Source organism: Mugil cephalus, chromosome 2, assembly GCF_022458985.1.
Source record: "Mugil cephalus isolate CIBA_MC_2020 chromosome 2, CIBA_Mcephalus_1.1, whole genome shotgun sequence".
Lineage (NCBI taxonomy): Eukaryota > Metazoa > Chordata > Actinopteri > Mugiliformes > Mugilidae > Mugil > Mugil cephalus.
Window position 1 is genome coordinate 29,244,381 of NC_061771.1, and position 144,179 is coordinate 29,388,559.

General features: G+C 42.9%; 5 protein-coding genes across 11 annotated transcripts; 2 read left to right on the forward strand and 3 right to left on the reverse strand.

Annotated features, from left to right (window-relative positions):
* The first annotated feature begins 26,199 nt into the window (after positions 1-26,199).
* Positions 26,200-29,313, forward strand: LOC125002109 (homeobox protein Nkx-2.5-like). Its single transcript, XM_047577281.1, has 2 exons — positions 26,200-26,912; positions 28,151-29,313. The coding sequence occupies exons 1-2, from the start codon at positions 26,468-26,470 to the stop codon at positions 28,789-28,791; spliced, it is 1,086 nt and encodes a 361-aa protein (XP_047433237.1). The 5' UTR covers positions 26,200-26,467; the 3' UTR covers positions 28,792-29,313.
* Positions 29,314-43,701: 14,388 nt separating this feature from the next.
* Positions 43,702-53,571, reverse strand: LOC125002093 (mitoferrin-2-like). The gene is made up of 4 exons (XM_047577280.1): positions 53,080-53,571; positions 46,944-47,172; positions 46,727-46,783; positions 43,702-46,437 (listed from the first exon to the last, which is right to left on the reverse strand). Exons 1-4 carry the CDS (start codon positions 53,419-53,421, stop codon positions 45,848-45,850), a joined length of 1,218 nt encoding a protein of 405 aa, XP_047433236.1. The 5' UTR covers positions 53,422-53,571; the 3' UTR covers positions 43,702-45,847.
* A 1,551-nt stretch (positions 53,572-55,122) lies between these two features.
* Positions 55,123-78,500, forward strand: LOC125001730 (ectonucleoside triphosphate diphosphohydrolase 7-like). 2 transcript variants are annotated; one of them, XM_047577258.1, is made up of 14 exons: positions 55,126-55,323; positions 56,117-56,225; positions 56,315-56,500; positions 58,086-58,291; positions 60,117-60,267; positions 60,855-60,958; positions 61,075-61,134; positions 62,047-62,195; positions 63,279-63,445; positions 64,373-64,574; positions 64,667-64,786; positions 65,436-65,521; positions 66,108-66,269; positions 66,493-78,500. In XM_047577258.1, the coding sequence occupies exons 2-14, from the start codon at positions 56,218-56,220 to the stop codon at positions 66,707-66,709; spliced, it is 1,818 nt and encodes a 605-aa protein (XP_047433214.1). In that variant the 5' UTR covers positions 55,126-55,323; positions 56,117-56,217; the 3' UTR covers positions 66,710-78,500. The 2 variants fall into 2 exon arrangements, with proteins under 2 accessions (XP_047433215.1, XP_047433214.1); XM_047577259.1 differs by lacking the exons at positions 66,108-66,269; positions 66,493-78,500 and adding an exon at positions 65,993-66,096 and having other exon boundaries at positions 55,123-55,323.
* A 2,174-nt stretch (positions 78,501-80,674) lies between these two features.
* LOC125001788 (CREB3 regulatory factor-like) lies at positions 80,675-109,925 on the reverse strand. Of its 6 annotated transcripts, none has more exons than XM_047577266.1 (11): positions 109,781-109,925; positions 109,042-109,232; positions 102,993-103,070; positions 102,812-102,873; positions 102,522-102,638; positions 100,258-101,128; positions 93,943-94,116; positions 91,896-92,085; positions 87,101-87,174; positions 82,570-82,698; positions 80,675-81,155 (listed from the first exon to the last, which is right to left on the reverse strand). In XM_047577266.1, the coding sequence occupies exons 4-11, from the start codon at positions 102,818-102,820 to the stop codon at positions 81,040-81,042; spliced, it is 1,680 nt and encodes a 559-aa protein (XP_047433222.1). In that variant the 5' UTR covers positions 102,821-102,873; positions 102,993-103,070; positions 109,042-109,232; positions 109,781-109,925; the 3' UTR covers positions 80,675-81,039. The 6 variants fall into 6 exon arrangements, with proteins under 6 accessions (XP_047433222.1, XP_047433219.1, XP_047433221.1 ...); XM_047577263.1 differs by having other exon boundaries at positions 102,812-102,876; XM_047577265.1 differs by lacking the exon at positions 109,781-109,925 and adding an exon at positions 109,409-109,736 and having other exon boundaries at positions 102,812-102,876.
* Positions 109,926-117,131: 7,206 nt separating this feature from the next.
* Positions 117,132-128,508, reverse strand: atpv0e2 (ATPase H+ transporting V0 subunit e2). The gene is made up of 4 exons (XM_047577303.1): positions 128,287-128,508; positions 126,988-127,035; positions 124,267-124,365; positions 117,132-119,282 (listed from the first exon to the last, which is right to left on the reverse strand). Exons 1-3 carry the CDS (start codon positions 128,388-128,390, stop codon positions 124,272-124,274), a joined length of 246 nt encoding a protein of 81 aa, XP_047433259.1. The 5' UTR covers positions 128,391-128,508; the 3' UTR covers positions 117,132-119,282; positions 124,267-124,271.
* Between the last annotated feature and the right edge of the window lie 15,671 nt (positions 128,509-144,179).

The window sequence follows — 144,179 nt, forward strand, 5'->3', positions numbered from 1 at the left end:
AGTTTGAAAATATGTCAAGGAACCAGTGGACTGAAGTCTTGTTGGGGAGTTTATTTGGAACATTTGTGGGCAGCGACGCAAACCAACACTCACCTGCAATAAGAGAATTAAACCCATGTAACAGCTTAACTCCTGGAGTGAAGTGAAGAAAACACTCATTGAAATAAAATAAAATAAAAAACATTCCAATATTTCTAAAACTATTTCTAAGAGTCAACACCAGCCCTTAGATCTCAGAATGGACATGGGTTGCTACACGTCTAAGTGACATCCACATGAATGAATGAATGCCAGGTTCAAAAGATTCCCAGCAGAACTTTGAATTGTCCCAAGATGATTTAAATGTTACTCACTTCTCCTGTCGGTGGTCGTAATGTTGTGGCTGATTAGTGCTGGTGGTGGGACTGAAGCTATTTCCAGGTTGAAGCTGAGGTTAGGTCAAGTTTATTCTTGGTAACCATGTTTATTATATATATCACATATCTATTTAATTCAATATATATAATTATTTTTTTTTGAAAACCTCTGTGAAACTTCAGGTGAACAACAAATAGAACTAATTGAGGCATCAGCAGAAAACAAAGCGTGGCCCAGACACGTCTCTGTGTCTCTGAAGGGAGCATCTGTGTGTCCCTGCTCGTTACCTCCTGGACTGACTCTGTTCCCATTGACAGTTAATGGGGTGTGGGTTTGTCACTGAGCGACAGGTCTCATTTCCTCCTGCGCCGAACGTGCGCGCACAACAACTTGTCAACGCGGTAATTTACGCCCCAGCGCCGGGATCGGGACCTTCCCGTACTGTACCGTCCCAGCACGCCGGCCGCTCTCCTCCGGCCTTTCTAGTCTGTGTTGAGTCTGGGCCGTGTCTGCGACAGGAAGTGATCCGTGTCGCTGCGCACACATCAACAAACAGGACCTGGGTCTGCGAGGAGGAGGAGGTGGTGGAGGTGGTGGAGGTGGTCAGGGTCAGAGGTCAAAGTGGGAGGAGACTTTTGAGTGACGGCCTTTAGCAGCAGCGTGTCTGCTGTTTGTTTGACCAGAGGCCTGTGTTGTCATCGGGTCTCAGCCCCGTCAGTGAAGAGGAGACAACGCAGGGATGTGTTGATGGGTGAGTGGTAGTGGGGGGAGGAAGGGGAGGAGGAGGGGGTGAAGTAAAAGCAGAAAAGGGTTTACTTTCCTCTTTGCAGTTAGATCAATATCATTATTTTTTTAAGTTATCGTCATCATCATTTTATAATCATTCTATAGACTTTAATGAGCCACATTAAATTGTTTGGCCACAGTAGCTTAGTTGCACATAAAAAAAAATACGGGTATTATCTAGTAAAATAACATAGAAAATTGTGTAAGCGAAATATGTACAGAATTATCATATGATCAACAGTAGAGGGTAGCTACGTGACGTCACAGCTGGCTGACGTCTCCATGGTTACGGCCGCTGTGTGGCAAAAGGTGACAGTTGAGCATGGAGGTTAGCAGCATTAGCTTGAATCATTGGCTTCAATAGCATCTAATTTGTAAAATTAATAAAAAAACAAAAACAAAAACAAAACAAACATCACATTTGAAAAACAGTCAGAGATGTATTTTTTACAGAAAAGAAAAGAGAAGTAAATGGATCGCTGCATTACGAAGACACAAGTCCAGTCGGACGCCACAGTATTTCTTGGCTCTTAGCGAACGGTTGTTCTCTTGACGCCACAGCCACACACGAAAAGTAAAAAAAAATAAAAAATAAAAGCACCACAAATAGGGCTGATTGTCTTTCAGCAAAGAAAAACAAGGACGTCAGAAGAAAAATAACCACTAACACAGAAAGAGTAACCAAAAAAAGTTTATTCCAACAATGTATAACACTTACTGACTGAATGTTAGCGTATGAAATACGGCGGCCATCTTGCCGTCCTGTGGCCAGTGATGTCATGGGGTTGGTGACAGTGAAAGAGACAAGAGAGAGCTCGAGAAAGACATACGGTGAAAGACAGATAGCGGAAGATAGATTGTCTTAATCAGATACACGTAGCGTGTACTTGTCTTATGTTTGAACGCGTAGTTCTAGCTAGCTTAGCTTACCTGCTACAAACTGGGTGTCTTTCAGTGAAAGCATTGTCAGTTCTAACACATTCACCTCCCAGCGTATAATATGGAAAGTACAGGACAGAACGTGGATTAAAGTGTCCAACAGATGGACTCTGAAACAGTGGCATCAGTGAACAACAGCCACACTGACACCTGGGAGTGTTTTCTCTCCAAACTTCTCTCCAAACCATCGGTTTCACCACTTCTTCCATTCTTAAGCCCTATTTTCACAGGCCTGGTTTTACCTGGGGACCTTTGGTAATTTCTAACAATCAAATTTGTTAATCGCAATCCTGTGCAGCCGTCCACGTCTGTGATTTGTAAAGTAAAAATGACACCACAAACTACCATAATTCTCATAACACAGACGTCCTCCGATAAAAACTAATCCAGTGTGAATCGACATTTCTGTAAATTAGGGGTTGTCAGAATTCAAAATCTGAACAGATTTTAAAGCTCAAAGTCGAGATGTCACTGAGCTATTCACCTGTTTGGATGGATGAAATCATTAAATCACTAATTAATCTGTTCATCGACAAAGGTGGAGCTGAGTTAAATATCGCCAGGTGGTTGGTCACTTCTTCCCCGGGATAAATAGTATCAAAAATATATTTTTATTATCCATTATAATTTGCAAAGTAATTAAAAGACACAGTGGAGTTAGGGCGGAAAGTAGCAGAGCCACAACAACGGATTGTAAATCCGAGTAAAACACATAGTTTATTTATTTTGGCCGAATGCGCCACATGAAACGCAAACGTAGGGAGGTAACATCTGAATCACAGGACGTCCTCAGGTAAAACTAATCCCATGCGAACAGGACTTTAATGGTATCACTGATCGATTATACCTCAAACTCAAGATCTCTCTCCATTTCATCCTCGTCCATTTCCAACCAACCATGTGACAGATTCGATTACATCACCTCAAAATGCCGACTCGAAACAGGCTGAAAACTAAACTTTTTAAATCTTTGATTTTAGAAACTTAGTATTTGCCTTCAGCAGAGGTTTTGTTTTGGATGCAGTTCTCAGTATAAGGAGCAACACACGTTTAATTTCCTCTTCAGTGTCGGTCTCTGTAAATACACGTTACACATCTGCAGAGCAATGAATCTCACTTTTCTCCTCATATCATAACAATATTGAGTTCTCTTTTTTTTTTTTTTTTCCAGTTCTCAGGAAAATTGCGCAGTCAAACATCACACCAGTTATTCATTCAACATACCTCAGCGCTATTCTTTCGTGGGCTCGTATCCCTGAACCCTCGGCCGACCGGCAGCCTCCGCTGCTGCGTTTCCAGCCGGCTGCTGTCAAGGTTACTGAGCTGCTGCTGGATGGTTGAAGTCTGGGAAACGTTCAGCTCCTATTTTTGGGTCTTCAGGGCCACTTTCTAAGAGGAACTGACAGGACCTTGCACAGCAGCTGAAGACTGTGATAGGTTGAATGTGTGTGTGTGTGTGTGTGTGTTTCCTAAAACTGGCACGTAACCCTGAGATAAAGGGAAACCACACAACATATCTGCCTCCGCCGGCTTTTCAGAGAAGAATCTCTGAAATTTTAATCATTCACTCATTTACATTTTTTTTTTTTAAATGCAATTTCTAAATATTAAAGTCGTGTCAAACATACATTATTTTCCATATAGATATGCTTCTGTTTTTGTGGTAATATTCCTGTGAAATATTTTGGGAAAGTATCTTTACAAATAAAGCAAACACATGCATTGAATACATCCCCGCCAGTATCTGAGCAACATTTCATAATTTGTGTATAAATTTATTGAGCGATATTATCTTGTAAACAGGTTTGTGGTCGGGATGAATGGAAGATTTCAGACGCACTAAGGGACTATTGGTGCTGCTGAACTATTATGAAAAATTAAAACGTACATTGCCGCATTAAATTGGACTGAAAACTGCTGCTGTACTAAGTTTCATATGTTCATTCATTTACTGAAAAGAAAAGAATAAATAATAATAATAATAATAATAAACATTCAGAATTTCCTGTGAAAACCTTAAGTAAATTAATTGATTCATGTCATATTGAGCTAGAAATAGTGACAATACGCCGGTCAGCCACAACATTAAGACCTCTTACAGGAGACGAAAATAACACTGACCATCTTGTGACAATTCCAGACCGGACCACACACAACCCCCGACCCGATGCAGACTGACACAGACACACAAAACCTCTTTAGCAACTAAAAAAAAAAAAAATAATAATTATGAAGAACAGCACAAGGTGTTGACCTGGCCTCTAAATGCACCGGATCCCAAACTGATCAAGCATCTGTGGGATGATCCTCCACTAACACTATAATGTTAGGAAGGTGGTCATAATGTTACGCCTGATCAGTGCGTGTTTTCAAATCAAATCGAATCAAACTTTATTTATACACACACACACACACTCTCACCCACACTAGAAGCCGTTGAGGAGACAATAATTTATGATCATTAGATTTAGTAACACAATATAAATATCTCCAGTACATAATACAGGATGATAAATGGTAAAAGAAGCATAATAAAGTGCAATAACATACAAAGTAGTATGAAGTACACAGTAAACTGCAGCTTAGTAATTCTAAAGTATCGCTTTATGTACCAGGATTTGGAGGAAAGTACAATTACAATAGATTACTTATGTTTCTGACCAGTGTACTGCAAATAACTTGTTGTAAATGTACAAGAAAATACATTAAAGTGTAAGTTACAGTATTTAGCAGTTTTCCTCTTTGGGCTTTCTGTAAAAAACTTTAACTTTCTGCTTTCATTTCTGCTCCTAGAGGTCTAACTATCTAAACTCTTTAAGGAAGTATTCAACCACCACAGGTATGTTTGTGTATGTGTGTGTGTCTGTGTGTGTGTGTGTGTGTGTGTCTGTGCGTGTGCGTGCGGTGCCATAAAAGTCCCCCTTTTTTTTTTTTTTTTTAAATGCGTAATCTTCTTTCTTTCCCCCAAACATCCCACAGAGAAAGACATTTCGGTCCAAAAAAAAAAACCCAAAGCCCCGAGGCTTTTTTATTTACAGCGTCGGCGTGTGATGGAGGAGCCTGTCGGTCTATCCCAATAACAGATTGTCATTTTGATGGCGACGCCACACGGGGAGAGGAGAGCAACAGCCTGAGTTCATCCCTCTGAAACGCTGTTTACTTCCTGGAAGGTCACGAGGCCGCATCGGAGCCCGGGGACACACCGTACATGCGTCCGTGTAAACACATAAAAGTATATTTCCTTCACGCGGATTCCTCGCTGCGTTTGCTTTCGTATGCACGTTTTCTAATTATTTAGCAGAGATTAACAGCTTTTAACGTCGTTAACTCATCAGGCGAAACACTTTTAAAACGCGGCGCTGTGTCATTCATCATCATTTGGTGCCAGAGCTCATCATTCTGTGTATTCCAGTCTGCAGCAGCGAGGATACATGGGACTTTTAAAGTGCCGCTGCAGCACAATAAATCACAAACAACATGGGGTCTATAGATAGACTCGTGTAAACGTACAGTCATCAGAACACGCACGCACACACACACGCACGCACGCACTCACACACAACAAGACAACTTCCCCTCGCGTGAGTTATAGCCACTCCACAATAGCTCCAATAATAGTTTCCCATCTCCCATCGCTGGTGACAGCCGCGCCCTCTCCCTGACCTCCGGTTCTGATCGCGGGGGCAGCGCTTCTGGTTTCATTCATACCAACGAGACAGCGAATGGACGGGCGGCCTCGGGAGCAGGCCTCAAACTGAGCCGGAGGGACGTTCGTCCCCGCAGCGGGGGGACAGGGACAGGGAGAGACGCCACCTGTTTGGACATCAGAGGAGGAGGACGGGGGGGGGGGGGGATTTACATGTGGGATAAACAGACCGGGAAGACGCGCTTTTTTGTCGGAATGTTGTGAAATATGTTGATGCAATAAATTTCGAATTGCAACTAAACATTACACGCGTTTCCAACAATTGGAGGCATCTTATGCAACGTCGGCGCGTCGCCGTCTGTTTAGTTCTGGGTGTTCTGTCAGCGACGCTGATTGAAACATGGAAAAACTGGTAGCAGCTATTTTGCAAATTCATCCCGTGGGCCTGATTAGACTCGAGCGCAACGTTTTTCAGGCCACTCACCCCCAAACTGATGGAGAGGTTAAGTAGGGACCCCCTACCTACGACATGTGTTCTATATTTCTTTGTCCATTCAGGCCTCAGTAGTCGCCTGGTGAGCGCTAGCTGCGCTGTTAGCTTCTCTTCCGCTAATGTTGCCTCATGCGTCTGAGATTTTACCTGGGACTGAAAACACTCTCAGAACCTGACAGTGACATGCAGCATCGTGATTGGCCGAGTACCGATCGGGGGCGTAGATTGACGGGTCTGGAGTGGCGCTCTGTGCTGAGACGGCTCCAGTATCTCTGAACGAGTGAAGGGTTGACTGAAAGATTTAGAGTTTTCTGCCTCCAGTTATCCCTTTACCAAAACACGTGGGACTCATGTTCATGTGTATTTAAAGAATTTTAAATTTGTGGGGGGAAATTTAAAAAAAAACACACAAAAATGTCGAATCAACCAAAGATTTTGCCGCCGTTTACCTGGGGGCACATTCAGTGAACAGTTTAGGGAATGTTTAGTTTAAATACGCTTTGTTGTCCTTTTTCTTTTTCCTTCTTCCAGGGACCGGTTGTGATTGTGCGAACCCACTGGACTGACTCATATATGTGTATATATATCAAGTGGAGGAGGTTGGGGCGGATGGATGGGAGCACCAACTTCCTAAAAGTCAACCCTCGACTTGGTGACTTGGTGTCAAAGTTATTTGAGTTCTTCTGGAAGCAGGATCAATCAGTATATTTGTGTGCAAAATGGCTGAATTTGCATCAGTTATTTGAATTTTATTGATTTATTTTTTTTTTCATTTTCTTCCCCCACAACAAACGTTCAAGGCGCCATTGTTGGGTATCGCAGGGAAAGGGACGCACACACACGATTAAATGAAAAGTTCGGGTTAATGTAACTAGATAAAGGACACAGGTAAAGAGTAAGTGGACAGAAAAAAACTGACAGGAAGCAAAGGAAAAGACAAAGACAGGAAGTATAAACTAAAAGAAATGCAAATAAAACTATAAAACCCTATTTTTATAAAATAAAACAGGAAAACAAAAAGTACCAAACCCCACCATATCATGACATACACACATATGCAATTACAATATTATACAATTTACAATATGAGTAACTTTTATATAGCTACTTGACGTATTGTATCAGATTTGCTCAAAGTCAATGGTTATAAAATACAATTCATTATAAATATGTGTTTGAGGTATTATTTCATCACTAGTACACCTCAGTATAATACTGAGCACCTATTACTCCATTTTAAATTTATTATGATGAGTGAATTATAAGATTAAAAAAAAAACAGTGTTATATGTGGCCATAATTATCAAATAAAATATACGAGTGTCAGGGTAAAATTGAAGTGGATTTATGCGGCGCAGGCATCCTGCAGCGTGCCAGAGATCACTGCTGTTTAAGCTCAGACTCTGTGGCTGCTTTCCTTTTTGCTCACACAACAACAAGTCATTAAACGAAGCGCGAGAGAGCTCAGGGTTTGTTTCTTTATACTGAAGTTTTTTTCCATTCAGGTCTCCACAGACAGAATGGGTGAGAGTGAACGGATTAGAGATTAAAGGAACACTGAGGTTCAGGTTGAGACGTGGGAACAAACCACAAACTACGTGTTCTCAAGTGGAATTCGCCCTCTTCTGCTCTTTACGGCTATCGCAGCATCGCTTCAGTCAAGATTAACGTTTTTTTTACTCCAGACTTCAGTGCGTCTTTCCTGCCCTGTATCTTGGTGTTAGCTTACATTTGTAAATATATATATAAAAAAAGGTTCATGACTTTAGAAATAAGCTTTTTTTATCCACTGTAACAGTTGAAAGGGCCTCACATGAAGGCACAGGGTAACATTTTTTTTTGTCCCCAATCTTCCTCCTCTGTGGCTTCATAAAGACTTTTCTTTTCTTATTCCTTTTCTCCTACAGTACAATAATAATTAATAAACCGTAATAAATATTTCTATTAAAGTTCATAAAAGTTGGAGAGGGTAGCCTGTAACTAGGCTCTAAAAAAACTGAGTTCTCTCCAGGAAAGTTTTTAGTGATCATCTTCAGTGGTTATATTATTATTATTATTATTATTATTATTATTATTATTGTTATTGTTATTATTGTAGGTGTTTAATCAAGTTGGTAGTGTTGAACGATGATCAACTACTACCACCCCCATCAAACATCCACATTGAACAATTTACAAGTTGATAGATTTTGCATCTTCCTCTTTGATTTTAGGTGTTATTTTTTTTTTTTAACGCTAACCAGCAAACAGAAGAACAAGATTTGATGCTACGGAAATGTAGACCCACAATAGTCAACTAGTTTAAAAATGTCTGGATCAATACAAAAGGACGTCCCTGTGTTTGACCCACAATGAACAAAAAGTAATGTGCTTTAAATACAGTATAATAATATATATTGTTTAAATAATACAATATAATTTCTGTTTTCTAGTATTTATTGTGCCTCAAAGTGAAAATACTACAATTATTATTATTTTTTAGATTTTTTACAGTGTACATTAAAAAAAAATATTATTATCAAAGTACATGTCAGTTCATCCCATTCAATTTCTTGATGTTACAATTTATTTTAACATGTTTTAACCCTTAATAGGGCAAGGAACCATATATGGTCACATTTTAAAATGTGTCCCTGTGTCTCTTTGTGAGGTTTAGAAACATGTGGGTTTTATTCAGAGAAGATCAAGGAAACATTCTCAGGTCTAATGTGGTCTACAAGGTCCACCTCTGCATTAACGCTGAGCACACCTGAGCATGGGAGCGTGGAGCATGAGTCTTCAACAGGGGCAATCGCAAAATCTTTGGTTGATTAGGCATTTTTACATATTTTCCCCTGCAAATTAAAATTTCTTTAAATGTACTTTAACACGAATCCCACATATTTCAGTAAAGGGATAAATGACGTTAGCACTTCACTCATTCAGTGACACAGGAGCTGTCTTAACAGCGCGCTGTTTCACACGGAGCAACCACACAAGCTGAGACCTGTCAATCTAAGCCACCCGTACACAGTAGGCCCCGCCCCTATCACGAGGCCGCATGTTACACACCTACTCTGCCAGGTTCCCCACAATTGATCCTATTGAGTGCCCAGGTTTGATATGTTTATATCAGGTATGTTTAGGTTTACAGCAGTTGGCCACACGCTACTGTTGCACATGTTTGAAATATATATATTTAATATAGAACAAATTAATTAATCTTGATTTTCTCAATGAAACTTAAAAAAAAAACACAAAAATAAAGACGTATTCTTATGCCCTACAATAACACCCCAGGTTTGAAATGCAGAATCTCCGAGTATTTCCGAGTGCCCTATAAATGGTTAATCAAGACAGTGACCTCCTTAAGATGTGTTTACTGACTGTACCGGGAAATGTTGGTAGATAAAATTAACTTGCAGCGTGTGAAACTCCATATGGGAGATTCTTTCCTTGAACTCAGCAGCAGCAGCGCAAACACCCCGACTACTATCAACACGACGACATTCCTGCTGCAGGACACCTGCTAGCTCCGTCCTCAGGGACCCTCGCGGTTTCCCACATCCTGCGACAGCTGAGCTCTCAGGTACCCGAGCACCCGAGCTCGGTCCAGAAGAGCAGGAAGACGTTTTCACAGCCACCAAAAAAAATAAATAAAGATCTGAGCCTGACTGAAGGAACAGAGGGGTCTGATTTAATATCCTACAGTGGAGTTCCCACATGGAGTTGAGTCTATTTAATAACGTCGTCTGACACCTAATGAGGGGGTTTTGAGTGATCTCCACGTGGAGCTCGGAGGTCAGCAGCAGCTTGTAGGAAATGTTCGGTGTCTTGCTCAAGGCTGCGTCAGGGCGGATGCTCGCGGCCTGAGGCGGCTGAAGGACAGTCACCCCCCCGCCCCCCCAACATGCTGCTCTACAAACAGGAACCTTGACTTTCTGACTTGAAGGTGGACATTTTTTTTTTTTTCTTGCAGTGAATCACTCTTGGGAAGTAGCTGTTTCAGCAAGTTGTTTGCAGCTGCCGTGCTGAGTGCGTTAGAATTATTTACAAGTTCGTGTTTAGATCTGCGGTGATTAGTTGAGATTTATTTTAGATTCTTATTTACAAGTGTGTATATCAGCGCTGCTGGCTTGTATAATCAAAATAGAGAATGGAGTCCTAGATAATGAGAAGGTATAAAGCATCATATAAGTATTACATGCGAAGGGCTGATGCATGTTGAGGAAGTAGCAACCGGCTGACAAGGACAGAGCAGAGTGAACTTGTGAGGCGTGATACAGAACAATTAAACCAGGGATAAAACACTGAAGGACGAAGAAGGAGAACTAGAGGCGACTGTAACGTACCCAGGCATAGGACTAAATTATCCCAAATGGTCTCATCCGAAAGAGGAACACTCACTTTTCACTTTACGTACTTTTACAAAATAAAATCTCAAACATTGGTTAGAAATAAACCAAACCACTTTTGTCATAATATTGTTTGTTTGTCTGTCTATGTCTTTTTTGATTTGTTTTGACATTGTCCATCTGTGTATGTTTCTGTAATTGTCTATAAGACCCCTTCATGGCCTAACGTCACTGTGACGTCACAACGTTAGCTGGAGGCAAAACAGAGGGAAGCTGGAGGCGAACGCCGTCACTTTAAACCATGGAAACGTCGTCTTGCTGTATTTTTTGAGGCCAAAACCGAAAAAATCAAAAACACACTTGATGCTTTATCACATACCAGCCACTGACAGTTTGGCTTTGGCGATTAGAAGAAAAGTGAGACAATCATCAACACTTGCAGAACACACTTTATATCAGATGAGATTAATATGTAACAACAGCAACATCAGTTTCAGCCTGTGGATAACGTTATGGGTCACAATTAATTGTGACTGAAATTATGTCAAGTTAATCATTATTTAGGGGATTTAGCGAGCTAATGCAACTTTAGTTGCGTGTTTCAGGGGTGTCAAAACAGAAGTTGCATTTACTATGTTTCCCTCCACAGTGGTTCCACTTACTTCTTGTAATATCTTTGTTGGAGAGGCTTCACTTGATAAAGACAGACCAGACTTCGTCCCCTCTGTGTCCTCCTTTGGTCCTTTGGTCCAATCCTCCAGAGGCAACTCTTTTAAAATAAAGAGTAAGTGTATTATAAGTGTAATATATTCTCTAAAATATGTGTTTTCCTCATCCATTACTGCTAAAAAAACAGTCTGTTGAAATATGCTAACCGCCCTTTACAAGCTATTATGATGTTTTGCCTCCGGCTAAGCTCCGCCCCTCAAAAACATCACACTGTTTACAAAACAGTGAAGGAGTCTATAGTATGATTTTTGTTTTAAAGTCTTCTGTGTCTGTGCTGAGACATGTTCCATGCATGCATGTTTTTTATTTCTATATTAAAATAAATAAATTGTAGCAGGAAAAACTTACTGCACACGAATAATGGTTAATACAAGATACACAAAAGAAACGTTTTGCTACAAATCCCACTGGAACAAATGGTTATTACTTTGAAATGTCATCAAAAATGTGTGAATTGGAAGTGGGCGGAAATACGTTTTTAGTTGCTCAGTCACCCAGTTGTGTTTCCTCCAGCTACAGGTGTGTGATTGTTAACAGATCCTAGTCAGCAGAGTTTATGAGTCTACAGGTAACACCCACAGATGTTCCCATCTACTCCAGCTCCTCACCAGAACTTTAGAACCGAAGAAGCTACTTGGATGAAACGTCTCCAAGAAACTCTTCAAGTCTAGACGCTGTTGTTCAAGCCTTGTTTTTGGATATAAATTATAAGTGTTGTTATAAAAGGTTGATGGTTTTTATTGGATTAACGGAGGAATGTTGACTGTTTAACGTGTTTTGAATAGTCAAGTTCTCTCTCTATATTTTTTTATATTTTTCAATGATTTCAGCTCAAAGAGTAAAGTGTTTTTTCTGCATAAAAATCACCAATGCCTTTGGGTGAACCCGGTGTTGTAGGGTGTTGTAGGGTGTTGTAGGGTCACCGCTAGTTGCTTTAGTGATGTGTAGATCGATACTGAAATGTCGATACTTCTCTGCTCTAAAATCAGATCTCGATAGCTAAACAATAATTTACTTTAATGGCTGTATTAGTTTACTTCTGCCCTTTTTAGTGTTTGAAACAGCATTTTCACATATTTTGTGTCTCTGTTTGTTTTTTGTGTTGTTTTATTAGCTCATCCATATAGTAAAAGAGGCCACTACCTCAATGTAATTTAAAATAAATAAATAAATGACTCTTATGAAGCCGTGATTTGAAATATACCACTTTTTTTAATTTTTACCAGACACATTAGAGTGTATTCACACAAAGTATCGTTGTTGGTATCCCCGATATCAGCATGAATTTTACTGAGTATCGGTTCAGAAAGGAAATCGGTGATATTGAACATCACTAGTGTCCGTGACTGTGGCGGCCTGAGGCTACGGTCCACTCTTCTGACTGTTCATACTACAATGGATGGGTCAAATGCAGAGAAGAGGAATATCTCCATGAGGGATCAATAAAGGAATAATAATTTTTATTACTGGGTGCGAAATGATTGAATTTGCATCATGTATTGTTGGTATTGTGGTATTTGCACTTTTTTCAGTCAGTCCTATGAGACAACATTAATCAGAGGAGCAGCATGAAGATTATGGCCACGTTATAGTTTTCGTATAATTTGTTTTTATTTTTTGCTTTATTAATATTTGACTAACTGAGGTAATTGTAAACAGGAGGAGCGACTATATTGATTTATTTGAGGACTTTGATTAATGTAGGCGAGCTTTTGTCATTGCATGTGGAAGTGTGTGAAAGACAAAATGCAACCTCTCACAAAAATACAAAAAAAGTGTCCCACGCAGGCGTAAAGCTTCCCTTTGATTGTAAACTTCTTATTTTGGTGTTATATCCGACCACTCCAGTCAAACCAAGACATAAAGTAACTCTCGAAGCTGTGTGTTTGCTCCACAGTGAAGTGTTTGATTGATTTGTCATGGAAGAGTCATCAGAGGCCTGATGTGGGCCAGCGCCTCAGAGAAATGAGTTATGTGTTACGCAACATAGGATTCAGGGATTTTTATTTGTCATCTGCAACAGACAGAAGCATGAGATGGAACCAAATTATGCTCTCAGGTCCCGGATTATATCCCACAGTAACTATATGGGAATAAAACAGTGCAGATGTAGTACAGAGAAGAAGAGAAGAAGACTTTTATTTTGAAAGAGAATAATGAGTTGATAATATGAACAGTGTTTAATGTTCTGATTTAGTTGCTTTCTCAGTATGATAGAGAACTGTGAGTGTCGTGATGATACTGTGCAACCATTGCTTTTTATTTCCTCTTGGGTTGACAACTGATGAGGAACCTATGGAGAGGAATGAGGATACAGGCTACCTCTAAGCCATAGTCTGACCACCTGAAGCTGGCTTTATATCCCTGAAACCAGTCTCCACGGAGCCGAAAGCCGATGGACTCGGTTCCACGCTAACGTTCACTTAAATCGCTGCAGAATGGAAACGCGGAGAAGACGCCCGAGCAGAGGGTGTGGAGGCGACTGAACAAAGGAGAACTTTTTGTGTTTGACCAAGCGCCGAGACGCACGAACAAAGGAATGCATATCTGCGTTGAAGCGATGCACGACTTTTTATTTAAGCCTTAAGCCCTACAGTGCATCGACAACACTCGCACAAACCCCCCCCTCCACACACACACACACCAGGACTCTGAGGACAAGGAAATGTGCGTCTTGGATTAGAGATATCCAGAACCTAGGATGGTCACACAAACCTGATGACGGATCCAAGACTCTCTGATGAGCTGAAGAAGCTAACGTCATTGCCGCTGCGCGTACCACTCAGCGTCTACACGCTAACGGATGATACGACCAGAAAACTCTCCCTCTCTCGAAGGCTTTTCGTCCTGCAGACTGACGAGCACCACGCGATCAAACCGTCAGTGGTGCAGCAGAGACGTCACCGCGGGCGCCGGCGCGCCGACACATCAGAGGACGTCAGGACGAGGCCGACGCTTCCCGACATTCCTGCTGCCGCTCAGACGCAGCGAGAGAGAGAAGAAGAAGAAGAAGAGCGTCGTCGTGTTCCCGGTCCTCAACACACAAACAGGCCTGCAACAGAGCGGCGGGGACAGGCCCGTACATGACGTGATCACCACCGCATTGCTGAGGTGTGTGTGTGTGTGTGTGTGTGGACTATTTCAGGGTGTGGACAAAGAACCAAAGTGGAGGATATGTGTGTGTTTGTGTAGCACGGTTGCGGGGACTGTAAATATGTTTATCTCCTCTCTTTTGGGGACATGACATAAAACGCATCGAGTCAAAAGTTACATTTTAGGATGAAGACTTTGTTGGTGTTTTTATGTTAGAAGGGTCTTTTTGTTATTATTATTATTATTGTTTATTATTTAAGAGAATAAATGAGGTTAATTAGCGTCCTCACAGTTCAGACAGGCACGACTGCACGAGTGTGTGCGCTGAGTCGAGTCCTCTGCACAGCGTCAAACCATCCCACACTGGATCCTGTCAAGACTTCAACTGCATTTAAACCTGTGTGTGTGTGTGTGTGTGTGTGTGTGTGTGTGTGTGTGTGTTTCTGTCTTTGTGGGGACCACTGCGAGACGCAGACGCTGGGAAAAAGTGAGGACATTTCGGACGACGCTTTGGGAAAAGGTTGCAGTTAAGAACTTAAACGTGATGGCTAATGGTACGGTGAGGGGCCGGGGAAACATTCAAGGGTCTCTCAAGGATAGAAATACAAACAACGTGTGTGTGTGTGTGTCTGTGCGTGCAGTAACAGACACTTTACCTGTGCTATGATTAGACCTGCAGAATCATTCCACAGACATATTAGCTGCTTAATCCAGCTCAGGTCAAAGAGGTCAGACGGAGAAGACAACGCGCACACACACACACACACACACACACACACACACACACACACACACGCGCACGCGCACACACACACACACACACACACACACACACACATGATAAACAACAGAGGAGGCAGGATAAATATGTGCACATGCATGACAAACACACCGTACTTGACTAAACCAGGGGTCTGCAACGTTTTTCAGGCCAAGGACCTTAAACTGATGGAGACATTAAGTAGTTAACTTACCTACTGTATGTGTTCTATATTAAACTCAGCCCAGAGCTATTTATACATATACAGTATTATCATTATCATCATTTAGCATTTAATATTAAGCTATCCCTTATCCCTTTACGAAAATATGCTGGATTCATGATGTGTGGTTAAAGAAAGTTAATATATATATATATATACATATATAAAAAATGTCTAATCAACCAAAGATGTTGTGTCTCCCCCTGTTAAAGACCTATGCACTAAAGGTTGGACACGTTTCAAATGACAATACTCCTGCAGATTTATTTTAAATTTTTTTAGTCACATGCACAATTTCACTTATTGGGATTAATGCAGAAGCTGCATCCTATGACGCATATGTGATAGAGGGTTAATTTAAACGAACTGGTGAATGTGTGACATAAACATAAAACCTTGTGTCGCTGGTGACTCAAATTAGTTTGAAACGTTTTGAGCGTATTTTTCAAAATCCATCGGTGTGAAATCTAAGGAACATGTAAAACCATTTTGAACATAGTCATTTATCATATAATTTCATATATGGCGAGTTGAATGAATGAACGTCCACTAGTTAATGTGACGTTTTCATGCTTTCAATTTACAAGAGAATATATATATACATTTATATATTTATAAAAATCAGTCAGAACCGTTGATGTTGGAAATGTTTGCAAAATGCAGGCAGATCTTTACGTGTTTGTGCATCAGATTAGACGTCACGGAAGACGAGAACTTACAAGTTGCTGCTTGAATAATCTTCATTATTAGGATATTTAGCGGCTGAACATCGAGCTTCATTAAGAATATCTGGATAAAGACACAAAACCGAGGATTAGTCATTGTAGAGAGTCCCTGCCTATTAGCTTCAGCACTCACAATGGTCCACACACAACACACACACACACACACACACACACACACACACACTGATGAAGTGTCAGGTGGACGGTTGCAGGCATCATTACATGTCTCTAAAGCTAATTACATGTCCGACAGGCTCATTAGCTGATTCACTGGACTGAGTTACAGCATCAAGTTCAGTTCAGAGGAAACTCGACACACACACACACACACACACACACACACACACACACACACACACCTGACACACAGGTTTGCATGTCCTGTACGTACTGTATATACTGTCTACACACAGCCCAGGGAACTCATCCATGTCTATAGACATATACACAGATAAGATACACAACCAAACACACACGTACGCTTCTTGTGTAACTCATACACACAGATGACTTTATATATATATATATATATATATATATATATAGGTGTTAATTATTTTCCTTACTGATCTGTTATTGGAGAATTCTTTCTAAACCGAGCGGAGCAGTTCGGGGGTTAAGTACTGGCTCCAGGCGCCTCGGCCGTGGACGCAGAGGGATGTGAACCTATGACCTTACCATCCCAAACATGTCTCTCTAACCAGTTCCTCCCCCGCCGGGACGCTATGAAGCTCAATGATGAAGCTCAACAGTTACAATGAAAGTTAAAATTTGATTATGATACTGGAATTCTCTTTTCTTCTAGTTTTTATTTTTATTTTTTTTATTTAAACCTTTAATTTTTCTGTTTTCATTCTGGAGTCTAGTGAAGTGTCTCCACTATCTGCCCGATTCATTAATAAATGTATGTAAGAAAAAAAATATTTTAGGTGTGGGAATACGTTTTAATCATTTAAAAAAAAAAACAGAAAGAAAAGGAAGTAAATTTAATGTAAACTATAAAACACATTCTACATTTTTATTTATTTTAATATTTAATTAACAGGGACAGTACATTCAGATTTTTTCTTTCTTTCTTTTTAATTAAATATCTCACGTATGTTGCCAGGTTTTACAGCGTGGCCTCCTCATTGGCTAATTGCTAATTGAATGGACGAGTTATTTCTCCCCACAGACTCCTGGTAAAGGCTGTCTCAGGTTAAGAGATTTTTCTTTTTTAAGTATTTACTTCAATAACATGACACAATAACTTCATGATCACCTGCGAGCTAACTTAAGCTAACATGCTATTAATCTGAGAATGAGAATTTGTAATTTTGACGTTCGCATCCTCGGACAAACAGGACGTTAACTTCTTAGACACTAGTGTAAGAAAAAATAAGATTCATATTTCCAGATGTTAAAAAAAAAGAAATTAGTTTGAAGGAATCGGTCTAATTCATATCCTGAAGGAACTGACCAATGAGGACACAGCGCAGGTAAGCCCCGCCCACTTGAGAGATTCATGTCAGAACCAGAACTGGATCTGGAAAATGTACAAACACAGAAGAGGAGAAATCTTAAACAGTGACTAAAAGGTGAGGATATTGTAATTAAATGCTGAACGGATATATTTTTGGGATAAACGTTCTGTATTTTAGCTGCTTTAAACATATTTTATTCACATTTAAACCTCATCTTTGGGGCAAAAAACAGAAAATGTTTTAACTGAACCTTTAAGTTAAATTTAATATTAGCTTCAGTTACAGCCTGATTCTTTTCTGTGAAACATTCTCTCTAATTATTACGACTCTTGGTCTTTAATAATTAAATGTACAATAGACTATTACATGTGTGCGCGTGTTTTTAGAGTGAGTAAAGACCGTGTTCGTGTCCGTGCGGCCCCGTGGAAGTGAAAGTGAAAGTCAACGGCAGGAAGCTTCCCTGAGAAACTGCAATAAACATCCTCCACCCTTCCACCCAGCTGTCATGGGGGAATAAGGATGATAAACTCCCGAGGATCTGCGGTGCAGGGAGGAGGGGGGGCCCTTGACTCCCCCCCACCTCCTCATTCTCGTCCGGACCCTTCCCAGCCCGGCCCCCGGGGGCCCCGGTGGTCGAAGTGATCTATTGCCGCTGCCGTCCGGCCAGAAGCGGGTCCGTCCCCGCGCAGCGCGGCGCTCCGGAGGCCCGTGTTTAGCCTGGTCCAGGAAACAGACCCTTCCTCCGCCTAAACAGGGAGAGCCGCTCGGGGGCCGCAGGCAACTGCAGGCTGTGCGGGGAGCGAGGCTCCAGCAGAGGTGGGAGGGGGGTAACCGGCAGGTCAGCGGGGGCGCACATGTCACGGAGCTCACTGTACAGGAACCGCTTTGGTTGTTAACCCGTGCGTAAAAATGACCAGCGGCCGAGTTTTAAAACGAACTCGTCACCGGAAGAGACGATGCGACTCACAAACTATTTTATTTTTTTTTATCTACAAAATACCCAATGTTTTTGACAATTTTATTTTATATTTTACGACGCGAAGTGTGGGAGAGTCGTGTCTAATGTTTATCTTTAAAAAAATGAAAACTTCAGCTTCTGGTTTGAGGAGTCGCAGAGAATCTTTCTGCCTTCATTCAGAGTTAATTCATCAGAGCTGACAGAGGTCGTGTGAGTGGGAACTTTCTCTGCGTCTCCTGAACAAGTGAGTTCCTACAGGACAGCGAGGAAGGCTTTTTTTTTTTTTTTGTGGAGGAGAGGGCAAATCATATCCCGATCTTTCCCTGGTGTTTTCATTTTTTTTTTTTTTTGGTTTGAGATGGCGCAAAAATGTTCAATGAGTTTAGAGGCAACAGGAATCAGCCACGTCTCTTCGAAGGCCGCGTTGCTTCGTCTGAAAGCAGAAACGAAACATTCAGCAAATCGCGTTAAAGACAAAGCCACACGGTGTTTGAGAAAAGCACTCTCCCCCCAAAAAATATTTTCCTCAACGCTTTACAAAATTAATTTAAACTAATTTAAAAAAAAAAAAGTCATTTTCGTGAAAGCATAAGCGTCAACACTCATGTTGCGCGCGTTGACGCGTGTGTCCTTTTGGTTTTACGTCAACAACAAGTGTGACGCAAATTTTGACTTTTAAAAGTCTTTTTTTTTGTTGTTGTTGTTGTTTTTTTTGTTTTGGGTCCATGTCATCGAGCCGCTGTGAAGCCGGCCTGACACCCGGACGCAGAGACGCGGGGACCCGGGATCGGCCCCTCGGTCGAGCTCGGCCCTCGGTGATTGATGGCTGAGCTCCTCGTCAGGTTGTAAAGCGGCCAGGTTGGACGCTGTTTATGAGATAGAGAGCTGATAAAGGAGACGCTCGGGGAGAGGAGAAAGGGCGAGGGGGCTCTAATGGTGCAGAAGGGGAATCCGGACTGTCTGCGCCGTGATGGAGTGGTCTGTCTTCCCCCTGGAGGCACTAATGCCCCCAAGTTTATACACAGACACACAGGCTTCTCCTCGGAGGAGACGAGAGGACTCATCACATGGCTCGAGTTTATCCCGGGAAATTATTCATCATAAAAATGCTCCGCTCCTGGAAAACTCTGACAAAATGAATCCCGGCGATGTGATAAGGCTAAAGAGCCTTAAACTCTCCTGTGTTCTATTATTATTTAATTTTTTTTTCTTGCGTCTGATGGAAACGCGTCTATTTCTCGCTAAATTAGACCAACAAGCCTCTGTGGAAATTTCTACTTAAGCTAAGAAACAACACGGTAATAAATCAGTGCACCGTGGCTGTAACGACTTGTTTCCTCTGCAGCAATAACAATGGAAGTGGAGGCTTAGGAGTCGATATAGTGGGCGGCGGGTCTCCCTCCCTGCGTCCAGCTCAAGTTTATTCCCCCCTTCATTGCGCTATAATCGGAGAAACAAAATAACAAAACACCAATCTATCACCCTGAAAGACATTGCCTCCTCTCCTCTGGCGCGTTTATATACAAACCGCTTGGACCCGATGGTTGCAGGGTGGAGATAATTTACTTTATTTGCATGGTTAAGAAGAAGAGGGGGGAGAAAAAAAAAACGCGTTTCGCTCTCGTTTCATTTCCCACATAAATCAGGAATTCCTCTGCCGGTAAAAGTCGGTCGTTTGTCAGTGGAGTCTGGCGTGCCGGGTGACAGAAAACGAGAAACAGAAGTCCCATTAGGTAAACCATTCAACGCCGCAATTTATACAGCAAGCCGGGCGGGTTCATAAACACAGCCGGTTGCGTCATGTGGTGTATTCGGGCTTATGTGTGTGTGTGAGATACCGAGGCCTGCGTGCCGCACACTGGACGGATCAGAGCTGTGAATGCGGGTCAAACGCATCAGCACGGCGCGTTGGGCTGACGTCTGAAAAATACCAAGGAGATGTGAAAATGGTTTTACGCTTCTTCTTTTTTTTTTCAAAATTTTTTTTAAAAAAGGAAAGAAGTGAAGAAAAGGCTATCGTGTGTTGCTCTATTTACTTAAAACACACCAGTTTCCACGTTTTCACACTGAATCCAGGCGTCGCCCTGGAGATCACACCGTGTTTTTGGAGATGAGAGGAGAGGAGTGTGTGTGTGTGTGTGTGTGTGTGTGTGTGTGTGTGTGTGTGTGTGTGTGTGTGTGTGTGTGTGTGGCCGCCGGTTGTGTCCTGCCGGGCGGACGTAGACGTTACGGATCACTGAGATAGCGTCTTCCCACTCGGCCTAATGGAGCTATTACTGGCTGCAGGCCTCTGCTATCTAAACACAGCCACGCAGCTTTTAATCCGCAGGCACCAAAACGCGCGAAGTTTTACGCGCGGCTGAAGGTCGAAGAGCGCAGAGTCAGATTCACTCAGCAAAGATTTGTACTTATATTCCCCACACTTTTGTGTGTGTGTGTGTGTGTTTATATCCATGTCACTTTTGAACAGCTTTTCTATAATATAAACAGAAGTCTGTCCTTTCTTCCCCCAATATTTGCCCATACATAAAAAAAGAGCTTTTAATGAATTATTTATCTCGAGCCGCGTGTCCGCGTCACAATCAACTTCAGTTTAAATTCAATTTATTCCGAAAATAGTCATTAAAAATGTACATTTTAAGAAATGGTGCGATCGGAACCATTGAAGGAGGCATGTCAATTATCCATTAAATATATATTTCTGTGACTATGGTGCAAATTTCTCATACAGACGCGTATGTATAAGTAAAAAAATATATATATTATAATTATGCAATAAGTTTTTATGTAAGGTTTCGTTAAAGCATTAAAATTATTTTATTTATACTCAACAAATCGAAGACAATGTGTCCGATATGACAGGGAATATATGTGCATATTTTATATTATCACACTTTTAACTTAAAATAATACATATATATATATATATATATATTTATTTTTTTTTTTTTAAAGTTCTCATATTTAATAAAAACTTCTCTCCTCATCATGGAAAGCAATTACTACATTTTAAATCGTCGTATCCCTTTAAATGTTGTGATTTTCTAAACCCTTTCAGACCCCAGTGTTTCTTATTTAGCCTATTCTTTTTTTATTTGGGGTATTTATTTAGCCCGTGTACTATTCAGTGACACAGACTGTACAGTTTTGCCGTTTAATGATTTAATTCGGACACTTTAAATCGAAGAAGAAATTGTGCGTGTCATTATTCTGCAGAACCACAGCTTCATTTTGTGTTATCCGCCGGTGCGACCTTTGGGCCTTTGCACTGTTCACAAACACTGAAAATGGAAAAACGAGGCCTTCAGCGGTCATATCGTCTGTATGCGCCGCTCTATACACAGATCCGAGTGTGTTTTTGTTCACTTTAAATACCTAATAAAGTTTGTTTCTGACGCTCTCTGACTCTCCCGCCCCGTCCTCGCATTTAACCTGGCGAAAAACCACCAACACAAACACGCACGGACACAGACACACACACAAACACGCGGCATTGTAGCGGGTGGCTGAGATTATCTTCTCCTCTCTTCTCTCTCCATCCGACCATCCAGAGCCGCCTGGCGCCTCCGCTGGGCCGCAAATGACAGCAGACAAGAGGTGTAGCGTTTCCTATTGTCACCCCCTCCATCCATAACAGAGGACAGAGAGAAAGAGAGAGAGAGGGAGAGAGAGGGAGGGAGAAAGAGCAATATCACCAATGCAACCTGCACCTTGTTCTTTCAGCTTCAACAGGCTAATGTGTCTCTTTGAAATAAGGAAAACTGGACCAAAACTCAAATCCCAAAGTCCCTGGAGTTATTAGCTCGGAGTAAAATGTGCTGGCACATAACTGGAGTATAACACCACAATCAGTTTCATACAGACTATATAGTTGCTTGTGTGTGTAAGCCTTGAGAAAAACAAGTATAATTAAATATTTGTAAAGGTTCAAAAAGCAAAGAAAACCAAACATATTTTGAATCCTGTCAGAATTAGTTTTTCTCTTTCTTTTTTTTTCAAGTGAACAGAGGCAGAGCAATATAGTGAAGTAATTGCATCCTCTGATAAGCTTTAACTCACAATTTAAGTCACTTATCTGTGTTTGTGTGAAAGATAAAATCCAATCAGAAGCTGCCAGAGAGGCCACAGTCCGTCTTCCTTTCCAGCTCTGTCATCACCGCAAGCAGAGCGGCCGACCTCCTTCCTCCCGCTGGACGTCAATCTGAGTCAGGCTGCAGCTTTGTTTGGGCCAAACTCTAAGTCGTGCGTCTGCTGTCTGTTTTCTGATAGAACCGCAGAGGCTCTAGACGGGAACCCTGAGGTGCACACGCACAAACTTCTGACACAATATTGACTTTGACTGAGTCATGCTGCTGTTTTGTCTGGATTGCTTTACACACAAAACAAACTATATAATCTGTGTGAAGCTTATCGCTCTTTTTAAAGTTATGTGGCAGCACATTATACTCACAGATAACAACTTCAGGGTCTTTGGTTTTGTGCACGACGATAAAACCTCGCAGGCTCTAGGCAGGAGCCCTGAGGTACACCAACTTCTGACAGAATATTTGACTTTTGCATCCTACTTTTTTATTTATTTATTTATTTTTTTTAAAGTAGTATTTTGTTGTCAAAAACAAATGTCTGACACAACAATGAGCTAAAAGAGTATAAAAAGCTGGAGTGTAGATAGTAAGATGACCTCCAAGGTCCAGGAGACATTTTTAATGAGAAATAAATCTCAAATTAACTCTTTTACGCTCACAGCCAACAAGAATATAGTTAGTAAACTGCGTCTAAGACAAGTTCGTCCCCGTGGAACCCCCATATAAGAGCTGATTGAGCATCAGACGAAAAAAAAAAAAAAGAAGAAGAAAGAAATGTCACGTTAAGCATGACAAGAAGAGTTCTTTCCAGTGGAAACCCTTCAAGGACACCTACAGTGCCTCGGTTTGGAAAAGTTCTGCCTTGGAATAACCATCCAACCAAAACCAAATGTCCCCACCACTTAATTTTTGTTTTCTGTCCAACAGCTGCTCCAGAGTGTTGGCTCATCTGGCACGCAGAAAACACAGTGCTCAGCTTGGCGTCATTGGATTTAATGCTTATTTAAAGTAAATGGAGGAGGCCGCGTGCCAGTCTAAACACTATCCCGCCTTGTTTGCCCCCCCCACCGCCCCCCTCTTTTTTTTCTTTACGAGGACGCACTGATGATGACATTGCATGAATCTGAGAGAGTCGCCGGGGAGTCTGCGGAGACGTCCACGCGTATATCTGTCTGTTTTCAGCTATCTGTGCATCTGACAGCAGCAGGATATTTACTATTGCTGCATCAGGGAACCAGTCCAGGTCTGTGGGCGGTCGTTGGCAGGATCCACTTTTGTTCTTTTAGTTGTAGAGATACATCTAACTTTACTGAATGACAATGGACGCCGCGGCGGTTAATTACACAAAATGTACTCAGCTGTCAGACTTTGACTCTAGAGACAAGAATGTGCAAAAAGCTGAGTTTTTACGTCTGGTTTGGGGGGTCCCAAGCCTCAGACACGAAACCATCGCAGATCCTGTTTGTGACTTTTTTATATATGTTTATCTGAAGCTGTTTTCTAAAGACTCGATACATTACTCTACAACAGCATAAGAGGCTTGAACAGATGTTCCTATGTGCAATAACGCATGTTTCTATATCTTTAGTATCATGCACAATATTCATACTTAGAACTTCTCTTGTATTTCTATTTCCCGTTACACTGCAACACTGCAAATTTCCCCACTGTGGGTTAAATAAAGGATTATCTCACCTTGTCTTATCCCATTCAGCATCGTGGGTTTGAAAATAATTAATAACAATTTTACTTTTTGTGTCCACACTGGCCAAAAAAAAGGAGAGAAATATTGTAGCAAAGAGGCAGAATTCAGCCTCCTTTCAAGTTCACAGAGTTAAACACTCATTTCAGGAGGCTAGTATTGTGATCTGCAGTGATTTTCACACACTGTGAATCAAAATCAGTCAAAAACAAGCAAAATCATGCGTGAAGGAGTCTGCAAAAAAGATCACAACTGTCAAAAGTTGACTTTAGTTGATTAAGTTTGAAACGCACCGACTTTTCACCTTTTGTATATTTTTAAATGTAGTCTCCATCTCACCCAATAAAGTGAATAGATTCATTATGTAAGATGCAGATTCCTAGAATTTTTATGTTGCTTTGTGGTTAAAACTGTAGGACATTTTTTTTTTTTTTTTATCAGTCCAGTCCGGGTCATGTGACTGTTTCTGTTCTGAACCAATCCAGAGGTTTTATGCGCCCTTTCCGTCCGCAATGAAATATGTTCAATTTAACAGACGTGTCCAGATTGTTTCCACAGAGCTGTAAAGCGTCCAAGGCCCCTTAATAAGAAGTTCTGCTCCTTTAGAGTTTTAAAAACACCTTCTCGAAGCGCTGCACCAGTCATCCGTCCACCTGCCGTTTGTCCCGAGAGGAAAAACCCGCAGGAGGAGAGGAGCGAGAGGGGTGACAGAGGCGAGGGGTCCCGCTACAAAAACGGAAAGGGGAGCTGATAGGAGCAGATTAGGCCGGGCTAAAAACGTCAGTCAGTTTTCTTGGAGGAATTTTAATAGCCCCGGGAGGCCCTGCTTATCGGCCCAGAGCGGTTATTAATACAACACCCGCGATAAAGAGAACATAGGGACACCGAGCACGGCCGGCAGCTGCTGAAGGACAAGGATGCAGGGGGGGCAATGGAAGAATATAAAATAGAATATAAAATCCTACATAGATTTAGCCTCTTGGATAAATGTATAGTGTTCGACAGTAAAACAGCAGAGAAAGGTGCTGATGTTTCAGTGGAGCTTTAAGGAGTGGCACATTTACAACCTAGACATTATTTTATACAGTCCTCCTCAGAGGGGTGCCATTTTTTAAACCTTTCACCAGAGTTAGAATTAAAGTTTGAAAAACTTCGAGCTTTGTGAGATGTCCTTGTAAATAGGCGATCGGCCTCCGGAACGAGGCAAACGGATGTCTTTCTGAAAATATAAATAGATCTGTAGCGTAAAAGTTGGGATGTTATAAAGTATTACATCCTTATATTGTATTAGAACGAACACAAACCCAATATTTCGCTGCTGGTTTAGTTAAATTTACGCAAAAAGGGCGCGTGCCACTACGATTTACGCGTCGTTCATTTTCACGGTCATCCAACTAATTCAAAAAAATATAAATGTGCCTAATGATCAAATAAACAACCCCCCCTTGACCGCTGACCTCGGCGTGCCACCGTTCGCTCTAAGGGAACCTCGCCGTGCGCCTCTCCAAAAGCAAACATTTACGCACGGACTCCTACAGGGACCCAGGGGTGGGGGTCCAACGTGGAATGGTGAAAAGTTTAAATAGGATGTTTTTAAAAATTAACAACACTGTAGGCCGCATATTTATATCCAGAGAACAACTCAAGTGATATGCTTCTTGCAAAAAATAATTAACAAATTTAAAAAAAAAAAAAAATGCGTGCGTAAAATATAATAATAAGCGTTTTTGGCACGTTCCGCACGCAGAGAAAAAGACACACACGGTGGACAGTGGGAGATCAGGGAGTCACTGCAATACTTTGTCCACCATATCCACACGAGTCAAAAAAAACAAAACCAGAACGTGCAACGTCACGCTCGCTCCACCTTCCATCCCTCTGACTCTCTCCCAAACGATCCCATTCCAGCCCACACGGACTTTCCATTTCACACACACCCCTCCCCCTGACATCAGAAAGGCAGAGGCGCTCCTTCGCCCCGGTCCAAACTCCACTTACAAAGCCCGACATTCAATCTGTCAGAGAGGAGACCTGCATGGACAAATACCCATGTTTTCCTGCAATTTGTGGCGATGAGGGATCCCGCGGGCTTAACGCATCTCCATTTACCAAAGAAGGGGCTATTAGGCCCAATTATTTGTTAGGAAAAGAGTGGCAAAGGAGAAGGGGAGTGCATGTTACTCGGTGGACTTCATTTCCTCAATGCTGAAGAGCAGGAGCTGGATGACATGATGCTGCAGAGCCCGCTCACCTCCACGCCGTTTTCTGTCAAGGATATCCTCAAGCTGGAGCAGCAGCAGCAGCAGCAACAGCAGCAGCAGCAGCAGCAGCAGCAACAGTCCGGGTCCCTGGAGCTCTCGCACCGGGTCCACACGCAGCAGCACTTGCCCCGTTCTCCTCCCCAGCAGCCGCTTTTCCAAACGGCGCCGTCCTGCATGCTCGCCGGGGCCCGGGACAGCCCTTCCTTCTCGGATGGAGAAGACAACCTGGCTTACCTTAGCGCGCTGGCTGTGCGGGAGGAGGACCGCGGGGAGACCAGCCTGTCCCCGGACATGTACGTCCACCCCGGCCTGCAGGGAGCCAAGCTGGAAGCCGCCGAGCTGGAGGAGCAGGAGAGCAGTGAGTGCAAAGACAGGCTGCTGCACCACACAGGCTAGACAAAAGGAAACAAAGGCAACGAGAAGCAGTGTCATAAAACAAACCGCAGCACGTTACAGAGAACGTGGCTGAGATGTTGGAGATAATATTCAAAACAAGTGGCGACGTTTGTCACTTCGCTGCCTCCAATTTTTAAGTAGCCACAGAATGATTTGCATGACTAACCGCAGAAGTAACTTGACATGTTAGCTGAGCCAAACTGCTGTCACGGAAAAAAAAGTAGAAATATGACACTGTTACGCACAACGTAATTTGGATTTATAGATTATAAATACAGATCTAAACAGTTGAATGCTGAGCAGCTTCAAGCTGGAGAATCCACATATATCCTGGGATTTTCCAAATAACGCTCCTTCTCTATCTGTTTCAATATTTCACTAGATTCTGTTATTGTCATTAGTTTGATCTTAACGTTAAATTCTACAAAATAATAAAAAAATAAATCCTAAAAATACACCATTACGCATGAAGTGCAAGATAAAACAATAATCTCCTGGATCAGATTGAGCAGATTTCTTTTCTGCGCCGAGGCTACATCCTAATAAAGAGCCATCAAGTGGTGAAAGAAGTCGGTGTCAGCGCGACCGGAGGCCTGAGACGAATCCAGTGAAGTCTGGAGATGTCAAACACTTTCTAGTGGCTCAGCTTCGTGCCTGTTATCCGCAGTCTGTTATGATGTGTGGACCATAAACCGACAATTAGTCTAAAGAGGCTTGTAAAAGAAATGACACCGAGGAGAAGCGCTGATAAACAGACGCGGCGAGGCCGGCTCTTCTCCAAGGGCACACGTTGTTACTCATTAGTGTAAATTGTTAAAATATTTAGATTTAAGCTGCCCCGCGTCATTTTGAGTTCAGATGTCCACCAAAATTAAACCATTCTGCCTCAAGTTGTTTAGTTTAGGGTGTGTTCTTCGTCCCATTTTATCCATAATCATAAGCCTCGTGTTTAAGATTTGAGCTCGGCTAAATAGTTTTGTATCTTTCCTGGAATTTTTAAAAGAAATAATTAAAATACTCTCCTGTTGGCTCTGATAAGAACTTAGAAGTTTGAGATCGTGCCTCCTGCTAGAATGGTGTTGGAAGTAGACGGGGAGTAATTGTTGGCACAATGTCGGTTTTACGCACGATGGGGGGGGAAATACCAGTCATGCTTTTGGAGATACATAAACACTCGTGTGACTTTTCCACTCTGCCCAGAGAACTGCGGGATGCTGTCCAGGGACGAGGCAGCGGAAGTCGGGCAGGGAGACTCGGAGAGGCCGGTGCAGAAGCAGAGGAGCCGGCGGAGACCCCGAGTGCTCTTCTCCCAGGCGCAAGTCTTCGAGCTGGAGCGGCGCTTCAAGCAGCAGCGCTATCTGTCCGCCCCGGAGCGGGAGCACCTGGCGACCACCCTCAAACTCACCTCGAACCAGGTGAAGATCTGGTTCCAGAACCGACGCTACAAGTGCAAACGGCAGCGGCAGGACAAGTCTCTGGAGGCGGCGGGGCAGCACCACCCCCCGCCGCCTCGGCGTGTCGCCGTGCCCGTGCTCGTCCGAGACGGCAAGCCCTGTCTGGGCGGTGCGCAAAGTTACGCCGCCGCTGCTCCGTACGGCTCCAATCCGTACAGCTATAACGGATACCCTACCTACACATACAACAACCCCGCTTATAACACCAACTACAGCTGCACGTACACCAGCATACCAACCCTTCCTCCGTCCGGCACCCCCAACGCCTTCATGAACATGAACTTGGGAAACGTGAGCGGCCTCAGCGGCTCCCCACAGGCCCAAACACACCAAGGGACACCGGTCAATTCCTGCCAGGGCTCCCTGCAGGGGATCCGAGCCTGGTAGCTACATTACAACCAAAACAGCGCCGTTTTTTTTTCTTTTTTTTTTTTATTATTGGAGCTTTTCATTTTTTATTTTTTTTATTTTATTTTTTTTCGGTCAGCCCACAGCCTTTTAGAAGTGTGTATTAACTTGGTCAAAATGTCTCAGAAAACAGTATTGATTATATCATGGATCTGCGCTTGGATTCACGCCACTCCACGGCGCTGTGAACAAACGTGCGCGTGAAAAAGCTGGATGTCACGCGGTGGCATGTGCGCAGAGCTGGAGTGAATTTTATTTTGTGGTCCAATCATTGCTGGTGCTCTAGTTTGGCACCGGGAGGACTAAGGCGCAGCGGGGAAAGTGCGCACGTGTTTGCGCATTCTTTCCTTATTTGTACTCACGCAGACGACTAATTTTTAAATGACTGTTTTTAACTGTTCTAGGCCATGGAGAGACTGCATTGCTTTAAAGTGTGTTTGGTTCAAAAGAGAATTGTTTTAGTCTATTTCACATCTATACAAATAAAACCGAGAGATCAAAGAAGGTGACTTTTGATTCTGCACAAAAAAATATATATATATATTTAATCTTCTTTTGTAGCTAAAGGGTGAGCGTGGTTTAATTGGCCGCTGTGATGACTCTGGGGAAAATGTTTCTTTAAATAACGCAAAGAAAGAAAAAAAAACAACCTATCTAGATGTTTTTGCTTGCACGCGGGGTCACGGTGAATGAGAAGGTGAATCGTAGATGCGCGGTGGCAAATTTTGCTCATACACATGGTAGAGCTGCTGGAGGAGGCCAGGCCACAAGAACTCTTTGTCCCGGTGCCAGGCGACGTGAAAAGAGGAAGTTATTCTCCATTTGAGGTCCTTTAAAGGACGCGATTAAGCACCTAAAATACCCCCGAAGAGCGAGCTGCAGCCGGGCCAAGGAGCGGGAATAATGGCTCTTATTGGATTGTCGGACAAAAGGTGTGTGGTAGGCAGAGCCGGGCACTCAGCAAAGACAAAAGCGCACAGGGGCCGTGAGATTGACGTCCTAATATTCCCATTTGAGCGACAGGCAGCGGGCTATTCTGCGCAGAGAAGGGGACACGGAGGAAAAATGTGGTCACTTTTGTTCCCCTTCAGGAGGCTTTTTTTGTTCTGGGAGAAAGGCTCTCCAAGGTCCCCAACCGCGAGGCTTCGGGGGCAGCCGGGCTCGAGGTGATGGCAGCGGGGAGGCGTTTGTGTGAAAGAAGGGGGTATTATTGCTACAAGTTTCACCATTTATCCCAATGAGGAAAATGGACGGGAGAATTTTAAGAGGGAGTCTGTGAGGAGGAGGGAACGAGGTTCGTGTCCTGTGGCCTATTATTTCAGTGTGAGGGTGTTATTTCAGCCCCGGCCGATGTTATTCTCACAGGTAACAGTCGAGTCCTGGACGGGAAACCACAGCAGTCACATAATATAGATATTTTGAAGGATTTGCAGCGAGAGGAAACTCAGATATGTCAATTATGTCGTAGAACATGTGGCAAAAGTAGCAAATTACGCACAGTTTGGTGAAAGTAAAGCCCTGAAAGAAATGTTCTTACACGTTTGCTCTGGTGATGGATCCAGTGTTCACTGCGCGGACGCTCTCATTTGAATCTCGGCAGCGTTTGACTGGATAATTAAAAAAAATAGTTTTAAGAGTGAAAAGTCTTTAAAGGGATCAAGAAGTAGCTCAGAAAGCGATTAGAGATTATTTTGACTAACGCAACAGATAAAAGTGGAATGTTCGCATGTCCCAATTTTGTAGATTAGTTTTTTATTAATGCTTAACAGTTAAATGTTGGTCAAATTAATATTCTGGAAGATTTCTAGACGCGTCTTTTCTACTATTTTTTTTATTTTATTTATTAATTTTTAAATTGTGTGTGATTTCACTCTGCTTTTCAATATTTCTTCACAAACCAAACCTTAAATTGGACAGACCTGCAAAGTTTTTTGAACTTCCTCTCTGGGTTTTACGGCAGCGCCGTTAATGAGCCGATACGCACGAGTGAAAGTAGAAAACGAGCCGGCCTCATTAATTGTCCGCGGTCTAGTTTTGGCACCAGCAGGACTGAGGCACCGCGGGGAAATTATATACGCACACGTTCGCTCTTCTTATTTCTTCTTCTTCTTAAGAAAAAAAAATGCAATTCATTTTTTAAATTGCTGCTTTAAAATGTTTTATGGCCCAAACACATATATTAACCTATTTGCTGAAATAATTCCCGACAGGATGAACGATCGTGGAAGTTGCGTGAAAATTAAAGAGGGGACGCATCAATTGCTGTTTTTCCTCTGCTCGTAATTGTTCCAGCGGCCTGAGAACAGTCGCTCCCCGAACCCCATTCTTGTGTAATTACGCCCACGCACACATGTCCTAATGTGAGGCGGCAGCAAAGACTGAGGGCAAACAGCAGGAGCCACATTTACTAAAGCATCTCCCACTGAAACCTGCAGACCTCGCGTACATGCTCACTCACAAAGGTTTCTGGGTAAACGAGTCCAGTCCTTCCTCGGTGTGACAAATGGGAAGTTTACCTGCACATCGTGTTCATTTATTTCCAATTGACATTTGCCTTAAATTAAAAAAAACTGATTGATTCAGACAGGAAGGAGCAAATCTCCCCGTAAACATCTCTGTTATCGGCGGAGATCGACGCGCCCCTGCGTCTCCTCTCCCGTCAGACTCTCGGTCTCTGCGCCTCAGATTGAGATCTGTCCGTCTGAGCTGTTAACCAGCTGATCCCCTGTTTGGGACAAAAACACGAGGCCAGAAAAGTCCGTCACCAGAGCGCCTTCTCCTTTACTAATGGGGATTAATTGAGAGGTAAACACAGAGAGTCGATAAGCTCCGGGCCGCAGGACAGAGACCGATGGACGCAAATAGAGACGAGACAGAGCGGCGTCCGCGGGTACACAGCGGCTACCAGCTATATACAACTACAGGAATAACAATAACAACATGAGACGAACCTTCAAATAAAAAAAAATAATAAAAAAAAGTTTAAAGTATATTTTCACTGGCAGCTTTTAGCGGGTATTTATTTTTTCGGGGCTTTATTAAAAAAAAAAATTAAAATAAATCTCAGGTGTTCTTGTTATTTTGTCCGACCCCCCCTTTAACTCCTTTAATCAGAAACCTCACAATAATTTGTCTGCACCTAAAAATAAACAGCTAAACGGCGGTGGAAGAGAGTCTTTTCTGGAGCTTAAAAATACTTCTCTAAAAAATAAATTAAATAAATAATTAAATAAAAATAAAGTAAAAAAATCTGAAATGAAAATTCATAAAAAAAATCTGCTACAAAGTAAATGTAAAATTGGAAATATGAAAAAGGAAATATGGTGATTATATTATAAATGTTACAGTAGTTTATTCTGTTTTATTCTATACTTTTTTAAATGTAGAATTTATATATTATAATTATATTATTTAATTAAATTTCAAAATTAATTATATTTACGCAAAAATAATAATAATGATTAGATGCATAGATTACATGCATTAGAATTATTTCATTAATAATTAAATAATTATAATTCATGTAACCTCTGCATCCTGTAGAGTAAATGTGATGTCGTCCTATCGCTGCTAATAATAAACCACAGGTACCATTAATCCTCACACACATCTTTGATTTTGCTAATTCGTCCACTTCTTTGACTCTGGATCATCCAACACCACACGTCTCTTTCTCTCTCTCTCTCTCTGTGACTTTTCTCTAGTTATTCCTTTTTTTTTTCCTGCAAACTTCTGTGCGCAAATCAAACCCACACACGCCCCAAAGCTCCGTTCAACCGTCTCCATCTCACCTCTCGCCGCGTCTCCGCGTCGCCTTTCACTCGGGATTAGTCGAACCTCACCTGTGATCTTCGCCGATGAAGAGCATCATTTGTACCGACACGAACCCTGAAGGTATGGAGCTCACCGCGCGGACACACTGAGGGCAGATCAGAGGCAGTGAATCACAGCCAAGCACTGCACTCCTCCTCCTCCTCTTATTATTATTATTATCATTATTATAATTATTAGCAGCATTATCACAACTCTGAATCAATGCCCAGAGGAGCAAACATTACAGAAACTCAACCTGCACCGAGTTCTGGAGAGAACATGTAGAGGAATGTTCAAGTATTTACCTCGTCCTCACATTCAACTTTAGGACGAGGGTTCGTTCACTTTGTGCCACATTATCTGTAAGTAACACCACATCTAAACAGCTTCTTAATGTTATACATGTAAAAACAATATAATTTCTATTGCTGGAGGCAACTAACACATTTCAGATGATGTGTTAAAACACATAAATCACTGCAGGGATTAGATTTTCTCTCACATATTACAACTTTGTAAATACAGAAATACAGTGCAGCCTTTTATGGGAAGGTCAGCAGCCATTAGGCTGACACGCTGCACATTTCATTTCTTTTTTTATTTTATTTTTTTTTTTTTTTTAAATGAGATCTACTGTATCCCAGGAAAACACATGTTGCCAAAGGTGTCACCCGGTGCATGAAAGCATTACCACAAACCCTTTTCAGTGATGAGGTCATGGCTGCGTCTGCATCTTTATCAGCCGGAGAGTGTTTCTTGGCTCGCTCCGTGTTTCTGTCATAACACCCACATGTTTTTTTTTTTTTGCAGGAGGATCTGTGTCCACCACCACCACCACCACCACCACCACCACCGCTGCTACTGCTCCTTCTTCCTCCTCTCACACGGCCTCTCGCGATTGGTCATCGGGGAGCAGCAGCCTCCCACCACCGGAGGGGTCGAGCAACGAGCCGCCGCTCGGAGCAGCGACAGGTCCGGACAGGCTGCAGACACACACACACACACACACACACACACACACACACACACACACACAGGGACCCTTCAGCTAAAGAGCGGAGGGATCTGAACACACAGAATATTTCACTGTGTTATTAGTGTGTTGTTAAAACAATCACTCAGCTTCTGATGTGAGAAGCTCACTGTGGTTAATGGTCCCAACACCACCTCCTCCACCACCTCCTCCTCCACCTCCTCCTCGCTGCTATTAGTCACAGACCTGCTGGATGGTTTGGATTAATGACATTTAAGTAAAGAGAATAAATATGAAGAGAATAAATAAGAGCAAATAAACTGTCTCTTTTTTTTTTTCCTTTTTGTCCATCGATTTCTTTATTTCTTCTGTTCTTTGATTCCGTTTCTTTCTTTTTATCTCTTTCTTTATCTCTTTCTTTCTTTCTTTTTTGTCTGCAGCCTGTCTGGACCTATTTTCCCATCCATCCATCCATCCATCCATCCATCCATCCATCCATCCATCCATCCATCCATCCATCCCAATTTCTTTGCATAACTTCATCTCTATCATCCTTTTATTGATTTCTTTTTCCTTTCCATTATCCATCCATCCATTTTGTCCTTTATTTTTGTGTCATCCATTTCATCTTTTTCATTTCAATCCATATATTTTTCTTTCTTCCTTTCCTTCCATCACTCCATCTTTCCTGTTATTCGTCTAGCCACCCACCCTCCCATCTTTCTTTCTTTCTTTCTTTCTTTCTTTCTTTCTTTCTTTCTTTCTTTCTTTCTTTCTTTCACATCCATCCATCCATCCCTTTCTTAGCATAACTTTATATCCATTATCCATTTCTTTATTTCCCTTTTCCTTTCTGACCACATCTTTCTTTACTTTCCACCAATTCTGTTATGAATCCATCCATCATCTCTTTATTTTTTTCATGGCATTCATAGATTTCTTTCATTCTTTCCATCAATCCATCTTACTATTATCCATCCATCCCTTTCTTTCCATCTTATATGTATCATCCATCTCTTTCTTTTTTCCTTTCTATTATTCCTTAACATCAGTGACCACTGCTTCATACTATAAGACACAGTATATGACACTATTACCACAATGTTAGTAACAATCATAGCTACAATCATTCACATTAATCCTCTGTTACTCTAACCCTGCGTAATAACTGCTCCACAAAAGAACGACGGTTTGAGACCAGAGACAACAGCCTCTCGTCTCTGTTTCATCGAAGGTTTCACTCTGTAAATAACGTGTATATCGTAGAGTGTGTTTTGTTCCTGTTATATATAGTACGTGTGGTGTTGAGTGCCTGTACATTGCTGCTGCAATGGGGAAATTTCACGGTTTACGGATTAACGAAGCATCTGTCTAAACAACACTGAACATGGAAAACTGTGAAGATTTATTCGGCCTCCACCAACAAACCCAGTTAAATGCTGCAGCAAAGACGCGTTAGCGACTTTTAATGCGGCACAAAAGAAGCTTCTAACCCCAAAAAGCTGCAGCTTTGTCCATAAACACCAACTAAAACAGTCAAACATGAGGACATTAACGGTACTAAAGGATACCAACGGTCGCTACGGACGCTTAAAAACATATATGATATCACTAGAAGCTCTTTGGCGTTGGCCTCTCAGATCGCCGTCTGTGGGAGTTTGGCTCTAAAATGAGATATCCACCAATTGAAAAGTTGACACCTTCAAGCTTTAGTGTGTAAGTGCTCTTCGGAGGCTGCACAGTGTCTTCTCAGTCAGCCCGTGCACATGTAATGCTCACTGACGTCACCGTAATAGATTTTGCAATGGATGTGGATGTTTGGAAATGTCTCTTTAACTGGTTTCCCGTGTCCCGGGTCGGGAGACGGGAGGAAGGCCAGCCAAGAGAGCGGGCTTCGGCTCGTCCATCAGCCCAAGATATCTAAATATTTATGCTGTGATCCACATTATCCGCTCACTGGTGCGGCTTTCTGGGTTTAAAACGTTATGTTTCTGGGAAAATACACGAGTGTACGGTGTTTATGCAATGCTGCCCACGGAGATTTATCCTAAACTGTCAGGGTTTGCAATAACACACATAAATTGTGTTGTGTTGTGTGTGTGTGTGCGTCTCACTAACAAAAAAAAAAAAAAAAAAAAAAAAAAAAAATCATTAGGGTCATTAATTTGACTCTTGGTCCAGCTGGGAAAATCTGGGCAGGAGGAAAAGTGAATGAGTCATGTCTTCTTCAGCAGTTTTGATGTCCAGGTGCTCAGAACAGAAATCGGACTAAAGCGCAAAGTCATGGCCTAATAGGGGAAAACCATAAGCCTAAACTAACCCTAACCCTAACCTAGCCCTGACCTAGCCCCTAACTATAACCTAACCTAACCTAATCCTAACCCTAACCTAGCCCTAGCCCTAACCCTAACCATAACCATAACCATAACCTAACCCTAACCTAGCCTAACCTAGCCTAACCTAGCCTAACCCTAACCTAGCCCTTAACCATAACCTAACCCTAACTCTAACCTAACCTAACCCTAACCTAGCCCCTAACCTAGCCCTAACCTAACCCTATCCTAACCCTAACCCTAACATAACCCTAACCTAGCCTAGCCCTAACCTAGCCTAACCCTAAACTGGCCAGTAACCATAACCTAACCCTAACCCTAACCTAGCCCTAACCATAATCTAACCCTAACCCTAACCCTATCCTAACTCTAACCCTAAGCTAGCCCCTAACTCTAACCTAACCTTAAGCTAACCCTAACCTAGCCCCTAACCATAACCTAACCCTAACCTAGCCCTAACATAACCCTATCCTAACTCTAACCCTAACCCTAAGCTAGCCCCTAACTCTAACCTAACCTTAAGCTAAACCTAACCACGCGGCTAATTTTAGATGAATATGTGCAGAAGTTCACATGTAAATCTCCAAGAAAATGGCCCTCTAGCCAAATGTGCTACTGAAGGATTATTAAGTTTGAGAGAAAGAAGTCAGGACAACGTCAACGTTCAGGGTGTGGCACAAAAAAAAAAAAATAAAAAAAAATCAAGGCCCTCAAGTGGGCGGTTGAGAATACAAAGCCTTCAGTAAATACAGGCTAATACACACTCAGAGACTCTCTCAGGAATGTGTGCATGCTCTTCTTGAAATGTCGTATATTTACGGGCGTTATCTCGTGTTGATTAACAGGCTAATACCGACCACTTCACTACGTCGATGCTGCAGAGACTCTGCGGCCGATCAACAGGAGCCCACAGCAACGGCTTTTATGTCAAAGCGTAATACTTTTGTGTTCCAGTTAGGCGACAAATATCTGCAGTTTCTTGTTATTTCGACATGCAGAGCTTGAAGAAGGGGGAAACCCAGAGGCTGCAGAGTCCGAGAGTTCAACACGTATTACGCGTTTGGGAAAAAAACAGACGTTTACGGTCCAAAAGCCATGAATCCAGCTGACCTTAGACACTTTATCGTGTACTAACATGCCCCCTGTAATTCTGCGTCATTCAAATGTGAAATTACGTCGCTGCTGAGCCGTGAACTTTTTTGAACTTTCGGACAAAATGTGGGCTGGTTCGGGATCAGAAATTATGAGGGTCATTAACGATGGCGGCCAGAACGCCAGAAAGATGCTCGTTCTGCCTCGTTCTTCTTCTAATTTTACTCTTTCCGAGACAATGTGAATGTGCTCTGCTGGTTTCCCTTCCTAAAGAGTGGAGAAGTGCTCCGTAGACGGATCAGCGGACTGGGAGGTGTCCTCAGATGGTTTTGTTAGTAGCTAAATGTGAGCAGATGTGGTCGTTGCTGGATGACTTCTAAGCTTTGAAAAGACTTTGTTTTTTTTGTCTTATGTCTATTTGTCTTAGGAATCTTATTAAAGTAATAAACAAGATATTAATTCAATGTTTTAGGTGGGTTTTGATGCCATCAGCTGCTGCCAACATGTCACTCAACAAACTGTAATTATCAAGTTATTTCAGCTTGACAGAGTCTGTAAATATTTATTATATATGTATTTTGAATATAACTTTTTTTTTTTTTTGGCGCCATCTTGCTTTGCAGCTGAAATAACTGAATTTCCCCCGAGGGATCAATGAAGTCTTATCTTATCACTTGGTTTACATCCAAATACACAACTAATAAATACTGGTAGTGAGCTAGAAAGCTAAACTAAGACAATAAACATGGTGGACACATGTTTAGAGTTAGCATTTAGCTCAGTCCTGATAAGAGACTACCAAGAAACTTTAGACGTGGTTCCCACGAGTATAACAGGACTTTGACAACACCCTTACTTTTCATTCAGCGCTACGAGCAGGTGGACTTTTTCTTTTTTTTTTTTACTAGAGCCGTTAAGAAAATGTTAGCATGCTACCATTGTCAGTGCAAGTTGCTTTTCCCCTCTGTCAAGGAGAGTAATTGAAGGATTAGCTTGTAGGATATCTTTTGTACAGATGAAAGTATTGTAGTGTGATGATTGCACATGGAGGAATCTTTGTAGAATCACTAGAACTACTGGGATTTATCTTCCGGTGAATTTAGAGTGAAATTTTAAGAAAAATGCAATTAGCAGGTTAGGACTGACAAACCAACGAAGGGAAAGCTGCAACGAGGGCCCGGATTACGGCCCCAAGCAGAGTAAACAACCACACGCCAAAAATGGACAAAGCTCGAGGTCCACCCCTGTAAACCGGGGAAGATGATCAATCTCAGTTCTCAGGAAAGTCATGTGCGCCGGTTAAACCCGAGCACTTCTGTGGAACAGCAGTAAACAAAGAGGCTTTTGAATTACTTGGTAATAAATAAAGACGGAGGATTTTCTGTCTGAACGCACGACTGCGGACTTGAACGTTTTCACCAAGCTTCGTGGAACTGGTGACTGATTTTTACTCCTTTTTCAAGAAGGGACTCGGCTCTCCTTCTTTTTTTATTTAATCTTGTTATTATTACTATTACGTGATGTGAAATCAAGCATGCGTTGCTCAAACTTGTGTGGTTCTAGACACCCTCCTAGTGGGCCTCGAAGTCAGTGATCACGGAGATGACGAGGCCACGTTTAAAGATTGGTCTCTACGAAAAAAAATAAATTAAAGTGTTCAACGTGTGGAGGTTTTAGTTAACGAAAAATCCAGCAAGTAGCTGAGTTTACATCGAGACTTTTTTTCTCATTTCGATTGAAATCATTCGGATCCACCTTCGATCAGTTTAGGAAAAGGAATATTCTACCATTTATTTTACAGCATTTTCATTCGGTTTGTGCTTCTAAACCAGTTGTAATCGGAATAATTGGGTCAATGTAAACCCAGTGAAAAGACTAAAGACTGGCATAATGCACCACTCACAACTGTCTATATTTCTCAATAAAAGTCCTGTAGAAGTAGAAAGAGAGAGTCCGACCACAGGATAATGAGCCAATACTACACATCTATCTGTGAGATGAAAAGGAAGATGAGGATTACGAGTTAATTTCAAGACTAAATTAGAAGTTGTGTTTCCAGTCAGTCATGAGGCGAAGTGGTTCTGTTCCAAGGAACAAACTAAAACTCCTCCACCGGAAATATTTCACTTCCCGTTACTGGTAGTGACGTGCGGATCTAAACTGAAATATCGATACTTCCGATACCAGGTCTTTATGCTCTATAATCGATTCTCAGATCGATACTTCAGTCACTGAAGGTGATGCAGGAACACGGTGGAAAGAACAGAGTCACGATTAAGATGCAAGTTTTCATTTTATAGTAGCTCTTAATAGTCATACAGTAATTTATTTTAATGGCCTTATTATTTTACTTATTTCTTTTACGTGTCTGAAACAGCATTTTCACATATTTTGTATGATTGTGCCACTGGTTTTTTGTGTTGTATTAGCTCGTCTATGTAGTAAATGAGGCCACTGCCTCAGTGTAATTTACAATGAATAAATAAATTACTCTGATGTCTTGTATTATTTATATTTATATTTTATTGTATTGATATTGGATCGGTATCGCCGATACCAGCCTGAATTTGCTTCACTTCCTTTTACAAACGACTCGTTTCCTTGGACAAACAAACACACTAGTATAAACTTTTAATAATAACACCGTTTCATTCGTTTGACTGGCTTCTCTTTGACTAAGTTTGTGAGAGAAGCAGCGGGTGTTTTGCGTAACAGTTCTTCAGAAACGCAACAGTTTCAACAAAAATCGCACTTGAATAGTTTATATTTTGAAACGGTTGCAAAAAGAGCACACGTATTTATCACCATCTCTGTGGGTTTCGGGGCGTGTTCCTCAAGCTCCGTGAATGTGGCCGACGCGTGGGGATCCTGAATCATGATTAATGCTGTTTGTGCTGATCTCAACAGGTCTGTGAAGAGCGGCGGCGTTCGTATTTGGGCGACCTGCAGGTGGAGCGTCACCGATGGAGAGATTAGGAACTCATCCCACATTTGAAACCATTTATCAAACCGAGAGGAGGAACGTGTTGGTCCAAACCTTCTTCTTCTTCTTCTTCTGTCTTTCCCAGAGAAACATCAACAAATACATTCCCCCGGTTTGATCGATTTGCAAAGCGTGAGCGGGGTGTCCCCCCCCCGTTAGATCATTTGTCTTGTTGTTCCACCCGCGCAAACGCACACGCCTGGTGTTGACCTTGGCTCTGACCAAACCCGCTGCCGTGTGCCCTCAAGACGAGGGCGTGACCTCACTTGCCAAGAACCTTCCTGTCGGCCTGAATGGATCCCCTCACGTCTCCGAGCGCCGGGGGGAGAAAACAACAGAGGGAGTTGGAAAAAGAGGGGTAAAGTGAGATGAGAGACGTGTAAAGACAACATTTTAGCTTGTAGGCCGCGGGGAATGACAACAAACACGGGGGGGCCTCGAGTGAAACGGGATCTGGTGCAGAGGGGAGGTGGAGGTGGAGGATTTCTGCTGGGGAACATCGTCCACATGCGCTACGCTCAACTGCGTTCGGTTGCTCTGCGCCCGTACACGTGTAACGACAATAAAGTTCAATCTAACGTAACAAATTTGTTTTCACCAAATAAAATCCCAACGACATCCGTTCATTAAACGCACTTTTAAAAACGGACCAGAGCGTGTTTTTCACATTTTAAACTGGGAATTTAACCTTCGCTTTTAATTGTCCTGAGCCGTACACAGCCTGTAGCGTGGTCGACTAACTCCATGTAAATAGTAATTGAGGTTATCCGGGGGATTTTATTTATGTTTTTTTTGCGATAACTTACTGTTGCAGGTCTCGGTTTTCCTCTTTGTTGGTCAAGAGCGGTAAAGACCGTTTAAAGCTTGTGTTCTCTTCCACAGGTGAAGCTGATCTGAAGGATTACCAGCGGAGCAGAGGCTGTAATTTATGTAATATTGTGTTTGATAGCTCCAGTAGTCTCTCTTTTGTTTTTGGGTCTTATTTCTGATTAGGGTTCAGTTTTGGGGGTTTGTGGGTTGAGTGTCTTCTTGACCGACCCGTCGCGTTTTTTTTTTTGTTTTGTTTGTATCGTTTGATCTTAATAAATTACAGTTTAGACAATCTTCTGCTTGTGTTTGTATTCTTATATTCATTAGTTCCCCAACGCGGAGGCCTCCCGCCCATCCAACATGTTACGGTTTGTCTAGAAGCAAAGCTTAACAAAGGCAACTGGATTTGTTTGAGGCTTCTCAAAGACGTCTGACATATCTGTGAAGTGACGAATACACCGTGACCTGGAACTGACCTGGCACCTACAAGGTTTCATAAACGTCTTCAAACGTTGCTCCTGTTGACTGTATTTAACATCTGCCCACTAATTACAGGTCAGTGTAAGTGAACGTTTTTTTATTTTTGTTTGAGTGATGGTTCGTTGTCTGATTAAACTCTTTCGACCGGTGAATATCACTGATTAACCGTCAGCAGGTGACGATATGTAAAGCAGCGAGAGAACATTTTCTCCTCAAAGATCAAAAGACTTTAAGCCGACGACTGTGACAGAGCATTTTCTGTCATTTTTCTGGGATGTTCTTGGGTCTGTGTCAGTATCTAACAAACGTAATAAGGAAGGAAAACAGGTGAACTGACGAACGGAGGCGATGGATGGTCAAGGATCACTTGATGCAGCAAGTGAAGGAAGCCTGGATTTATTTCTGATCCAGCAGAGACACAGCAGCACCCTAAGCCTAGCAACTGGCCCAAACCCTGGTAGTGAACGCTAACCCCAACCCCAGACCCTAGACTAGATTTTATTGATCCCTTTGGGATGACTCCCTCTGGGAAATTATATTTCCAGCTGCTATGAACAAAAATAAGAAATAAGAAATAGAATAGGCAAAGTACGATAAACAAAAAACTCTTACTTCTTAAGCAGCTAATTGTAACCTTTGTAGCAACCCTAAGCCCAACACTAGTAGCTAACACTAGTCCTAACAGCTAATCCCAACCATAGTCACTAGTAGCTAACCCAATCCCTGGCAGCTAACCCCAAACCTAGTAGCTAACACTATTCCTAACAGCTAACCCTAACCCTAGTAGCCAACACCATCACTAGTAGCTAACCCAATCCCTGGTAGCTAACCCTAAACCTAATAGCTAGCCCAATCGCTAGTAGCTAACCCAATCCCTGGTAGCTAACCCTAAACCTAATAGCTAACCCAATCAATAGTAGCTAACCCAATCCCTAGCAGCTAACATCAAACCTAGTGGTTTAACCAATCCCTCATAGCTAACCCAGTTGCTAGTAGTTTACCCAATCCCTAGCAGGTAACCCCAACACTAGTAGCTAACACTATTCCTAACAGCTAACCCTAACCCTAGTAGCCAACACCATCACTAATAGCTAACACAATCCCTGGTAGCTAACCCTAAACCTAATAGCTAACCCAATCCCTCATAGCCAACTCAGTTGCTAGTAGTTAAACCAGTCCCTAGCAGCTAACCCCAACACTAGTAGCTAACACTATTCCTAACAGCTAACCCTAACCCTAGTAGCCAACACCATCACTAATAGCTAACACAATCCCTGGTAGCTAACCCTAAACCTAATAGCTAACCCAATCCCTCATAGCCAACTCAGTTGCTAGTAGTTAAACCAGTCCCTAGCAGCTAACCCCAGCACTAGTAGCCAACACCATCACTAATAGCTAACACCAAACCTAGTGGTTAAACCAATCCCTCATAGCTAACCCAGTTGCTAGTAATTAACCCAATCACAACCAGGTAACCCCAAACCTAGTAGCTAACTTTACCCCCGACCATAGTAACTAACACTAACCTAATCACCTAACCACTAACCCTAGTAGCTAAACCCATCACTAGTAGCTAACCTTAGTAGCAAATCCTGACAAGAGTGGCTAATCCTTAAACCAACCCTAGCGGCTAACCCAATACCCAGTAGTTAACACCAAACCTAGCAGCTAACCTTAACCCCAACACCAAACCTGGTAGCTAACCCGTCTCTAGCCGCTAACACTTATCCCTAATCCCCACCCTAACTAAAGAAAATAAGTTCACGCTGATTCTGACAGAAAGGTCAGAACACACAGTGGATCAGTTCATACTGACCCGCCCTCCACCAGAAAAACACCTACAACGAGGCACCAAAACTGAATAATGGGTCCTCTTGTGGGCGTTTGACGTCGCTTACCTGGGCTCACCTGGCTCCAGGACACACTCCGGGAAGAAGACAAGCAGGCGGAGGGAAAACCTTGGGTCCCGCCGTCCACGTGGAGACGTTACTTTGACGCGTACCACCTACTTAAAGCACTGCTGCTGCAGACCATGTGCACCCTTTTAATGGTGACAAAACTCTCTCTCTCTCACGGCCTCTTTCAGCAGGATAATAATCACCTGGTCACAAAACAGAAACGGTTCAGTAATGATTTAAGGAGAGCTGGAGGCGCGGAGTTGTTGGACGAAGAAGTCGCTGACGTCTACAGATCTGGGGAAAATATCTGTGAAAATGTTTGATGCTTTGTTAATTTCACTGACACTTCTAATGTTTCTATGAAACGACAGCACAGACGTCGCTCCAATTATTCCAAAATCCACTCGTCTGTTAAAAATAACAGCGACGAAATCGCATCGATCCACCGGTTTGTGGACGTTTCCCGCCGCTGGAGAAAGAAAAGAAGACAAGCAGACGACCTCGATGGTCTCTCAGCGCTTGGAGAGCCAGCACCAAGAGAAGACCCTGCTTCTGCGAGGAGCTGCCATAGCGAGTTTATTTACAATTCACAAAAATACAGGTGTCGCTTTCAAACAGTGTTCAAGCATTTCACATTAGTGTTGTCGTCTGACAAACGACCACTTCCTTCTCCTCGTCGCTCCGTCTTTGGTTTCCCAATTTTTTTTTTAATATTTTTTTGAAACTTGGCTTCACGGGACCGGCACTCTCACTAATAATTATTATTATTATTTTTTAAATTATTTCACCCCCCTACACATCACAAATTTATGTTCTGTTTGAATTTAAAATGAATCCTTTATGCTACCTTCCACGCTTTGTGTTGTCGAGTACAAAAAAGCACAATCTTGATAGCACTTGTTTCATTCAACGTACAAGTTTGGTTCAAAATGGTGATATTTGCCCGTATTTATATATGTATCTATATATATTTATATATATTATGTACATTTTTTCTCTGTTTTATGGCTTTATAACACAATATTATATCTTTATCTGAGGATCTCTTCGTAGTAGTTGTGCGGTTGCTGCTGGCGGCTAACTGAAGGCATGTGTGGGGAGTTTTATTTTGTTATGTTTTGTTGTAAATATGATAAAAAAAAAAAAAAAGGAGTTGCTCTTAAGTGCTTGGACTCTGTGCAATGTCAAACAACAACAGCATGAACCAGAGGACAGAAAGAAGTTGTTTCCAGTTTGAGAAAGACGTTTCGCTGGATGTTTCACAGCGTTGACGTCTGTCAGTCGGATGCGTTTGAAAACAGAAAGTTTTTAAAAAATCTACCAGCATCGCTCTACAAACTCGTCACTAACGGACGCTCTAAACCCTCCGACCGGAGGTGGTGCGAGATGTTTGCGTGTGGAAAGCACTTGGCTCGTTCCAGATACTGAAGCGGTAATGTTAAATTATTATGCCGACCTTAAAAAAAAAAAAAGACCAGAAGTTTTCCTGCTTTCATTTGAAGGACAGAATAAAGCGGTGGAGTCACTGAACTGAGTTTCCACTTTGACGTTTGAATATGTTTTATCTAAAAAAAAAAAAAAAAAAAATACCAGCTTTACTTTTTCCTTGTTCCCTTCTCTGAGTCTTTTTCAAACCGATTCTGTAATGTAACGATGTGAAAAGGATGATTAAGTCCCAACACTTTGCCCCATCCTCAACTTTTACTCTTCTTTATCATGTGGTTGCGTTTCTGGCTCAGAGGAAACACTCCTCTGCACCAACACAACACCACCGAAAGAAAGAAAGAAGTTATGATGCAGAGAACTATGAGGTCGTGTTTTACCGTGCGCCCCCTTGTGGCCGGAAGGTGCTATGGCAGTAAAACCGGACTGAGGCGTTTCTGAGTTTACGGTGCAGTTTTTAAAGTGTTTTTGAGAAGCAGAATGATTCTCATACTTTCGTTTTGACTCAAATGCTTTGTAACAAGGAGGTAGAAGTGACTCTGAGCTTTAAGGGTAAACAAGTCCCATAGGTGCAGGACTTTTATCCTTTATAGGTGTGCGTATACGAAAAAAAAAAATAAAAATGCTACAATTATTACAGAGTTCATTGGAAGTGAAATAAAGAAAACACTTAAACTAAAGCTCAGAGTCACTACTTTAACCCTGGTTACAGTATTTTATCTCCATCTATTTATATTTGTTTTTTAATGCATTGTGCCGGACACAACAGCCCAAACAGAAATGCCTAAATTCCCGCCCGCTGCCCTGTCATTCACTTGGATTCAGTCAGCACTGCTTCTTTAAAGTGTAACAACAATGATTTTATCAGCCCTCACACATTATCTCACTTTCTGAAAGTTTGTCAAGCTGAACACTAATAAAAAAAAACATTTGGAATCAGGCCTTTCTGCCGTTTTTCAGGGCCCGTCCACGTGGATCAGCACTCGTTCGTCCCGACCCACCGAGAGACGAGTCGTCTCAGTTTCACGCGCCTTCGCCTGCTATGATCTAAATCAGATTTCAGTAAACGGTGTTAAAGTTGACTTTTCTGTTTGCATAAAGAATCTAAGAGAGCTTTTTTTTTTTTTTTTTTTTTTAAACCTGTCCCATGTTTAGATATAAATACCGATGCCACTGATCGATACGGCGCCATAAACCGCCGCGTTGCCGCTCACTTGTCCGCGTCCCGATCCCCGCGCAGCCGCCGCTCGTGCTGCTTCTTGGTGATGATGTACTTGAAGAACTCGTAGACGGACCAGCTGATGGCGGTGGAGGGCATCTGGTAGATGACGCGGGCTTGGACGCCCTTGAAAAACGCCGGCACGCCGCCCATTCTGTGCACCGTCCGAAAGGCCTCGCCGAGGCCGGATATGTGGCGGCTGCCGGCGGCCGAGGCGGCGGCCGCCCCGACCGCCGCCGCCGCCGACGCCTCGGCCTGGACCACGTGGACGGCCTGGGCCTCCTGCGTGTTGAGGAGGGTCTTGCACACGTCGAGGGGGGTGGTGGCGGCGGCGGCCAGGGCCCCGGCGAGGGCGCCCGACACCACGTGGGAGGAAGGGTTGTACTGTCTGTGGGGGTTGAGCAGCTCCTGGAGGTACTCGTAGGTCATGAAGTGGAGCGCCTGGAACGGCACGTTCATCGTCAGCTGGGTGGTGTAGCTGCGGTAGAAGGCGCCCGGGCCTTCGCGCTTCAGCAGCGAGCCCACGCAGTCCAGCACGCCGCGGTACGGCGAGTTGAACATCTGCATGCGCTGCTTCACAACTGGAAGAAAAACGAGAGGCACGTCTCCTCGTGTGATTAATCAGCTCAAACTTAAAGACTTGTATCTAATATTGTTTTGTTCCAAACGGTGCATCTCAACGACATTAACAGTTCTCTAGTTCCCTAAAACCTAGCGTGTGGCTCCACCTAGTGTCCAGATCACGACACTGCATCACACTGACTTCATACGTTCGTCTAAGGAGGTTGAGGGCGTCTATAAATAGAGCAACTCTACACACACACTACAGACGCACATCAGGTGAGCTCAACGACACGGAGGAAGCTTTACCTTCTGCTGGGTTCATGATGGCGTCGTGCAGCAACGTAGCCACGCAGCCTGCCACCCCTGCACAGCACGAAAAAAAAGAAGAAGCGGTTAAAGCCCGAAACGAGACCCGACTTCCTCCCTCTTTCGGCGACGCGCGCGAGTTCAAAGCGTTTTCGCTTCACACGTTTTAAATTTGATCTCCAGTTGTTGTTGTTGTTGTTGTTGCTGCGCGTCTCACCGTTAGCGAAGTGGCTGTTGGTGCCGGGGTGAACGGCGTCGCCGAGCGAGAACTTGATCTTCTCGTAGCAGGCGAAGTAGAGGGCGTGCGCGGGCCCCGCCCCCACCGCCAGCACGTTCACGCCCCTGATCGGCCGCCACACGCCCTCCGTCCGCACGATCTGCCGCAGCGCGTCCATCACGTTCCTGTAGCGCGCCCCCGGCTCGGGGTGAAGGCTCTGCATGCGAGTCTGGAGGGAGCAGAGACACAGACGCGGAAACGATTGTTCATCAGATCAGATCAGAGTATTTGGATTCGTCTCAGGATGAATTTATACAACCAGCATTAATGAAACACTTGGTAATTAGTTAAGTGGGTTCAAAAAAAAAAAAAAAAAAAACATTTTAAGCCCCGGTTACAACCAAAAGATGCTGTGAATGTGTGTATGTGAATAAAACTTTTTCAGATCTCTGGGAGAAACATGGAAGCAGTTAAGTTGTCTTAAACACTGGGGTTGTAAGCTCAGTCTCGATAGGCTGCTTATATTTGGTTATAAGAGAAATTTTCACAGTTTTCATGACTCATTTTGAAGCTGTAATGGTTTTTATCTTTATTTATTTATGAATGAAGTGAGAAAGGATTATCGTTATACACGTTCTACTTCTACCTGCTCCTTTTTCTGACACATTTTTTGTTCTGCTTTTTTTTAAGATTGCATCTTCTCGCTTGAAATTTGGCGCTTATCAAAACGCCCAGCGAGCCGCTCGCAGATCAGAAGAGCTGAATGTGGCCACGGGCGAACGGAAAGTCAGAGCGATGGAGCAAAACCCAAAACTCCAGAGGGAAAAGTTTCAGAACACGCAACAGACAAACTCCCACCACCACATGCAGCGAGGAGGAGGAGGAGGAGGAGGAGGAAGAGGAGGAGGAGGAGGAGAAGGAGGAAGAGGAGGAGGAAGAGGGGGGGGAGGAGGAGGAAGAGGAGGAGGAAGAGGAGGAGGAGGAAGGGGGGGGGGGGGGAGGAGAGGAGGAGGAGGAGGACGAGGAGGAGGACGAGGAGGACGAGGAGGACGAGGAGGAGGAGGAGGAAGAGGAGGAGGAGGAGGAGGAGGAGGAGGACAGGGGGGAGGAGGAGGAAGAGGAGGAGGAGGAGGAGGAGGAGGAGGAGGAGGCTGCCTCCTGGAGGCCGCCTGGATGTTCCCGGTTTCTGTTTCTGGGGAAAGGAGGAAGAGGGGAGGAGGAAGAGGAAGGAGAGGAGGAGGAGGAGGAGGAGGAGGAGGAGGAGGAAGAGGAGAAGGAGGAAGAGGACGAGGAGGAGGAGGAGAAGGAGGACGAGGAGGAGGAGGGGAGGAGAGGAAGAGGAGAGGAGGAGGAGGAGGAGGAGGAGGAGGAGAGGAGGAGGAGGAGAGGAGAGGAGGAGGCTGCCTGGATGTTCCCGGTTTCTGTTTCTGGGAAACGGTAGGAAGAGGAGGAGGAAGAGGAGGAGGAGGAGGAAGAGGAGGAGGAGGAAGAGGAGGAGGAGGGGAGGAAGGAGAAGGAGGGGAGGAGGAGGAGGAGGAGAAGGAGGACGAGGAGGAGGAGGAGGAGAGGAGAGGAGGAAAGAGGAGAGGAGAGGAGGAGGAGGAGGAGGAGGAGGAAGAGAGGAGGAGGAGGAAGAGGAGAGGAGGAAGAGGAGGAGGAGGGAAGAGGAGAAGGAGGACAGGAGGAGCAGGAGGAGGAGGAGGAGGAGGAGGAGGGGGAAGAGAAGGAGGAGGAGGTGAAGGAGGAGAAGGAGAAGGAGGTGGTAGAGGAGGAGGAGGAGGAGGGAGAGGAGGAGGAGGAGGAAGGAGGAGAGGAGGAGGGAAGAGGAGGAGAGAGGAGGAAGAGGAGAAGAGGAGGGAAGGGGGGAGGAGGAGGAGGAGGAAGGAGGAGGAGGAGGAGGAGGAGGAGGAAGGAGGAAGGAGAAGGAGGAGGAGGAAGAGGGAGGAGGAGGGAGGAGGAGAGGAGGAGGAGGAGGGGAGGAGGAGGAGGAGAGGAGGAGGAGGAAGAGGAGGAGGAGGAGGAGGAGGAGGAGGAAGGGGGAGGGAGGAGGAGGAGAGAGAGGGGAGGAGGAGGAGGAGAGGAGGAGAGGAGAAGGAGGAGGGGCTGCCTGGATGTTCCCGGTTTCTGTTTCTGGGAGGAAGAGGGAGGAGAGAGGGAGGAGGAGGAGGAAGAGGAGGAGGAGGAGGAGAGGAGGAGGAGGAGGACGAGGACGAGGAGGAGGAAGAGGAGAAGGAGGACGAGGACGAGGAGGAGGAGGAGAAGGAGGAGGAGGAGGAGGAGGAGGAGGAGGAAGAGGAAGGGGAGGAGGAGAGAGGAGGAGGAAGGAGGGGGAGGAGGAGAGGAGGAGAGGAGAGGAGGAAGAGGAGGAGGGGAAGAGGAGAAGGAGGAGGAGGAAGAGGAGGAGGGAGGAGGAGAGGAGGAGGGAGAGGAGGAGGAGGAGGAAGAGGAGAGGAGGAGGAGAGAGGAGAGGGAGGAGGAGAGGAGGAGGAGGAGGAGGAGGAGGAGGGAGGAGGAAGAGGAGGAGGAGGAAGAGGAGAGGAGGGGAGGAGAGGAGGAAGGAGGAAGAGGAGGAAGGAGGAGGAGGAGAGGAGGGGAGGAGGAGGAGGAGGAGGAGGAGGGGGAGGAGGAGGAGAGGAGGAGGAGGAGAGAGGAGGAGGAGGAGGAGGAGGAGGGGGCGGGGAGAGGAGGAAGAGGAGGAGAGGAGGGAGGAGGAGAAGGAGGAGGAGGAGAGAGGAGGAGGAGGACGAGGAGGAAGGAGGAGAGGAGGAAGGAGGAGGAGGAAGAGGAGAGGAGGAGGAGGACGAGGAGGAGGACGAAGAGGAGAAGGAGGAAGAGGAGGAGGAGAAGGAGGGAGGAGGAGGAGGAGGAGGAGGAGGAAGAGGAGAAGGAGGAAGAGGACGAGGAGGAGGAGGAGAAGGAGGAGGAGTAGGAGGAGGAGGAGGAGGAGGAGGAGGAGGAGGAGGAGAGGAGGAGGAGGAGGAGGAGGAAGAGGAGAAGGAGGAGGAGGAGGAGGAGGAGGAGGAAGAGGAGGAGGAGGAAGAGGAGAAGGAGGAAGAGGAGAAGGAGGAGGAGGAAGAGGAGGCTGCCTGGATGTTCCCGGTTTCTGTTTCTGGGAAACAGAAACTCGTGTGGAATGTGCACAGACGTCCCACATTCGAGCAGCTTATTCCGAGTCCGGAGCTTTTCAGAGCGGGCGGGATTCCTGGAAACGAAACTAAAAAAGGTTCACGTTCACTAAAAAAACAAAACACAAACCGGGTGATGAACAATAACAGACGACGTGTCATAATGATGTGTGATCGAGGCGGCTTCTTATGACGTTTTGTGAATGGGTGTTTGAACCGACTTTGGGCCGTAGGAGAAAAACAACGATCTACGAGCGGCTTCTCTTGGACCAAACGCTCGACAACAAGTGGTCACTGATTTGAAAGGATGTCACTGGAGCAAAAGTCCCAACATCTATCAGGAGATAAGCAGCAGAGCCCTCTCACTTTCACGCGTTCTTTCCAATCTTTATGCCTCCTCGTTCATAAATCCATTGATTATTCATGTATGGATGTTTATAACAGCTTGTTTTTCCCAGACTTGTTTCATTTTTTGCACAAAAATAACCATGAATATCATGAGTTCACCATCATTTCTGCCTCACGACGTTCTATCCGTGTAACTTATTTATCTAGTACCATCCACACAGGAGACATTCAGTGCTGTGGTGCAACACGAAGACGCGCAGAAACCATCCAAATACTTTCCAGAGTAAACCTCACGATCACGTTTGAAAAGTAAACTACATTCCAGTGCTATAAAATTCACTAGAATAAACTGGAACATCCCACGTGTGCAGCAAACGCTGTTTCACGGCGGAACAAGAGGTTCAACAATAGCTTTGACACAAAAACAAAAAAAAAAAAAGAGAACGTTACATTCAATTTTCCGCCGCTGGATTTACCAACAGGCTTAAAACCTTTTTGTGTTGATGTGAAACATTAAACCAGGAACAGCGTTCGTCATCTTAAGACTCTAAAAGCAGCAGGGAAGAATGGACTTTTGTGCGTTTCGCACGTGGAGATAAAGACGTCGGCGACTGGGCGTGAAGGCGTGAGGAAACCAAGGTTGTGAAAAAAAAAAGAAATAAACCACAAGACGTTACGGTAACGAAACTCCAAGCTGACTTCCTTAAGCCACAGCATTTTTCTCCCACACTTCCTCCTCCTGCCGAACCTGCACCGAGCTCAGCACTTATACGTCCACGGTTTTTACTCGCTTCCCTTCGCACGCAGCTCTCGTTTGCGTGCGCGCTTTCGAGCAAAACGTTCTGTAATCCCACATCTCAACAGGCCGGAGATCTGTGTGTTCATCGCTCCCCGGAAAAACGCAACGCACCTAAGATGTGACGCACGTCTGGACGTTAACTCACCTTAATGTCTAAACATGACAAAAAAAAAGGGATTTAGGCTTAAGTGAAGCTCTGTTATTGTGAGTGAAAAACCCTAAAAAGAGAGACATTCTGTGCATGATGCAACTCTGATGCAAAACTCTGCAAAAGGAAACTGTTCTTATGAACAAGTTTGAGATTATTATACCTCGAACTCAAAGAGAATTTGTTTAACTGGCTAAAACACAAGGAAACAACGAGCTGCATCAGGATTACGCGCACAAACTTAGCAGTAATTTGTAGCACTCGTGTAACGTTTGTGTACCCCTTGTTAAAGTGGGTCAAAAAGGACGGTTCAGTGAGTCAAGTACGGTCTCTGACGCCTCTGAGCAAAGTCCAGGGTCCGGAGTGAGATTCAGCGAGTGGCTCTTTAATGCTCATATTAATTCTCAACGATAACGACGTTAATCGCGTGAAACAGATAAAATAAAGGCTGCACTTTGCTTATCTTTACGAGGACAATGTATTCCCGGCTACGGCACGGGAAATTAATATTATTTTCCCCTCCTGCACAACAGGAAATAATCAAGACAAACTCCCCGATTGTTTCCCTCTCAGAGTCGACAGTGGGGTTTCGTTTGTTTTTCTCGGGCCGACGAGGTTGAGCGGTTTTACTTTCACACCACATACCAATAAGGGAAGTCATTAATCTGGACTGTGTCTTGCATCGGGGACACTTTGCTATTTTGTGGCTTTAAGTTAACATGAAACTATTCGAGTTAGATACCTGGAAAGTGACTATGCACCGCCACACCTCCCTGTTTCCGAGAACTCATTCATTTAAACCACCGACTGTTGCCCTATTGACCGATGATGCATTCGGGGTTAATCAACTACCACTTATCTGTCTATTTGCACTGGACTTTCCACATGGTCTCCTCCAGTTTCTCTTCAGAGTAAATGCACATTGTGGGACTTTAAAAGTAAAAACTTACCCACTCTCAAAAACTCACTTAATCCCAAAAATGATGTTTTTAATGGTTATTTTAACAGCTTTTCTGGATGTGTTTTATAACTTTTACCAATACCCCTCACCCTCCTTTTTTTGTTTTCTTACAATGAAGTGCTCAGATGCAGCAACAGCATTACTATACTATACTATACTACAATAGTTAAGTGAGACGTGGCTTTTTCCAAATCATATAGAGGTGTAATAAGTAACTGTGGTGTCAAGCTAAGTGTAGCCTAACACGGTATCGAGCTCAACATGGTTTCTAATAGCACGTTAGAGCAAAAACGAACAAAAAAAAGACATGTCCGATAAAGGACACATGCTAAAAGGCTAATGCTACTTCAAGCTAACCGGCTCGTTCATACATAATGACAGCTCAGTGAGAAATTAGCGTGACTGTTTGTAGCATTAATTAGCATTAACTTGTATAAACGTCGTATAAAAAAAAAAAAATAAAAAAAAAAGTAAAGTAATTCTGAAAAGTAGCCCAAAAATATTTTCTAAAATATATATATATATTCCAGGTCACATGTTTAGTAGACGTTAGTTAACTGACTGACCTCTGTTAGCAATGCTAGCTCCGGAGGCTAACGACACTCTGGCTCAGGCTTCTATTGAGGCCTACGTTGGATCCAAGCTTATGCAAACATAAACATGGCCCGGAGACGGTTTAGTTTAACATATATGTGTATATATATAGATATATATAAAGTGAATCGTGGATGCATTGTGTTTCGTCGCTCTGATACCTTGACACAGTCGATGGGGTACATAAGGCAGTGCTCCATGATGCCAGCCACGGATCCTGCCAGCATATGTGTGCTGGTCGCTACTCCTTGAGGCAGTCCTTCATAGTCTATTTCTGGCTCCACAGAGGTCGAGGTCTCCGGAGTTGCCCGATGCAACACCGGGGCAAATCCCGATTCCCCCGTCTTCCTCGGCGGAAAAGACCCAACGAATCCCCCCGTGGTGTCCAGGAGCCTCCCGCCCAGCCATCGAAACTCTGCCCCGGCTGCGGTGCCTGCGACCCGGCTGTCGACGCCCGCTGTTTCCAGGGACGTTCGCCGGGACACGAAACCGTCCGCTTCCATCGAGGTGGAGGACAAATTTTTTAACCCGTCAGATGTAGGATGACCCACCGCCTTGTCGGTGTAGCCTACCCGGGGAGTTACACGAGCAGCCGGGCGGTAGCAGAGAGTCTTGGCGGGTCGCCGCTGCAGAGTCCGGGAACCGGGAGAGCCGGACAAATGATATTTCGGTGGGTATGTCAGTGCGTCGCGCTAAAACTCGAAGCTGATTGGCCAAAGTAGCTGTCAATCATTAATAAACGGATTTCATTGGCTGGTTTGGGCGGGGCTTGGAAGTGGGCGGGGATTTCGCCGCAGCGAGCTTTGACGATTTTGTAACATCGGGCATGTACGAAGAAGGGATGTGAGATACCATATTTTTCAGGTCCGATACCAAGTGATACTTAGAGACGTCTCTGGTAATATCAGGACTAATATCCCAATATCGATACCTTCAGACGTCTACTCGTGTATATGAAAATAGTGACTTTTACAATGAACATTTGTGAATGCGGTTATGAAAAACGTATTCTATACCTCTGTATACGAATTAAACAAGCTGCCAAGCACCATATTTCTCTTTTATTAAAGCATTAAAGATCATCTGTGCAAATCAAGAAGTCAACTGAAAATCTGAGCAAATCACTTCTTTTTTTTTTTTTTTTTTTTGAAAAAAGCTCTCTCTCAAACAAAAATGGAGATAAGAATAGTCACTCTGACTTCGATCTAATTCGTTTTGGACCAGACAGAGTGGTCTTCAGGTAAGAACTTGACAGAACTTATACTTTGACAACAAAGGTAGCATTCTGTACTCTCTTTCATTTCCCATGTACATGATTTTGTTAAGAAACAACAGCATGTTGACATGATCTGATTTGTACATGCATGTGATGGGCCCTGTGATGTATTTTCACTATATATACCTGGATATTGCTCGTCTCTCTGACTTTAAGGGCTTCCGTCATAGAGGTCTACCTCAGGTGTGCGGCGTTTCCCTGCGTCCCCTCTCTCACACACTTTTCACCTTTTAAAAAAAGATTAAACAATAACAGCTTGGGTCGTATGAAAGCATTAACATTTCTTGTGACTTGGTATCGGTATTTTGATGTGAAAATCTATTCTAAAAAGCACACGTCTACATCGGAAGTATCGACATTTCTCGATCGATACGCACGTCCCTAGCGGTCACATGGATGAGTGAGAATGGTTTAATTAAAGCAGGGCGTCCCCATTTTTTTTTATTTTATTATTTGTTATTAAACGGAATTGCGTTGATTCCTGGAAATTCTCCCGAGTTTTCCCAATACTCCCGTCACCTGGCAATAGAAATGCTTTTCCTCTCGCTGTTTTCCTCCTTGATTTGTTTCTGTTAACGACCAGAAACTGGCACAACTAGTGTCTACTAATTACTAGATTCTTGCATGTCATTAATGTGTTTGTGTGTGTGTGTCCCTGTTCCCTTTCCCTATGAATGGTGCTCTGACGACCAGAGTCTCCGGTCTTACGATGTGAATGGAGTTAAATTAGTTTTTTATATAATGCCGGAATGCGGTGTTTCCTGTAAATTACGTAAGTTTTTTTCCGCCACGTGGGAATGGGAATGCTCTTCCTCGTGCACCTAAGAAACCAGACTCCCTGCCGATTGAGAAACCGAGGCGAACAGAAAGCTGACATGCGTGGTGGCGATTATTCCTACAGAGTGCGAAGGCAGCGGACAGACACCCTACGTCACCACGTCGCTGCGTATCTGATGACGTAGACAAAGGGCCGCCCGGAAGCCAGTTGGGGATACAGCCTTTTCTTCCGCGTCGCGTCGTCGTTCCCTTTTAAAACAGCGAGAAAGTCAACATTTGAGCACCTTTTCCTATTTAAAAACCAACACATCGACGGCGAGTTACTGTCATGGCGGGGGAGAGGCTCTTTTAGGTAAGTTTAAAGTGTGAATGTGATAGCATATGGAAACAGTGAGCGGTATCAGTAGTTCCTGAACGCACCGTTAGCCGGGTTGTAACGGACTAGTAGTTATTAAAAGATTAATTAGTTTATATCCCAGTTAACCTCTATAGCATATACATTATATATTCCTTGTGGTTTCCATTTCGTTTTTTTTTTATTTATTTATGCAACAGTTTTAGCTTATATAACTGGGGAATAAGCCAGAACCGTGTCTTTAGTGGGTCATCATTAATTCACCTGAGCTTTCCCGGATGTTACAACTCAAAATATGAGACATTAGAAGGTTTATTATAGCATTTGGAATAACGTTATTAAAAGAGCAAATACTAGGATTTATTTAAATCCAATCACAGTTTGTAATCTATGTATTTATTGCTGTGTAAAATGCCAAACAGTGGATTTCACAGTATGTGGACAAGGCATTGGTGTGTATATAGTAAATACACATGCATGAGATCACAAGATGAGCAACGTGATACACCTTAAATGGGGACAGGGACACATCTACTAACTACAGCACCTTTTCCCGAGCAATAATGAGCAACTCCGGGTCAAGGACACTTAAAAGCATCGCAAAAAAGCTTAGTAAATGGAAAAACATGACACAGTGAATGCACAGGAGTAGATGGATACAGCAGCAGTGCGACGCTTCGGTGTGCGCACATGCCTTGGTTATTACGAATGGGTTACGTTCTTTAATTTGAGAATAATTTGTGAGAGCAGGAGTGGATACGGTGTCGTTAAGTAGTGTCTTTTTCCTCAGCGGCAGAGGAAGAGTTAAAACTCCGGACAGGATCGAGACCAGACCGCAGCCCGCCATGAGGTGACGACCGCAACGTCGTGTACTTCTGCTCTCTCGGACACATGGCCAGGTGATAAATAAATACATAAACAGACTGATAACTCCCCGACGTGTCCGGCTCCTGACCCGTTTTTTTTGGCCGCTGTGTGCCTTTCGCAGGATCACTGTGTCCTGCCTGCCGGCCTCCTGGTACTGCAGCGCGTCCCCGCTGTCTCTGGGCTGCGCCCCCCGGCAGAGGCTGCTCGTCCTGCTGCTGCTCTTCATCGCCTCCGCCCTCCTTCTCCTGGGGACCTACCAGCGGCGGCTGTGGAGCGCCCAGCGCCGGCCCGGGGCCCACTTCAACAAGTGAGTGGACGGACGGACGGACGGACGCCGTGGTTAATTAAAAAGGTCGACCCCGAACCCGTTCGACCCGGTTTGGGACCCGAAGTAAAATCAAATGCTGCTCTCGAAACGTCATTCATGCTCTTGTGTTGGTTGAATCCCGTACAGACTTTTATCTGCGAAATCAGTGGTGTGCACAGCTCTGATTGGTTCAAAAAAAGCTGCTACTGTCCTGTATTTGACCCAGTTTAGGTGTAAATAATCGTCATTCTTCGCAGCACATTCTGTGCCTGGGTTGTGGGATCATGTGACACTTCATCTTTCCGTGGTTCAAGCTTCGCGTTTGTGGAAGACCAACTCTTTTCTCACAAAGTCCGCATGGCTAGAGCTCCTTAAACTTTTGGATCGTTATATTTAGCTGTGATAGACGGAGAAATGGTTCGTCCAAAGCATTTTTTTTTATGCATCTTCTTGTCATTTTCCAAACAATTCCCCATTTCCCTGTGTGACCGTGAGTCTGATTAACTATCTGCACGCTCAAAGTTGCCTTCAGCAATTACTCCAAATATCCCAGAGCTGATTCCACGTGAACAAGTTGTTCTTTTTCTGGGAGGGTTCTGAAAAAAACCACACGCTTCTTAGTCAGCGATCTACAAACTAAGCTCTGAAGGATCAGGAATGAGACGTGTAACGTGCTGCAACGCGCCGTCGTTTCCGGTTATTTCACAGTTGGCCTCAGACAATTTGAATAGGTGACACTGAGGAGGTTTAGTCGAGCCGCACAAACTCCGTCCTGTGTGAGAACTTGAACACACTCGCGTGGAAAGTCTTCGGTAAACACTGAAAGGTGATAAGCGGCAGAACCGTCGCTGGACGAGGTTACGCAAAGAGACGCGAGCAGTTTGTGAGAGCGGGACCAGGTGTTGTTTCTCAGCGTTAAATACACAAGTGATGCTTTTTTTTTTTTTTTTAATGCTTTTACATTAACAAAGACGTGTGTAGAACTGGATATGATGTAACATGATACGCAAAAATCAGCCATAACATTATGACCACCTTCCTGATGTTGTGTCGGTTTCCCTTGTGCCTCCAAAACAGCTGTGGAGAACGGACGTGGACCTTCTGAGGGGGGGGCGGGGGTCCCTGTGGTGTCTGGCAACACAGTGTTGATGGTGGGGGGGGGGGTCCTGTGGGTCCTGTGTGTCCTGTGGGTTGAGGGGAGGGGCCTCTTTATTTGACCAGTTTGGGCAGATGAACTGAATTGTCACGAGATGCTTTAAATGTCGTTTACTTCTCCCGTCGGTGGTTTTAATGTTGTGGCTGATCGGTGTATTTTGACTAACCGAATGAAAATACATTAATATTTCTGCCAGTTGTTGAAATATCCCCAAAACATCACGCTTTGAGTTAAGACGTTTACCTCGTCTCTCCCCTTTTATCGGTCTGGGTCGATGCTACACGTCTCAGTGACGTCCACGTGAGTGGACACCAGGTCCAAAAAGTTTCCCAGCAGGACGCCGACCCGCCACAAGACGATGGTTTGAATGTTCTTCACATCTCCGGTCAGGGGTTTTAATGTTGCGGCTGACCCCCCCCCCCCCCTCAGGTACCTCACCATGGCCGAGTCCATGGAAGCCACCGACGTCCTCGACCCCGCCCTCAACTACGGCATCGTGGTGGACTGCGGCAGCAGCGGCTCCCGGGTCTTCGTGTACTACTGGCCCCCCCACAACGGGAACCCCCACACGCTGCTGGACATCAGGCAGATGAAGGACCGGGACCACAAACCTGTCGTCAAAAAGATCAAACCTGGTGAGGGGGGGGGGGGTCGGCTTTTCAGACGTCTTCGTGAAGATCGGTGTAAAAAAACAGCTTTTGCTTCTTTCTGAATATCTGCACATGAATGACTCCACTGTCTCATAGACGACTGTGGTTCCTTTGTGTGATGGATTTTTTTTTCTGTCAGTAAATATGGAAAACAAAAAAACACTCTTTTAAACCCAAACAAATATCATAAATACACGTAAAGTGTTAAACTGACGATGAAAAGCAGTGTTTTGGTCTCTGCTCTGTTTTCTGATCGGGTTACGTTTGCTACATCGGTGCCAACAGGAGGAATCGTTACCAAGTGAAAACGCGCCGGAAGTAAGAAAAGTGGTTCAATCTCGTTCTGATGACGTTACTTTCATGAAATACGTTCAGTGCCCGTGACTCTGCGGTTTTATCTCGGCCCCGGCGAACAGATTAGATGTTCGGCTGCTTCAGTTTGAGAAGCAGCAGTTAAAGGCCACGTGCCGCTTTCTCTCACAGCCGTTGTGTAACTTCCCCTCTACCAGCGTGGTCTGAAATACCTCTGATTAGTTCGGGCAATTAGTCACACGCATTTGTCCTTTTTATATCTGATAAAAACCCCGACAGATTAGATGGGTTCACTGACGTTATCACTGTTACTCTCCAACCATAAACGGACGACCATAAACCTCAATAACACCAGCTGCGTTCTCAAAATGAAAGCGATATTTCTGAAATTGTGTTGAAGTAAAAGTGAAAAGTCTCGCGTTATTTCATAATTCCCTTAAATTCTCATCACGCCAAAGAGACTTTGCTTTGAAGAGGATGAACTTCAAATGAACTGGTCGCAGTTTATATCAAAAATGTTTTAGCTTTAGGTATTTGAGAGGTTTTTTGAATGTATATGTTTATTGCGATATTTCGGTATTTAACAAAACAAACTTGTGAAATAGTGATAAAGAGCCAAGAAGCCAAATCTAAAAAAAAAAAGTAGGAGACGGCGCCAAAACAAAAACGAGAACTCGGGAAAGATGAGAAACAACACTGCAGAGATGACTAGACGCACACTCGCGCACACGAGAGACAAGTGAGACTGTATATAAATATGGACGACATGTTTCCACTTCCGTGCGTCGGCCAAATTTACACTGTTTTCTCGAGGACACGACTTTGGAGCCCGGTCACACTTCGTCCAAACTCACTTGCTCTTCGTTTAATTAACACTGAGCTCGACTCTACCTCCACCAGTTACAAGGAAATATTAGACTATACACTGGTCGTAACCATTATGTCATATCCTGTTTCTATAGCGTCAAAGAACTAAAGCAAAACTTATACCAAACAGACGACACTTTAACGCGCATCATCATCTTTGGATAAAAATAAAAATATTTGACGTGTGTTTTAGCGTTTATGTTCCCATCCACTAACATGTAGGGGGCGGAGCTTATGAGCTATACTGCAGCCTGACACCAGGGGGAGCTCTACTTGCTTTGGCTTCACTTTAAAACTGTTCTGTCTTTATTTAGACGGGGAGAAAAGAAACAGAGACATGAAAACAACTCGAGTCTAAACAGAGATTACACAAAACGAAGCAGGAGACACAAGGAAAACAACAACAGGGTCACAGAAAGCATCCAAAACCAGGGCACAGATGTGAGATAAGACACGAGGCAGGATTTATTTGTCACATGCACAGTGAAATGTATTGTCGTATCCTGCAGACGGTAGTAAAAAAAAAGTAATACAGTAGAAACAGTGATAATTAATTAGGTAAAAAATATAGTTATCAATGTATAACTGAGAAAAATAAAATAAATTTCAAACACAACCCCTCATCTCTCAGGTATCTCCACTCTGGCGAACGTACCGACGCAGGCCAGCGACTACCTCCACCCGCTCCTCAGCTTCGCCGCCGCTCACGTCCCAAGGAACAAACACAAGGAGACGCCGCTCTACATCCTCTGCACCGCCGGCATGCGGCTGCTGCCCGAGAGGTAGGAACAGCAGCAGCACGTCTATACAAAAAAAAAACAAACAAAAAAAAAAAGTTACCAGGGCTTTTTATTTACCCTCAGCCACAGAAAACATCAGGCAGACCCATATTTCTAATTACTCTCCTGGGTTTTAACGGTGCTTTTATTGTGAAACACTTGCACATATTAAACCCCAGACCCGTATGGGCAGAGTTTCTACACAGGTTTAAAAAAGTCTGAAATGAGATAATCTCGTTTTAAATCATTAAAAAGTCTTGAATACGAGCGTATTTTGCATTGTAGGTAAATTTCACTCGATTTCACTGATTTAAGTTCCATAAAACACACAAGAGATTTAATAAAAAGGCCAATAACACTAAAAGATTGTGACAAAATCTTAGTCTAGTTTATCTACACTGAACTGGATTTTACTTATTTGTTTTTTTGGGGAGGAAATACTGTGTTGTACATTTTTTTATTATTAATTTTGAGATGTTTTATCAGGTAATGGGTGTAATTTTTTTTGTAGAGAATTGACAGAGTAAATTACATGTTTCATGTTTGCACGTTGAACCGTTTTGTTGCTGCCGTTCGTCTACTGCGTGCAGCCAGCAGTCGGCCATCCTGGACGACCTGGTCACCGACGTTCCCCTGGAGTTCGATTTCCTGTTCTCCCGCTCGCACGCCGAGGTCATCTCCGGGAAACAGGAAGGTGAGGTGGCATTTGCCAGCGTTACCTCCGTGTGAGGAGTTTCAATCGTGAAACCTAATTCCAACTCCGACTCCTGTTCTTTGTTGTGTGTCCCCCGTCGCGGTCGTGTCCTGAAGGCGTGTACGCGTGGATCGGCATCAACTTCGTCTTGGGCCGCTTTGATCACGCCGATGCGGGTGAGTGTGGAGGCGTGTGTTTGTTTGTGTGGCATTTAAGGTCACATTAGACTTAACCCTCTTTTTGAAATTAGGGCTGTGGGTTAAAAAAATGAAACTTCAACATTGTGTTAAAAATGAAAATATTGTGTAAATGATCCATTTACATCTGTCCCTGTTTTCTTCCGTTCTTCTGTTATTTTTAGTGTAATTCATCTCCTAAGATACAAAAAGACATTAAAAAAAAAAATTAAAGATGCATCTCCTGGATTTTGACGTTATTGTTTACATTTTTGTTGATATCGTGAAAATATTGTTATTGTGACGTTTTTTTTTGGTGATAATCTCATATCTGTGACAGCCCTAATTGAAATACTAGAGTGTTATTTTTTTATTTTATTTTATTTTTTTTTACTTTTGTGGCATTTTTCAAATTTTTTTTATTTTTAATTGAAAAATCAGGATCAGATTTTTTTTAATTAATCCCAAGGGAAAATTATTTTTTATTACAGCAGCTCCTACTCAAAGTGTAACAGTGTCCAGAAGAAAGAGCAATAAGAATATCTAGAATAAGTCCAAAATTATGATAATAATAATAATAAGAATACATATCATGTAAAAATAAATAAATAAATAATATATATCATATATCTCCATATATAAAAGTATGTGTTCTGACTGCACATGGTGAGTCCAGAGTCCAATAAATATACAAAGAAATATGTACAAGTATATGACAAGAGAGTGAGTAAAATCAAGTTCAGTTAAGTTACCATATATGGTTACTTGCCCTTAATCGTCTGCGTGGCGAGTAACTGTGTTTGGTGATATGGTTCCTCGCCCATTAAAGGGTTAATAAATGAGACGAAGGAAGTCATCTGTGTGCACGTTTGAACTGTGGAAAGTGTTTTTGTGTTTTTTTTTTTTTTTTAGAGGACGCCACGGTTGAGGTGACAACGGGGTCTCAGAACCAGAAGCCGATGAGCCGGCGGCGCACGGTGGGCATCATGGATATGGGCGGAGCTTCTCTTCAGATCGCCTACGAGGTGCCCGGCGCCATCACCTTCAGCTCGCCGCAAGAAGTAAGAGAGAGGCAGCGGTGATGCTCGATATCAGTCCGATACTGAGGGAAATTCAGGCTGGTATCGGCGATACCGATCGATAAAAGTAGCGTATTTCACATCGTAGCTTCGTAAAGAATATACGACGTTATTTATTTATTTAAAACTCATTCATTATTATTGAGGTGGGGGCAGAAAAAAACAACACAACCAGGACACAGTCAAGACAGAATATGTGAAAATGCTGTTTCGAACACTAAAAAAAGGAATAAGTAAAATAATAAAACCATTAAAATAAAAAAAATAAAAAAACACTGTCCTCCTCGTTGTGTTGCCACAACTCGTTTAGTAGTTTAGTTACTTTCCACTGTGTTACTACATCACCTCCGATGTCTGAAGTATCCAAAGTATCGACATTTTGATTTGAGAATCGATTTTAGAGCATAAAGACCTGGTATCGGAGGTATCGATATTTCAGTATCGATCTGCACAGTGAGACCAGGACCAATGTTAAATATATATATATATATATATATTTTATATATATATATATATACATATATATGTATATATATATATATGTACATAATTCAAGTTTTCATTGGAGTTTTTACTTGAGAATACATGAGAATAATCATACAGTGCTGCTCAATGTTAACAAGCAGGACTTTTATACATAAGTAAAAAATATCAAGAACACTACAAGGAGTGGACGTTCTTAGAAATAAAAAGAAACTAACTAAATAAAATAAAATAGCAGAGGGAAGTTTATTTGTTATTTAACTTATGAAGCATACGTTCATACGAAGCAGCCTTTCTTTATCACCATATTTACCCATTTCTTTAAACTGTGGAGCTTTAGAATAATCGTAGCCACCACCGAGACCCCGACCACGATAACCAGAGAATTTCCCTTTTGTTTTGTTAGTCGTCTGCTCTTTATCACCCAGTAAACACAGTTCGTTCTAACCAGTCTCTAAGAAAACGTACAACGAGCATCCAGTGAATCATCCACAGTGCATCAGAGTCCCACTGTGGTTTTGACATTTTTGTTTTTTCAGGCTTTGTCTCAGTGTTTTGTTGTTTGTTTGTTCGTTTTTTCAGGAGGAGGCGGGGAAGAGCGTCCTGGCAGAGTTTAATCTGGGCTGCGACGTCGAGCACACACAACACGTGTACCGAGTCTACGTCACCACGTTCCTCGGCTTCGGAGGAAACATGGCCAGGCAGCGATACGAGGACCAGCTGGTCAACAACACACTCGCCAAGAACAGGTCGGACACGGACGTCGAGACAACGAGGAGTTATCGATAAACGAAGCACTCTGAAATGATCTGAAAATCCGGTCTGTGTGATCGGGACTGTGGATATTTACTCCTTTTACTCCAGATTGTAAAATGAAACCAGGAAAGAAAAGAAACTGAAACTTGTCATTAAGTTTTCCTAAAAAAAAAAACAATAATAGCAGCACCCTGTTCCTCGTTTATACCGAACAAATACCTCGTTCCATTTACGTCGGAGCTCAGAAAACAAGATGGCCGCGTCCATGAACGCTCTCCTTGTCTGAATATAACTCGGTGTGTTCAGTTTTGAGTGCAAAGAGAAATTAAAGCTTTTTTTTAACAGTATTATTATAATTTACTATAATTTTAAGCTAAATTTAGTCTATTTAAGTTAAACAAATTCAAACAGATAAATTGAACCAAGTTCATTCAAGTTAAAACAAGTTCATTTACTGTTTTTCTCCCTGACCAGGTTTCTCACCGCTCCAGATCGTAAAATGAAACCAGGAAAGAAACAAAACTAAAACTTGTCATTAAGTTTTCCTAAAAAAAAACAAAAAAACAATAATAGCAGCACCCTGTTCCTCGTTATGTGAACGCTCTCGCCTTGTCTGAATATAACTTGGTGTAATAAATTTCGAGTGCAAAGAGAAATTAAAGCTTTTTTTTTTTAAAAAAAAATCTTGATATTTACAGTATTATTATAATTTACTATAATTTTAAGCTAAATTTCGTCTATTTAAGTTACGCAAATTCAAACAGATAAATTGAACCAACTCCTGAGGTTTTACTAGAATCTTTACTACAAAAGTCCTAATTATTTAAATGAAATGTAGAAAAAATACAGTGTTAATCACAGTTTGTCTCAGTGGCGTTTGGCTCTGTTTTCATTCATTTACTGTTTTTCTTCCTGACCAGGTTTCTCACCGCTCAGACGGGCCTGAGCGAGGACAAGCCGTACCTGGACCCCTGTCTTCCCGTGGGGCTGTCGGACAGAGTCGTCCGGGACAACCGCACGCTGTACCTGAGGGGACAGGGCGACTGGTCCCGGTGTCAGGAGGCCGTCCGTCCCTTCCTGGGCCTCCACAACGGCACCATGTCACCAGGGGGCGTCTACCAGGTAACAAACACGCGGCCTTTTTTTTTTTTTTTTATTATTGGTTCTGATTCTCGGCCGTGAAACGCGTTTAATGAACCACGCGTTCTCCGCAGGCTCCCATCAACTTCAGCAACAGTGAGTTCTACGGTTTCTCCGAGTTTTATTACTGTATGGAGGACGTGCTGAGGATAGGAGGACAGTACAACAGCGACAAGTACTCCCGAGCTGCCACGGTAAAGCATCAGCGCACGCACACATTCATTCATCGGCGCAACGCATTTCCTGGTCATAGGCTAATAGGCTAATACGCATCGTGGCGACGCAGATCGCAACAGCCGCGATCGGTCCCCATCTGTAGTAGCGTGTTTCCGGCTGCTTCTCCCATCTCCGCAATTTTCACACTGATTGTTTCACACTGAAATTTCAGGCGCCAAAAAAAAAAAAAAAAAGACACAGCGCCGACTAGTGTTTGGGAGGTGTTGTAACGGAGCGAGTCCGGACGTACGTAGCTTACGGCCTCTACGTCCTGCAGTTCATTAACTTTAACTTTCACCATCTCATCTAAAGGAACCACTAACTGGAACCACAGACTCACACACACACCTTTGTTGATCCGTGGTGTAATAGTAATAATAGTAGGCAATAAAATGCTTTATTTCTCATTTTGAACCCTTTTTCTAACCATTGCTAGTCATTCACTTTGTAAGTTAACACAAATTTGCCCACGTGTGAACACATTATATATTCAAATATCTAGGCTGTGGCTTTTTTTTTTGCAAATAAAAAATATACAGCATCAGCACACTGTTAATAAAGATTAAAAATGAATGATGCTTAATCGCGATTAATCATTAATTGGTGTTTGTCCACTCGGTCCATCAGGACTACTGCTCCACCAAGTGGTCGACTCTGAAACAGCGTCTGGACAACCAGCTCTTCTCCCAGCAGGCCGACATCAGCAGACTCAAGTAAGCTCGTCTACGTACGAGTGGAGCACGTCTCTTTCATTTACTTATTCATTTATTTTATTTACATCTTCAGTTTAGGGGGCTGTGTTCAGGTTCCCTCACCCTCTTACGCCTGATAGTTTTTCACATGTTTTACAGAAATGGAGGCTTGATATTGAGTAGGTTGAAAGAATAATTTGTCATTTAAAGCCCTGCTAGCTCTGTCACTGCTGCTCCTCTTCATGTTTAATGATTACAGTATGTCCCTTCGAGCAAACTGCACATTGTCCACAAGGAGGTGCTGTTGAGCAGTTGTGGATCATTGTGTCTCATGAGAAAAATTCATCCAGTTTAGTGAATTGCTGCAAATCAGTTTTAACACTTAAAACGCTCGTAGATATTAGATGATTTCATCGCAGTTTTATTAACATCCAGCAGCAACGTCACAATAATGTGCTTGCTCAGACTAAAATAATACTAACCCGCCTGCAGGTGGCGTTCAGATCTGATCTGCTGCAGCCAGTGGGTGTCGGTGATTGTTTGTGAAACCGCTACAGGTGCAGCTGGACTCTGAGCTGCTGTTTTGCTCTCGTCTCCCCCCCTCCAGGAATCAGTGCTTCAAGTCGGCCTGGATGTACGAGGTGCTGCACTCTGGGTTCCGTTTCCCCCCCGACTACCCGAGCCTGAGAACCGCCCAGCAGGTCTACGACAAGGAGGTGCAGTGGACTCTGGGGGCCATCCTGTTCAAAACCCGCTTCCTGCCTCTCAGGTAACCTCGGGTCGCGTTTCGAGCCGAGTCAAAAATCACAACATGCGAAACCGAATTTACGCTTTTACACACGTCTTATTTTGAAAAATGGGTAAAATAACGACTGGTGTTAAAGCTGTTGCTGCTCTTCATTAAGGACGTTTTTAATTCGGATTGAACACACGCCGCCGCCGCCGCCGCCGCGTCTGTTCACGTCTTTCCTCTCTCTGGTGTGTTTCTCCAGGGACCTGCAGCAGGAAACCCTGCGCCAGAACCACCCCAGCTGGCTGCGCTCTTCTTTCGTCTACAACCACCATCTGTTCTCCCTCTGCATCCTGGTGGTGGTGCTGGCCATCCTGCTGTACATCCTCCGCCTGCGGAGGATCCACCAGCGGGAGCAGCGTCAGGCCGAGGCCCTCAACCTCCTCTGGGCCGAGGAGGGGGAGGCCCTCCTCCCCTGAGAGGCGCCGTCCTCCGCTCGCCCGATGATACGCGAAACCCGCCGTGGAAGCACGAGACCCCGAGAGCACGGGAGCAGTTTAATGAGCCTGGAAATCAAACGCCTCTCTAGACTCTCTTTGATCATGCAGCTTTAAACACGGGGCCCATCTCACACTGGAAACGTATACTTTGGGTTCGCTTTCCTCTCGTCGAGGCAACTCCGGATGAAAAGAGCCATCCTGCTTTACGGGATCAAACCACTCTCTCCTTTTCTTTTTTTTCTCCTTTGATCTTGACAGTTAACCTGGGTTTTGTGTGGCTGAGGATGGAAGTTAAGCTGAATATTCAGCACCTGTGAGGCAAAAAAGCAGCTGATTCATTCATAATATTCTCAACCACCCAAAGCTTTAGTTCATGCGACAGTACATCAAAAGCCATCTCTTCCATAGACGGTATTAATACGGACGCGGGCACGGCTCCTCTAATGTGAAGCCAAAGCAAGCGGAGCTCCCCCTGGTGGCTGGAGGCTGCAGAATAGGTCATAAGCCACGCCTCCTCCAAGTTAGTGGGCGGGATTTGGGTCAAACTAAAACACTAAAATATACACGTCAGTATATTTTTTTTAAAGGATGGTTTCTATCATATATTAGTTAACATAATGCTGACGCATGTTAAAGTGCCAACATTTTGTTTAAGTTTTGTTTTAGTTTGTTTTAAAACCAAAGGTAAAGAAAAAATTTTCACGCAAATTCACGTGTGTGGAAATTTTTTCTTTATCTTTGGATGTTTGTTTTTTTCCTTGACAAAGACTCGGCCACGTTTAGGCGGCATGTCCTCTTACAGCTTATTTTAAAATGAAATTTGTTTTATTTAGTACATTTGATGCTGACGTGACATAACGGCGACCACCAGTTGCCATGGCAACTGCTCCGTAAAGCAGACCCGTGGGACATTCCCTTGTAACTGGTGTAGTTAGAGCGGAGTATGGTATTAATTCAGTGAAAATGCGGGTGAGTCTGGAGAAGGTGTGGGCGGGTCATAGACGTCGTGGCTCCGCCCCCCGGACACTACGCCGCCCAGTTACCCGGGAAAATAGCATCAGTTTGGCCAATGCAAGGAAGTGAGGATGCATCGTCCATATTTATATACAGTCTATGGTGTCTTCACCCTTAAAGCTACGCTAGTATGTCATCAGGCACTCGTCCCACGAGAGCTGGTCGGTTTAGGTTTAATTAGCTTGATTAATGAGCTCTGGCTGAACGCGGCGCTAACATCTGCGTTTAATTCTCCCAGATAAGTTTCGGGATGGAATCCGTTACGTCAGCGTGCATAGTAGTTTGACGCTCTGGATCAAATTAGACATTTCCTGAGTTTGCAATTTTTCCCGCCCAACATATTCGGAGACATTTAATAAGCGCACGTTAAAAACATTTAGCAGCAGCAAGGATTCAGACCAGACGTCTTTAAAACGTAATTCACAATTTAGTAGCGACGTAACTCATTACTAAATCGACGACACCAGCTCCAATATATCGGACCGAATTTTATATAAGAGCTAGCGACGCTAACATTAGCATGGTCATGGGACTATGGGAGTGCAATGGGTCCGTTTTCCACATTGCCATGCTAACGTCGCCCTGAATAAGTCGCATTTAAGAAGCGCAGCTGACTGGACGGAGGAAACACAGAGGATTTAAAAGCAGCGGTAGGACGCTGAAGATGAACTCTCTCACCCCACCAGTCATGAGGACTTTAAAATAGCAAACATTCCCCAGTCACCTGAGCGGGGAAGTACCAGAGAACAGTTTAGGGATTGTTTGACTCGGTTGTCCTACGTCGTAGTGTCCAGATCGCTGCCTGAATGTGAAGGTGGGTGAACCAATTGTCTCCATCTTGGATCAGTGTTGGACTCACACTCTATATTTTATATGATTTAAATCAGGTAGAGTCGGCACGAATGGAAAAGTTAGCGACAAAAACCAAAACTGATTTGCTTTTTTTTTTTTTATTGTTTGTTTTTTTGTTACGGGCTGTAAACATGTTTATTTCTGCTGTAAAATAGACCATCGTAGCAGGTAGACACCCTCAAGTGGCCGTTTGAGGAACTGCAGCTTTAAGCCACGTTGTAATCAGCTCCATCTTCCATCCTCGGCGGTTCCTTCATTATATCCTCCTCCTGCAAACAAACGAGTTTGAGTTTGCTTCAATTCAGACGTTTAGAGACCGAGCTGCTCGTCTCCTGGTCCAGCACTCAGCCGTCAGAGAGACGAACGAGGCGGCTTCACATTCCTTCGAGGTTTCCTCGAGAGCTGACCTGCAGACGGACGATCTCGTCCTCAGATTGTGCTGCTTTCATACTTGAATGCCCCCGTTGTCCTGGAGGGCGTTTTTTCTTTTTTTTTTTTTTTTTTTTTCGTTAGCTGAAACGAGCAGAGAGACGTCCTCTGTGTGTCTGTGTGAAGGCGCTGAAAGCAGATGAGGACCCTGGAGGCCTGATTGTAAGCAGATGCCGTCCGAATTTTTTTTTTTTTGAAAAAGCAATAACTGAGAGGAAGGAGGAGGAGGAACTCGTCTTACGGCTCGGGGGCCAGGATGGATGCTTTCTTTTAAGGAGAGATAAAACTTATTTCATTCCATTGTTGAAGTTTAGTTTTTCTGTCCACGGAGTCGTGTTACGTGCCGACAGATTGATTCGGATCTGTAACAAACCATGACGATGCAAATACGCGTCTGAGCAGCACCTGGTTAAACTTCCTGAGGAGATGTTTTAAACTCATTTTAGTTCGGGGGGGTCGAAACCAGTAAGATACCAGCATAATAACCTACAAGTGACGACGACTCCAGATTTATTCCATTTGTTTTAGTGCAAAGAAGAAAATGAGGAGAAAGTTTACATGTAATAATATGTCCTTGTCTTCTCTTATGAAACAGTTTACAGATGAGGGATAACGGTTATTTTCAATTTGCAACCTTCTGTGTAATTTTAGTTTGCAAATTCACGCTGTGGACCGCGTTAGACCCTCCAGCAGACCGCCTTTGGCCCGCGGGCCCCATGTTTGACTCCCGTGTTTAACGGCATCGATCCCACAGTTGTGGATAGATTTTGTTATTTTGTTCAACTTAATGCGCGGGGCGTGATTCATCATATAAAAAAAAAAAAAACTCTGTTGTTTCTAAAGAAAAATATGCTTTGTAATTTTATTTTATTTTTTATGTTCTCCTTCCCTTTTTGTCAGTGTGCTTTTGTCGATTTTGTCCCATCGGAAATACTTTTCGGTCGGTAGCGGGACACAGCGGCCAAACCCCTCGAGTGATTCCCCTCTTCTTCTCCCTCACGCATCCGTCCCGGCGCGAGCTTCGGGGCGTCTTCTATGGACAAAGGGCCGATCGCCATCGTTTCCAGAGCTGGGCATTGTGCAATGTTGAACAGTAATTCACTGAAAGAGAGACTTGATTTGTAATGATTTTAGCGGAGGTACCTTTTAAACGTAAATGTGAACAGAAACGATTTCAATAAAATCCAATAAAAGGGTTCATTTTGTAATAAAAAAAAAACAAGTGGTCTTGACTTTGTGGTGTTAAACCCTCTTATTGTCTCTTGCTTCATGTTTAATCATTTTTCCTAACTTAAAAGTTTGAAGGTTTATACGGGTTTATTAGAATATCTTCTTACAACTTGAGTTAGAAAAGTTTCATCATCTGTTAGAAACCTGGACGTCTGCAGCTCCTCATCTAACAGCTCACTGTGGCCGCCCCTCAGTCGCCTTCGGCTTTTTGATGAACAATGTGAGCTCCACGACAAAAAAACGAACAACTTCATAATAAAACTCTTCGCTTTGCCAGTTAATTTGCGTAAACTAACCCGTTTAAACTGAGCCTGTCGTCGGGGTTTATTACAATTACAGCTAGAGATTTGTCCGGTTTGTGATTAATGGAGGTTTATAATAGAGTGTTTATTCTTGTACTACTCTTGTTAGTTTTTGTGTGACGTGCTTGGCAGGACTTCTCTCCACTGTCTTATGAACAAACTGCAGCCAACGTCACCGCAGGGAAAAACGTCCAATTTCTGAACCGCTGCTTTGACTTTTACCAAATAATTATCCATCAGCCGTCGAGGAGCCGGTGAAGCTGCTAAATGTTTGAGGGTGAAACCGTTTCGCGCTTTAAAATTAAAATTTAAAAATGACACTCGTTCCATTTCCGAAGTTTATTTTCTGCTTTCGTACGCGGAGCTGAGAGCGTCCGCGTGCTCAGAGCGGCTGCAGTGATATTTAGATTAAAAAAAAGTGTAAATATCAGTGCATTGTGCAACGAAATGTCAACGCGAGTGGCATTTAGTCTGGGGTAGATAACAGGGGCGGACCTGTGGAGAAAATGTCTCAGTCTGTGGACGTGCAGGTCAAAATGAAGCTTTAATTCTAATGGTAACGTAGCAACAGGGAGATAATTCAGGCGGCCTGAGTTAAACTTCCTCATCTTCCTCCTCCTCCTCTTCTTTTTACTTATTTCTTCTTCTCCTCTTCCTTCTTTCTGATTTTCTCCTTCTCCTCGTCCTCTTTTCTGTCGTTCTCCTTCCTTCTTCTCCTTCTCCTCCCATTTTGCAGGTTTCATCCCACTCAAACTGGTTCACCAGATCGGACCCTCTGGTGAACCAGTTTTGGCCCACGTGCCGCATGTTTGACCCCATTATCTGGTGGAATAATCCACTCAAACTATTTTAGGTTTCTTCTTCTTTTCTTTTTTTTTATTATTATTCCAGTTTATATTTCCACCAATCAGTACGTTTATTTATTATTATTATTATTAGTTTTATACCGCGGTAAAAAGAAAAAAGAAAAGCTCCATATTTAATATTTATCTGATCTGGCTGGAAGTCTTTGGATGGATTTCCCCTCACAGGGTTTCTGTCGTCACATCTGTTTATGTTAAATCTGGACTAATCCAAAAAAATAACACACGTCCCACAAACTGGCTCGTTGTGGTCGTCTATCCCGGCTGTTTATATTAATGGTTTGAAACTCTCCTGCACCCAAACCCAGTGACTTCTATGATCGCACATTAAATCTGACAATGTCAGATCCGTCCATGACGGAAGACTGGCTTTACACCGATCAGGCATAACATTATGGCCACCCTAGGGGGGTGCTGCATGTCTAAATAAACCACATGAATGGATAAAAGGCCTTTGGGTTCTTGAAGTGTCATAAGATGGTTTAAATGTAACGTACTTCTCCTGTCAGTGGTCATAATGTTGTGGCTGAATTGGGTGCATATGTTAAGATACGTGTAGTGTGACCCTTTCTCTCACTTTTGCTCTTAACTGAAGTGTATACGGTCATTTGTGATGGATAAAGAGTCAGTTATAGACGTCATAGAGTTACGGACAGGGACCACAGGTGTAGTTCATCACGTAAACTCCACTCAACCAGAAACTCGTTCATAGATTCAGATTGTTTTTCTTTAGACATATATTAATATCCCCTGTTTTAAAATGACAGTATAAACTTTGACGCAGCTTTTTTTTGGGAACTAACCCTTTAAATAAATCGGGTTCAGTGAGTTTTGCTCAGGGCAAAAAAAAGAAAAAGAAAAAAATCTGAATTGGAAATGTGCCACGTCTGTGATTAATGAAGGTTTTCAACTGTAGACACAGTAATTAAAACACATTGTTCAGTTGTATACGACAAACCTTAACCTGAACAAAAACACTATATATACTTACTGTTCAAGTTCATTGTACGTATCTGTCCTTTATTTCTTTCTCTAAATTCTTTACTCCGAAAGTCTAATTTATGTTTTTCTAGTTTTTTTTACACTTCATTTTTTTATGCTTATTTATTTACGTGGTTTATGTTGAGACGAATTCCTTGTATGCGCACACACACACTTGGCCAATTAAGGCTGGTATTTACAATGAAATGATGTGACATCTTCTTTCTTATGTGACAGCGTAATCCTGTTTCACCTGCGTAATCTACAAACCTGCCACTTAAACATGTTTGATGACTCAAAAAACAAGTCCTGAAACTGACAAAATGACCCCGATCAAACAAATGAAACAGAAATAACAAACTTGTGCATGTATTTATTGCAGATGAATGAATAATTTGTTCATATGTGTGAGGTGTAAAGTAAGTGGACCCTTGTTTCCGGTATCTGCTGTGAGCTCCTAAATGTTTCTGGTAACTGCTGATCAGTGTCGACAGCAGCTTGGAGGAGTTTGATCCGATTCCTCAGAACAGAACCACTTCAGTTCTGAGATGTTTGTGGTTTCCTCTCATGAACTGATCCCACAACATTTTTTACTGGATTCAGGTCAGGACTTGTTCCCAAACATTCATCTGGTTCTTCTTTAACCGTTCTTCTCTAGAACCACTTGATGTCCCGACATTTTCTTTTAGAGTTCACTGGTAGAATTCAGATTTCATCGGACCAGATGCAGCAGAACAGGTCCAAACCAGGACGTTAGCGCCCCCCATGTTTCATGGAGGGATGAGGTTCTGATGCTGGAATGCAGCGTTGGTTCATCTCCAAACACGACGCCTCTCATTTTAAACCAAACCATTTCATCTTATTACACTGACTGGAAACACTTCTGAACAGATGGCACTCCAATTTGCTCTGAAATTAACTTGTAATCCTGGAGGTGGCACTTACTTTTGCGACTCACAGATATATAATTCTGTCTCATTTTCCCGAATAAACAAATGTGCATGCATATTTCTGTTTCATCTATTTGATTGAGTTTTCTTTCGTCTACTTCCCGCTGACGTTTTAAGCTGCACTTCACGTGTGAACCGGTGGTTCCTACGTGGGAAGGTAAATTCTGGCACCTGTGGTCACAAACGGACAAAAAGTCAACACTAAGAAGTTGTAAAAACATTGATCGTACATTGACTTCAGAGAGAAATCGTCTTGAAACCATTCATTAAAAGAACACAGGGACGGGCTTTTATTTTAAAAATATACTTTAATACAACAGCTGCATATAAATATTAAAATATACATTATACAGGTGTACAGTACACTCACACAAAACAAACGAAAAAAAATATTAGGCTTCTATTTGTACGGCACTTCTTGTATTTTTTTTTTTGTTGTTGTTTTTGTTTATTTTATTTCATTTTTTTTTTAACTATTTTTCATAAAGGTTACTTACTGACAAAGGAGTTGTACATAACGATGTGTTAATGTGTTAACAGGTCCAAAGTATTACTGTAGTATTGTGATTACTGAAAGACAGACAGAGGAGGAAAAGAAAGGGTTTGCTGTACAGTATATGACACGGCGTTGTGGAATGTTTGCTAGTCTCTTGTTTTTTTTTTTCTTTTTCTTTTTTCTTTTCCTCCCGGCATCCAGCATGTTTTCAGACAGATTAAGGAACCAGCAGGGAGGAGATTACTCCGTCTTTATTCTCTCCACATGACTTTTTTTATTATTATTATTTATTTATTTTTTTTTGGTTTTCGACTCGCCATTGATATCTCGACAGAAACGACTACTGACTCGGTTTTGGTCGAAGCCGCGAGGCGCATCGTATCATCGCGGATCATCTTTACATCTGCACCGCAGAGCTGAGCATCTGTGTGTGTTTTTGTTTTGTTTTGTTTTTAAAATCTCTGGCCACCCGCCAAGAGGCAAATGCACAGATTTTTTTTTTTTTTTTTTTTGTCAGGCTGCCAATCGTGTAGTGAAAAGGAAATAAAGATGCAAAGATTAGATGAGTGAACGCAAAACCGCATGTTTACATTATATTTGTTGTGATAACGTGGAATTTAGCGCAAAAAATCATGTAGACCTTCACAGATCGTGGCATGGTTTCTTTCTCAAAGATGTTTTTTTTTTCTTTTTCTTTTTTCAACTCATATCCATTCGACTTCTGTTGAGTTGCAGACTTTTAAGCATCTCGCCCCATGATTGATAATCACTACCGGTAGGTACCGGATCGGCTCGGGGAGTATTCGGCGCTTCTAGATGACGTCACTTATATGTTCGGAATGTATGTTCGGCTCGGACCGCGAGGTCGATCCGTGGTTAGAAAACACGAGTTTATTTTTTTATTTTTTTTTTTTTTTCCACAATATTTTTGTAAGAGATAGTATAAAGATTCGCATTTTTAATTTTCCACAAAAAACAAATAAATTAATAAAAAGACAAAATAATTCGAGTTCCAGCCACTCATTTGTAAAGTAGGCGCAAAACAGATTTAAAAAGTTTTATTCTGAAAAAGATTAAATAATGATACAGTTTTTTTTTACCAATTTATCCAAAGAATAAATTAAGGACAAAACGACAACCGCTAACCGCTAAAACTGCTAACCTCTCTGCTGACCTATTATAAAACGCCACGTCACCAACCCTAACGACTACGTGACGTCATCTGGAAGCGCCGGATACTCCCCAAGCCAATCTGGTGCCTACACAAGTCCAACTATCTCTACCCCAAAAACACAGTGGCAGAACGTCTCATTTTATTTTTATTCAGCATCCTTTTTTTTTTATTCTTTTTTATTTTTTATTCTTTTAAGAGATGCAAGGTAGATAAAAACAGATGTAAAGCTCTTGTGTTTTAAACGTAACGATAAGACACGAGGGGCTCTCATCTAAGCAGAGCCAGCTTCCTCCACTTCAGCTTCACTGAACCCAAGGTCTAAACTTACACCCCCCCCCCCCATCTGACTCCTTCCCAGATCAATGAGAACAGAGACGAGGGAGGGGATCAAGATTCAGGCTCAACCGGTGTAACTGCTAGCGTGTGACAGCAGGGGCAGGGGCAGGGGCGGAGGCGGCGGTGGGGTAAAAGGTTTTGGGGCAAAACTGCTCGGAGGCCCCCGCCCCACCCCCTGACTAAGTGCTGCCGCTTCCCCAGCCTCCTCTGCCCGGTGGCCCTTCTCCTTTGAAACGGGAGAAGCCCGAGTGTCTCCGACAATGCGAGCGCCGGAGTGGAGTGGGGACGGGCACCCGGAGGTCAGCGGCGTCCCACCAGTGTAGGTTTACCGATGGGGCTATTCAGCCCGGCACGTCCGCGCCACCTCGACACCTGAACCATAAAAAAAAAAAAAAGAAACTACTAGAGTCAGAGGAAAGCTGGAGGACCGACCTCCATCCACCTAGACTCAGTTTATCGTAGACTCGAGCTCAACACAGCAGCGCAGAACGTCAGGACAGTCCCAAACCCAAATATACTCAATGTACGATTATATAAAAACAGAGAACGACAGCGAAGCCGGAAACAGAAACTGATAATTATCTGATATTATCAGAATTGTCGCAGGTCAAATATCGACTGGAGGCGTTTTTTTTTTTTTCCAATCCAACCTCAACTTTGTGCTTAAACGACACCAAATCAAAAATGAACCCACTGCGTTTATGCTGCGCTTCGAGTGGACACTCGCAGCAGATTTTCATCCGTTATCGCCCAGAGACGACTGGGAGGCTCGGTCCGTCTGTGTGCATTTGTCCGAGAGTGTTTCAAACTACAACAGAGCTCCATTTACACGTGTGTGTCTCTCTCAGAAAACAGCCAGCGAGGACATCAGGTCCACCAGGACTGTTTACTCCTCTGCCCCCCGCAGACGGCGACACCCAACGAGGAAGCAACTCAGATAACAATCGTCCAGTTTCTGCAGAGTCATTGTCCATATTAGGCCAGAGCCGGCCGCGCCGGTAGGCCCACAGCGTTGCTTTTGTACTCTTTTAAAAAAAACCCCAGCTGTTCCTCCTGCTGACCCCGGGGCCCGGCGGCCTCGCCCCGTCGTGACAACAGACGAGGGAAAGAAAAAGAAAAAGAAACACCAAAAAAAAAAAAAAAAAGGCAGCTGACGTCTTGGATTCACGTCACTTTTCCACTCACAGATCTGAATCCTGCTCCCAGGTGCTCATAAACAGAAGCTGGATTCTGGGAAACTGAATCAGGAATGTGAGCGTAGAGACAAGTGGCCTTGCCAAGACTGGCCCCTCCCCAATAAAGCTTTGCAGTTAAAGGGATATTCCACAATACAAAAAAAATTAAAATTAAAATAATAATAATAATAGTAAATGCTACAGTATCAGCTCAGGCGCCCACGAGTGCTCACTAGTTCTGGAAAACTGTTATTTGTAGTTTGGATTTGAGGCAGGAATTCACTGCGCTACAACAGTTTTTTGGCATATCGATGATCGTACGCGACAGATGGTGTTCGTTACGTGAAGCCACTTGTTTGTTTTTTTTGGATTTTTTTTTTTTTTTTTTTTTTTGGAGGAAGGAAAATATCGAGACAAACTTCGAGCATTCAAAGTGGAATCTCTCCCGAATCCAAACACACACTTTAACCCTCGAGGGACATGTGCGGCTGTTCTCTGGCCTCGTCATGGAAACCAAATGTTTGATTATTACGGGGGAATTTTAACCCTTTATTTGCTAGTGTTTGTGACGGCAACACAAAAAAATAATAATAAAAAAAAAATTCAATATTTTCAATGATCTGAAACTGGATTTTTTTTCCTTTGGTTGGATTATTACCGACTTGGATAAATCAGTGTTTTGATTTTTAAAAATATTTAAGTCGTCACTGGGGAGAAAAGAGTCCTCTTCCAAAAAACGCCATAAAAGTATATTATGTTAAAAAGTTTTTAACTTTCATGAAAACCAAATGTCAGATTAATTTGGGGGATTTTAACCCTTCACACGCCAGCGTTTGTGACGACGTCGCACATCTTTCCTGAATTTTTTTATTTATTTATTTTTTAAAATCTTTAATAATGATATAAATGCAAAGTTGAATTTTCTTGGGCGTGGGGAAGGAATATATTACCGTCTTTGATATTCTAGTGATTGGTAACAAGACTGATTATCTTATTTATTTATTTTTTTTTGTAGTGTCACATTTTCAAAAATATAAAGCCGTTAACACTAAAAGACAAAAGTGTCCTCTTTACAAATGCCATAAAATAGCATAAGTTAAAGTTTCTTTCTTTGATTTTTTCTTTCTAGGGAAAAGTTTCCATCGGGGAGAAAAGTGTCACCTTCAAAAAATGACATAAACGCTTACGTTGATTAATTTTTTTCTACTCTTTGTTTGTTTGTTTTTGTTTTTTTTACATAAATCTTTTAATCAACTTCAATCCCGATCATGAATACCAAATTTTTGATTAATTTTGGGAATTTTTTTCCTTCGTATGCCAGTGTTTGTGATGGCATCAAAAAAATTCTTGAGGTTATTTCAATTTTTGTCTTTTATGTATTTATTTGTTTTTAATGTAAGTGCAAAAAATGCCATAAAAAATAGCTTATGTTAATATATTTTCCAAATCGTTTAATTAACTTCAATCCCGATCACAAATGATAAACCTTTGATTAATTTCATAATTTTAACCCTTAATTTCTTTTTCTCCTGACCTTGTTTTGATTATTGTTTTAAATTATCACAGTAAAAAAAAAAATCCCAGGTTCTTGTGGAAACATTTAAGAGGCCTCAGTGGCACCAGAGCCTCCTGCTGCTGCTTGCATTAGGCATCTTTTTCTGTATATATTTTTCTATTTTTTTTTTTTTTTTTTTGCAAAGCCACATATTATCTGTGTTTGCGTAAAAAAAAAAAAAACTCTATTCGCTACGACTCCACACCGAAGCCATTCCAGCTGAGCGACAGGAATCCTCTTGTTTACAGTACAGATTTATATTCACGCAGTCATGACTAACACTTGCCAGAATTTAAAAAAAACAAAAAAAAAAACAAAACAAAACAGAAACTAAAAACAGGAGCAGCACAAGGACAAGAGCGATCAGCCTCGGACACTTGAATCAGTAAAAAAAAAAAAAAAAAAAAAAAAAAGACCACTAGCACTAGACCTTGGTGAAGGTGAAGAGTTTAAGGTTAACTGCTCCACTCCTGGCTGAGGCAGGAAATGGGTTTTCCATAGAAACAGTGTGTTATAGAAGAGCAGCTTTGGAACGAAGCCCAGGAAAAAAAAAAAAGGTTGAAAAACACAAGACTGGGGGGGGAACTGCGCAGCCGGCGGCCACTCCTCTACACGTATGTTTCCCAGAGATGACGTCCACAGAAACCAGCTACTGTTTCTGTACGTACACGTTCAACGTGAAAGGAAAATATTTGGGTTCGCATATTTGGCTGAATGTCTGACGGGACCCGAGGCGACGAGACTGGAAACGTTTGCCTCTTTCTCTCATTTTATTCATTTCTTCAAGTGTTTTTTTTTTTTGTTTTTGTTTTTTTTTTTTTTTTTCCCAAAGCGAGGCCAAGCCCCGGAGCAGTAGTCATGGGTTAAGTTTTTACCTTGTAATAGGATTTAAGGTCAGGCATAATAACACAGGTCCCTGTGGCTTTAAGCTCCAGGCACTTCAGAAAGGCGTCATTATGCAAACACACTGCCTATTACAACAGTACGTGTTCGCAGGCCAAAACCCAGTCAGCAGTTAACTGCCTGATGCCTCCACGCACTAGTTTGCATTGCTTTTCAGTTCGTTTGTGTCTCCAACGTATAGTAGCACCACGCGAAACCCAAACGCTGGACGCCCTCAAGTCTCTCAATCGATATCCGTCTTTAGAAAAAGGTGCCGAGAGTCTTTTTTTTCTTTTCTTTTCTAACTCTTTTGGAGGATCTGAAGCCCTCTTTGAAGGTGCTTTAGTTGCTCTTCTTACCACAGTGCAATTAAAAAGGGTCTTTGACTCTTTTTTTTTTTTTTGTTTGTTTGTTTTGTTTTGTTTTATGTCCAACAACGTTTAGAGAGCATGGACAGGTTGGTCTACAGCTTCAGCAAAGACCACAGAAGAAAGGCAGATTTCGAAAAAAAATAAACACTTGACACCCACTTGGTGGGCTGCTGTGGCATAGCCAAATAACGACGAAAATAATAATAATAATAATAATAAAAAGAAATTAGACTTATTTGCTTTCTAGATCTACAAGTGTTTTTTTTTTTTGTTTTTTTCTCTTTTCCTCTATTTGTCGTTTGCAAGTCAGGAAGTTGCGCTACATAATCAGGTCAGGGGTTGAGGAGAGGGCTTGGCGAAGGCATTGAGGACACTTCCCTTTTGTGGGTTAAAAATAAAGCCGCTGCAGATATAAGCTAAAAAGGAGCACCAGGCAGAGCTGGACAGCTGACCCTGACCCTGACCCCCCCCCCATCCCCCCGATCCCCAGCCCCGCCCGAAGGCCCCCCCCCCACCCTGGACCGTGACCTGCCAAGTCGTTTCCCGTCTCCTGGATCCGGCGCGCTTAGTGCATTTAGTGTGAAAGGAGCTGAGGTCCACTCGCCCTGCATCGTCTCGAAAAAAAGGGGAGGTGGTAAACATGGACGACAATCAGAGTCAACGTGTCCCTCACTTAGAACAAGACGAAAGACGCGCGGGCGGGTCGGCAGCATCTGAAGCGGTTTTGGTGTCCGAGTGGTTCAGTGTTATCAGTCATCTTTGGTCAGGTTGAATTAAGGTGCAGTTTTTTGAACTTTGCTCACTTTTTTTTTTCTTCTCTTTTCTTTTTTCTTTTCCTTCTTCTCAACGGGGGTGACGGGGTTTTCGGGGGGTCTGTTAAAGCTCCGAGGACTGTTCCACAACAACAACAACTACACAACAACAGCAGCAGCAGCAGCAGCAGCAGCAGGCGGCTGTTTCCGTGAACAGTTGTTCTGGCGTCGGGGCTCCGTCGCTTTTTTCGTGTGTCACAACCCACGTTTCAAATGTCGACGCGGCCCCAGTGGTGCGCAGCGCTTCTATAGGAGCCCAGCCGAATTAAAAATTAAAGAAAAAAAAAAAAAAAGAAGAAACACGCACACCCACTTCTTTGTTTTCCAGGCCTGGGCTCCTCCCACTTCCTTATTTTAGAACTTCCTCTATCCTCAAATGCCCCCTCGCCCTCGGCTCACTACTGGTCCCCTGCCGACAACTACGACCATCTACAAAACAGTGCAATGTCTATTCATAGGCACAATGGGATACAGCACACAGAGAGGGAAAGAGGAACACTATGCACGCTCATACTGTATGTTACACTCACACACTCGCACACACACACACACACACACACACATATAGACAGAACACAGGATACAAGAGACGTCAGCAGCAGCAGCAGCTCTGGCCTTGTGGTGGTTGTGGTGGTGGTGGTGGTGGTGGTGGTGGTGGTGCAGCCTGCAGAGACAGAGCAGTGAAGACGGCTGCTGGTTGGAGGGCCATTTTGTTTAGGCTGCTCCCCCCTCGTCCTCCTCCTCCTCCTCCTCCTCCTCGTCCTCCGTCGCTTTGCTCTTACTCGAACGTGCACGCCCGCGAGAGTGGAAGAAGAGGAGCTCGGTCGGGAGCGGGTCGACGGTGCTGAATGAGGAGGGGCGGAGGAGGGGAGGAGGGCGGTGCTTTTTTACCCCGTCGCCTCCTCTCCTCCCTGGGGGGCCTCCTTACGCTGGTTCTGGCCCCCGGCGCTGGCCGCCAAAATCCTCTGCACAAAGTCTTTGGTCCGCCCAGCGACCAAGGGACCTGGTGTGGAAATGAAACAAGATTAAACAACCCGGAAAAAACAAAACAAAAATCCGGCCGATCCGAGTCCTGACCTCATTTTAAACAAAATTCCCTCCGCCGAAGATCCGTAAAAGCTTTTCTTATCTTACTTATTCACCTAGATCATGTGACTGAGGGTACGCACTGACGTCACTGCTGCCAGAGCGGCACAAACATGGTGGGATGTAGCAGTAAATACAGAGAGACCAGGAAAAATGTGGATTATCGGATCAAATTAAGGACAACTGGACTCGACAATGATCCACACGACGTAGCAAATAACAGATGGTTCATGAGCATCGACACGTGGCCAGAAATCAGTTCTCCTGATATTCACATGGACCTGAATTCAACACCAGGAAACACTATACGTATACTGAAGTATGACCTTTTGGTACTTTATACAACACAGCTCCAACAGCTTTGAACTAGAACAGGAGGCTTCAACGTATTTCAGGTCAACGACGCCCAAACTGATGGAGAGAAAACTAAAAAAAATATATAAAAAATGTCTAATCAACCAAAGATTTTGTCGTACAGTCGAGTGCACCCTTGAAATGTCCCAGTTTGGGATGAATAAAGCATCTATATATCTATCCATCATATTTAGAAAAGTGGATTAGCTTCAGCTTAAGTTAGTTTTAGTTCATGATAAATGTAGCTAAATAAAAGATGCTAACGCTAAGAGCTTAACTGACAAGTAACGTTAGTAAGCTATGACTTCAGCAAAACCTCTTTGTAATGCAGCGATCAGTTTACTTCTCTTTTCTCTGGCTTGTAAAAATAAATCCGACTGCTTTTCAGATCTGCTCGCAATCGCAAAAAATAGCGCTTCCCCATTTTTTAATTTAGTTTCACAATTTCGATGCTATTAAAGCCTAAGATTCAAGCTAATGTCGCTAATCTCTGCGCTCATCTGTCACGCTTTGCCAATCAGTGGCCGTAACCACGGAGACCAGCTGTGGCATTACGTTCACACCTTCTGTCGAAGCCAACGTAGTTGGGAGCGCTAGCTCATACTTTAGCTCCTTAAACTCTCGTCAGGGTAAATACAGCTGGTGGTGAATCAAATCACGTATTGAATGAGGATCAGCTATTACCACCTCACCAAACATCCACACTGAACAATGTACAACAGTAATTACTGACTTCGTTCACCGGACATGTTTATCTAAATGATTGTGTTTCTTTTTCTTCTTCTACGTTTTTGCCACTAAAACATAAGAAGAAATCGTGGTTTTGGTTTATAGCAGATTTAAAATAACTACAAGAGATCAGGCTTGGCTTCTTCAGACCGCCTCAGTGTTCTCGCTAACAACAGGTCGGCCACACATTTAGCCAACTTCTCATGGCGCTGCAGTAAAAAGTCTTCCTTGTTTGTGTCGCGTCTCACCGCTGGACTCTCTGAGGATGTCTTCCAGGCGTTGGGTCATCCCTCGTTCATCCGTATCCTCTTCCTCGCTGCTCTCCACCCGCCGTCTGATCACCTCCTTGATCCGCAGCAGAGCCCCCAGCAGGTTTTCTGCACACACACAAAATATATATATATAAAAAACCTCAGCACTACAAACAGCAGCGGGAATTCTTTATCTGAGAGCGGATGGAGAACACCTGAGGGCTGAGTTATTTTACAGTGTCTGAACCAGTAACACTGAACCTACAGCAGCCTTTTTATTTTTATTTTATTATTTTTTTCCCAAACCAAGACAATCTATAGTATTTAATATTTTAAAGTAATACCCATCTCTAGTGATTCGGACTAAATTTCCCCCCAAAATCCAAGTCGACCAAAGGCTCAGAAAAGGAGAAGGGAAAGTCGAGTCCAACTTCAATATGAAACCAAGAGGAGTAAAAGTGAAATAAGGGCCGTGTCGGCCGAAAGGACAGTCAAGAGAGCCTGTGTGCTACTCCCTCGTCACTTATCTTGATTTTAATCAAATTAACCCGACGGAGCTCAGGGACCAACACATTAGACCGTACAGAGCAGCTTCAATCTTTAACCTCTTATCATTTCAGCCTAAGCGCCTATTTAGGACCAAAGTAAATTAAATGCTGGTTAATGAACATTTTGGAGCTTGGTCTCTTTTAAAAGCCAAGACTCTCAAGTTTCTATCACAAAAGCCAGAATCACTCTCAGTGGTTTTGTTGTAGAGTAATCAAAGCTGTTGTGTTCGCCTGATTTATTTATTTTTTGTTATCTGATGTTGTGTCCAGAGCTCTGATTGGTTCGGAAAGCTGCTGCTGTCCCATATACGACCCAGAGGAAAGTTAAAGTTTTGACCGTGTGTTGAAATGAGTGTGTGCTCCTCATCAAGATGGATGGTTACGTTGACAAGAAGGGAAATGTTCACAGCAGAACTAAAACCATTACTTCAAATAATAATCCAGTAATCAAGTACCCGCGTTCACACCTGGCATTCAACAGCATCTTCACATCCGTCCCCTGACAACACTTTCTAGATGTGATCTCAAGTAAATATGCAAATAAACACCAACATGATGAATACTGACGCTCTATCAGACTTGGGGACATGATACGTATTTTGGAACAAGCTGTAAAGTCTCTCTGTCTCATTGAAAGCACAAGTGTCAAGTTTTTATCTTATTTTATCCTGATGTTATTTATTTTAGAGACAAAACTCACGTTGTAACTGAATCCTGAAAAGTTTCATATGCCCCATAATTTAACTGCATAAAGTTAGATAAAGACATCGGTCGTTATTGAGGAAATACTTTATGCTTTATAACCAAATCGAATGTGATGCTCATTGTGCATCACATTCTGATTTTATCAATGGACGTCCTTTCAGACTATGTCATTGTAGAAGCTCCAGGGCTGCGAGCAGCTCAAAAACAGAGCAAAGTTTTGGTCCACTTACGTGATCGTTAATGGATAAAGGAGTTAACCCTACGTCATGTTCAGGAAATCGCATCGAGGAATCTTGATGTGAACTGCGCATGCGCGGCTGTGTTTATATGCAGCTTCTAGAGCAATATGGCACACTTTTTTTTATCGATCATGGCAGCGCTCCGGTAAGAACGTGAGATCCGCGAGCTGCTCTGCATCCGTGGAGAAGAGGAGATTCAGTGCACTTAAGTGAGTAATGATGTCGTCGACGCAGTGACGTATGAGAGGGAGGAAAAACCAGGCAGGCAGCTCTCACAGCGGGAGGTCAGACCTGGGACTGCTGCCGATGTGAAAGTACTATAGAGACCTCAGCCAAAAAAAAAAGAAGAAGAAGAAGAAGAAGAGGCGGAGCATGTGCATCAACCTAGCACACCGTATACAAACATACAATCCTGATTACAATCCGTAATCCTTCTTAGCTCATTGTAGTGGCGATGAAACAGTATATATTGGACCAGCCAACCAACAAGGGTCAACATATGATGCAGCACCGTCACAAGCCTGTACGAGATTACATTTTTTTTTTTTAATATTGTTTGAAATGCTGGTCTGCCGCATGAACGACTCTTGTTTATTATATGACGTAATAGGTCACCTGGAAAGCGGGCCGTGTTAACGTGGCATTAACCCACTGAAAAGACGCATATCGCCACCTAGTGTGGAGGAGGAGAACATGAGGACATTCCCGTCAGTTATTTGATTTTCTCCGCTGCATGTAAACTGGGACAAGGACCTCATTCAGAAAACCGAATTTCAAGCATAGCTTGATTAAGCTGTTCATGTAAACGCACTGACTGATGCTGGTGTGAATCATAAGCACCTCCTAGCTCCTCCTCATCCTCCTGTGGTGCCACAACACCCCTTCACTTGGAGTACGTTATTCTCTTATTGATGCGTTTCCTCTTTTTTAAATCTCAGCGGGGAGCGCGATCACGTCTGGAGGCTTTCCAGCTCTGGCGCAGCACCAAAGCCTTGTTTGTTTGACGCTCGCTCGTGAATCTTCAGCTAAGAATGCAAAGTGTGTTTTGTGTAGATGCAAATTACAGAGCGAGGTCTGAGAGAGAAAGAGTAAACGGAGAAGGAAACAAGGGAATGTGTGAGGTTAGAGCCCGTGGGATCTGGCTTCCTGCCAGGAGGAGAAAAAAAATAAATAAATAAATTACGGACGCTACAACCAAAGCCTTTTGAGGTCATGATCAGGAATGACTGGAATGTCAAAAAAATTTCAGGGAATATAAGGACAAAGGGAGTTGGGAGATGGTTAGGTTGGAATTCAAAGAGGTAGAAGAACAGCAGGCGGGAAGGAGGAGGAGGAGGAGGAGGAAGCAGGAGTCGGGTAACACATTTGGCAGAGTGGAGGTGTTGATTATCAGGAACAAGGTGAAGTCGCACTTCCTGGATTTTCGTCAATCAGTGCGTTTTAACATGCTCTGCGGTGGTCTCGTCAGGATCAGCGTTCCACGTTGACCTTGTTTCTCAAGCAGCGAGTTGAAAAGATGGTTTCTCGTAATTTATCTGAACCTGTCAGCAGTGATTTGCGGCGTGTTGGAGGCTGACAGCGGGTGAGAGCCGGTAGGGATTTTACTCTCTGCTGCTGAGAGTGAAACAGATTCCGTGAGTTAATGCATCAAACGTCACGCTGGCTAAATAAAAGCCCTTTTCACAGCTCATTTTCCATTTCTACTTTTGACAAGGGAAGGAAAAACTGACCTTTGCACAGTCTATTTTAGTCTGGAGGCTCAGGACTCATCACCTTTGGAATAAATTGTAACAGCAGCTTCATAATCCTACACTACAACAATTAAAAATACATAGAGCAGCAGGCCAAGGACAGATTATTACTATATGTGCTCTATATTAAACTAGTGTTATTTATAAATATACAGTATTATTATCATTTTGCATTCAGTATTAAGCTTTTCAAATAAAACACAGGTCCAAGTATTAATTTATTTCAAACATGTGCATCAGTACGGCGGCCGTACTGGAAAATTGTGGAGAAAATGTATAAAAAATGTGTAATCAACTAAAGATTTTGTGACCCCCCTCCCCCCTGCAGTATCTCTACACCCCCTCTAGGGGTCGCAGACCTGTGCACTACAGAATATTATTTACAGTCACATCAGAGGGCTTTGAATGCACCACCCAAAAGTGGTTGGCTATCCGCGGCACAACCGCTGCTTCTCAGTGTTTTTTTTATAAAAGGTTCAGACATAATACTCTAGATTATACAGATTGTACAGATTATCCTAAATATACAGTATATGTTTTCCACCTGTTGTTGGTGAATCATGGGATAAAATGCTCCCAATTGCTCTTCCCAGAAATTTTTGCTGAAACATGTGCACGATTGAATGGATGCGAATTTAAGTTCCTGCATCTTCTCGTTACAAATCTCAAGAGGTAAAACCGAATCGCTAAATCAGTAGCGATACCCTATGAAATGTCCCAGGTTGCAGGTTAGCATCGCTACACTGCAGCTTTCAAGCTATTATCAGGTTCACACTGATGTAAATATTAAATGCAAATCAGTTGTATTCGTGCCAGCGACCCAAAACTCCAGTTATTCCAGTTATCTCCAACAAGCACGCACAACTTCAGACGGCACCGAAAAGATAATAAATAAATAACAGGGTAATCCGGGAGATGTCACAGCTCAGCAACAGCTTCAGAGAAATGCAGGGACACGTTTTCTATTTGCCCTCCAACATTGTGATCCGCTTCACGTGTGATAATATTTTGCAGGATTTCATTAAGGTGCGAGCGTCTCTGTCGAGGGGAGCCGAGGTGTGATGCGTTGCGCCTAGAAATTAAAACACTGCAGGAAACCTTGGGTTTTTAATGAGCTCACAGGCAGCTGAACATTTTTTTTTTTTTTTGTCATACCGAACATATTTTCCAGCTAAATATTCGCTGCCGTGATAAAGCCTCTCTATCGTAAATGTTTGCTTTTGGGGAGAATCTGGAGGAATTGTTTATTTGAATGGATTTTAAACAGAGAGTGGGCAGCTCTCACCGTACTCCTGGTTGAGCCCCCACAGCTTGATCTTGTTGGCTTCGTGCTGGGCTTTCTTCTTCAGCCGGCAGGCCCTGAAAACAGAGAAACAACACGGGACAGAGTCATCCTCTGAAAACCCAGGAGCAGCGAGTTAAAACGCGCGTCTTCCAAACTGCGAAGCACCGTTTGACACAACGCAACACTGAAAAGACACAGCCGGGTTCGGTTTCTGAGTATTTAGAGGTGGGGAAAAAAAAAAAATGGCGGCTGAGCAGGAAACAATCGATGTATGTTAAATATTAATGCGTCCCATGTGGACTGTTCTCCGCCGCGTGCAGCGGATTTCTCTCTTCCTGCAGCTGTGAGTCAGCAAAACGAAATTTAGGGAAACAAAATGTTTGCAGGTCAGTGGTGCCGGAAAAAATATTCCCTTCCCTCCAGATTCCGCCTCAGCCAGTTCTTTTTTTTCCCTCTTTTTTTTTTTTTTTTTTTATGTGTCGCTGTGGAAAAACATCTGAGGATGTTCCAACCTGTACTACGAGCTGTTCAGATCTGTAAATGCGATATTGTAGAGTCACTATTTTAGATGCATATCCAAAAAAAAAAAAACAGCCCCGCAGACGTCCTGCTGTTCAGTGTGATGGACTGCCTGCAGCTGCGAAAAAGATTTAATTGGTGCGGGGAATGAAAAGACACCGGAGACTCTTTAACTCACGGATTTAATTCGGAAATTTGGAAGAAATGTTTTGAGGAGCAGGATTTTTGTTTCGCCGTCTCACGACGAGTTGCTGCATTTGCCTCGTCATTAGGAATCACCCAGTTTAAAAAAAGCTTCGCCCACATTCACAGATCCACCGCCTCCGAGAGCGAATCTGCAGATTATAGATCATATACGGCCCGTGGATGAGATAAATTACAAAGGAGGACAACAACACACACACACTCATCTCTTAAGTTGAACTGCTTTTTTGAATATTTTTTCAGCCACTTACTAAATACTAACGACAGACATAACCGTTAAACCAGAAACGGCAGCTCTGGTAACGCCTCCAACTCCAGGAAGTAACTCAGTTATCTATCGTTATCTCAGCCCATAAGACTGGGAATTCATTATTGATATTAAAATTAGTGGAATCATCATTATTATGCTGGTAGTGACTGAAAGTATTTGACCAATGCAATTATAGTATTAAGTGTAGTTATAGGAGGGATGCATGAATGTATGGCTGTTTGTACGCTTCCTTTTTTTCATTTATTGTTATATTTTATGGAAGACCTCTTTTTTAATGCACCTAAAGGCAAAGGGGATGCATACGGCAAACAATCAATGATAAAACAGCTCATGTCAGTGAAGAGATGGGCTCAGTTAGCCTAGCTTAGCCTAGCCTAGCTTAGCTCACAAACTGGAAGACGGTCTCTACAAATAGAGTTGACTCAAATTAACCATTACTGAAGCCAACCTGTAAGTTCCCCATCGGATCTATTTATTTATTCTTTCTTTTTTTGTGGTGGCTTAATGTGAAGACTGACAGAAGAGGAACAACAGAGTTGTCATAAACGCCATCTGAGCACCGTGGAGTTGAATTTGTTTGCAACAAAATGGCTCTTGGTTGGTTGGCACAGGAACAAACTGTGCAGAGTCTTGATCGATAACTCACATCATGACGAAATCTAAATGACGAGCCCGTGCAGACGATGAACGTTTAATGAAGTGTTTTTGGAGAAACAGTAAACACGACCTTTGACCTTTGACCAACTTTCAGCCGATTACACCTTTGCATAAAACGGAGTCATAATTAGTAGGAGAGGGCCAAAGGTTGACTTCAGTTCATCTTCGAGTCTAAAATCTGTGTCAGATTTGGAGCGTTATCGATATATTATGTTCACAAGAATGGGACAAAAAATGATGTGCAGGCACAAACATCTTTGCATGTTGCAATTTCACAAACTATATGTGGAGACAAAGACGGTTTAGACGTGTTTATAAAATTAAAAAACACTTAAATATCTGTCCATTTCCCTTCCCTTCGTGGTGTAAAGTAGAGACAGACTCTTCTCATCCAATCCATCCCACTCATTAATATTAATTTAATTTAAGTACCATTTTGAAATTGCAACCATTTTAGTCACATGTTTAATCTGCGCTCACAAACAATTATTGTGTTGTGAGCGAAGGTCAAGCCTCTCTGTTGATCAGTTATTAACAGTTACTGCTCAAACTTGCGTGTGTTGTTGCGATGTGTTTAAAATCAGACTGAAACAATAAATAAATCTTTGTTAGCTGTGCTGCTACTGGGGGCTAAGCCTCCCCGGTCCTTTAAACCTAGTGACGCCCCTGGTTTGGTGATAATGTCTGATAATTTCACATGATTTCATCTTTCATTTTGAATAAAACTAATTCTCCTTCCCACTTCTAAAACAACACACGAGATGCAGAAAACCAGACGTGTTTATTAATAATAACCTTCGCACGCTGGAAGGATAAACTTCAGACAAAGAGTTCAAATTGATAAACTTCCTCTGGAACTCGGAGGAAGGCTAAATGCTCCACAATGGGGCCGTATTCCTGTTAGTTCTGGTTAGCGGGTCGGGGCTGGACAGCGTCCAGTCGAGTGCAATCGAACTAAACGAGCGTTTTTTTATTTTTTCTCTCCCCCCTCTGTGCCGCCTCAGTGATCCGGGAAAGGTTGTTGCTTTTGACATAATGGGGCAAAAGAATGAGAGGGGAAGTCTGGAGGTGGTCAGAATAATCCCACTGACCTGGAGTCAGGCTGCCTCAAGTATGATAATGCACAAGCGGGAAATCTTCGCAGATGAAATTCCTGCATATTGAATTAAACCATGAACTCAGTCACATTAGAGTCATAGAAGAAAAAAAAAAAAAAAAAAATCACAATAAACTCCGATAAATCCCACTCAGCTGTCCTCCTCTTCCAGCGTCTCCTCCATCCAGCCTCCTATTGGACGCAGTGTTTGTGTGTCGTGTTTAAATATATGTTTGGAATAACAACATATTCCCAGGGTCTCCGTCCTCTTTAAACTGCCTGTAATAACGTCCTGATTTGGAAGCGCCCCCTCCCCTCCTCCTCCCCTCCTCCTCCCTCTCTGCACGGATGAACTTTAAGTGACCCGTCGTTCCCTCCTCGTCTGCCTCCTCAATCTCGCTTGATTTCCTCCTATTCAGCTTTTCATCCTGCTTCTCTCCATCTCACAGGCTCCGTTGTATTTCCTCCGCTGGCCTCTCTTCTTCTTCTTCTTCTTCTTCTTCTTCTTCCCTCCCTCCCTCCCTCCTTCCTTCCTTCCCTCCTTCATTTAACGTGTCACGAAAAATGTGTCCACGTTAATCTCGTTACATAAACCCACTCATCTAATTCTACCTCCTTAAATAATTCATGCAGCATATTCCAAATGCCTCATTATGGCAGTTCAGTCGTAAACAGGTTCATGTGTTTGTACAGTACGCCGTGTACCGCTCGGAGAGGACGCGTCAAAACAAAAAAAAAAAAAAAAAGATTCGAGGCCACTCTTTTCGTTTTCTACGCCTTAAACTCAACACACACGAGATGCTTTTTTTTCCCCCCCTTGTTCTTTTCCCGTCCGTGTCCTCCAGAAATACGCATCAGAAGGTCGACCGTTGAGTGCACAACATACTTGAAAACCAATCTAGACGAGGCTAAAGGGTGCAGACACCCTGCAGGACTCTCTCTCTCTCTCTCTCTCGTCTGCCAACAGTTTGACACTGAAAAGCTCTCAAAATGTCCCACTCACGTCCGATAAGTGGACGCAGGCAGAGGCCCTGATTTACTGAGACGCCAAATAAAGGGGCGCTGCTGAACCGCCGTGCGAGATTGCATGCGCAATTGACGACAGGTGCAAAAGTGGCGGGGGCCGCCCTGATTAAAACCAGGGAGGACGTGGGAGAGGAGAGCGAACGAAAGCGCAAAAATTTAATTTGAAGCCATGAAATTGGAGGCGTTTGCGCGAGAGGCAAAATGAACATATTTTGGAGCGAAGAGCTTTTAACACAACCAGGAGAAAAGGCAGCATCGGAGGTTATCTGTGACGAGGTCAGTGCTGGAAAACGAGAAGAGCACCGGACGAAATTAAGAAAAGAAAAAAAATAAATCAGTCTCCATTAGAGGGTGCGAACGTGACGCCACAGCTAGCGGGCGTCTCCGTGGTTATGGCCACTGAGCGGTAAAAAGTGACAGATTGAACGCGGAGATTAGCAGCATTAGCTTGAATCACGGGCTTTAACGGCGTCTGAAACTAAATGAGGAGTGAACCAAATGGACCTAAATGTTTAGCGACTGACTGAACCGACAGATTTTAAAGCAGCTACTTCTCAGTAAAGCTCTTAGCGTTAGCATCTTTTATTTAGCCACATTTATCAGAACTGAAATGAACTAAAACTAAGTGAAACTGAGACTAATCCGCTTTTCCAAATGGTACAAAGCCGTCGGGGCTGTGTTGTACCAAAAGGTCATACTTTAGTACAGTCAACGTATATCAGACCTATTATATTAAACTTCAATATTAAGCTATCCCTTATCCCTTTTACTAAAATATGTTGGATTCATGTTAATGTGTATTTAAAATCGTGGACCATTTGTTAGTTTGGATCATTTACAAATCTGTTTGTCCTTAATTTGATCTGATAATCCACATTTTCCCTGCGTCGCTGTATTTACTGCACCATTTCACCATGTTTTTTGGCACTCAGGGGGGCGTGGCTACGGGCTGAATTGACATCAGTGCATAGCCTCTAATGAGGAACATGTGAATATTTAATGCATTAAAAAGCACTTGGTACCTGGAGGCCAGCTTGTTCTTCTCCTTGCGGGACCGGGCCCGGGCCACAGCCGGCAGGTCGTTGACCGGGCCCATGCCGTCGATGGCAGCGTTCAGCTTCTGCAGCTGCTCCCCGATGTTGTGGAGCTTCTGGGGGTTGGGGGTCAGGTCGCTGGCGTCCGTTTTACGTGCTTTGCGGCGCCCTTTTTTTCCTGCAACCACAAAGGACGGTAGAATTGAACTCAATATAATATAAAACCCTCCAACGGGTCTGCAAGTGCAAAAACTTCACTCAGATGGAACGTCTTGGTTCTGTCAAGAATCTAAGCTCTGTGTGTTGGTGTAATTATGTATAAGTAGTAGTTGTTGCACAAATACGGCAACCTATATTTTAGTTATAATATATATATAACAGTGGTGCTCGGACAACAAGAGATTAACATTAACAGATTTTAAAAAGAAATGCCAGTTTCTTTTCTGTGCATTCTTTGAGGAGTCTCAGTTAGCTTAGCTTAGCTAACACAGGCTGGAGGAAGGGGAAATTTACTACCACTCGCCCGCATGCAAACTTCTACCCAAACCAGTCGACTGGTTTGGGCAGAAGAGGAACAGGAACTGTCCTACACACCACCTGAGCAGCAGATTATTAAAACACGGCTCAGATCTGTGAGTGATCTTGGATGTTGGCTAAAATTCTAAAAGCAAACATAAACTACCGGTACAGGAGCCGTGTATAAACAGAGTGTTGTTTTCTACTGTAAACTGCTGCCTAGATTTGAATTGAATAATACATAATATGTGAAGCACGGAATCGGGTTCTGACAATTTTCCATTACACGCACATGAATCACCCACTTCCACCACCCACCTCATCACGCTTCCCCATCATTTCACAGCGGGACATAAAGTACAGTGTGTAAGTACGATATCATATGGTAGCACTACGCTGAATACGAAACGGAAATGGCAACAGATGTGGTCACGGTTTTTAAGCCCTTTAAGCTAAAATTAAGAAAATAAAATATGAAAGCTCAGATTTTAAAGGAAGCCACTGGCAAACTAACACCCGTTAAATAACACAGTACAGTGTATACAGTACGGTGGCTCGTACCAGACAGGAAACGCTGTCAAACTGCTGCACAGCTGCGATTGTTCCTGACACGAGATCAAGTTGTCAGAGGAATGTCGAAAAATTCACATTTTCAAATAAAAGTTTGTATGTAGGGCACATGCCTGAGGGGCCCTGATCTGATTTATGTCACATGAGACAAAGGAATTAGGCCATTTTCAGCTGCAGTGTGAATGACTCCTGCTGCTACGAGGCTCACGGCTCACGGATCTGTCGTCAGGGTTGAATTTATCCCATTAGTTTGTCACAGCTCCAAATGTCTGAATCCCTAAACGATCATAAAAACACAGCTTATACTTAATAAAGTGGTATTTATTTATTTATTTATTTATTTATTTTAATTTAAATACATGATTCCCAATGTTGTCCCATGATTGATTTCATTAACGGTGTCAATGTTTCCCACAAATGACTCAAAACATCAGCGGAAAATAGAGAAAAAGGTGAAAAACTGATGAAATATTATTCTTGTGTATTTATTTATTTATTGAAGTTGAAATTGAAGTTGAATTATTGAAATTAATCATTTGTGCAAAGGTCGACCCTTGTTTCCAGTATCTGCTGTGAGCTCCTAAATGTTTCTGGTAACTGCTGATCAGTGTCGACAGCAGCTTGGAGGAGTTTGATCTCATTCCTCAGAACAGAACCACTTCAGATCTGAGATGTTTGTGAGTTTCCTCTCATCAACTGATGCTACAACATTTCTACTGGATTAAGTTCAGGACTTTGACTTGTTCCTAAACATTCATCTGGTTCTTCTTGAGCTCGTTGTCTCTTCTGACCAAGTTTCTCTTTAGTTTCAGCTCATGGACTCATGTCCTGACATTACCTTTGGTCCGTTCATTAAGTCCATCAATGATGACCAGATTCAGCAGAAGGGACTGGGTGTGATGACTCGCTAACGTGCTGTTGAAGCGTAAATGCGTTGCAGTGTTCCTACCCTCTCTGCGGTACAGTGTGCTCGGTAGAGTGCTGGAGCTCCAGGACAGAGACCAGTGGACGTCGCCGCCCAGCTTCTTCTTCGTGGCCGACTCCCGGGCGCGTCTGTACTCCCAGAAACAGCGGCGCTTCGACGGGCGCTCGCCGGGCTGCCTGGCCGGCTCCGCCTCCACCTCTGCATGTAAGAAACACAGAAGCGCGGTGAAGGCTCTGCAGCTGTTCAAGCAACAAAACTGGAGACTTGATTATGCGAACAAAGCCGACAGAGAACAAAGGGACCGACACGGAGGGAAGCTGTCAATTAGGCAACGTTTAACATCCAAACCAAACACGGTAAAAGAGCGAGAGACGGTTAGTTATTTTATCTTCACAGCGACCACGTGTTATCATATGCTCTCATCTTGTGGTTTAATTTCTCTGTGAAGCACAGAGGCTATAAATACTGTATGCACCGATCAGCCACAACATTATGACCACGGACAGGACATTTAAACCATCTTCAATTCAATTCAATCTTCTGATGGGAAACTTTTGGACCTGACATTCATTCATTCATGTGTATGTTACTTAGACATGTAACACCCACCTACACCAGACCAGACCAGACCAGACCAGGTACCCCCCACCCCTCCCCATAGCAGTGGCAGTTTTTTGATGGTATCAGGTACAAAAATCGTTGAACTCAAAGAACATAAAAAATAAAAAAAAGGCACAAGGTGTTGACCTGGCCTCGAAATTCACTAGATCCCAAACTGATCAAGTATCTGTGGGATGATCCACTATAGAGGCCACTCCCCTCAACCCACAGGACCCACTTCAGTGCGTTTACATGCACGTGAAAAAAAGGAATTAATCGGACCATAACAGGAGAACTTCACTACATGTAAACACGTTACTCCGATTAAAATCTGAGTTCTCATTGTCCGATTGAGACACCCAGATAATACTATTAGAATCAGAGTTTTCATCGGATGATGCATGTGCGCATGCTCCACCACTGCTGCACTGGCGTGACCCGAACAAACATGTCCAAGAAAGCCGATCGTAGAAGAAGAAGAGAAACAGAGCCGCTAGAAGAATCATCTGAGGGACTGCGCTGATCTTACCTGCGCCAGAAGTAGCAGGAACATTACGTACGAGATTAAAAAAATGTACTATTATCCGTCTGGTTGTTATTTAAAATGCCGGTCTGCCGCATGAACGACTCTTGTTTATCATATCGTGTAATAGTTCAACCAGAAATCGGGCCGTATTGACGTGGTATTAACCCGCTGAAAAGACACGTATCGCCACCTAGTGTGGAGGAGGAGAACAGTTATTTGAGTGAGTAGTGATAAAGTCGAATTTTGAGCATAGCTCGATTAAGCTCTGCATGTAAACGCACCGATTGTGTTACCAGTCACACCTTCAGAAGGCCCATGTCCATTCATTCTCTGAAGAGGCACAACTGTTCTGGAGGCACAAGGGGAGACCTACACATTATTAGGAAGGGGGTCATAATGTTATGCCTGATCCACTACTGAACTGCTGAACTCTGCTTATATTTATCACAGTTCACAACCGCAACAAAACAAGAAACGAATAATCTGGTCCTGGCGGTGAGACGCCGTCAGTGCACCGGGACCATTTATCCACAATGAAGAAAACAGGATCTCATCCACGGCTACAGCACTGACAGCCGTACAACAACGTATCTATTAGAGGAGAAAGGCGCCGCAACTTAGAAAAAACGACAAATGAACCCTAATCATAACTGACACGCATTAACGTTTGCCTGGTATGAGATCACGCTGCGAACCCTTAATCCACAAACACACGCTGTACGTCCTAATGACAGAGAGCCGCCGCCGCCGCCGCCGCCACCAGCCAAAAACACACACATGCCGCCTCGCACAGAGGACGTCACAGAAGATTAGCCTCGGGCGCGCGCCACGAGCCATGAATAATGGCATCATAAATAATACAAAGCTTCTCCAGCAGGAGGAGAGAAGAAGAGAGAGAGGGGCGAAGCTTCCTCGCAGCCACGGCCGCAAACAATATGTTTATGTGTGTGTGTGTGTGTGTGTGTGTGTGTGTAACGGTAATGAAATTTGGCGTTTTTATTTTTGATTAAATCAGAGTTGAACCCATTAACCATGAGGTCAGGACAGGACGGCGAGTTCATGCACACGCACTCACACACAGGTGTGTTATGTAACATCATGTGGTTTGGCCCGGTCTGCAGCCGCCGCCATTGTCTACGCCCTCCTCTAAACTCAATCTCTTCACACACACACACACACACACACACACACACACACACACACACACACAAAATTTAAATGTCTGAACCGCTTCCTAAAACTCAATCTACCAACCGTCCACGGCTGTGACCACATGAGAAGATTTCTCTCCGGCCCGTCATAAATCCTTTCTGTGATCGCTCCGGGCTAATAAGAAGTGAGAATAGCCGGTTACACACACACACACACACACTCACACTCACACACACACACACACACACACACACACAAATGCTGCCATGACAGTGGAAAGCAACAGTGGCGTCTCTTGTGACGACTGAAATATGACCCCGAGGGCCAGCCAGCGACCTCTCCATTACCTCGGAAAACAAGACGAGCCCCGAGATTTGTTTATCTCGGACCGTGAACGATCAAAAGGCCGAGGGGAGGGACTGGGGAGAGAGGCGGCCGTCAGGAGTGAAGTCGGTTTACACGCGTGCATCATCCGACGCGCTCAGATTTCCAGGTCAACCAGTCCGCACGTTAAAAAAAAAGCTCGCATTTGAGGAGTTCAGCCGAGGAATTAAGCCGCTTTCATGTGCTAATGGTTTTATTACAACGTTTTACCGAGCCGGCCCACCGCTCAGTCGAATGTTAATTAACACAACATAAAAGAACAAAGGGAACAAATTAAAGTGGCACCCTGCTGGGTTTATATATGTGGGAGACTCTGCATACAAAAGACGCCGTAACGAGCCTTAGAAAAAACCCCCGAGACACACTTCCCATGATGCACCGAGACCGAGGCTACAACTGAAGTACGTGCCCGGTAAACGACGTTTCTGCAAACGACTCTTATCGGCAGCGTCGTTAATGAGTTGGTGCAGAGATGCACCTTCAATGCACCGTCAGTCAAACAGAGTTAAGCGAGATATCGATTTATTATTTAGAAACATTGGGCGAAAAGACTGATTAAATACTACACATACTTACAGTTACTTACTGAAAAGTACTTATGACTGTGACTATTCCTGCAGATCTGGTGGAGGCGTCTAATCTCAAGATCTTTTAGAAATATTTAGGTCAAGGTGCAGATTCCTTCCGCACATCGACCGAACATCGATCTGCAACGTTTTCCAAGCCAGTGACGGAGAGATTAAGTAGGAGCCCCCTCCCTACTGTATGTGTTCTATATTAAACTCGGCCTAGTCTGGTCTGTGGTGAATCCCCTGTTGAAGACCTATGGTCCAGAACTAACACGCACCAAAAGCTGTTGAACCTTTGACACATAGAGTCTAAACGGCCACTAGTCCAGCAAGAAGTGGATAGTTTTTGGTCCAGATGCAGGGATTTTATCCGTTCATTTATCATGTTGAAACTATGGAGCGAAAAGTACATAAGACTGTTTTAGTACAATCATTTTTTAACGCTGTGCCCGTTTCCACAGATCTGGTGGAGGCGTCTAATCTCAGGATCTTTCATAAGGTTTTAGAAATATTTAGGTCATGGTGTAGATTCCTTCTGCACATCAGCAAGAATAAAAATTATGGACTAGAACTAAAATGCACCAAAAAGTTAGTGAACGTTTGATGTTTTCCGTCTAAAAGGAACATGAAACGTTTCCCACTCTTCCCACAATCACACCTGACGAAATCTATCGCTGCCTGGTTCACACAGAAACCTCTGAGCAGACGTATCGGAAACGTTACTGTAAAGACATTATCCACCATATAAACAAACTGATTCAGTTCGTCTTCAACAGAGGTCGCTTTTAGTGCAGATAAATTATTTATTTAATACGTTTTTAGAATTTCAGTTAATGACCTGGAAAAACACATAGGCAGAGCAATGGAAGATGATTGGACTAATACGCTCCTATTTCTGCAGATATGGGGGAGGTTTCTAATCTCAGGGTCTTTTAGAGGATTTCAGAAATATCCAGGTCATGGTACATATTCCTTCTCCGCATTAGCAAGAATAAATATCTGGTCTAAAAATACATACAACACCAAACGCTATTAAAATTTTGATAAACTGCATCTAACAATATAACCACGCGCCAGTTTCTTAGAGGGAAAACACTGAGGCCTCCATGACAACTGCGGCCCTTCACTTCACGCGGAGAAATTGTGGCCAACATCGGCCGAACAGGGATTCGGATTTTTAAATTTTCAAGCATCCCCCGATTTAGACGGCAACAGCTTGCGAGGACAAAATAAACAACCTTGGGCCCTACGGCGGAAACTTCGCAATTAGAAATAAAAGAAAGTGTACTCGTCCTTGAGAAGCTCTGCCAAAATGTTTTATTCCACCTTTCAGAGAGATGTTCGGCAAAAAATCTGTTCAAACAGAAAGAATGTGTAGAAGCGCTGCATCCGAATGTGCCATGCAGCGTGAAGGTACATCTGCATGTAACCAGCCTCTTTAGGAAATCAGTAAAAATGAAAGTGAAAGCCAAATAGTTTCTTGAAGCATATGTATGCACGTCAAGGAGCAAGGTTTAAAGACACAGTAGCATGAACGCAGCAGCGATTAACCTCTTATCATTTGAGCCTTTTTGCAAAGAAACGTCTCATTTAGGACAAAGTAAACTGAACGCTGTTCATGAACATTTTGGAGCTCATTCATGGTCTTGGTCTCTTTTGAAGTCAGCATCACTCTGAAAGTTACTTCAGACAGACACGGCTCAGGTTCTGGCTCCGGTTCGGTTCTACAGTCTGAGAACCTTGGTGCTTCCTGGCGAACCAGCCCACGTTCACACCAGTTTAAGTGGAACCAAAGTGGGCGTAGGTCACATCAATCCCAGTTAAGTGGGAGGAACCAAAGTGGGTGGACGTTACTCCACGTTACTAAGGCGACAGTAAACAAACACAGTTACGGCAAAATGGCAGATGGCGTCTGCACGTTTTCGTCCTGTTGCTGCAGACATTTGTTTTCATGCAGCAGTCCAGTGTGAATCAGCTGTTGGTGGAGAAAAGACGTAGAATGCGAATGTAAAAAGTATATGTAGGCCGATGCTTCCTTTACACATATATATTATATACGTAACTATAGCCAAAGGCAGACGTGGCCACTGGAGCTAACACAACACAGCAAGACAACGGATATTTAATGCAACTTTTAATGTAAAGGCCATGTTCGCTGTCAGTCGCTGCTGCTTCTTTTTGCCCACTGATGATGTCACGATTCACAGAGAAGAACCAGGTTCAAAATTTGGTTCGGGAAAACCCGATCAGTGGTATTGTTCTTGAGGAACTTGGGTTCTTTTTTTGTTTTTAAAATAAATGTGTTAGTTGAATCCTATAATGACTTTTATCAATGAAATCAGAAGAAAATGACATATTGCATCATGCTTAAGGGTTAATGATTTTCATTATCGATTCATTCGCTTATTATCTTCTGAATTACCCAGTTATCCAATGAAACAGGTAAAAAAAAGACTGTTTTGTGACGATCCGCTTATTATTAAATAGTGACTGACCGATACAGGCTGATATCGGCCCGATACTGGGACATTTAGAGTGCGTTGAAGACGTTTCATCCAAGTCTTCAGTTCTAAAAGAAAGACTGGTGGTGGGTGGAGTTTAAAAGGGAACTGAAAAAGTTGCTTGGATGTTATATCTCCAATAAACTCGACGAGTCCAGCTGCCCGTGTTTGAGCTCGTCTTTTTTATCCAAATAATCAGAAAAAGAGAAATGTTTACCGAGCTGAATCCTGCGTCATGTTTGTGTTTCATCTGCTCATGAATCCGTTTCTTCTGTAACAATCTGCGCCTACTTTCATTTAACACGTTTAACCACAGCGGCTCAAACCCGAAGACAAAGAGGGGCTGTTACAGATGGTGTTTCCACACACAAGGACACTCGGATCCATTTCATAACAGCATCGCCAATGTCTGGGAGTCAACACCCGCAGTGTTTAACATCCCTCAGGTCGACCGGCCGTGTCGGACGAGGGCGGCCTGAGGTCTGGTCTGGACCCGAGACAGATTCAAATGGTTTGTGTGTGGGGAGACGGGCTGTTGGCGCCCCCCCCTCCTCCTCCTCCCCCTCCCCCCAACAACACATCCAAACAAACAGAGGCCAGAACTCACCACATTCAGTTTCTGAGGAGCTGGAGAGTTCGGCTTCCACGGCCGTCTCCTCCGCTCCCTCCTCTCCGTCTTCTTCCTCCTCCTCCTCCTCGTCCTCCTCCTCCTCTTCTTCTTCCTCCTCCTCCTCTTCCTCCTCCTCCTCCAGCTCCGTCTTGGCCTGGCTGTCCACCCTGTCGCTCCCTTCCTGCTGCGCCTCACCCGCCTGCGCCTCCTCTGTCCGGGAGCTGTGGCCGGGCCCCGGCCCCGGCTCCCCTCCCTGGCTCAGAGAGTAGTTGTGCTCCTCGCTGCAGTGCTCCAGAGCCAGACCCGCCACCACCACCGCCGCGACCTCCTCCTCCTCCTCCTCCTCGTCCTCCTCCTCTTCCTCCTGTGCCACCTGATACACCTCCACCGTGCGCTCCCTTGACAACGTCCCATCCCGTCCTCCTCCTGCCGCTCTTCCGGCAACAGCTAACTCGCCCTGCGTTGTCGTGGCAACGGAGAGACGCCCGTCGTCCTTCCGTTCAGCTGCGCCCCGGACTTCCTGCTGGAGAGGAGGAGGAGGGGCTGCGTGCCTGTCCCCCCTCCTACTCCTCCTCTCCTCCTCTTCGTCGTCGTCCTCCTCCTCCTGCTGCTGCTGCTGCTGCTCCTCTTCTTCCTCCAGGCTCCTCCCCCATCTGCCCATCAGGACGGCCTCCTCGGAGCAGGCCAGCAGCTCCCCCCCGACCCCGAGGCCCAGCTTGGTGTAGCGAGCCATCTCGTCCAGCGCCGACACGTCCCAGCGCTCCGGGTGCAGGTCCTCGCCAAAGCCGCCATCGTCCACCAGGTCGCTTAGCAACTCAAAGGGCCGTTTCCTTGGCGATGCCGGGGAGCCCAGCATTAGGAGCACACTCTTAAAAAAAAAAAAAAAAGAGATAGAATATGAGTGACCTGGCACAAAAGATGAACAAGAATCACTCTGACAACAAGAATCACTCTGACGACAAGAATCACTCTGACATTAATGTAGCGGCCAATTAAAATATGATTTGATTATTACAGAGAAGAATGCAACATTTCTATAGAGCAGAGATAAAAATTAAGATAGACAGATTTTTTTTTCAGCAGGGGAACACGGTAAATTGGATTTAGACCCAATTGTCAACTAACCAGGGGCTTGGTGAGGGGATTATCAAGGACGTGTTGGTAAAAACTCTTCTTTGAAATCGTTAGGAGCTCATGAGCAGACCTGGTATCGATTGGTTTGATGTTACAGCAGTTGAATTAGAGATGTTTCGGTTTCAAAACTATTTAAAATGAAAACCAAACTAATGTCAGTGGTTCCCCATCGTCCCTGTACAGCTCTTCTCTCTGATCATACTTTCAGGCTTAGTGGTGCTTTTGAATAACCTTAGCACGGAGTCTCTGGAGATTTGTCGTGAGAAACCAGTCCAGTGAGATTTGCTAACAGCGTATATATTTAAAAAAAAATCAATCTGAAGGTTTTATGAATCGGATCTTTCGAATCGTTTTTCTTCTGTTATGTGTTTTGCTTTTTAAAGCTCAGCCTGGACAAGACCTGAATATCACTCCTGATTATATGAGTCGGTTTTAATTGAATCCAATTCAGAGATATTTTGGTTTCGAAACAATTTTACGAAAGAGATTTTCACGAAACGTGAATGTTGACGCTGGTTTCGGAGATCTGTGGTATTTCCCTGATAATTTCTCTCTAGTTTGACTTCTTAAGTGGAGTTCATGCCTCTGCAGGACCAGACCAGTGTGAGTCATTAGCACGTGTGCGCTCGTCAGTCCATCTCGCTGTGTAACACCTCCACCCAAACACTAGTGGGCGCTGTGTCTTTTTTTGCCAGTTCGGGTTCAGTTTTGTGTTTTTTACTTCCTGCTTCAAGAGTCGAAGAGTCGCACAAATGTTTGCATCGTCGAACCTCCACAGTTAATCTTTCCTCTATGTGTGTTTATTGATGCAAAACAATCAATTTGGAAACCGCGGCTTCAGGGTTAGGGTCTGTGTAGAGTCGTGTTGCCATAGCTACAGTGTCTAATTGATGGAGAAGCCTAAACCACTGATTACTTGTGAAATGTAACTGTTCAATTTTCAATCTAATTTTTGCCAGATTTGTTGTGTGTAAACAGTCTCGCAGCAAGATTTCTAACAGGAAATGAAGTGTATTTTAAAAAATTGCATTGATTTGAATTGTAAAAAAAAATAAAAAATTTGCTCGATGTGTGCGAATCTATTGGTTGGGAGAAGATCTGTGTGAAAACGCGTGCGGTCGTCCCACCTGGTCGTACTCGGTCCTGCCCCCCTGTGGCGACATGGCCAGAGGGTAGGGGCTCAGCAGACCCCTGTGTCCCCCGTAGGCCTCGCCAAATGCAGGCTCCATCCCATTCATACCCGGCTGAAAGGCAGGGAACAAACACGGAGAGAGTGAGAAGCAGCTTCCGGCATGCAGACAAGGACGGGTGCAAAGCAGGAGTGATGGATGACTCTGAAGACTCAGCAGGGGGGGGACGGGGAGGAGGGGAAGGGGAAGGGGAGGGGGAGGGGGGGGGTGTGGAGCTCCTACGTTACCTGAGGCATGCCCGAGGCAGGAGGGTGTCAGGTCGCGGTCACAACGTCGGTTTAAGTGAGTTCTGCTGCGAAAGTACAAGTTCAGATCTGAGCACCGACAAAGAGGAGACGGAAGAGGAAAAGCTCCGAAACTGAGAGGAAGGAGGGAAGGAGGAAAAGGAGACGAGGGGGCGATCCTAACCTGAGCTTTTGACAGGGTGAAGGGAAGGGGTCGAGCTCTTTTCACATGTCGCAGCCCTGCAGATCTCGGAGTCTCAGCCTGAAGAGGGGAAAAAAAAAAACAAAACGAGAGAATTCAGCAAAGAACCACAATTTAACCTAAACGATGGAGAGCTACAGACAAAAATAAGAAGCAGCAGCAGCATGAACAGGGACGGATAAATAGAAATAAATTCAGTTTTTTGGATAATTTGTATTAAAAAATAGGAAATGAATAAGACAAAGTACTGGAGACAGTCTCATTAACCTGCTGCTGTGCTACATGTCTAAGTTACATCCACATGGATGGATACCAGGTCCAAAAGTTTCCCAGCAGTAACACAGAATGCGGTCATTCACTGGTCATAATGTTGTGGCTGAACAGGAACGATCAAACGCTGATGTGTTTTCGACACAGCAAGCCGTTTTCAGAGCTGAACCAATCAGAAGTCGCGTGTACTTTTAAAATAAAAACCTGAGGTAAAAAAATAAAAATAAAAGATCCTCCGTTTAATTCGCGACACGTCTTCGTCCTGCGTTTTTGCGGCTGAGCTCTTTTATTGCCCGGCTATTGTCGCTCACGTCAGCTGGCTGGCTTTTCTATTAATACGCCCGTTTATTCAACATGAAAAGAACATGCCGCTGCTACCGCCGCCGTCACAAATGTAGGACATATCCCGAGGAAGAAAGAAACAAAGAGCATTTAAAATAGAAAATGCAAAAAAAAAAGAAGAGCTTTCATGTCACTGGATAAAAAGGCGGCATTTTATTGTGGGGCAAAGTGTTCACGTGACATTCACTGCTAAACAATTCCCGACTGGCAATCGGTGTTTCAACGCTGCGCGTGGCTTTTGTCACCGGACCGGAGTCCGTTTATGAGCCGATGCCCAGTCTGGTCCAGTTGTTCTCGGACGTAGAAGCTGATCAGAGCAGGAGCAGGAAGGAGCTGAAAGTCTCTGGTTGAAGCTGTGCATTAGCTCTCACTTAGCCAACGCTGAGATGATAAGTTAAATTTAGTTTCCATGAATGGAAAAAAAAAAAAAAAAAAAAAGTAGAAGTCATTACCATTCATAATTTGCCGCTAGTTCCTCCTTCAGAAGGAGTTTTTGAAGGCCTGAAGAGCTGTTGCTGCGCATTTCATTCATGAATGGAGGAGGCCAATGATGTGTTAGTCTCTAATGCTCCGGCTTCATGACTGTCAGCTCTTTTCCTTTTTAATTATATTAATCTTCAAAAATGAGTCACACGCAGTAAAGAAGCTCAATAATAAACAGATTAGCGGCGCAATATGGAGCAGGCGTGACTCAGATCGATCCGAGTGTCCTCCGTCTCCAGGCGGAGAGAGTGACGATGGAGACGTTTTTTACACACAAGGGTTGTGTAGAAAAAACATCTAATAGTTCATTCATAAAACCCTCGAAGGTTTTTTTTTTTTTCCTCTCAAACAGACGCCATCTTCTGCGCCTTCTCAGGAGGAACCTGCGGCCTCGCGAGATTAGCTTAGCACCAGATCGAGATTAGTCGGCGCGCGGGGCGGCGGGGGGGAGGGTGGGGGGGAAACCCAAAAACGTGGCAGAGAGCAGCGACAGGACCGAGAGATGATTTAAAAACGAAAGAGAGATGCATGGCACTGAAACACACGCGCACCGATCAGCCACAACATTATAACCACTGGGGACCAGGAAAGAAGACGAGTAACGTGACAGTTCAGTGCTCTACGGGGAAACTTTGGGACCTGGCACGTAGACATGTAGCACCCACCTAGGCCAGACCAGACCAGACCCCCCCCGGCAGGATTCAGCCTGACACAGACACACAAAAAACACTTTAGGAACAACTCAAAAAAACATGAAGGTGTTGACCTGGCCTCCAAATTCACTAGATCCCAAACCGATCAAGTATCTGTGGGATGATCCACAGAGGCTTCTCCCCTCAACCCACAGCACCCAACAACATCCTGTTTGCAGGCACCACAGGACACCCCCTCATAAGGCCCATGTCCATCCTCTGATGAGTCACAACTGTTTTGGAGGCACAAGGTCGACCTACGCAACGTTAGGAAGGTGGTCATAATGTTACGCCTGATCGGTGTACGAATGAATATTACGGAAAAACCACAAACAGTTAAGTTTTAAGTGAAACAGTTCAGAAACTGGAACATCTGTGCGTCTCTGAATCCTAACATCGTCCTCACGCTCCGGCCTTTTCATGAGAAGTTGCAGAAAAATGAAAGAACAGCGTCGTCCTTCCTCCTTTAACCCGACCCAACCTGACCTCCAGAGATCCGCTCCCCTAGCCCCGCCCAATACGGTTAAACCCGACCAATGGGATCGCGTTTTTTTTTTGTTTTTCCTTTTTGTTATGTCGTTCCTTCCCTTTGCCAGCCGAGCAGCGCCGCATATTTGTGTAACCAAAACTCTGCCTGAGCGAGGAGTGGAGACGAGGCCACATTGCGAGCGCCGATCAGACCGAGCTCCTTTTCCGATGGCAACATGATGAAACAGCGAGCAACATTAGCGCACGCACACACACATTATGAATAAATACAGCGCGGTATAATACGGAGCGAACTGTCGGGTACCTGTGTGAAAGGCAGAGAAGGCGCCGCAGACAGACCCCTGTTCACTGATCTGAGAACAATGCCATAATATGTTCTCAGTGGATTGACCTCAGGCACAGAGGAATGAGGAAATGAGGATTGGCTGGGCGGTTATGACACTGCCTTGGCACGCCACATGGAAAACTGGTATTTGGCACACGAAGAGAGCCAAGCTACCAACACACTGTGTACACAAACACTTATCAGGCACCTACAGAGTTTAGGAGTAGATAACCGACCAGGAGAAGGAAAGAAATAATCCCAGCGAGCTATGAAACGGCACAAGCCTCTGTCGCGGGGTTCCAGCAGCAGGAAGGAGAGAGAGAAAAAGAGGTTGCTAAGTCGGTAGTTTTTTTTTTTTTTTCCACGGTCAAGCCGTTCTCTTGGTTCAGTATATCATCAGCCATCACTCAGCCACACTTGTCCTAATATTTGTGCGCAAACAGGAGTGTAACACATGTGTGTCCACCTCGGTGACGTGCGATTCACCGTATTATTACTGAATGCCGCTCCGAGCCGCCACGCTTGCTCCTCTCGGTGCATTAGCAGAGTAAATTTACACAGGGAAAGTGATGCACCACAACACACTCGTATTTACTTTTGCTCGTACTCCGGCCGATAACAAAAAAAAAAAGAAAAAAGAAAAAAAAAAGGGCCCTCCTGCTGCAATAACAGCCCCTGCAATCACAATCAGTTTGTGTGCGCTGGGTCAACGTAGAGCTCGGTCCAAAGGTCTCACAAACGCACTCCGGCGGAGAGGCAGAGTTCACCGTAAGGCAACAGCGGAAACAAAGTGAAAGTACTACTAGCACGCAAACCACTGTTGGCCAATAACCGTTGTCTTTAGGTTGAGCCGAGGATCCATTTAGGCCTTTGTAAACACCACTTTGCAAGCAAATGCCAGCGGCTTATGCAAGAACTACACCACATGCACACTGCCAAAGCAAGCATGTTGTGCTAACACGCAGGCTGCTAAGGCTGCGCTCACACAGTGCAGCGTGTGCGTCACTTTTCAGGGGACTATTACATGTCCTCGCCACCTCACTGTAACTGCCGTCATTTCCAGCCGCATGCAGCTGCAGCTACACTCACCTATTAGTTTCTATTATTAATGCAGTGCAGCAATTATCTCGAAAACGCTGCGTGGGATTTGGAAATTCAAAACAAAACAAAATTTAAAAAAAAGAGCCCCACATCCATGCAACAATCCTTATGTAACAGAGAATTCAAAAGAATCGGGACTTTGCAGTGAAACATTCACATTTGTTTATGTTTTGATCCAACATCGCTGGAGGAAAAAGGATGTTTACGATCCCCTATACTCGAAAATGTGTCTTTAAAGAACATGATTTGTGAAAGCAAATGTGTTTAATTCACTATCACATGAAGCAAATCACCACAACCGAGCAGCTGCTCCAAATGAGTGCTGAGTATTTTCTGTTAATTACATAATTAATGAATTGTTTCAGCACAACGGTCTTCCAACGCCATGCACAATGCTGCCACGTGCTGTAATTATATACTAATAAAGGTGAGTTATTACACTTTATCTTTACTGCTCGTGCGTGGAAGTTTTCCTTTAAGAATAGCCTTTTTTTAAATCAAGTAAAGATGCACTCAGACGCCTATTACGCACAATTCTACCCATCCAAACATGCGCCAAACACATCTGAGAGTGGGAGCAAGTAATCCTGCAGGCCATGAGGCAAATTCAGAGCATGAGCGGCCCAGACCACACAATGAACCCTCAGCAGCTGGAGGCCTCTTCGGGATAAATAAATAAATAGGAATCAAAACTACAGAATGACAGCGGATATGAATGGATGGAGGTTACGCACGAAGAGAAGGGAAGGGAAGGAGGGGGGAAAAAAGTACACGGAGTAAGAGAGAGGCTGTGATAGCAGGGAGTGTGGCCGAAAGCACGGGGGGGAGGAGGCGAGGGAGCGGGGAGGAGAGACGGTCTGGCTGTCAGTCTGTCTGGGAAGCCAATTTGCCAAATTAAACCTCCAAAAATCTGGGCGGCGGACAAAGCTCCGTCTCGCCTCGCGGACTCTCCTCCCCTCTCTTCTAATTAAATAAAAACACGTGAATCGCCGCGAAGAGGATAAAAATCAACAAACACCCTAAACGACCTGCGCGCACCCCCTCCGCCTCTCCCGTGTCCTTGGAGCTCCGTTTCCCGTAACGATGGAGAGCCAAAGTGGCCCCCGATCGCCGCCTAACCCTCGCCCCGCTCCCCGATCATCCGGCGAGCGTCCACACGCGCAAGAAACACAAATAAAATACATTTGAGTGGATCAGCGGAGCGATCGATGCGGGCGAAGTGACGGGGCCACGGCGGTGCTGCGTGGCCGCACAGCTGGATACAACAACGGCACACAGGCTACCGGAGCACGGAGGGGAAGGTGCCATGGTGGCAGCCAGCAGTGTGTGTCCCGCATGGCACGGCGAGCCTTCGGCGCTGCGCTTCCACATCCAGGATCCCCTCCTTCCCTCCTATTCCACAACACTTGCACATTCACGCATCATGCATTTGGACTTTTACAAATGCCATCTTTGAATACATAAGAGCACAAATTCCTACCAGGAGCAGCCGCCACGCTTTCGCGGAGTATCCAGCCGAGACAACAGGGATCCTTTCAGCGCACAGACAACAATAAAAAAAAAAAAAAAAAAAAAAAAAAAAAATGGGGCGCAGCTGGCAGTGCCACCGGATGTCCAATATTAATTGTTAATACGGCCGATTTCTGAGCATGTGGCTAGTCTCCAGGCGCGCGCACACTGATCACGGGGAGCTTTCCGTCTGTCCACGCTGCCTCAGACTTTTTTCTTTCTTTCCCTTTTTCTTTTTTTTTTTGTTAAAAGTTGAGCCGAGGAATAAATCACAGAACAACTTTGGCGACCGTGTGTCCACCTGCAGGTGCTGCTGCCGATTGGCGGTGCCGCTACAGAGCGAGAGAAAAAAAAAAAAAGCAGAAAAAAAAGCAAGTTCCACTCGGTGTGAAAATGTAGCTTTCGTCACCGCAGAACTCAATAATTAATAAAGTTGGGGTCCTTAAGGAAAAAAAGACAACACTGTATGATGTGAAATGTTACCATGAAAGAGGTAGAAAGTGGAGCTAGATGTTTTTTTTTCTATACAATATGTCACAGATGGTTGTGAATATATTATCTCCAATTAACATTTGAATATGTGATTTTTTTTATATGACATATTTTTTAAAAAAACAAGTTCCGTGCCATTCATGCCTCTAAAACCGTTTCAAAGTAGCCATTTTTTAATCAAAGAAGACCGTTAAAAACCCTCATATATATTTTTTTCCCCTCCCTAAAAATATTTACCAGCGACTTCCCAGTGGTTAAACTTTAACCAAACGCTCTATTTATTTGCCAAAGGCCGGGACGGCGGTGCGGACGGAGGGGGGGCTTTTACCTTATTGCGTGTCCTCGGATGTCCCCTTTCGAGTTGAGGCTCCTCCGGACCGGGGTAAAATGTCGGCCTCGGCCTCTCCAGATGATATTATTCCGCACCATCGAGGAGAGGAGAGGGGGGAGAGGATCAGCGCAGACGGACGGACGGAGGGACGGCTGCTGCGGCTCCGCGGCCCAGAAATCCCGTTTAACCTACAGCCACATGCAGGAAGTTAGTTCACAGTGGAGCTGCTTTATGTATATGGCGGATAAACGGGACAGAAAATACGGCCGTAGGACTGTTTAACACCCCCCTCTCCTCCTCCTCCTCCTCCACCTCCTCCTCCTCCTCATGCCTCTCCCTCCCCTCCGCTGGTGTAGAAGCCTACCGTTTTGGGGATGAGAATAAAAGCAGTCATCATCTCCACAGAAGCATAAATCCCTTATTAATAAACTTTTTTTTATTGCTTGTAAAGAAGCGCCCGTCTGTGTTTGACGCGCTGCCGTCCGTGGAGCTCTGCGCGTAAAAATAAATAAATAAATAATATAAAATAAAAATAAATAATAAAAAAAAAAGGCAGTTATTTTTGGACGAAAATGAAGAGAGAGAGATGGAGGAGGGTGTGGATGAGTTGCGACTGCCCTGGGTTGTCACTGTGTACCAGCCTTGTTGTTGTTGTTGTTGTTGGAGTTGGTTACGCGACGTGTTTCCGGGTTGAGCGGCGTGTAAAAGGTAAAGAAACGAGCCGTGGGCCACTGACCTGATCAGAGTGGGAAGAAGAAGTGTGTCAGCTGTGCAAACAGTTTGCAGCTCTCATCGGAGGATTGGGGGGCACTTGAGTTTAGGAATAATCCCGTGGCGAGTGTCAGCGGTGACAGTTTACAATATCACGTTTCCGGACACGAGTTTTCAAAATAAAATTCGTTTTTTTTTGTGTGTGTCTGTGTGCGTGTGTTTTTTGACGCAAACTCTCAACCGTGTATTGTTGACGATGTCTCTGCAAAAAATACCAACCAAGGCTGCATAAATATAGCTGTTAATGTACGATAAGATATGAAATAACCCTGTATTTGATCCACAGTGGGGACATGTGCAGTGCTGCAGTAGCAGGTAGTTTAAAGAGAGTAGCCAAAGACAAAAGTAAAATAAAATAAAAATTTTAATCAATTCTACGCATTCTCAAGTTAAGAGACGGTATTGCACATGATATCAAGTTTGTGTGGGTTAATATTATTGTCGATATCATATATGACACATTAGAAAATGACATTAGAAGACTACTTCAGGCCTAAGAGTATAAATTATGGACTAAACATGAGATAGGTTGTGTGTATATGTAAACATATGTCTGATATACAAACATATTTAAGGTAAGTACACAGAGAACATGTATGAAGGTAGTAAAATAAATAATGAATAAAATAGCAGTACAATTTTATTTATAGTTTATTTACATCCAAAATAATGTTTTAAAACTTGAGAAACCCAGTCCCAGGTTGTTTTTTTATGGCTTGAATACATGAAATGTAACAACTGCGTTTTTATTTTGTATTAAAACGAGATAAACAATGACAAATAAGCCAAATAATATCATCCCAACTCTACACATGAACGTAAAAATACAGCCCAGTGTTTTAGTTAATAAATAGTCTCTTGTAGGCTGTGAATATATTTGTGTTTGACAGTGTTTAGAGGCAGAAAGAGATTCATCATCTACCGTAACACGTCTTGTGATCTTACACCCCACTTCCGGTTTGGTGGCAACTCTAACTTGACCCGTGAAGTCAGTGTGAAAACGGATATGGTTTTCATGTACGACACGCATCGTCAGATGGGCGGAGACTCACGACCCGTCTTTAAGGACACCGGGAGGACTGAGGCTACGAACCCGGTGACCTCAACTGGGTCCCGGGACGCTTCAGAGCTGAACCCCGCTGGAAGCGGTTCATCTCCAGCATGTTAAAACAAAGGAGCGGACTCCAGCCCGGCGGCCTCCGGTGGTTTTGCTAAAATTTGAACCCAAACTTAAGTTTACAGATGAAAAAAAAAAAAAAAAAGAAGAAAAAAAAGAGGAGTTTAAAACGGGGTACTAAGCTACGTTATGGCAAAAACATTCTTTATATCTCAGTGTTTATGTACCAAAGAGGTACCAGTGTTTTAAATTACATATGAAAATAATAATTTCTCCTGTCTTAGTATTGAGAAATTACTTTTTAAAACTGTTTTCTACATCACAACTGCTGATTACCTTTCTGTATAAAGTTAATTTATGGACTGAGCGCGCCCATAGTCTGAAAATAAAACCTAGAAGAGTAGCCGTGATACATTACAGTGTATGTATTGTTGATAAAGTTACGTTGTTTATTTATATATTTTAATATTAAAAGCGTATGTGTACACACACACACACACACACATATATATATATACATATGTAGACGTGTGTTACGCCCCATGTCTCTGCAGTTAGCTGGAGGCAAAAACCACAAAGTAGAATGAGAGGCTAGCTACTGGTTTCAAAATGTCACCTTGTTGTGTTTGTAGGAAGCCCGAAACGGAGGGTTAATAGCTCCAAATTGAAACTGTAATGCATACCAGCTGCAACTCTGAGTTAAAATAGCATCTGTTAGCACCCTAGCCTCTTAGCCATTACCCTGTATAATAACCACCTTTAGCATATGAGAAGCTAGGCATGAACTTCAGTTCATGCAATTCCTCCGTTAAATGTTTATAAGCTAGGTTTTGTTGATGTTTTTGTTTGAGGCATAGTTGTGTGCGTCTAAGAATTTATATGTGCTAATTTTCTCTTTATTGTGCGCACTTGAGTTTTCTATCAAGTGTCTCTATCAAGCTAATCCTGTGAGATGCTCCATACATTGTGATACTGACTACAGGTCTCGTCTATAAACTCTCAGGCCTGTAGAGGGGTGATGATAAATAAAAGTTCTTGCCTAGCCTAGCTTAGCTTTGTTAAATAGGCTAATGGGTATGCTAATGATGACTATTATACAGGCTAAGAGGATAATGTGAAAGCAATATGTTATTAGCTGAGTTGTGTTTAAGCTAGCTGTCAAAGTATCAGCATAGCTCATGTCTAGCACATTTTTAGGGGTGCACCCCTAAACTTTGTCCCAGCACCCCTAAAAAAAAAGAAAAGTATGTGGTTTAAACATAAACCTCCCTCTTAGCCCCACAGCCTGCTAAAAGTCCGCAAGTCTGTTCAGTTCAAAAGGAGAGACAAAGGATAGAATGATGTTGTCTCAAAGTTCCCTGTGTTTGTTGACATTGTCATAGCCGTGAGCAGCCACATGGCGCCCCCTGGTGGGTGTATCCGCACTCTGCAGTCAGTAGCTTTTAGCAGCCATTTCCAAAATGGCTGCTTTTATTGACGTTACAGTTTTCTGCAGGTGAATCTTTGTTAATTCTGAAAATGTTGCAGAATATAATTTACGCTGTTGCTGATGTTTGTATATGTTTATTTACTTTACAATAGAAATAATTCCAACTTTATACATTGAGTTAAAGTCGAATTGTGTTCAAAAATAGTATATCAAATATGTATAGACATTAACCTCAATCTATAATGTCGCACATGTCTTGATACAATCTACATTATGCCCCTTTTTTAAATATTCATGTGTAAATTTTCTATGCAAAATAATAGTACAGTCATGTTAGAGTAACACTATCAGGCCAGTAGAGGGGTGATCGTACATAGAAGTTTTGTTGCCTAGTCTAGCTTCTGAATTACTAGCATAATATACTGTATATATTAACCAATTCGGAAAAAAGGAAGGAAAGAAACAGTTTTCCTACCAAAGGGCAAAATAAAAAGGATTCCAATTTATTTAAAATAAATAAATAAAATACAAAACAAAAATTGTGGTCAGCAATTTGCAGTTGCCATTTTATTTAAGGACCCTATAACCTCTTCAATTAAAAGCCTATTCTGACTTTTTCTATATTTCACATGTCAGGCTTCAAAGGGTTATTCATCATGTAACTGTATATTGATATCTGCTTTTAAAAACAGCTTCTCTAATTGCTCTGGCAGAGTGTAGACAGACGAAAACATAGATCAGCAAACTTGCAGCTGCTCTGTGGCGTTGAGAAGAAATCCATCCATAGTGCAGCCAGTGTTATATAGGTCAGCTGGTATTGTGTTGCATAATAAAGATTGTTAAATGTTAATGTTCTCTTGGTGGAAAGTAGGTTGTCATGGTGCATTTTATGAATATTACAGAGGATAAGCTGTGGGGTGTTTATGTTTATCTGTGGCTGTCAGTTAAGCCCCCTATGTGTCGGCCTGTGGGCTGCTGGGTGTGTGAGTGTGCACATAAGTCATGTGTATTCATTTGGCATTAATCTGTTCAAACTGAAATGTAGGCCAAGGATGGACTGTATTATATTTAAAGCATATGCAGTACCGGCATTTCTGGTAAGTGTACGATAGTAGTATTTCTCTTGAGTACAACATGTCCAGTGGATTTAATGGAAGGTAAAAATATCAACAAGCTTCAAATAAATTAATAATGGTGCAGTGCAGTACTCTCACCATGGTTACTGATTAAATAAGAGTAACATGATTCACTGCTACCATTTCCCTAAATTGCACACATGCAATATGTAGTGTTGTTATTAACTGGTGTCCTGTTATGGATTAATAATTAATTGCTGCAGTCAGATGTATAGATTGCGATCATGCAGCGCTCTCTGTAGGTGTATTGATTGAATAACACTTATGTGGACACTGAAGGAAAAAAATTAAAGGTGAGTTTTACACTCACCCTTAATTAAAGAACCCAGTAGCCTTGTGCTCAGTGCTGCCACCTCTGGGCTGGGAGCTGTATTTCAATGACTGAAATCCAACAACTGCACCCTGTGGTGGAGCGGTTTTATATTGTTCCTTTAAAACATTAAATGGAAGCTGGGATGTTTTTCCAGACTGCAACAGATGGTTTATTATTTGAATGTTAAGCTTCCAACATGGAACTCGAACGAGCAATTTCATATTCCACTATTTCTCTTTGATGACTGAGAGAACTGGAGTCAGTTTTAAGACGAGATGCGGTTGTGAAAATGGAATGCAACTAGTTTTTATGCAGAAATGTAGAAAATTTGGAGGGGTGCAAGGAACATTTAAGCTTCGCTGTATTTATTATGGATAGGAGGACATGTACAGTGACTGGTCATTTTACAGTCGTGCTGCTCTTACACCAGATGTATAATGTTTTTGATAAATTGATTTCTGAGACCTCGGCACCACCTGAAACACGTTTTGTACAATTTGATAGTGGCCATCTGCCCCCTGGTGGATTCATCCATGCTCTGCAGTTAATATCAGACTTTTGGTGGCCTTTTCCAAAATGGCTGATTTCATGGATTTTTATGACCTTTTTTTTTTTTTTTTTTTTTTTTTTGCAGCCAAATCTTTGATAATGTTGAAAATCTCTGCTTACAGTTAAGAATGATGTTACTGATATTTCAGTCTGAATATTTAGTCAATTAAAGCTGCGTGTATTTACTTCAAACCAAACACGGTATAAAATAATTTTAATTTATTCAAATGCAATTTTTAAAATGTTATCTAAATATGTGAGTAAATTTACTTCATATTAGTGATTTTTCTTTTCTTTCTAACCTGATGCTGCGAAGGTCCACTTGCCTTTTTTTGTGTCATCCCCAATTTTCACGATTAAATGAATCATATTTAATAATTCATAGAACACACACACATGTTTTAGTCAATTTGTCTACCATTACAAAGGGTAAAGTAAAAACTTACAAAACAAAAAAAAGGGGTTTAATATTGGTCGACAGTTGTGTGCTTGCTAACATTAGCCTCAGGGTCACAACACCATCAGCTGCTCAGTGTCCTTGTGGACTAATTCCTCTCATTGGGTGTTAAGGAAGTGCTAATTGTACAGATTTTACATCCTGAACATCAGACGTGTTATGTTAATCAGTGCAGCCCTGATGGCCTGCGAGTGGTTCTAGAGGTCTAAAAGTAGATCTGTAAAACCCTCACGTCTCCAGATAATCTGGGCCGAACCAAGGTGACTTCACTCAACGTGGACTCTTTAAAATATTCATATGAACAAAAAAAAAATCTCAAGCTATTTCTTTGTCGCTTCTAGATGGTGCGATTTTTGTCAATTGTAGTTTATTTTCTTGCCTGTAGGTGGAACTGGTACCAAAACAACAGCCAGAGCCTTATATTGGAGAGAGTCTGTCCAACTAATGAATGGACCGTCTGAGCTGTCCCTCTATGCTGATTGGTTCTGAGCTGGTAACGTGTTTCACGGGCGCCATGTTAGATACATCTAACCAATATTCACCCATAGAGAAGTGACAATAACAGAGAATAAAGTTGGATTAAAAGTTAAAATATGCCACAGTGCTCAGCCTACGGCTCCAGCACAGGATCAGGAAAACATGGAGGAAACTCCACCGTTTCCCCAGTGAACAAAAACAGAGAAAGTTATGGAGCAGAAGATTAAAAGGAAGAACTGGATGTCAACTGATTTCTCTCTATTATGTGATGAGGTAAATGTCAATGTCTCTCTGACGTTTGGCAAGATTTTATACAGATAAATAAAGTCATACCATCATTAATGTGAACCTTGATCTCAAAAACACCACTTTACAAATAAATAAAGTTTTTAAGTTAACCTAGCCTTATGCTAGCCTTATGCTAGCTAGTTATCTAGACTAAAGGCTTAGAAAAATAGCAGCTAGCGTCACATATACTGTGAAACCCATGTGTTCATGTAATTTATGTCCATGTAGACACATTTAACTTTAACTTTACCTCGGTTACTACTAAGTTATTATGGAGAGTGTTCTAGCTAGTTTAATTTCTGGGTATTTATAATTTTTCAGAGTAATTTCAACCTTTTAACGGTGATTGATGAACACAGAGACTAAGGGGGAAGGTAAACACAGCTCCATGACTGATGAGGTGATTGGACTACAAAGCATTTTACAGGTTCATTTAAGATATTTAAAGTAAGTAGACGCTGGGATATTTAACTGAGGCCTTTTACATATTGAGAGACGTTGGCGATAACATTTATAGGCCCTTTAATGGTGAAAATAAGACATTTAATTCAGCATCCACCCCCATAGAGTTACACTGTAGAATCTAACCTCTGATGTAGCAACCATGGCGCCATGATTTGAGTTGACCAGACTCTCTCTGATACACGGCTCTGTCTACAGCTATTGAAGCGAGTCCATCATTTTAGGGACTAATCTACGTGATGCTATTTGCAAATTTAATTTATTCCTTTAGTTTTTTATTATCATTTCTTATCACGTCCTAATTAGTTGTTTATGATCTTCTCACAAGTTAAAAAAAATGTTTCCCACTGAGATATAAATTATGACTGCAAGGTTGTTGTTGATGTTGTTTTTTTTTTTGTTGTTGTTGTATTTCTGCTATATTGGCTGGTTCACTCCAGGAATAAGAGGACCGGTTTGAGAACTAATCATCTTATTTATGAGTATGCAAATATGCCTTTCAATTTCCATTTACTAAACTTCTTTAGTTCCTTAATGTGACAAGGGAGCATGAATCCAGAATTAGGTTTCGACGTCTTGATTGTAAAACACTGCAGGTTCCTCTGGCAAAAAATCTTGCACCTGACAGATGCGTCGAGTTCGGTATGAATCATGCATGCCCGTCTCACTGTGGCATTGTACAAATCTCCCATGAGGGAGTCGGCCTTGTCCTTGATCGCCAAGGTAACATGACCAGACTGTCTCAGCCCTACAGCCAGAGGCCCTTCCCTCTCGCGTGCAACATCGGCAGAGATCTGAGCAGCTCAGTACAGATTTCCTCTTTCGCACAAACAAAAAAAATGATATAATTAAAGCCAAAGTAGAGCCGAAAAATACGTCTGATGCTTAGGAAGAACAGAAACTGGATGTTTCAAAGGTAAATACATTTGTAAAGGTCTCCCGGATATTCTCGACCCTCGAGTAAAGTGTCACTGCGCCCCTTTGAACTCATTTGCCGCAGTGGGTGCCTTCATTGTGCATGCGTGGGTTTCTTTCACAAGCGAAACCTTCAGGAGGGTCATTAATAACGTGTGAAAAGCGCAACCGGATTGAACGAGACGTGTCTTTTTATTGGGTACTTCACACACAATGCCACTCACATAGAAGCATTTACTTCTAACACAAGGTCACATACGGGAACTCGCCATGTACGTTTTAGTGGATTTTTGTTACCATGGTGACTCTTAACTAAGGCCTGACCTTCGTCTATAATATCCAGGGACGATTAACAGAAACAGAAACAGGAGGAAAAAAAAAGAAAATTTAAAAAAAAGTGGCAGGAATTTTACAACATTTTTTTACGAGGTGTTCACACTCGGCATGTTGAGAGGGAGGGTGACCTGAAGTCTCGACGGTCTCCCGGTTCGTTCGGCTGGGCGAGAGTGATGGCGCGTTTCACGAGAACGTTGCCTTGACGTGCCGTCAGCTGAGCTAAGGTTACCGAGCGTCTATCGGGTTTGCTTTGAACACCAACATACATAAAACTCTCAGCAATGAGTCCACGCCGCCCGAATGTTTACAACCTCAGCTCGAGGTGAAGCTTAACTGCAACAAGAGTCCGCTTCAGTCCTAATCAGGTACGATCGCTTTGAGTGAATCACGGTACAGTGTGCACGACTGTTATTTCCACTTTTAGATGCGTGCCTCCACCACAAATACTACTACAGAAAAGGGCTGGGGGGAAAGAGATACAACGTAATTTGGTCTTTCTAAAAAGTAGCTGTATTTTGATTTTGATTCTTTTTGGCTGAAGCAAAGTGATTTCAGAGAAGGGGGGAGGGGGAAGGTGAGAGGTAAGGAAGGTGGGTAGGTACTGAAGGTTGGAGATGGGGGAGTGGAGAGGACGGGTGTAATTGTGGTGGTGGCTGGCAGGTGACTGTCTTAAAACATCTGGAGGAGGCAGGTGTGTCAAAATGACAGCATTTTATACAGTATATATATATATATATAAATAAAGAGGAAAGTAGTAGAGATGGGGAATAAAAAGGCTCCGGTGTGAGTCAGCTGATGCTCGCTGTAAAGTCAATGTTGTGTTGCGGCAGAGTGAAATGAAATAACCTTGATCTGTTCAGAGTCCGAACTTGAATGCATGTGCACGGGGGTTGAACTACTGCCACTGAAGCCCCTGCACATTTTTTTTATTGACTGATCTCAACACAGAGTGGCATTGTTGGCCTTTCATTAAATATCAAGAGGCATTAATCTCTGCTAGCTCCTGTACTTCTTCGCTGCTTTGTGTTCCCGTAGAGGAATGCATTCAAAGGCAGACATTTGCCACTGCTGCTCGAGGGCTGCTGGCAGGGGGGGGGGGTTCGGTCAAGAATTAAAGAGCCACTAAGAAAAAAAAAAAAAAATAATTCTGATCATAGGGAGCGTTAACTTCACTCAAACAACGCGTCCTTTTTTTTTACAGCACGACCTACAGGATATAGGAGCGGCCGATAATGGGCAGGGATTTCATCAAAATAAAAAAAGAAGAAGAAGAAGAAGGGGGTCGAGTGGAGACGGACTGAATTGGGTGATGAGATCACCATGGCAACGAGGACCTCCACGGCGTGGAGCATGAGGGGAATGTGGGAGGGAGTTTCATGCTGGAGTGGCCTAAAGTGGAGGGAATCGCTCTTCACTTTTACAGTTTTTGGGAGATTCTCACGGCTGCACGTCCAAGCACTCGCGCTAATGAACTCTTCACACACACACACACACACACACACACACACACACACACACACACAGCGTTACATCACGGATAATAACAGTTATATAACAAGACAGTGTGGACACTGAGGTGATTACAACAAGCTTACATCAGTGTCCGCGAGCCAAAATAAATACAAACACGTTTAGAGAAAAAAAAACAAAACATAAAAAATAAAAAAGAAATCGTGTTCCCTGTTGACGACAGCACAAAGCCAAAAACTAAAGGATTGCACATTGCACAAGATTAATATCTACTCCTAATGGATTTCACTTCCCTCTCAATAAATCCTTAATCCCAGATACTGTACATTATTCTTAACATTTCCCAAGGTTTCACAGAAAACTGACTTTTTTTTTTTTGTTTGTTTGTTGCACAATGCTGCAACTTATGAAATAATTCATGACATCTGCAGACTGTATGTGTGTGTGTGGGTGTATTTAATGGAATAATGTCCAGCGAGCCACAGGACAGGAAGGACAAGAGGCCTCACGTCATAGTCCTGGAACAAAGAAGAAAAGACAAAGTTTTAGTACAGGAATTATCTTGACTTAAATCATGTGTAAATATTCCTAAAGATCATTAATACTGAATGTAAAGGCTCTTTTATGCCTCTGCGGGACCTTATGCACGTAGCGTGCGCCGGTGTGAATCTATACTAGTGTCTGACTCGCTCTGCAACAACTCCTCCCAAACACTAGTCGGCGCCACTGTGTCTTTTCTGCCACTCGGATCACTTTCAACAATGGCGACTGAAACTTTTTGGGAAACTTCACCTAACACCAGTCCTACAAACGTCTGTATCTCCGAACCTCCTTAGTTTACCTTAGGCCTGGAACGATAATCGATAAATCAATTAATCAATTAATCGCACGATAAATGAAAACAAACTCGATAATTTTGCCCACCTCGATATATATCGCCATGTGCATGTTTTTTTTCCTTGTTTTTCGTCGTTCTACAGTAAAGAGCATGGCAACACGGGTAGAAATTTGTAAAAGTAAAAGGGATGATTTCAAACCTGAATGTCACGGCCCCAGTGTGAGAACACAAGCTTAACTACATGTATATATACCGTTTACATTTCATTTACATACCTGCCATACCTTGTTTGTTGTAATATAGCTTTCTTATATATTTTTGATATTTTGTGTGCACTGCTTGTGATGTTGAATGTTTGCTGCTGTGAACAACCAGAATTTGCCCACTGTGGGATGAATAAAGGCATATCTTATCTTATCCTATTTCAGATTTAAACCGAATGAGCAAGGTGAGGCCATTAACACGGACGCGCCAGTTTGACGTCGTATCAGATTTTAAAAGTAGAGGCAATGAAAAAAACGTTCACCTGATACACAACCATGTTACACTGCAAAAGAAATGCAGCCCTTTAATACAGTTGAAAAGCCAGAATTTCGTGAATTGCTGCAAACGTAGAACGTAAAGTAATGCAGGTAATACATGGCGAGGAAAAAATCACAATGTTAAATACTCTTGACAAATAAAAGTTACTTGTTTTTGAAAGGGTGTACTTATATTATTAGTGGTCTCAAATTAATGTTGACAATAATACTGTTTATTCTGGGGCAATATGTCGTCCAGCAAAATTTTTCATCGTGACAGGCCTAGTTAACCTCACCGATTCTTTATTGACCCAAAACAATCAATCCAAACTTTGCAGAGATGGAGAAGCAGCCAGAAATACTAAAGAGGAAACATGATACTACCTAACGGACCGATATCAGCTCTTGTGGTCTGCGTCGCTGTGGTGTGCAGTTATATTTATTAGGAGGTGCAAGTCAGTTACAGCTGTTCAACACCACCGATACCGAGTAGAAATCAGGCCAGGTACGACGATACCGATCCGATACCGATACTTTGTGTAAATACACCCTAATGTGTCTGATAACCTAAAAAAATAAAATAAAAAAATATATATATTACAAGACATCACAGTAATTTAGTTATTTATCTTAAACTCTGAAGTACATGGAAGTAGTGGCCTCATTTACAGTATAGTCGGGCTAATACAACAACAGAAAAACCGAAAAGGGGACACAATCGTACAAACACTAAAAACAAAAAGAAATAGGTAAAATAATACGACTATTAAAATTAATTATTGTTTGACTACATCTTAATTCTGACCCTGTTAACCCCTCATTAATGCCTCGTATTCTGTGTTGTGGTTTAACCTGAGTTTGGGTTTGTTGTGTTGCCACAACTCAATAGTTTAGTTATTTTCCACTGTCTTCCTACATCACCTCCAATGACTGAAGTATCAAAAGTATCGATATCTTGATTTGAGAATCGATTTTAGAGCATAAAGACCTGGTATCGGAAGTATCGAGTCTAAACCGCCTATAAGGGTCAAGGCATGTTTCTGAATCACGTTGTTCGAAAGGCAAAAAGTGCTCTTTTAGCATTTCAGTGGGCTCATATTTTTGTGTAGCTGATAAATATTCACGCCTGAATGCCACTTCTGTCACTGCAGGCAGTTTGGTGGCAATTCTCCCACCCCTCTAGCTGTGCACCGAGAGAGAAGCGCGGTTTGCAAACAGCAAATGAAGGAGCAGAAAACTGTCGGTACCAAGCAGCTGGCAAGAAAAAGGAAATGTTCCGAAGCTCGTGTCTAAAGGTCTCCGCAGAAGATTTTGACTTTCATACAAAAAAATAAACCAAACATAATATGACCCCCTTCCACCGTGGAGGTCTCTGTTATAAAACCACTACTTTTCAAAAGGTCACCAAGAGTGGCACATTCACTGCATTTGGTTTGAATTGAAGCAGAAATGTTGTGATTGAAGTTTGCGGTGTTGCATTTGAGGATGTACAACACATGTCAGGTTCAGTGACTTCAGTGTTCAGTCATTTCTATATTTAATCTCTAATTTAAAGGTTTGACTGTTGGTGTCACTGAAGCTCGGTGCTAACGATAAGAAGACTTGCTGATATTTTAAAAATTCACCCACTCGTCTTTTATCCACAGAGCTCAAGGTCGTTCTCTTTGGCCTCACGGCTTTTGTAGCAGATGTGGACTAAATTTGGAGACATTTACTTTAGAGTTGAGGTTAAAGGGTTTGTTCAAGACGATCTTCATACGAAAGTCAATTCATACAAATCTCTTTTTAAAAACACGATAATTTCCTGCATCGTCTCTTTCAATATTATCTGGTTTAACACGACAAATTTCGCAAGTCCACAAAACAAGGTTTGTCCAAGTTTAAGGGAGCTACAGGGCAGGAAAGAGCTCCACAGAAGCAAAGACTGTGGAAATACCACAAATCTCTGGAGCCAACGACAACATTAGTTTAGAGAAAATCTCTTTCACGGCTGAATAAAATTTTTTTGAAACTGCAATATTTCTAAATCACTGTATATACTCAGCCCTAATAAAAAGTATATATGCCTTGTTTTTATTAAACTGACCCTGTCTTTGGACTTCTGTTCGATTTGCTGACGAAGCACCACAACAATCTGAACCTTTATTGAGTCCTGACTACCTGTGTTGCTGTTGCTAGATTAGTCATAAAATGGCAACACAATACATCCCCAGAGAAAAGGTCGTAGACTTAGGACTGAAACTTGTACATGCTAATCATTAAAAACTTGAAAAATACACTAGCTTCAAATGTAGGTGCAGTTGAAGAAAGAAACATACATGAAAGACTAGTAAATTTGCTAATATCTTTGCTAACGGTTGCAAATGTCTCGCCTCCACGTTACCTCTAGAACCGCAACCTAGACACCGGAAGCCAGGACTTCAGCAGACCAATCGGACGAGCCGAAATTCGACTTTCTGACTAAAGTCCTGGTCCCAGTTTACATGCAGCGGAGAAAATCGAATAATCGATGGGGACATGTCCTCCTCCTCCACACTAGGTGGCGATATTTGTCTTTTCAGCAGGTTAATATGGCCCCCTGTCCGGTTGACCTTTAGTCGTTCATGAGGCAGACCGGCATTTCAAACAGCAACCACGTGGATAATAGTTCATCTTTTTTAATCTCATACGTAACGTTTGTGCTACTTCTGGTGTAGATAAGTTGGTGCTATCCGTCAGGTGGTTCTTCCACCGGCTCTGTTCACCTTCTTCTTCTTCTACAACTGGCTTTCTTGGATGTTTTTGTTCCAGGGTCACATGCCAGCGCATGTAGTTATCCAGTTATAGTCCGATTAAGGTGTTTACATGTCGGAGAAATCCGAATTCCAATCGCATTATCTGGGTGTCTTAATCAGATAAAGAGAGTAACGTGTTTACGTGCACTTCAGTTGTCCACTTAGAGTCCAATTAAGGCAATAATTCGTCGGTTTTTTGTGTCAATTAGCTTGATTTCACTACACTGAATTATGAATCGTTATGACACTGAAAACTATTCACTACTATCATTTTATAAGGATAAGATTTTAATAAATGAACAGTACCGGAGCAAGCTATTTTTTATTCGTCAGTCTGGTTCAGTTTGTATCAACTTCACCCAAACACTAGTCGGCGCTGTGTCTTTTTTTGCCAGTCGGGTTTTGTTTCTACATCCTGCTTCACCTTCAACAATGGCGACTGAAACTTTTACCAATATTTTGATTAATTAAGGCTGGAAATACTAAAGCAGAAACATATTACTACCAAGAGGACCAATAACAGCTCTTGTACTCTACATGCACGTCAGGCTACGATGTTACAGTCCTTGTAGGTGTCTGTGCTATCTCCATAGCCTCTGTGTCAACTTAACGCAGAACTTTAAACCGCTCATTAGCCTCAGCTAACAGGTGGTACCGTTAATGGAATCCCCCTTAGACACTCACAAAAGCTTTTGTTCTCTTGCTTGTATTGTCCTAGATGCGACCGCATTCAGTCCAATAAATATTCCTGTCAAGGTTTATGTTGTGTGGGGATGGTAGCTCGTACTTTGGCTCCAGGAAACCTGTGTTCTCTACTCCAGAAATGTTCTCGTCATCCAACAACATAAGCTCTCGAATTCTGTCTGAGTAAGTTTTCTTCCTGACACCGTCTCTATGAAACCTTTCTCATCTTTAAATCCGTCCAGCGTTTCGTGTTTTTGTTGGGGTGAAGAGCCTTTGCCTGAGTAAACTTGACATATTCGGTTTCAATTTCTTTGTAGGTGTTGAATCAAGTTTGTACTATTGAATGATGATCTCCTATTACCACCTCGCTAAACATCCACAATGTCCAAATTTTTCTGTCTTCTACGCAGCAGACATGTTGAGTCATGTGACTTTGGATCCTCTTCGACCTTTGGGAGCTCTGACGCGATGCCCACCGCCCCAAAAACAGAAGAGGGAGAAGATGTTTTGTCGCTACAAGGACGTGGTTCTAGTTTAGTTTGCGTATTGATTGTAAATATAACACGGCAATGTAGAAAAAAAAAAAAAAAAAGTTGAAGCCTATTCAGCATCCATGTAGCGTGCCTCGACCGACATGTAGCAACAAGATTCGGTTTCCATTGAAAACGTGCTGCAGTGAACTCACCCTGTTTATTCCCAGAAGTAGCGCAGATACCATATAGTTTCATTCTTCAGCTGTGGGCCGAACAGGGGGTTGGTCTGAGCCAGAATGGCTATTAACCAACTGAGTAAAGAGAGAGAGAGAGAAAAGAGGGATTGTCACCATGGTGATCTCATGTCAGTACACAGCCACACACATTCCTTAATTCAAAGAAGATTTAAGCTTTTTCTTGTCTTTTTTTTTTCTCCTCTCGACAGCCAGGGTCTAAATTTGCTGCAGGTTTGTGTAATTTGTAGATGAATCACATTCCTGTTATCTCAGTCATTACCGCGAAGACGCAAATAAAAGAGGACGCACACTCGAATGAGTTCAACTAGCAATGAAAAAGCAATAGTGCGGGAGGAAATATATTAAAGCCCTGTCCGGACAAGTTCATGTGATGCTCTTTAAGCTAATCAGAGCCTGGTGGATGTGTCTGTGTTTCACATTAGGCCAGAGTTTTAAATCCGGTGTCTACGGATTTATTCTCATGCACGACGGAGACGATGGTTACAAATGTAACTCAGGTTCTATGAATTTACTGATTCTAGTGGTCAGAAGGCATGAAAGGAAGCTAGGACGCATCCATCTGATTCAGGATTAAAGAATTAAATGTTCAGTGTGAAGTTAAACAGCTTTAGGACCTTGGCCTGAATCAGGGTGGAGAACTGATGTCCACATTCTCAGCAACAAAAGGTCACGGATAAAGTGCTATGATAATTTAAATGTATTTGAAGTAGCTGAACTACATCATAGCTTCAGTTCAGACCTTCCATTAACATCCGTCCTGGAGAATTCGGTTACAAGAGGCTAATTTCAAAGAATACGGTGCAAACAGATCTGAGTGGTCTGGGACCTCCTAGCCAGCAGGGGTGCTCTTGTGCAAGAGCAGATTTTTATTTATTTATTTCCCCGCCAACCCCCCCGATTAATTCAGAAAGACTGGTGATGTTTCAATCAATATGATCACATCTATATTTAACCCGGCGGGCCGCTGTGCATTTTAATGACAGCATCCAGTCCACAGTGTATCCTTATTAAATCATTTATTTACTCCTGCCTTAGTTTTATTTATTATTTAGTCAGTTTACAGCTACATGGATGGAATATTTATAAAAAAAAATTCCTCTTTCACGTAATCAGATAAACTGATGATCTGGCAAAACATTATGACCACCTTCCCAATATTGTGTATACTTTCCCTGGGCCTCTGTGGATCATCCATAAGATACTTGATCAGTCTGGGATCTAGTGAATTTGGAGTAATACAAATTTGAACTGCTTGCTACATTGCAATTACATTTTTCAGAGATATAAACAGCACTTACAGTAATTTGCATAAATACTTTATGTTATCTATTTAATCCAGAGGTCTCAGTTTGCAAGGTATCCTTCGAAATTGTATAAATTCTGAACATTTAGTCAAACTGCTGATTAACATTATGTATGTAGTTATTATTCTTACAAACTCCTCCCACTCATCCACATATTTCTTCTTTATTCTGAAGCATGTTCAGTGTGAAACTCGTTTTAAAGACTCTACTGTGGACTGTGTCCGTTGGTGAAGGTACCGCACTGGAGGAGCTCTGACTCCCTCTAGTGGAGGAGCGATAAAATACAGTGAGCCCGTACTACCTCACCTACTTGCTCCATGTTTTCATCACCTAATATTGATTTTTAGGAGGATTCTCATTCATTTCATTCATTTTCTGTTCATCAAACAATTCATCTAAAGAGGAAATTACGCTCTTTTAACGTCTGATACTATCTTATGTAACTATTCTTTTATTGAAAGCCGTTTAATCGAGCACTGACTGGAACTGTGGGCACTATCTGGGAGGAACGAGTGGCCCAGAGAGTAAATATTCAGCCAATCAGAGCGCATTTTGTCAGCCGAGTTTTTATAATGTGCCCAAAGGTGGGACAAGTCGTTACATGAAGTCATTTATTCCTTCTGACGTGAAGCTTTTAAACACAGACCCCACTCATTTCAGATGAAACTTTTATGGTTTTATCTTAATTATTTATTCTATTCGTCCATGGGATTTTAGTTATTTATTGGATTTTTACTGCTGATTTTATTGATCGTAAGGAGTTACTATGTGCATGCACGTATTGTTTCCTTGGCTCGTTTGTTTATTGGATTCATCGACTGTGTATGGGATGCATGTGGAAAAGCTGCAAATGAATTCCCCTGTTGGGATAAATAAAGTTCTCTGAATCTGAATCAGATTTGTCACTTTCTCTCGCAGGTTTCTTCGTTCATTTAGATTTAGATTCTCCTTCTTAACATTCACTGTGTTCATGCATGCCTACTTTTAAGTTTTTGGACGTTTTAATGACTGGAATAACTTACCTGTCTCTTCCTGCTCTCCCAGCAGCATGATCTCTTCCAAGAACCGAATCTTTGGTTGCACTTCAATCCTGCTTTTTCACCGCGTGTATAACGTAATCACAGACATTCAACCACCCATCTTATAGTGAAATACACCATAAGAAATGAAGGGTTTGGAAAGAACGTCCTTAAAGGCTCATTTAAAGTAGCCAGGGAGGATGTCTTGTCTTTATTTACCTCTGTTGCTGCAGATGTCACATTTTAATAGAGGTCGGATGTTGATGTGAGGATTGAATGGGACCTTATTTGAAAGCGCAAAACGACTGCAGCTTAACACCAAATAAGAAGACGCAAAGTGAGTTTGTACTTACAACAAGTAGCAGCAGACGGCTGTGAGGATGAGACTGGTGACAATCACACTGTCCGAGAGAAAAGAGGAGACAGTCACACGCAATCATAAAAACTCATTCTGAAACAGTGTGATGAGCAGCTTCTCTTTTACAATCTAAAACCATTAACAAATCATCACGTACTTGTGTGATTGTTGTGATTCTCGCCACTTCATTAGTTCTGACATAATAGTCATTAAATCCCATTTTATGACTGTCTTCATGTTTAGTTGACGCCAAAACAATGAGATGAAAGTAGCAGTGGATGATCATTTTAGAACATGCATTGAACCTAACACAGATTTCAGTCAGTGCGTTTAGCTAAATTACCTTTCTGATGCTTAGTCCCCTCCACAAAGCTAAGACGTACTGCGACAATATTACATTAACAGCATTCACTTTAACTGGGACACATAAAGGCACAAACGTAGCAGATTGTGTGGTTGTGTTTGGTGACATAATCATGTGAGACGACACGGATTTGTCACAGCATTTATACCAACCCGTGGGCTGTGCACCCATCAGCCATAACATTATGACCACTGTCCACCACATGGGCCTTCTGGGGATGTCCTGTAGCGTCTGGATTGTTCTGGCTTGTTCGAGTGCATTCACACGGACGCTTGATGACCAGTTTGGGATCTATTTGTCTGGACTGGTCTGGGTGGATGGTACATAAATTCCAGTTCCAAGCGTTTCCCAGCAAAACGTTGAATTGTCGCAAGACGGTCAATGTTATTTATTTACTTCCCCTGTCATAATGTTATGGCTGACCGGTGTATAAGGTTTTAGATATCAAAATATTTGTCAGATCTGTAACCACCACGACAAATATGTACTCTGTGGCCACTTTAATGCATCTATTAAGTCTAATATAACAGTTGTATTGCATTTTTAAACGCCTTTTGGAGTTTTATTACACGAAGAACACGCATTGAAACAGACCGACTTTGCTCACAGGAAAAGGCCTTTTTTATGCCTCCCTCTTTTAATTTGGCCATGACTATCTGTATTTATGTGTGTATGCATGCATGGATGGATGAATGGACGGATGAATGGATGGATGGATGGATGGATGGAGGACGCAGGGCCTCCATCACATGAGCAGGGGTACGGTGGTGACCTCACGCATTTCTAAATATGCAACTCAAACCGAATACATACAATTCAGATCAGGTTAATACCGCGAACACACACGGCTATCTTAAATTCAAATTGCGGAATACCGAATAAAGGGAGACGCGTTAATTGGAATCAATTGAAGCAGGCTACGCCACCTACCCCCGGTTTGGTCCTTTGGGCACTAAAAACGGGGCCACGACTCCCACCAGCGCCCATAACGTGGTGAAGCAGATCATCGGCAGGGCAAGAGAGTGGGACACCATGGCTGCTGACCGCAAATAAAACGCACAAACACAGGAATTAATATCGGTTTGTCCTCGATAATAAGAGCATCAATGGCCGCTGAACCAGCCCGTCGCTTCTACTATGTCCCCGCCCAGCTCAGCAGACGCGGCGTGTGATTGGTCCAGACTTATGACAGTGCGCTTTCTGATTGGTGCAGCCGACTGTCTGTCAAGATTACAGTCATGGCTGGATCCTAGTACCAGCGATTATTTCTATCATTTCCATCATTTCCACCACAACACATTGATCCCACCTTTGCTGAACATCATTTATTTTGTTATATAAAAGGAAAAAAATGACATTTATAATTTAAAACACATTTTTTAAACTAAATTTGATCATTTTATTTCTACCATGAATAGCTTGATACATTGTTAAGTAAATACATTGAGCCACTTAAAGGTTTGTGCACGATTAATTTTTTTTTCTTCATAAAATGAGTAGAAGATGATCCACTTAAAAAATGTGAACATGTACATACTACGTGAAACATAGTATAATACAAGTAAACTTACATTACAACTAAATCAAACAAAAAATGATATGAGATAAAATGAAAATACATCCCTGAAATTGCTGAAACTAAACGGAAAGCAAAACAACAAAAAATATTCCACTAATTGGATTAATTAAGGTCAGGGTAACATATCCTCCATTTGTTCATAGTCTGTCTGAGTCTGGATTTGTAGATTCAAAACTCACTAGAGGTGCTTTTGTAATCTTTTCCAGCCTCTGTATTAGGTCTGTGTCATCATACACGTCCACAAACACATGTTCAGACTGCGACATTACATTGTTTGGAAAAACTTTAAACACTAATTTATCACTGAAATTAATTCATAATCTTCAAAGTGGATATAAAGGCCACTGCACATCACAGATAGTGATACTAATTTTTATTTGTTATTTTTATGCAGAAATAGAACATGTAAGGGGCAATGTATATGCAATATTACAATTTGTACTCTATAATGTTGATGTAGTCTTACCTTGTGAAGCACAGTGTAAAAGTACCACCCAGTGGACAGAGATGACGGTGTACATGGTGCAGTTTCACCGTAGTCTTATCTATACCCACAAAAATTCATTCCATCCACACCAGATAACACTGCTTTCCATGTTGAAGTAGGTCAGACTTTTTTGACTTCATGTTGGTGACATAGAATAATGGTGAAAGTGTGTCCCTTGTCCTTTTTTAAAGGGTAGGTACGTTCATATTTACATAACTTAAAAGGGGAGTTTGGCTCTGAAATGGGTGACGTGTCATCATGCTAACTCTGAATCATGCATAATTGCCACAATGAACCAAAAGCTACCGCATTATATTTATTTTATAAGAAGCCTCTGTGTGTTCGTAAGTGTCTTCATTTACTATGGCTGCTGTTTGCTTTTAGAGAAAGTCCAACATTACTTCTATTTGTCACACTAAAATCTTTCCAGCTGTCCAGGGAGTGGGATTTCTTCAGCTGTTTTCTTTGTTTTGTGCCAGGATTGGGCTTTGTTTCAATAACAGCAGCGAACAACAAACTATGTGAGAATGGCATGTCTGTTAAGAGATGGAGAGAACCTCAGAGAACAGGCATGAATGTGTTGTTTTGTGGTGTCTATTTGGGACAAGTCTCTATGTTTGGGCCCTGCCTGTTAGGATTAATAAAAACATTTGATAAAGTCATTACCATTAAAACAACATTGTTAAAGGTTGAACATTACGTGAACATAACTGTTGGACATCTTTCTCATACTCATTGTCATGTTCCAGAAACCAGTTTGAGATGATATGAGCTTTGTGACACGGTGCATTATCCTGCTGGAAGTAGCCGTCAGAAGATGGTCCACTGTGGTCATGAAGGGATGGACATGGTCAGCAACAACACTCACACAGGTAGGCTGTGGCATTTAAACCATGCTCAGTTTGTACTAAGGGGCCCAAAGTGTGCCAAGAAAATATCCCCCCACACCATCACACCACCACCACCAGCCTGAACCGTTGCTACAAGGCAGGATGGATCCATGCTTTCATGTTGTTTATGCCACATTCTGACCCTGCCATCTGAATGTCTCAGCTGAAATCCAGACTCGTCAGACCAGGCAATGTTTGTCCAATCTTCTATTGTCCCATTTTGAAGAGTCTGTGTGAACTGTAGTCTCAGTTTCCTGTTCTTAGCTGACAGGAGTGGCCCCCAGTGTGGTCTTCTGCTGCTGAGGCCCATCTTCTTCAAGGTTGGACGTGTTGTGCGTTCAGAGATGGTGTTCTACATTCCTTGGTTGGAACCAGTGGTTATTTGAGTCACTGTTGCCTTTCTATCATCTCCAACCAGTCTGCCCATTCTCCTCTGACCTCTCACATCAACAAGGCATTTTCGTCCACACAACTGCCGCTCACTGGATATTTTCTCTTTTTCGGACCATTCTCTGTAAACCCTAGAGATGGTTGTGTGTGAAAATCCCAGTAGACCAGTTTCTGAAATACTCAGACCAGCCCGTCTGGCACCAACAACCAGACCACGTTCAAAGTCACTTAGATCCTCTTTCTTCTCCATTCTGATGCTCGAACTTCAGCAAGTTGTGTTGATCACCTCTACAAGCCTAAATGTAGATCGCCGCCATTCCTTCCTCAGACCTCGGACTCACCTGCATTCCTGTATCTGCCACCTGCTCCCTAAATAAAGTTCCTTTGTAAAACCGTACTTTTGGCGTCTGCATATTGGATTTACGTTGTTACTTTCGTTGTCACACAGTGTGTTTACATGCAGAGCTTAATCGAGCTATGCTCAAAATTCGACTTTCTTGTCCCAGTTTACATGCAGCGCAAGAAATTCAAGTAACTGTTCTGTTCTTCCACACTAGGTGGCGATATGTGTCTTTTCAGCAGGTTAATACCATGTTAATACGGCCCGATTTCCAGTTGAACTATTACACGATATAATAAACAAGAGTCGTTCATGAGGCAGACCGGCATTTCAAACAAAAACCAGACGGATAATAGTACATTTTTTAATCTCATACGTAATGTTCACGCTACTTCTGGTGCAGATAGATGGCGCTATCCCTCAGACGGTTCTTCTAGTGGCTCCGTTCCTCTTCTTCTTCTGCGATCGGCTTTCTTGGATGTTTTTGTTCCGGGGTCACATACCAGCGCAGCGGTTGTGGACTATGCACATACGCATTATCCGATTGAAAACTCCAATTCAATCGCATTATCTGGGTGTCTCAATCGGATAATGATAAGTGTTTACATGCACTTAAGTTCTCCTGTTATGGTCCGATTAAGGTAAATAATTAGTTTTTTTTCACATGCATGTAAACACGCTGACTGAAAAATCTGGCCAAACATGGGAGCCGAGGCTCTCAGACATAGTATTGCCAGTCTAGACAACCTGTTATATGAATAACTCCTTGGGAACCTTGTGGATAATTCAACTGCTCTCATGGGGCAAGTAAATGACATAACGCCTCAAGCCAGTTCCCAGCCAAGGGGACCAGAACTGTTGACCCTGAGCTTGATTCGGGTGACCCTTCAAAATGTAAAGTTTTCCTTCTTCAATGCTCCCTGGAGTCAGAAACCCTTTTCCCTGTCAACCAAAGAAGCAAGGGTTCAGCACGTTATGGGGTTACTTTGGGAAAGGGCCTTAGAGTTTGCAACAGCTTTATGGGAAACCTCACTGGTATATTTCAAATCTTTCGCCCTTTTTGTAGAGGAACTGTGTAGAGTTTTTGAGCATTCAGTTCAGTCACATGAGGCGTCAAGTCAGTTCCTTGACGCCTTGACTCAAGCATGGTTCACGCAGCATACCTGACTACTCCATTGAGTTCAGAGTGATAGTTGCTGGTTCAGGGTGGAACGACACAGCTTTAAGAGCAGTCATTCTAGGAGGTCTATCTCAAGATTCAAGATTAACTTTATTGTCTCCCAAGAAATATGTTCTGGGCCACTCGCACATGCTGCAGCCACAACACAGAACAAACCATACAACACAACAGGCAATACAACACGGTAACCCACAGAAATCAACTAAAAGACGAACTCACAGTCAAAGATGAAATCACCTCCCTTGATGCCCTAATTTCTTTGGCTGTGAAACTCATTAACCGACTCCAAGAGAGACTCAGGCAGAGACGATGCCAGTCATCTGCCTCATGCTCCTCCGCTTTCCTTATCAGCTAGACCCCGTCACCTTAACCTATTCAATTAGGTCATACTCGCCTGGCTCCTGAGGAACGATCCCGGTGTATCTCAGCTCAGGAATGCTTTTACTGTGGTCAGAAGGGCCACTTTATCGCTTTCTGCCCCCTACGCCCAAAAGCTTAGGCTCTCCTGCTACCGGTGAGCCATGCTCTCTCCTCCTTCCCCCACTCAAGGTGTTTCTCCATTCCTGTCTCCCTGAGAACTTCCACTGGCCCACTGCGACTTTCGGCTCTTGAAAAAGTGGCATCACAAGCTGGTTTCTCCACTGAACCACTGGAAAGCCCCATTGTGGTGAGAGCTATCAACGGAAAATTACTCGCTCAAGTAACCCACCAAACTACACCCCTCCAGCTGCAGATGTCCAGCAACCATGGTGAGTCCCAATCTTTCACAAAACTTTTGTCCTCTCCCTCTGCTCTAGTTGTTCTCGGCCACCCATGGATAGCTCTCCACAACCCTCACATTGATTGGTCTTTGGGAAAAATAATGAACTGGAGTCTTTATTGCCATAAAGTTTACCTGCAATCTGCCCTTCAACCCTCTGAACTCAGTCTATCGCCTTCCCCTCCAACAGCTCCTGATCCCTCCCTCATGCCCCCTGCCAACTATCACGACCTAGCTGCTGTCTTCAGTAAAGAGAACGCTCTCTTCCTTCCACCTCACTGTCCTTACAACTGTGCCATCAACTTGATCCCTGGAGCCTGCTTCCCACTGGTCGCCTGTACAACCTTACCCAACCTGATAGAGAGGCCATTGAAAAATACATTGCGGATTCCCTTGCAGCTGGAATCATTCACCCTTCGTCCCTCCCGGGAGATGGTTTCTTCTTCATGAGTAAAAAAGACAAATCTCTCCATCCCTGCATTGATTTCCGAGGGTTAAACCAGATCGCTATCAAAAATAAATATCCACTGCCCTGCATTTCCTCTGTATTTCAACCTCTGCGAGGTGCAACCATCTTCACCAAACTCGTCTACCACGTCTACCATCTGGTTCCATCTGGAAGATGGCTTTCAACCCCTATGGACTCAGACACTTGTGCCTGCCAGACGTCCCTCATCTCACATCACCGTAGATTTTGTCGCCAGAGTGCCTCCCTCTCAAAGTAACACTGTCATCCTAACCATTGTGGATTGTTCCTCAAAATCTGTTCCTTTTGTGGCCTTAGCTAAACTCCCCTCTGCCCGAGTGACAGCGGATTTGCTTGTACTCCATGTGTTCAGGCTATATGAGATTCCCATGGACACCATCTCGGACCATGGCCCCCAGTTTACTTCTTTTCCACTCAGGGGGTGTCGGTCAGCCTGTCCTCTGGTCCCCAACACCAATCTAGTGGCCAAGCAGAAAGAACTAATCAAGCCATGCTGCTCTGCGATGAGTGGCGGTTCAAAATCCACCATTATGGAGTTCCCATCTGGCTCCGATTGAATATGCTCACAATTCCCTCTCCAGCTCGCCTACGGGTATGTCTCCCTTCGAGTGTGCGCTTGGTTATTTACCACCTCTTTTTCCTGCCCTGGAAGGAGAAATTGCTGTTCCGTCTGTTCAACACCACCTTCACCGTTGCTGTAATGCTCGCTCTGCACTGCTCCATTCAGTAGAGAAGAACTGTAGATTGGCCAACCAACGCCACACTCTTGCTCCCGCCTACAAACAAGGTCAGACAGTCTGGTTATCTGCCAAAAATATCCCATTGAAGACTGACACCAGGAAGTGGCGGACTGCTCAGTCAGTAGCGGTGGGTGGATGGCGAGTGGTGGATGAGGAGTTTGGGGGCCCTTCTGGCCTGCACTGGTTTGTGATCGCTTGGTCAATCAGGCTACGGTGGTTCTCTGGTCTTGGTACCCATGCGCCCCTCTGGTGGTTCTCGAGGACTGGGGCTCCTGACCTGACTCTGGTTCTGGTAATGGTCTCACTCATATTTAGGGAATGCCCACATGCATGTGTGATGTCACCTGCCAATCCCGTCTAATAAGGGCTGGACTGTTCTTTTACTCTATCACTCAGTGCGTTCACATGCACAGGAAAAAAACGAATTATTGCCTTAATTGGACTATAACAGGAGAACTTAAGTGCATGTAAACACGTTACTCCAGTTGAAATCGGAGTTTTCATTATCCAATTGAGACACCCAGATAATGCGATTGAATCAGATTTTACAGTCAGATGATGCGTGGCGTGTGACCCGGAACAAAGACGTCCAAGAAAGCCGATTGCAGAAGAAGAAGAAGAGAAACAGAACTGTCTGAGGGATAGCGTGGATCTTACCTGCACCAGAAGTAGCGCGAACATTACGTACTTGATTAAAAAATGTACTATTATCCGTCTGGTTGTTGTTTGAAATGCCGGTCTGCTGCATGAACGACTCTTGTTTATTATATCACATAATAGGCCACCCGGAAATCGGGCCGTATTAACGTGGTATTAACCCGCTGAAAAGACACGTATCGCCACCTAGTGTGGAAGAGGAGAATAGTTATTAAATTTTCTTGTGCTGCATGTAAACTGGGACAAGGACTGTAGTGAGAAAGTCGAATTTTGAGCATAGCTCGATTAAGCTCTGCATGTAAACGCACTGAATATGGGCCTTATCGCAGAATTCTTTTCTCTATTGGGACATATTTACCCCCCTGGACCCTCCCATCTCTCCAGAGATCTACACAGCACCCCCCTGTACCCAGTCAAACCTGAGTGAGGTGACTTGGGAAGCCAACCCTACACACCAGTAGCACACGCTCACTGTCACTCAATTCCTTTTACCCTCTATCACAGTGCTCGCACAAAGTCATTACACTCAATAAAGATGAACAGGATAGTTCCCAGGGAGGGCTGGTGATGGTCACACACATGCACTAAGTGTTAATTCACTTAGTTTTGTATTTAGTGTGTTGCAGACGTTTGACGGTCCTTCAAGCTGTGGACGAGGTATTCTTCAGAAAATCATTTGGGAACTTTGAGCCATATGTCAATCAACTGTATCAGTCACTCCCATTGGTCCTCAAAGTTGAGGTTAGTTCAACTTGGTAACGCCCACTTCTCTTCCTCGAAGTTTTACTTCTCCTGTTGTCGTCACACCTCTGAACTTCACTTTGATGAAAGTCATTCATTTCTTGATGCATATTAATAATGTAAAGAGGAAGTAAGATAGACTTAACGGGGCGAACTCTGACTCTGTTCAAATGACAGAAGAAGGTGTCTCTACACAGGAAATATATTCTGCCACTAACTGACGTACTGTTGTACTTAAGTATGTGATCTGTCGGCTGTTTGACAGACGTGAGGAGCAGCGATGGGTTTAAACGCACGACGAGGGGATTCTTTGTCTTCCTTCTCTCTGTGTCAGGTACTGAGCAGGAAAATTATACTTTTTTACTCCACTACATGTATCAAACAGCTTAGATTGATTCTGTTACTTGCAAACAGATAAGCCACAATTAGTTTTTCAGTAAAAAGGACACATCTAGTGACTAGCTTTCTTATACTTGACTTTGGAATTATTGTAGAAATGTGTTGATTCTTAAACATTACTACTCCTCTAGGAGAAATCACCCTTTGTCCGCTAGAGTTAGAAATATCATTGATTGCAGCAGCAGTTTAAAGACGTCAGCTAAAGAGAAGTAATAACAACATAAAAGTGTCCAGTTGAGTTTTGTCATAGACGTTCCTCAGAGAGCTCCCGGTGCACTCTGAAGGAATCTAAGTCTCCTAACAGGTAGAGTCTGCTCTGACCACCTGCTTGTTTAGGGAACGTCCCAGGTATCTTAGAAAGATCCACTATCTCAGTGTCCATTTGTTTGTGTGTTTGTGAAATGTGTCCTTTCCTGTCTTTGTTGAACTTTACTAACCACCAACTCCTCATCCCAGCTAACGCACCACATCTAATGCCCAATACACCCTTAAAGGGACATGTCCAACATCACAGAGAGACGTAACATTGTAGAAAAGCTATTGAATTTAAAGTTCAGTAGTTCTTTCTCATTCTGTAATGAGTCTGTTTATATCTGTGATCTCTGTGTTTCCTTTAAAGAAGTTTTTCTCACCATAGTTTTTTGCACACATTCCCCCATTCAAAGGATCTCAGTGTTTCACATTTTCATTAGTTTCCATTCACACCACTCACCCAACAGAGCAACTGTTTGTTTTAGGTATCACATCCATCTAGTTAAGTACTTTTCCCTTTTGATGGTGATTTTTCTAAGATGCCATTACCAGTAAAGTGTTTAATTTTTCTGACTTTAAATCAATTTAATCTAAATCTAGTCTCTGATGTTTTCTCGTGTTTCCAGTGGTACCTGGTCAGACTGGTTATAGAGTGACTTACTCTTCTACTCAGAATCTGTGCTGTACAAGGATCAACAGTGAAATAAAAAGCGCCTTCATGGTACCCATACAAGTGGGAACCGTTCTACAACTGTGGAGAAAACATTTTGGTTCACAGGGTCTGAACCTGATGATCTTCGACAGACTCCCAGTATTCTGGTCCGTTGTGACTCACGTTGCTATGAGAACAAGTGAATCTGAGAAATCTCAGACTTGAGAGAGAGCGATTCAGTGAGTACCATTTCATATTCATAACAACCAGAAGTGGAAGTTTTACTACAGTTCACCGGGAGTCACCTGACTGTCGCAGGTAAGAATTTCTCCTCCACACTATGTCCAAATGTGAAACATGTCATTACTGTTACTGAACGATTGATGAATTGTTTATTTTAATGGGTGACAACAGTTAAAATTATATTTCTCTGTTCACTTCAGTTCTCCATGTAGAGCCAAGAAAACCATCTCCAATATTGTATCCTGACGCGGGCAGAGGTGAAGTGTCAGAGCCAGTTGTCCGTCTATCTGCTTCGTTCCTACGTCTGTACACAGAATGAGTGAACATGAACAAAGACACGTATTCAATTCAACAATCCTTTGAATATGGGAAGACAGTTTTTCGTTGCTGTTAAAGGATCTAGAAGTTTCCCCTCTCCTCCACAATGTGAGCTTTACTTCAATCTTCACTAACTCATTGTCCAACTCAACCAACCAATCAGAGTCTATGTTTCAGAAAACCACACTTCTCTTTCCTCTTCTCTCTTTGATCTCTGCAGGAACTCATTATGGTCCAACACCACCACCACCTCCACTGTAGTGTTGCAGAATAAATCCTCATTGTAAGTTGTGTTCTTTAAACACATTTTCTTCTTCTTCAGTTTCGTCTAATCGAACCTTAACCAAGTGACTCTTACACTGACAGAAGCAGTCTGTCCTGTGCCATCAAAGGTTCATCAGTGGACATTTCCTGCACATACAGTTATTATTAATTTCAATGGATTTTGAGTCAAAGTTCTGGTTCAGATCCTGATCGTAGTCGTCACTGAAGTATCGCTCACACAGCCTGAGGGACCGATTAAGACTCCCAGTTTTCCAGGTCGTGTTCAGGTCCTTGGAACCAGAGCAGAAGATCCACTCTGAAATCACTAAACCTGAAAAGAGTGATATCATCTGAGTATCACTTCAAAATTCAAGACATCAGGGTTTGAAGGAAGAAGTGTTTTTTACCTGGATCAACTCTGACTATCACAGTACTGATGAACTCTGACTGTGTAAGGTGATGTATCTGTGCATTAGTATTTAAAACAGATGTGACTTTACTCGTTGTGTTGTTGTCTTTTCCCCCATGTGCAAAGCCCAGCAGAGTGCAGGTGACCAGAAAATATAAGCCATCAGTCCTCAAACTGAGGCAGAGCTCAAGTTCTCAGCAGCTGCAGTTCCAGCTGGTCGTCTTTTACGTCTGGTTCAAGACCAATCAAGAATCCAAAGGACACAGCAAACTTCTACCTCTTACACTCAACTTTCTCTCTGGAGACAACTCTCCTGTGCTTTCGAGTGGACATAGGATACTGCTCCCGTTCAGTCCTGTAGTTACTTCACACTGGGCTGACATACCTCTACTAACACTGTAATCATACTGGACATTTTTATTTTGCGTGTTACTTCAGAGAGACATCGTTTCTTAAAATTTTTCAGTTTCCCTTAACTATTTTCCTCAGCTTCCGAAACTTCAGGTTTTTAAACAACAATGTATTAATCTACCTATCAATCTCCATTCCTTCAAAAGCTTCCCTCTGTATCAGTGAGTCCCTCTGGTGAGATAATGGAGGTAGTTCATGACTGTGACCTGTAGAATGATGCAAACCCGCAGCTAAATACATCCTGGTACAAAAGGTAACCAACGACTTCCTCTGGGACCAGGAGGTAATTATCATCTCACCTCCATCAGCTCTGAGTACAGAGGAACTACTACTGCAAGTCTGAGGATCAACATTCCTGTGTCTGTATCATAGACGTCCAGTGTAATAAATACATCAACATCTTGACAGCTGGACTTAGAAGTTGAAGATGATACAGTTTGGATTTCAGACTGTGGATCTTTCAGTACAGTAAAAATGACTGATAGTTTCGCTTTATATTCTCCTCCAGAATCCTCCACAGCTTCCCTCTGTATCAGGAGGCCATCTGGGTGAGATAGTGAGAGTTCAGTGACTCCTGACCTGTAGCAGTGATGCTAACCCAGCACTAACTACACCTGGTACACAGGAGAACCAAACACTGAGTCATGATCAGATGTGTGATGCTTTCATTTCTATCAGCCTCTAACAACAGAGGAAACTACTACTACAAGTCTTGAGAATCAATACGGATATTCAAAGTCTTCATATCTCCGTTCATATAGTCCAGTGTGAGTAATAATTAATTAATCACTTTGTTGAAAACATTTCCCCAAACATCGTAAAATCGTAGCCTGCTAACTTCTAAATATGTGCTCCGTCAGACTGGATCTCCATGACCAGCTAAAGTACACTGTGAACTCCACCACAAAACTGAGGACACATCAGAGTAATTTGAACCTGAGTTCCACATTTAGTGTCACTACTTCAGCAGTGGAGCTGGTCCATGGCAAATGTTGCCTCATTCAGGAAATAACACACGACTGCTAATATTATGATGATATACCTTAAGTGGTGTTGTTCATTTTAGTAAGTATTAGCCCTGTACCAAATTATTTAATGTGTGATTATGTCTTTAAAAAAAACGACAACTTTTACTTTGATGTATAAGCAACAACGTGGATAAGTTGTGTATTTCCCCTCCAATAATCACAAATGTCTAATTCTAACACTTACTAGAATGTTATTAGACTTCATCAGGTATTTTGCAGGCACTACAGATTATTAAATAAATGAAACATCAGGGTGTTTTCCTTCCCTGTGAGAGAGAGACTTAACTACATGTTCCAAAATATCAAAGTCGAGACAAACAAACAATTGTTTGTGGTTCGGATAAACAATAAGATCCACGTAACTAACATCTGTTATAAAATATAATATTTGATCCAAATGATCAAATGACAGGAAATATAAACCCATCCATGGATTATTAACATGAGATCAATCCCGAGTGTTGGCTGGGGACACATGTGGAATAAGTACTTTAAGCTGACACTCCACCCTTATGTTAAATTACCCAGGACAGATGTTCATAAAGGTCGAATCTGTCTGGGATGGTTTTGTGGTCAAATAAGAAGAACTGATCTCATTTTAACCTAAAATCAGACTTGTTTTTAATTTCTCCTCCAGATCCTCCAAAGGCTTCCCTCAGTATCATGGATCCATCTGTGAGATAGTGGAGGGTATGTTCAGTGACTCTGACCTGTAGCAGTGATGCTAAAACCCAGCAGCTAACTACACCTGAACAAGGAGAATGAAGACTCACCAAAAGTTCAGGACAGATCTTCACCATCACTGACTCAGACCTGAACACAGAGGAGTTTATACTTGTGAAGCCCAGAACAGAAAAGACGTCATAACTACACCTTACAAACCTGGTTGGTGTCACAGGTAGGTTCAGAACTCATCCTAGTATTCATTTATCTCTCCATCATCAGTTTAAAGGCCTTTAATGACTTGAAGCTGTGAACATTATGTCCCAAAACTACAATACACAAACTCACATCCACTGTTTTCCATCAGAGTACAGTGGCTTTAGACGTGGAGTTCACACTTTGGGTCAGCGACATCTCATCTTTTCACCCTAACAACTATCTTTGATTTATAGCACAGCCTTCATAATTGTCAAGTGACAAGAAGCATTAGTTTTATTAAAAGACCTCTGTGTTAGGAGAAACAGGGCAGGTAGTTTTTGGTGTAATTTTTACATTACAAATTTTAGACATAGACCTCCACAATTTTTACAAATTACAAGAGGTCCCCAGATAAAAATAATCCTGTATGAATCGGAAATTAGCTTCCACATCCTATTTCGAGTGTAATATGTGCCTTCTAATCAAATGCAATCCTTGATTTAAAATTGGACCATCATCATCCAAGTCATCATGGCAAGAGAACACAGGAAGAGACTGTGGCAACAGAGACAATGAAATGTAATGAAATCAAGGAGGCAACAGTCAACAATAGGATAACAAAACTGTTTAAAACATGTGTGATCTGTACTACACCAAATTCACCACAGGACACTGGATTGGAGTCTCCAGATTATCAGCATATGTGTTGTACAGAGTAGTCAAGGCATGTAAGAATAAATAAAACACAGAAACATGATAAGGATACAAACAAGAAGACAGGTATTACTAAGTGTTATCAAGTGTTATGGAAATGATACGATAATAAGGATAAATAACACAAATTACCAGATAGATAGATAGATAGATAGATAGATAGATAGATAGATAGATAGATAGATAGATAGATAGATAGATAGATAGATAGATAGATAGATAGATAGAAAATTATTTGCTGTGTTTCCATTTTAACGCAGGTTCAGTGAAATCAGCAGTAGCTGGGTCATTAACATTTTTTTCCCTGGTCATCATTTCCTGTTCTGTCTTCCATGCTGATTAGGTGAGAGTTCATTTACACTGGTTCATCAATAATGCATCTCAAACTCAGTTGTTTAGTGATTTCTTAGGATCCATCCTGTTTGTACATTCTGCTCTCTGCAGAAAGAAATAGATCCTGGAAACAAACCTCAGGGTCAGACAAAGATAAACAACAAAGCAAGGTAAGGACAAGAGTTCCACTTCAGATCTGAAACAAACGAGAACGATTTGTAAAACTTGTGTCCTGCCCCCCACTCTTTTTTCTCCTGATTGGGTTCATTTGATGAACCTAGAGCCATGTGTTCACATCAATCACTTATTCCTCGTCATAAATGAAGAGACGGGACATTAACAGATAAAAACAACAAGTTTTTTGTTTATAAAGGTTTGGGGGGCTGAAGGCAGAAATGTTCCATCTTAGTCGTTCAAGCTTTATACTAAAACTGTTAATCTTGTGTGTTGCGTTATTGTTCCATTTTTCTAACTAGTTAAAGTTCTCTTACTGATGAACTATTTGCCCTTTCAGTCAAGAAGTCAACAGAAAGAGGGATGGAAGAGAAGAAGATAGTTTATACCGCTGTCAACTTTACCCCAGTTTCGCTTTAGGTGATCTTTTTACACTTTTGACTCGCTACATTGTATGATGTGTAACTTGAACTGGTGATGGAGGTAACCATGTTAAAATCTGTTCTTATTAAACTGCCTTATTGTTGAGGTTTATTGCCTGTAAAGTATTTTTAAACGTTATGTTTACACATTTCAGAATAAGAGTGAAGCAGAGGAGGATGTGTCGTGCTGTACAGCAACAGTGAACAACAACACAGAGAATGAACACAAATGGACAATGTGCTACTATATTGTAGCGATCATTCAGGAGTTCATCAATAACCATCACTGGTTTTACACCAGATTTTTACTCTTGTTTTCTGTAACATCATGAGACACCAGTCTTAAAATGTAGTTTTAGGTAAATATCACTGTTTCAAATCCTCTAAACAAACCTTTGAATCATCATATCAGCTAACATATCAACTACAGCTGTAGCTAATACAAGGTATTTTACTGCTTCTGACCATCTGCTAATAATTTGTTGAACTAAATTGTTTAGTGTGTCCCCACACCTGTTAAGTGTATATAACTTCTGCAATTGCTTGTGTGGTCCATCCTAGAAATGGGGTCACACACGGTGAGGGGACATAAGTTAAGCTATTTCTGTCCTGGTTCTGTGGCCCTGTCTTTTATTTCTTGATCTCGTTTTGAGTTTTCCCTGTTTTATTTTGTCAATTTCTTAGTTTGTCCTTTCTCTCGTGACTCCTTGTTTTCTGTCATGATGTCTATCCTGTGTCATGTTTTTGAGTTTTCCTGTTTTATTTTGTTGATTGCTTGATTCCTGTTTTCCTCATGTGTCCTCTAACTGTGTTACTTACCTTATGATGATTTCATGCCATGTTTCCAGTTTTCCATGCCCCTGTTCGGATTTATCCTGCTCTGTTTTGGATTATTTTGTATGTTTTTCCTGCCCTCTGAAGTAAATTTGTGTTTTCCCGTTTTATTTTCTATTAATAACCCCCCTTTTCTTTCCCAGATTCCTGCCTCCTCATCTATTGTCCAGCATTCCAGGTCCAACCTCACCTTTATAATACGTGACAATTTCTGTACACGAATCTACTAAATCAAATGAATAGGACTAACCAACGACCACAATTACTAACATGAAGTCTCAAAATAAATTAGGCCAATGAGAACACATTGTTTTCAACTAAGATTGGTGGATGAAGCCTCATGAAGCTTCTGGGGCTCGTCCAGATTGTACCCAAAAAAGATTTGAAAGCTTTCAGTGACATCTAGTGCCACTGCTGCGGTTTATAGCAGCCACCAACTTACAAACCATCCACACATCAGTCAAGTCACTCTTAAGCACTGTTGTCACAGTTTGAATGTATTATTACTTGAAACTTGATCACATCCTGTATTTATTAACTGATTCAAGAATCTGGAGCACAAGAACAGCAAACCACTTCCTTGGAGTTAAAAACTACCATGGTGTGTTTTGATTCAACGACCCCACAGCATTTCAATAATTTACATTGGACTGGACAAAATACCCGAAGTGACAGTCACATCAGGTAAACACAAACAACAAGTGATCGTCATGTGTTTTGATTTCATGTGTGTTTAACATTTGCAGCTGGTGTCCATCTGTGTGTTAATCACAGCAGTACAGGTAGGCACGAGAAGCCCTGAGCAGGGTGTTGAAAGGTTGGATGAGCTCTGTAGGAAGCATCCAGGAAACTGTCGACCTGCCGTCACACAACTCACGGTGAGGACTTTTACAAATGACTCGACCGCTTTGTTATTTTGCCTTAGATGGGCTTTGAGGAAGAGGCAGAAGTAACGACAGCTTGAGGCCAAGGTATAAAGCTAAATGGCAGTAGTAACTTTTGTTCCCAGTGTGACACTGTTTCATCTCCAGAAACATGCCATGAGAATAAGGCCACTACACAACACATTCATCAAGCATTATTAAAACAAATAGCCAACAGCAAAATTACTGAAACATAACTTCAATTAACTATTCTAGCAATTAATTGTATAGTGTAAAGGGAATTACTTATAAATTACATTACAATCAATTGTTTTATTATAAAAATTAATTATGAAACACGAAATTAAACAAAGAGAAATTCTGTAAAAGGAACA

Coding starts and splice junctions, on each gene's coding strand:
- LOC125001788 (XM_047577266.1), bottom strand. Junction 82,699..87,100: donor GGGGCTCAACCAGGAGTACG/GTGAGAGCTGCC, acceptor GTGTGTGTGCAG/AAAACCTGCTGGGGGCTCTG. Junction 81,156..82,569: donor CATCCTCAGAGAGTCCAGCG/GTGAGACGCGAC, acceptor TTTCCACACCAG/GTCCCTTGGTCGCTGGGCGG.
- LOC125001730 (XM_047577258.1), top strand. Junction 60,959..61,074: donor CATCTCCGGGAAACAGGAAG/GTGAGGTGGCAT, acceptor CGTGTCCTGAAG/GCGTGTACGCGTGGATCGGC. Junction 65,522..66,107: donor GCCGACATCAGCAGACTCAA/GTAAGCTCGTCT, acceptor CCCCCCCTCCAG/GAATCAGTGCTTCAAGTCGG.
- atpv0e2 (XM_047577303.1), bottom strand. CDS start 128,390: ATGGTGTCCCACTCTCTTGCCCTGCCGATGATCTGCTTCACCACGTTA. Junction 127,036..128,286: donor CCCAAAGGACCAAACCGGGG/GTAGGTGGCGTA, acceptor TCTCTCGGACAG/TGTGATTGTCACCAGTCTCA. Junction 124,366..126,987: donor GCCGTCTGCTGCTACTTGTT/GTAAGTACAAAC, acceptor CTCTTTACTCAG/TTGGTTAATAGCCATTCTGG.
- LOC125002109 (XM_047577281.1), top strand. CDS start 26,468: ATGTTACTCGGTGGACTTCATTTCCTCAATGCTGAAGAGCAGGAGCTG. Junction 26,913..28,150: donor GCTGGAGGAGCAGGAGAGCA/GTGAGTGCAAAG, acceptor CACTCTGCCCAG/AGAACTGCGGGATGCTGTCC.
- LOC125002093 (XM_047577280.1), bottom strand. CDS start 53,421: ATGGAAGCGGACGGTTTCGTGTCCCGGCGAACGTCCCTGGAAACAGCG. Junction 47,173..53,079: donor ACCCCATCGACTGTGTCAAG/GTATCAGAGCGA, acceptor TGCTCCCTCCAG/ACTCGCATGCAGAGCCTTCA. Junction 46,784..46,943: donor CAACAGCCACTTCGCTAACG/GTGAGACGCGCA, acceptor CGTGCTGTGCAG/GGGTGGCAGGCTGCGTGGCT.